Genomic DNA, 144179 nt, shown 5'->3' with positions numbered 1-144179 from the left:
TCTAGGTAAGAATATAAACACTTTTACTTTATCAAATCTTAAAAAAAAAAAAGAAGAAAATAGGTTTTCTTTCAGTAAAATACGCACAAACAGCATCACTGAACGGACTGAATAAAGGCGACATCAGGGTTATTCAATTCATTTGGAATTGGGGCCTGTTGGCGAAAATGATCCAAAATGAGGGGCCGGAAAAATCTGATTAATGGATATTTTAAAACAATGCAGTGACATAGGAGTGCATATAATGTCTTTATTTTATCAATGTAAATATTAGTCAAGGGCTCAAAGTCCAACAAGCTTGTCAAAAACAATCCTTGTTAAACGAAAGTACAAGTTTGAGGCTCTTCTCCTTTACTTGAGTATTTTATTTACATGCTACTTTATTCTTGTACTCCTCTACAAATCAGTGAAATATTCTACTTTTTACTCAACTAAATTTATCTGATTACTTCAGTTACTAGTAACTTTACCAGGCTGACGAGCACAAGTGAATCATTAGTTTATTCATCAGAAACTGGACTGACACAAACTAACGTCACATAAATGCAGAGTAGCATGATTTTTATCAACTCCTCCTCTTTACACGCAGATATGGCTGCAGAGTAAACTCAGGCTTCACAGAGACAGAAACAAAATCTTCTCTGGTGAACTGACGGTTTTCTGTGTAAACCTTTCTTTTTGCACAGTAGAAAGAGACTTTGCGGTGGTAATTTAACCACGGATTTAACCAGACGGAAACGATTGAGAACAACAACAGAGCGGGGCTTAGAGAGCTGCTGCCAAGAGGATTCGGAAACCACCGTAAAAGAGCGTAGCGGGAGCGTGCGTAGAGGCGTGGTATTTGACGTGCTGAGACGTAGCGCTGAAACGTAGCGCTGAGATAGACACGAGAAAGGACAGCGGTCTTGTAGGCTTACGTTACGTTGCACCTCATAAACCGAACGGTAAACACGTGTCCCGAACCGTGACAAGCGTACCGAACGGGACGGATTTTCTTAATAAACCATTCCACCGCTAATGTTTTTCATACTTCCCAAAGTTCCCGGGAGGTTCCTGTTTTTCATCATATTATTAATGCGTTTTTTAACATTAATTACATTTAACATTACGTTACAGCTTCTGCTCTGCTCATTAACGTACAATAAACACAGCAGTTGAACTCCCCCTCCCCAAAAATGAACTATTTACAACCTTACGTTTGTCGTGACCCATCTCTGATTTGAAATCCAACCATCCAATCACATTACAGCATTCATTGGTTGTGTATGCACGTCACCAAGGCTGCAACTGACCATTACTTTCAGGGTCAATAAATCTGTCCAGTATTTTCTCGATTAATGGATTCATGGATTCCTCAGATGTCTCCAGGATCTCCAGTTTCCTGTCAGAGGAGGAAAGACACCGGCACATGAAGAAGCTCAAATCAGAGACTTTGGACTCAAAATGACTCGATCCATTAAGAAAAACAGTTGGTGATTAATTAAATAGTTGATAAATAATCAAGCCAAGTGTGCTTTTCATCCAGCCTGTTACTTTGACGGATTCCTCGGCAGCTGAGTTTGAAGCCTCAGCTGCGCTCGCTGGTGATTAGCCAACAATCAGAGGTGCACATGTGAAGTGTAACGTCTGAGGAGAAAGGATGCAATTACCAATTACGTGGGGCGTAACCCAAAAATAATATAAAGAATACTCTGAGCAATTACGGTTGGCAGGGAGTATTAAGAAAAGTAATAATACGACTTTTGAAGAGCTACAAATAATAGTTATAGGGTTAGGGTCAGGGGGTTAGGGGTTAGGGTAAGGGGGGTTAGGGTTAGGATTAGGGGGTTAGGGTTAGGCGTTAGGGGGGTTAGGGTAAGGGGGGTTAGGGTTAGGATTAGGGGGTTAGGGTAAGGGGGGTAGGGTTAGGGTTGGGGGGTTAGGGTTAGGATTAGGGTTAGGGTTAGGGGGTTAGAGTTAGGATTAGGGGGTTAGAGTTAGGGTTAGGGGGTTAGGGTAAGGGTTAGGGGGGTTAGGGTTAGGGGGTTAAGTGTTAGGGGGTTAGGGTTAGGATTAGGGGGTAAGGGTTAGGGTTAGGGTGGTTAGGGTTACTCTAACCCCTAACCCATAGAGTAATAAATAACATTGGTGAGTAACAAGCCCAACGACTTCATGATGCACAAATAAAATATATACAATACAATATATATGAGGCTCTAACCACTGCAGCTCCCATGACAACACACAGGTCATCCACATTTATAGTACATCTGCAGTACGACTAAAAGGTCGCACACATTACCTGTTTGATTTGACTGATTCCCTGATTTTAACGTTAAAACGAGCTTGAGTCATAGAGCTTAATGTGGAAATCCCCCGGGTGCAGCTTAGCAACAGGTATCCTATCATGTACAGGTGGTAATCTCAAAAGACTCCAGCCATGTTCACTTCCCCCCAATGGCATTTTTCATACATGTGTTTATCTTTACGGTTGCAAAGGCTCCATTCAGAGCTTGTTATATACTCTTCTCAATCAATCCGTGGGAGTGTAAACCCCCCTGTCACGTAAAGAAAAGGGGTTAAGAAACAGTGTGGCACACAGGCTGTAAAATTAATGGCAAGAGAGTGACATTAGTGTTATAGGTTATTGACCGATTTCATGGGATTTATGACCCTAATCGAGAGGCAGTGTCAAAGGGAGTGGAGCAAATAAGAGTGGTGCTGACAGCAGGGCCGCACTGCGACCACTGGACACTACAATTTGAGCCTGCCCAGTAAATTGTAGCTGGGACTTTATAAGTCTCAGCGGAGGCCCCCTTTCGCTCCGGCAGCCCGGGTCCTGAGGCCATGCCCCGGGCCCTACCTCTATCCTCCAGGTCAGACACAGCCAGGCTCAGCGGATGATGAGAAACGTTACTTCATCTCACCTCATGTCAGGCTTGGCCTCCCTCGGTGTCAGCCGCGCACGCGCGTGTGTGTGTGTGTTTGTGTCTTTGTGTGTGTGTGCGTGTGTGTGTGTGTGCACGCTCCTGTCAGTGTGATTTTGAGGGTGTTTGTTGGGGGGAGAGAGAGAGCGAGACGGGGCTCTTTCTCATGTACTTTTCATGAACATTATATAACCTGCAGTGTGTTTGGAGCTGCTGGTGTCTGTTTCCATGCCCCGTGTGAACTGGTCAAAGCTCCTGTTTAAGCTTCCACTAGAAACAGAAATATTCAGAAGCCTGCGAAAGGGACAGCCCATAAAGATGACCATCTGATAAATAATTCCCACTCAAAACGCTGTATAATCCACATATATATACACTGTGTATATACTGTGTAGTTCTGAGGTTCTAATTTAACCACGTGTTTAATATTGAAGCTGTAGTTTGAAGCAGGGCTGCGCTAATAATTGTTCTCATTAATCGCTGTTGGTTCATAACGTGTGAGAAAATGGTGACAGAAGATGTTCAGTTCACCGTCAGAGAGTAGAGACACTAGAGGAGGACGTTTCATCTCAAAGCCATGAATAAATCATCAAAGGAGTTGCCGATTAATTGGTTAATTAACAAGTGATCAATTAATCGTTGTTGTCCGTGCCTTTTAGATCCGCAAGAGAGGAAGAAAATTAGAAACACCCTTCAATATAATGCACTGCAGTACAACAACACCAACCACCACGACTTACAAATGATGACCTCTCTGACTTTATCAACAAAAACGGAGAAGTTACAAGCTTCATGACACCATCACAATGGAGTTAACGGACAAGCTTCATGACAATACGAGTCAATGGCGGAGCTGTTGTATTGGATCGCATTAGATTAGATTATACATGTAAGTAATGACCGGTGTGCTTGATGTTACCCCACTTCTTACGCAGCTACTTAGTAAAGAAATCAATAGTTTGACACAAAATATTGATTTGAAAATGATTTCATTGCTGCTAGAAGCTCAGTGATACTGCTGTGGACGGGCACACCTAAACAAATCAATATCATATGTTTAAGTGTACAATATATTAAGAATATTTCCATTGCTTTACCTTACTGTCGGACAGCCCTGCTGTTCTCTTTGCTCTCGTCAAAGCCGCCAGACTCACAGAACACAGGGGTTGCAGGTCGACATCTGCCTCCATCTATTATTTTTTAATAGTTTATAGTCAGTTTTGTTGCTTCCTAATGGTTTAAAATGCCAAAATCAGACAATAACCCAAACAAAAAACTGAATCTGGTGGAGACGGCGGTAGACCAGCAGCTCCTGCGCTCTCCGAGGTAAAATAACTTTAAAAAAAATATTTTTTTTCAGTCTGGTGGATTTGAAGAGATCTAAAGGGCGAGGTTGGGCGCAGAGTCCCAGTACACGACCAAGTCAACGTTGGTATTGTAACAACCGTTAGCTCCTAAAGTGCCTTTTCACAAACCTGCTGTGATGCTGATAAACCTCCAAGCATTATAAGCCTGTGAATGTTCTCATGTGTCCAGGTCGTCGTCATCCCCAAAGCAATTTCAGTCAAAAGCAACTGGACTTGGTTATTTGTCTAGGAAGACATTTCACCTCTCATCCAAGAGGCTTCATCAGTTCATGTACGCATCTGACCAGGCTGGGACTGGTCCAACTAACTGGTGTGAGATCCAGGTATTTAACCTCTCACAAGGTGACATCACCGGGCTTGTGAGAGGTTAAATACCTGGATCTCCACACCAGTTAGTTGGACAAGTCCCAGCCTGATCCTGGGCCAGTCCCAGCCTGGTCCTGGGCCAGTCCCAGCCTGGTCCTGGTCCTGGTCCCAACCTGGTCAGATGCCTACATGAACTGATTAAGCCTCTTGGATGAGAGGTGAAACGTCTTCTGTTTTCTTCCGAGATCTTGATACGACTTTAATGCAAAGTTAAATAGTTAATCTCAAACACGCAATGAGTTTTCCTCCATCGCTCTCACAAGCTTGATGTCGCTCTCTGGTTGGCTAGGAAACGCCAACGTCACACTCAAAGCTTCTATCTCATTGGTTCATCATTGGAGGTCAAAGTTCAACTGATTTGAACTTTGAGCCAAGAGGCAAATACGAGCGATGCACGCCGCTACCTTGGGGCGCTTTCAAAATATTCTAAATATAGCGTACACTTTAACTGATATTGATTTTTTTTTTAGGTGTACTTTGGCGGCTGCCCCAGTCCACAACAGCTCCTGTGTTAGTACTCTTGTCAACTTCTCCTATATGGGGGCGTGCCGACCGCCATCTACTGTAGGTAACGCACTGATAATGGATAACAACTTCATACAACCTCACCTCAAAAAATCTGAACTATCAGTTTAACGTGTGTACGATCACTCACAGGCCAAATGTCCGCACGTCTCAACAGTCCCACTGACCCTGATGATAATATTGGACACGGCAGGTTAACACATGTAGTGACTGTGCTTTAAGGCTGTAAATAAAGTGTTAAAGTCCATCTAATCTCAATGAATCTTGATGGGAAACGGTTTTCTCTCTTCTTTGCTCCAGGTGCATAGAGATAGAGCTAAATCGAGGCATGGAATGAATATTTAAAAGAGGCTCGCTTCGCCAAAAGATGCTTTCATTCGTCTAAAAATAGAGGCAGACATTATCTTGTTGTCAACCACTTGGCCTGGACCTCCCAACAACAAGCGGGGGCTCGGTGCTGTGTGTGTACCCTGGGTCCTTCAGGCGGTGCGAGGACGGTCAGCTGTGAACGGCCGGTGCCTCGGTCCGTTCTGCCCCAGCGCTCTGGGGCTTTTGTGTGCTGGCTTTTTGTGCCTGCGCTCTAACCTGCTTTAAAATCCCTTTAGTGTGGCTCTGACATGCTGTGCTATCACATCGTGGCCTCCGCAGAACGCACAGAGCCATTCAGACACTGTGCAGAGTGAAATGAGTTTTATCCAGCGGTCGGCGATTGAATGTAATGGCGCTCTCTCCGGGGAGCAGCGTTTTCCATCCACTGATGTCGGCGCTGATACGATGCAGCGCTCGCTCTGCACCGCTGAGGAACAGCTTGGGTCTCAGCTCTTTTAAATTATGCATTTTCATGACTCGAATATGGGAAGAGAGTGTGCCACTTCTGGACGTTTACATTTAACAAAACGGATGCAATGGACTCGTGCGTTACGTAATCTGGCAGGGGCGTACGGATGCACAGGCGTCGCTTCTGTCGTCGCATCGTTTCCTGAGCGGAAATCTAAATAAAAAGGACGGAAGTTCTTTTGCTTTCGGTGAACATTAAATAGAAAGCGATGTCGCACGAGCGTAAAATAAATAATGCTGATGGTTTTAGAGCTCACGAGTGACGCGTAAAGAGAATTAATATCCATATGAACGCCATTGTTTGTGGTTCGAGAGCCTCCGTGACAGCTCGATCCCGAGATACGACGAAGACAAACGGAAAATAAATCCCTCCGCCGCGCTGATTGATGACGTGCCGACGCGCGCACAGTGATGAACACATAAACAAGGGCGACACCCTCCGCTCCTCATCACCGGTGACGCCGTGGTATTCGACACAGAGCAGCAGCGGCGTGCTTTTTAATTAAAAAAGCAAATTCAATAACCTTATCAAGACTCGCCATTTTAGTTTGAGACGTATCGATCGGCCGGTGCAGTTATGCAGATCCGTTCTGTGAGGCCTCTGGTTACTGACAAAGATCTCGTTTCAGAAAATCTATTTCATATATTATTCAGGGTTCTGTTTAGTTCCTCTTACAGTACGATATTCAAACGTGTTGTCATGTCATGTCTTCATGCGAAAGGGCGACAGATCGGAGGTTAAAACCGAGGCGGTTTGCGCGCGGAGGCTCGTTTCTGAGACGGAGTAGAAACATTTGCGGAGGTGAAGGGCTGTCACCGCGGATCCAGGACAAGACGGACAAACTCCCGCTGGTGAGAGAAGTGGAACTGTGCCACTGATGATCTGACGCAGCGGGAGGCTAATTGCCCACACACACCTCTGTGCATCTCTCTCTCTCTCCCTCTCTTTATTATTTTTTTTATTTTTTTAATTCAATATGTCTGCTAATGGAATTAAAAAACATGTTGCCATGGGGTCTTTGCAATTTAGAAAATAAGTCCATTAAGTTCATTAATTTAATAATGGGCGATATAAATGAATAAAAAGTATTGCTCAATTAGAGGGGGAGCGTACGGTTGGCTGTTTCACATTCATTCGAAATCACCTCAGTGTGCAATAGCTTAATGAGATTATAATGGAATTGATATCGCATAGGTAGTGAATTAAACCGTTACCAGAGAACCCATTAGGAGTGAAAGTCTAATCCTGAAACACTTGTCACAGCTCAAATAGGCTTCTACTTTTGTTATTAGAAGTGGGGAGGGATCCGTCTCAGCTCTGGAGGTGATGACGGCGGAGCGTCAATGAGTGAGCGATGGTCCTGGATGTGTGTTAATAGCTGTGAATGCCAGGTGCCCCCCCACCCTACTCAGTATTTGTTTGCTATTGTATCACCGCTGTATTCGGCGGCATCAGCCCCCACTGATCCTCATCGGCGGCCGCCCCTCCTCGGGTTTCATAGCCAGTGTTTCCAGACCCCGCAAAGCTGCTGAGGACTTCAGTTAAAATTACACAGACAGCACATTCATAGTAATCTAAAAAGGTCAGGATAGATTACACTGCTTATTTCAGTGAAAAAGGCAGGTAATGTGATCCGCTGTGAGTAGTTTTTCATGCCGCCCCCCCTCCCCGGTACATTCCCTCCTGCTCACGGGCGCAGGTTTGACTCTTTGACTTTTACGCGCTCGACACTCGACGTCAATTTACCGTCTCCTTCTTTTAAGACCGGGAGGGACGTGTGCGGAGAGGTGAACTTTTCCTTTTTCGTCCACATATTACAATCATTTGAAGTGTTTTATATTCATAATGGCTTCTTTTTTTATTCTATATTTTTTAACAGGAACACTTAAAATAATGTGTGCTTGGAGGATGTTGTTAAAATCAGAAATAGATTGCTTCATAATTTAGCTTTTCGCTTAATGCCGTGTGCAGTCACACACCTTGTAAATCCACATTATCAGCAGTTTGTGCAGCTCCAGCAAGGCAAGCATGTCAAAGTGTATTATTAGTGTCCGTCTTAATGTACTATACATAATGTGTAATGTGCTATATATATATATATATATATATATATATATATATATATTTAACCGCTTCAATCAAAAAAATGAGACCTCTGCTGTTTGAAGAATGTGGGAATGAATCAGCAGAGACATCATTTACAGTGCTCTTTAAAGGAGCTGGCGTGCCCTTGGCCGACAATACGAGCACTTTTTTTTTCAGTCCTTGTTTTATGTTTTACAGTAAAAACCACTCGGATTGCGACTTTCTCTCCCCAATGAAAATATTGTGTTTTCACAGGGAAAGAAAATACAAACGTTGCGGCTACACTTCTCCGCGTAACACACGTTCGTGAATTCACAATTGGCTGTAATCTGAATTTTGAACAAGTCAGGGGGAAAAACAAGCCACACAGTAAATCACACGCGGACGGGAAACACGCACAGGTGTTTTCTTCCTCTTTGAGTTCGGCTCCGCAAACCTGTGAAGTGCAGTGCTTCAGTAGAGGGAGTCATACCTCACTGTCTGAACACTCTGTTACACGTAAAAGGCCTAAAAGTGCAAAAGTTTCAACATTAAAATGAACTTTGAGTACAAAATGTAAAAGTACTCATCATGCACAAATGCCCATTTCAGCATCTTAAATAATAAGACTATAATTATTGATGTAAATGTAAATATTACTCTAAAGTTGCACCTGATAGCAGTGACTGGATCTACTTTATATTCTGCCGCGTAGCTTTATCCGTAACAATACGTGTGTTATTTAATTTGCTGATAATATTCTGATATAATTAAGTGACCTTGGGTACCATGAAAGGCAAGTTATTATTATTGTTATTATGATAATCTGAAGTAAATAAGAATAAATGCAGTGTAGTAAAAAGTGCAATATTTCCTCTGAAATGTAGCGTTGATAATGAAGCTTAATGTGGGAATAATCAAGTACCTACAAGTTGTGCTTATGTGCAGTACTTGAGTCGATGTACTTAGTTACTTAACGTCACCGGTGAAATGTGAGTGAAAGAAACAGAAGTCAAATAAGGATTTTGGGTCGAGTGAGAGGAGAGGAGCGGATAGATGACACCACTGAGCATCCTGCAAACAGAACGAACCGAATTAATCAGTAAGATATGGTTTGGTCTGTGAAAATAGGCTCGCTTGTGTATGTGTGTGTGTGTGTGTGTGTGTGTGTGTGTGTGTGTGTGTATATGTATGTGTGTGAGTGTGAGAGAGGGAAATGAAGGCCCTTCTTGTCAACACTAGACAAAGAAACGAGGAAAGTCCCGCATATCCATACTGTACTGTTAGTGCTGAGCTGCAGCGACCGCTCTATATTATACACTGTATGTGTGTGCATATGGGTGAACGTGTGTGTGTGTGTGTGTGTGTGTGTGAGTGTGAGTGTGAGAGAGGGAAATGAAGGCCCTTCTTGTCAACATTAGATAAAGAAACGAGGAAAGTACCAGATATCCATACTGTACTGTTAGTGCTGAGCTGCAGCGACCGCTCTATATTATGCACTGTATGTGTGTGCATATGGTTGAACGTGTGTGTGTGTGTGTGCGCGTCTGTGTGTGTGTGAGTGTGTGTGTGTGAGTGTGTGTGTGACAAAGAAATTAGGAAAGTCCCGCATATCCATACTGTACTGTTAGTGCTGAGCTGCAGCGACCGCTCTATATTATGCACTGTATGTGTGTGCATATGGGTGAACGTGTGTGTGTGTGTGTGCGTGTGTGCGCGTCTGTGTGTGTGTGAGTGTGTGTGTGTGAGTGTGTGTGTGACAAAGAAATTAGGAAAGTCCCGCATATCCATACTGTACTGTTAGTGCTGAGCTGCAGCGACTACTCTATATTATACACTGTTTGTGTGTGCATATGGGTGAACATGTGTGTGTGTGTGTGTGTGTGTGTGTGTGTGTGTGTGTGTGTGTGAGTGTGAGAGAGGGAAATGAAGGCCCTTCTTGTCAACACTAGACAAAGAAATGAGGAAAGTCCCGCATATCCATGCTGTACTGTTAGTGCTGAGCTGCAGCGACCGCTCTATATTACGCACTGCATGTGTGTGCATATGGGGGAACGTGTGTGTGTGCTTAATTAATATTTAAGCCACCTTCAGCATACCCTGGAAAGGAAGTAAAGGGGATTGTGTTCTCATGGATCCTTTAATCCTCTGAATTAGCAGTTTAATAACAAGAAGCCATTTGTAGATTAGTAAGATCAAGCTTCCAAGACGTGCTTGTGTACAATCTACTTAAATGCTTTGATTTTTGATGTTGGAAAATTCCCCTCACACGCCGCATATGCAGCGAGAGTGCAGCTGCGCATGTGTTCAGGCCTCTTTAAGGTAGTTTTATTGTTTGTTTGTCCGTCTGCAGAACTTCGGGAAAACCGAGCGGGCGGATTTTCCTGAACCTCGGTGGGAAGGGTGAAGAAAGCACCCATTAAATTTAGGAGGGGATCCGAAAAATGACTCTCCCCTGTCGTTAACATTGCATTTGTGCTGCATTCATGTGGTGTCAGAATAATCAGGAAAATGAGTTCCGGACCGGGGAAAATTCACACCGCATTAGCATTTTGAGATGCAGGCGTCGATTGGCGGAAGTCCGCTCCCTCTGAGCGCCCTTCTAGGTCGATCATATTTGGGATTAGAGTTGAAACGACGAAGCATCAACAGACACTGATAATTAGTCATTTAAGAAGCAAACACACCAAATATTCTCAGGTTCCAGCTTCATTAAAGTGTAATTCCATGTGGCTAACAGTGATTAGCTCGGGGCAGTACGGTGAAGGCATTCAAAGGTCTTTTTTAACCACTAATGCTGCTGAAAATAACAGCAAACCTCTGCAGCAGCATGAGAAGAGTCCCTACACACAAAACAAAGCAGCAGCAGCGTAGTTAGTGAACCCAGAGTTTATTAAAAGAGTGTTTTAAAGACTTACCTACTGGCCCCTGTACCAGCTCCTCTCATAGTAAAGTCCATTACAGTGGATTAGCAAAGTCAATCCCAAAGGAAGGAGCCCATTGGTGCTTTGTTTAATCAACAGAAACTCTGATAATTGGTCTTTTAAGAATCAAAAACACCAAATATTCTCAGGTTACAGCTTCGTTAATGTGAGGTTTTACTGATTTTCTCATTTACACTGAAAAACTTATAATAATAAATAAAACAACCAGAAAAAACAATATTCTGCTACTGTAAAAATAATTAATTAAAACAAAACTGCTTGGTTATGTTTATAAAAAGATGTTGGTTTGAGTTGAACCAGGTAAAGTGAGTTTGTTGCGTAATCTAGGTGACGCACTTAAGTCAAGTTAAGTTCATTCATTCATCTTCAGCCTCTTGTCCCTATCGGGGTCGTGGGGGGCTGGAGCCGATCCCAGCTGACATCGGGCGTGAGGCGGGGTCCACCCTGGACAGGACGCCAGTCTATCACAGGACACATAGAGACGAACAGAGACAGACAACCATTCACACCTACGGGCGATTTAGAGTCATCAATGAACCGAACACCTGCACGTCTTTGGACTGTGGGAGGAAACCGGAGAACCCGGAGAAAACCCACGCAGACACGGGGACAACATGCACACACAGAAGGGCCCCAGCCGGGATTCAAACCCTTTAGCTGTGAGGCGACAGTGCTAACCACAACACCACCAATTAATCCCCATAGTATATACTTTCTACTTGTATGGTTAATAGTTTATTTTGCTTATGTTTATGTCGAATCGAGTCAAATTCCTTGTAATGCAAATTACTTGGCAGTAAACCTGATTCTGATTCTGAACCATTTGTGATGATCGATTAATCGTTTGGGTCATTTCTTTGATTCCAGCTTCGTAAATGAAGATATTGTTTGGTTTATTTCCTCCTCCGTGAAAGTGAACTGAACATCTTTGACGTGTGGACAAAACAAGACGTCATCCCGGGCTTCGGGGAGCATCGATCGGCATTTTTCTGACATTTTATGGGCCGATCGATAACGACTTGATAATGAAAATAACCGTTTCTCGCAGCCCTAATGTTAATTGGACTTGGAAATGATTCCAGCATAACGGAGGCTCGGTGTTGTGTAGTGTCGTACAGTACACAGGGAGTACGGAGAGAGAATCATTACCCTAAAAAAAAACAACCCTCGCTTAATTGACAATCATTAGTTGCAACCTTTCTGCGATAAGAGAAGGAGTGACTTATCTTTTTAATTGGTAAGCGAGGGACTGAGGCCGTCTGCCACTTGCTGACATTTTATTGACTAAACAATTAATTGATTAATCAAAAAAACTATAGATAATATAAATAATCATTAGTTGCAGCCCTGTTTTGGATATCAAAGCGGCGTGAGTGTCCAGTGCTGCTGCGATGAAGGTGAGCCGTTAGATGTTTAGATCTTTTTGAAAGCCTTTCCTGCTGCTGAGGACACAATAATCTAAGGTTTTCGAGACTTAGTTATGGGTTTTATTTGTGTTTTTGAAGACGAGCGGTTGAAGATGAGAGGTTCTCCATCAGTTTATGCAAGCAAAAGCCTGAATAGTTTGATTGCCGCGCCGCTATCGGCTATTGATGTGTGTATGCTTATGTGTGTGTTTTTTTCCATCGACTGGTCTGGATGTTTCCATGTGTGTGGCCCTGCATCAACACAGCCCTTGTGATCCTCTAACACACACACACACACACACACACACACACACACGCATCTCTAGATCCCATCTCCTCTATCCGCGCTCGCCGTCATCATTTGCCAGCGATGACAGCCGCCCCTGTTTAACCGCCGCAGATCAGAGTGTCACAGCAGCCGCCGTGTTTCTAATCATCCCCGCGCAGAAAATCTCCGTCTTTGTTGGCGTTTCGCTGATAGCGTCTGTGTTATCCCCCGACTCTCCCACCCGGCCAATATCAGAGATTGATTGCTTTTGTCTCGTTATCGGGGTCGTTCAGGTGAGATTGACATGTGCTCGAAGGATAAGGAGGCTCTGAGGGGGTTCTCAGGGCTGTGGGGGGGTGCGGAGGGGTCCTCCTCACCGTGGTACAGTACAGTACAGTTAAAACATGCATGATGACCTGCATGAAATGTTGATGATGAATAATCATAAATAGGTCATAGCGGCTTCTCTGTGCCTCGCTCTCACATGTGAGCAAATGATCGTTTTGAAGCAAAATCTTCTCCTCCGCCTGTGAGCTCGACCTCGGTCTCTCACTCCGACAAAGTGATGGCGAAAGAGAAAGTTAAAAAACCTCAGGCGGGCGAATATCTGTTGCACGCTGAATCCTTCTCGGCCACTCAGCCTGGCGGTTGCCGGGCGGGGTGGCTTCATGCTCTGCACACTAGCCACACATCCTAAATAATTCACACTCTACTTGAGCATTCTCCAACAGACTCACTGCCGCCATTAGACAGTCTCCGGCTGCCAGTGTTTCTTTTGCTTTGCTTTTTTTTTTGTTTTGTTGGGGTGGTGGAGGGTGGGGGGGGTTGTTTTTCACATTCAGACTTCAGCGTTACACCCTCAACCGCCAAAAAATGGAGGAGAAAAAGGAGAAGACGGCAGCGAGGGGGGGGTGAAATACGAGTAATATCTCGGGTCGATGAGAGTTCACGGACAATCCGATATATAAAAGCGAGTTTACATGCATAACACTTCAACATTAGGATTTTTCACAGAGTTCAGCATATTTTCCAGAACTCTCCCTCTCTACTTGTCTCTCTTTTTTAATCTGAGAGGCCCCTTTGACAATGTCTTCCTCATGTAAAATGCATGAGCGCTTGTGGATCGATACAGGCCCTTTAATCTCTCCACATAGACAGCTCCCGCGCTCAGGCGTTGAACCCATACCCACGGCTGCCACCGCTGCAGCCCAGATCAGAGGCCACAGAGAGAGAGAGGGAGGGAGAGACGCCAACGAGAGCCACGAGAGCCAGCGACACGCCGTCCGTGGCCCCCAGGTGGGCCTGTTGACTGTGGAAAAGCTCTCCCATATCCTCTAAACAACACTTTTATGTAGAGTGTCCCTTTTTTAATGCTCCTTCCCAACATTAAAGTCCGCTTGCAAAACCAGTGCTCACCAGAGTCGAGACTTGAAGAAAACTAGAGGACAATAAAAAAAACAGGAAGTCATCTCCTGTGTGCTGGGAGGGATTGTTTCTTCTTCTCTGTTTAGCCACAGAGGCCATTATTACTTGTTCTTTCCCCACCCAATAAAAATTCCAAACATGCCGCCGTTGCTGCTTCCAGATACATAAAACACACAGTGGTGGAAGACATATTCACCTCCTTTGCTTAAAGAAAAGTAGAAACGCCACAGTGTGCAAGTAGGCTACTCCATTTTACGTTAAAGTTCTGCATTTAACAGCTGTTTTACTCACAAGCAACGATACAGAGTCAATTGGCAATGACTCCCAAAAGGACATAAGACCGTTCTGTTTGAAACGTGTAATGCAACAACTTAAAGTGAAATCCCGGCGTAAAAATCATCCCGTGGTCTTTTTCGTCAAATACACTCATCAAATAAGCCGCTAACTTTTTTGCTCACCAGCCACTCAGCATTCTCACTAGCCACAAATGTATATATATAGTATATTACCAAACAAATACCCTCTATCAAGGGCAGCTTCTCATCCATATTGAGAAAAATGGTGCAGGGATGTAGAAGATTAATTACAGAGATAACTCTACTGAAAAGATGAATACTGTCTGTTTAAATACAGCATTTATTAACAACATCATTCATCTATCTACAATGAACACTGACGTTTAATGCAATTCAAATACATACAATTCATACAATTCGTTCGAATAATGTCAAGCCCCGGTAGCAACTATTAATGGAGAAATCACAGAGAGTCGCTAACAGCCGAATGTAGCTACCACGGATTAGCTCGGGGCAGTACAGTGAAGGCATTCAAAGGTCTTTTTTAACCACTAATGCTGCTGAAAATAACAGCAAACCTCTGCAGCAGCATGAGAAGAGTCCCTACACAGAAAACAAAGCACCAACAACGTAGTTATTGAACCCAGAGTTTATTAAAAGAGTGTTTTAAAGACTTACCTACTGGCCCCTGTACCAGCTCCTCTCATAGTAAAGTCCATTACAGTGGATTACCAAAGTCAATCCCAAAGGAAGGAGCCCATTGGTGCTTTGTTTTGCGTGTAGGGACTCTTCTCATTCTGCTGCAGAGGTTTGCTGTTATTTTCAGCAGCATTAGTGGTTAAAAAAGACCTTTGAATGCCTTCACCGTACTGCCCTGAGCTAATCAGTGTTAGCCACATCCAGCTGTTAGCATCTCTCGATGATATCTCCGCCGGAATTTCACTTTAAGTTTAGGATACATAAATACTTGGGGCTAGGAAAGGATCATGCATTTGCTTATTACGAGTCATGAACGTAACAACATCGGTTTGACTTTTGGTTTCACACGATTACCGATCTCTTGGGTGTCCTGTTTTTTTCTGACTAATCCATCTACTCCAACCTCCCGCCCTGGCCCGAGTTTGGACTCTCATGCCGGATGCATTAAGAGAACTAGATACAGCGTTGGAGGCGGAGCCCAATTCATTCCTATGAAAGTTGCTCCGTGGTGCATGAAGCCTAAAGAGGTCGCTACTCACACCGAGGTGGCTATTTCCGGTTTAGCGCTCCAGTTTTAACCGTGCGGCTCTTCTAGACTTTCCAAATGTTATCGGACAGACTTTATAAAATACCAGAAGTGGAATAAGTCATTTCGCTGGGGTTGTGATGCAGATTTACAAATGTCTCTCTTTACCATGGAAGTCGGTTGTAAGTTCCCCGTTTGGCCACTATGTTAAATTGGCATCACTTCAATGGGACCTGACTTTCCCATTTGCTCTCAGGATGATTACGACGACCCCTAGAGGTCTCCGCCAATCAACCAATGTAAAGACAGTATATCATTGGTTATAAGCTGCTTGGGTGAAGACAGTGTGAGTATTCTCTAAGGCTGGTTATGTGCTATTCTATTTTTATTTTTGTCAACATATCCCATGAAATGTGCGACGAAGCCTTTAAATACATCAGTAAGATGTAGAATATTCCCCTCAGCAGTGGATTAAAAGTATAAAATAATGTCAAAAATTGTACTTCCTGTATGGAAAGCACTTGAGTACATGTAGAATATCCCACTGTATAAACACGGAGCTGAATTTAGGTTCATTGAGACTTTTTGTCAGATCCGTTAGTGATACAGATTACCGCAACGGACATTTGAGATGTCACAGCTTCTTATTGTGTGTGATGACGGAGAGCTGTCTGTGTCTCGGCGGAGAGTCTCCCGGGGAGGTGCCGGAGCTGAAACCTGGGGCTGACACAGAAAAGAAAGGCTTTTTTCTTTTTGTTGTAAATTTTGCACACAAAAGAAGATTGCTTTGGCTTCCTTTTATCAACACTTTTGTTTACTTAGGATGTGCCAAATGCAGGATTTAGTGTCACATTTGTCTGAGTGTCTGGCACTTTCACTGAGCTCATACTTCAGCGGCTCTTATTATCAGCCATTTTGAAGCTGTTACTCATTTTGCCAGTCATTTAGTTATTTTTGAGACGTACACTCTGTCTGCGTGCAGCTTTGATCATATTTTGTACAAACAGATTTAGGAAACAAAGGAGCACTGAAGGTTTCTTTAGAGTCTCGGTGTTTGTACATTTTAAATGAGGGAGGAAGCATTATTGCATTTACCGAAAAGTAGACGATGTTCTCGAAGGGAAACAAGGCCAAAGAGAAGAAAGCATCACCACCGTTTCTTTGCTTTTTGTGATGTTGCTCGTGTAAACTGTTCGCAGATTCCTTTGATTAAGTCACAGTTGATCACCCCGCTGCCTTTTAAGGGTTGTGCGCCGCAGATGGAGAGAGAAATTTGAATGGTAAAAGTTAACTAATGAACACATTTTCAAACGGAGCCTCTTGAGTCGAGACACAGCGATCGGTTAAGTGGAGTATATTTGGGCCCACCTCCTGATAATGTGTTGCGTTCAAGAAATGATCCAACATGGCTGATGCATCAGCTCTGCCTCCCCATTGTCTTGCAGGTGTTCGGTTCATTGATGACTCTAAATCACCCGTAGGTGTGAATGGTTGTCCGTCTCTGTTCGTCTCTATGTGTCCTGTGATAGACTGGCGTCCTGTCCAGGGTGGACCCCGCCTCACGCCCGATGTCAGCAGGTATCGGCTCCAGCCCCCCGCGACCCCGACAGGGACAAGAGGCTGAAGATGAATGAATGGACAATACATAGAACATTTAAATATGTTTAATTGAAAGCCTTAGCAATGACTCTATAGACAGGATATCTAAGCAGCAATCACGTAGGTGCGTCTCAAAACATTAGACATTATGACATTTTCTGTCCCCCAAATATTAGATGAGTTACTGAAACTTTGGTTCAAATTTGAGGTTTCTATTACAATCACAAACGAATCTGTGCAGTACGCCATCATATGTTAGCCACTCTCTACCTGCCTCCCACTTGTCAAGGCCAAAGAGAAGAAAGCATCACCACCGATTCTTTGCTTTTTGAGATGTTGCTCGTGTAAACTGTTCGCAGATTCTTTTAATTAAGTCACAGTTGATCACCCCGCTGCCTTTTAAGGGTTGTGCGCCGCAGATGGAGAGAGAAATTTGAATAGAAAAGTTAACTAATGAACACATTTTCAAACGGAGCCTCTTGAGTCGAGACACAGCGATCGGTTAAGTGGAGTATATTTGGGCCCACCTCCTGATAATGTGTTGCGTTCAAGAAATGATCCAACATGGCTGATGCATCAGCTCTGCCTCCCCATTGTCTTCCGACCTCCCTCCTCCTCCACCCCCCATAATGCAATGCAGCTTTTGTTCACTCATTCTTTTAACCGTTTCTTTGGCTGCGACTTGTCACGGCGGGACAAATTAAGGAAGCGGTAATAGGGTTATGTCAAGTAGACGGAGGTGCTTGCTCTGTGTGGATGCCTCCCTCCCTCTGTCTCCATGAAAGGTTACTGCACTTGCTGGGTTTTGTCTCCCCCGCTGTAATGAGAAAGGCAACAGACGAGCCTCTATCAGTCCTGCAACACCTACTGACAGATAGCATTTAGAGACTGGAGAAAAAGAAGCATTAGGGAAAGAGCGAGCGAGCATCACAGGAAGTAATACAGCAACATGAGCATGACTGATCACAACGGACACGCATGACCAGAAAAAACAATCCCTCTCGCCGAGGGTGCTGTGCTTGAACATTTACCTATGTGACACCTTCACGTGTGTATATATATATATATATATATATATATATATGTTTGTAATTTTCTTTCTCAAAGATATGCGCCTCGCAGAGTTTGACACTTTAACGTTTTCCATTGGAGCCATAGATATTATGCCCTCAACAGGGCGACATTAAAACCAGACATCTTTTAAAATATTGAGCAGGGACCGGAGCATTCGGGTTCAGTATAATATTACATTCATGACTCCCGCTCAGAGATATTACGCTCACAATTCTTCCGCTTCCTTTGGGCAGAATTCCTTAAACCCTTTTCTGTTTGAAAGAGCCGTCGTTTGGGGGCAGATGTCCGTGGAAAATGTGTATCAGTGCGAGAGTCCCTGTAGCTACATTTTGATGGCGGTGGAATGGAAAGAAGGCAGGAGGTGGTGGTGGCGGGGTTGTGCTTGTGTGCTGCTGGTGTTGTGGTCAGAGGGCAGGGTTGGATCTTAGGTAACAACAGAAGACGCTCCGGGCACTTCATGCTACACAGGGAGGTTTTATAGCCTGGCAGGTGTCTACAGAAAAAACGCATTTACAGCCAGAGACACACCAAACACATTGGGGCTAGGACAGAAGCACACACCCACACAAACTTTATATTTAGAGCCTCTATTTAAGTAGCACTTCTCAATACACAAGCGCTTACCAAACAGGCAAGGTAACAAAAAAAAAGAAGATGCTCCATAAAACACTCAGCTTTGAGGGAAAAAAGGCCTTTTGGAATAAAGTGATTCAACAGAAGTCACGCAGGACTACAAAGCCTCCAGGTCACTTTTAGTCTTCAACCTGGTCTTAAACTCAAAGGGGGGTAAAAGGTTAGAGATGCAGCTGTGGGCAAGACCTCGATGGGCACTTTAAGTATCTATAAAATATTAAAGTATGTTCTCAAACGAACTTTAACCAATGTAAGGATGTCGTGACTGTCTGAATCTGGACCATCTTTCTTAAATCCTAATCAGTATGTGTTGTATGTCCCGCTGCTCCTGTATTTCCTGATGGTTAAAGCTATACTATCTTACCATGTGAGCCTATTAGGGATGTCGGGATTAACCAATTACTGCCATAACCGCAGTTACATAACATCTGGGTTTCATAACAGTAAGAAATGTCGAAGCTACATAATCTATTGTGACCTGATTCCTGCAGTGTTGTCCTGTAAAAAAAAAAAACAATTTTGTGAGTTGCGTAACACGCGTTTGCAGGTTTGTTTTGTTTGGAGAGAGTCGTTGTGCCACTCACCTGAAGCATTGAGAAGAAGAGCTGTAAAAACTGACATTTCAGCCTTAAATCCGCCAGAAAAGCTCCTTAAATCATCAGCATGGAGCATCTCGGATATCTTCAAAATGAGCAGGGAGTTGTTGGAGAAGATGGAAATCCAGTTATCAAAGTGTGGCGTCTAAAAGCGAGTGCAAAGGGTCCAACTCTGTGAACATGTTCCAACATGTTTGAGATAATCAGCGCTTTCTGCTCAAGTCTGTGTGGAAAAAGTGAACTAGTGAATGTAATGCTACTAATCTGGACCAAACCGGTTTAAACTGGGCTGGATGACCAAACCAGTTTAAACTGGGCTGGAGGACCAAACTGATTTAAACTGGGCTGGAGGACCAAACCGGTTTAAACTGGGCTGGAGGACCAAACCGGTTTAAACTGGGCTGGAGGACCAAACCGGTTTAAACTGGGCTGGAGGACCGAACCGGTTTAAACTGGGCTGTAGGACTAAACCAGTTTAAACTGGGCTGGAGGACCAAACCAGTTTAAACTGGGCTGGAGGACCAAACCTGCTTAAACTGGGCTGGAGGACCAAACCGGTTTAAACTGGCCTGGAGGACCAAACCACTTTAAACTGGGCTGGAGGACCAAACCGGTTTAAACTGGGCTGGAGGACCAAACCGGTTTAAACTGGGCTGGAGGACCAAACCACCTTAAACTGGGCTGGAGGACCAAAGCAGTTTAAACTGGGCTGAAGGACCAAACCGGTTTAAACTGGGCTTGAGGACCAAACCGGTTTAAACTGGACTGGAGGGGTTCACAACGTCTTCCTGTTTACTGTCTACACCTACTGGGGAGATGTAGTAGTTACTGGACGTAACCCCAGTTCTGAATATTTCACATAGAAAGTCGACCGACATGTTTGAGTGTCCAATAAGAATTTCACTCATTAATAATCGTGAAACGTTGATATTTCCTCTGACAACAACCGTGATATCACATCTCATATCGTGACGCCCGTACAGCCGGTGCAGATATGCTGGAATGATTCATGAAGAGCTACTTTGAGAGTTTCTGTCTATTACAGTTGTTTGAGAGCTATAGGTAGGTTTCATCGCCAATTGATTCATTGTTTTAATCTAAATGTGATAAAGGCCAATTATTAGGTACTTTAAAATGCGTGTTTTGTCCGACAAACCCCGAAACATCCAATCCGTGACGCTGGAACCAAAGAATATTTGCTTAATCAATCACTTCCAGCGCATTTATCAATTCATCGTCAACCTCTTGTCCCTGTCGGGGTCGCTGGAGCCGATCCGAGCTGACATCAGGCGTGAGGCGGGGTCCACCCTGGACAGTACAACGGTCTATCGCAGGGCACATAGAGACGAACAACCATTCACACCTACGGAGGATTTAGAGTCATCAATGAACCGAACACCTGCACATCTTTGGACTGTGGGAGGAAACCGGAGAACCCGGAGAAAACCCACGCAGACACGGGGACAACATGCAAACTCCACACAGAAGGGCCCCAGCCGGGATGCGAAACCTTAAACCTTCTCGCTGTGAGGCGATAGTGCTATCCACTACACCACTGTGTAGCTCTCTCATCAATTCAGTCAGAGATAAAACAAATTTACCACCAAATCAGCAAACAGCAGGAAAGGCGATAAATTGTTTTATACTTCTGGGGACAAGAAGAAGTTGTGATTTATGGAAAATGTGGTCTTAAACCGGAGTACTGTGAACCCCAGCTGCATGAATTTCAGGCTACCAATCGTCCACAAAGACACCGTTCATTTATTTTTTAAGGTACGACTGTAAGTGAGAGTGTTTTGAAATCGAGCGAATGCACATTTAACATAAGTAGTCAAGGTGTTTCAGGTGCTGACACATATATTCACACATTTCCTGACACCTCGAGGGCCTGGCTGTGCTTTTCTGACGCTCCGTTCTTTTATGATATGTGAGTGCTGGAGGCCGCTGTGGCCCCGTGCGTCTGGCAGTATTGATGTACCATTTCTCACTCGCCGCTGCTAAATATGAGAACATGGTATCTGCAGTGTGAACCCCTGACCCCTCTGGGAGACACACCAGCATTCACAGTTGTCGGAAATAGGTCTCTGGTTCCCCAACTGCCTGTTCAGAGTAATGGTCAAAGGTATGCCTGCTGGAAGGGAACATTACTGGGCATGACCAATCTGCTCCCAAATGGAATACACTTTATGTCACAGCACCAATCTCTCGTAATTGACTTTGCTTTGGGCTGCAGCAGCCATTATGGTGAAGGTTGCTCTTTTACAGAACGTCAATGAAATCTGGACAGTAGATTTTCAGACTGATTGCTTTGGATGGATATGAATTGTGGGACAATTTGGCTATAAAGAACGCCTGATATGTGTAATGTGTGCTTGTCAAGCAGCACACCCTGTCAGGTATCTTTACACTCATGAGTCCAGAGCCACCGCTGCCACGTAGTTTCCGCTCTAGCTGTTGAATCAGAGACAGATTTAGGGCCGGGCACAACAGGTGAATGCAATCGACAAGGTGGCAGAAGAGAAAAGCAGCAGTCCTCTGGACCCTGACCATTGGATTTTACACGTGGCATGACTTATTGATTGGTAACTTAGCATGAGTGTGTGCGTTCTTGCACTTCTGGGTTATAAAATAAACAAAATGCTCCAGTTCTATAGGAGGATTCAGAGTTTACGAGCGTAGGTTATGGATAAGAATATGAATTAGGTTTGAATAATAAAAATGTACAGTAGCCTGTACAGACACTAGTGCAGCGCAACATGGTCAGCAGTTTGACGAAATCATCCTCTGTGGTCTATTAGAATATCTACATGAATCATGAAATATTACGTTTTCAGGACCAGTTTATAGATTAAACTAAAAGTGCACTCTTGGGAGCACAGACCTCCACCACGGCATGCCCTATCTCATGATGTTAACGTTCCCACTTCGGGGCACGCTCACATGTATTTCCCCAGTTGGGAACTAATTTTTCCAATTATTCCGACACCACACGAATGCAGCATGAATGCCCAAAATCATTTGGATCCTATCAAAAATATAATGGATTCTTCCTTGGCCCCTGCTTCATCCTTCCACAAAGTTTAATGAAAATCGGGCCAGTCGTTGTTGTTTTTTCCATCATTCTTCTGAGACAAGACGGGCAGATAAACTGAGCCAACATTACCTCCTTGGCAGAGGTAATAACCAGATAGAAATGTTTTTTTTTTGGCTAATTCAGTAAATTAAATACCAGGGATATTGACGCGAGAGCTACCTCAGGACAAACGTATGTCCCTGATCTCATGGTATACTGAATATAATTGAATTGTTTGAAACTACAATCAACACAGGACGCAGAGGATCATGTCTACGGAAAAGTTATGAGTAAATGGCGCAGCTAAAAACCCTTCAGAGTCCTTAGTTACGTACTCCTTGAGCATTTCCCATTACTTACCCTCTGGGAGGTATGAAAGATTATATCCGGCTGCATAATACACAGTAGTTCCACGTCCTATTTTGGATACCTGTATTGGTAGACCGCAAGATGTTCTACCAATGAAATGTTCTTTCTCTACCATTTTTTATTCCTGGTCAATGATTTTTGGGGGGTAACTGAGAGTTTAGGGATGGATGATGACAGATTGTAAAGCACACAGAGACAAGCTAGTGACTGTACATAGTTCCCAAGTCTACATATACAAACATAGCTCTACAAACATGCCTTTTGTCTCCCTTACATTCGTTTCCTGCCTGCCTATTAGGCTCATTCATAACCAACCACTCCAACCCTTGGAGACAAAATGGGCGACTGCAAATTTGCTGGCTGACACATTAGCCTCTCCATGTACATTCAGTAGTCACACGCTTACATGCACCACGTGACGTCGTCCCCAAGAGCGTCTTGCCGCCACTGAATTTTTCATCATTGATCTGATGTGATTTCCATGCTTGGCCGTCCCTCTGCCCTGTCAGCTCTCTCTCTATCATAGCCTCTCTCGGCCTAGAGGGCTAACGGGGCGTGAGTCATCGCCCCCGTTGGTTGTCTCCCACCCTGCCTGGACAAAACCGCTCTCTGTCCTCCACCCCACCGCCGAGGACTATCACACAGCCGCCGGCCTTGGCGCTTTGTAGCCGCGAGCAAACCAGACCTTTGGATAAGAGGGAGGTAGAACGCTCGATGTATTGACATCTTCTGTCCGCAGCCATAAAGCTCCATCACCCCCCCTTCCTCGTCAAAGCGGCAGGAGAAGCAGTGGCTCGGTGTGTGTGTGTGTGTGTGTATGTGTGTAGACGTGGAGGGTTGATGTATGGCGGTGTGGGAGGCAGAGTCAGTACCTCTCGGTTTCTGCTCTGCCTGCTCCAGTGGAAGCATTTGAAACGTCCTAATATCTGACCGCAGCTGTGTGAGCGATGGCCAGAGCCAACCTGCTGATCTTAGCACCCGGTGCATTAGTTTGCCATAAAGAAGCAGTGATTGTGAGACGCGGCAGGCGAAAACATATGAGGATGAATGACACCATATAAAAGCCAAGCTCTGTTTCAAAATCCATTACGGAAGCGACTGCCTCAGCTCCAAACGCAGCAAAACCAAGGGGCCCTCACATCCTACCCCAGCGTCCAATCGAGGCGTGGATCACAGATCGCTCTTGCAGTTCCCTCTCTTAACTGTCCGTTTAATCAAAGATTTTTAATCAATGCATTAGTGCAAGACAGCTTTGAGTGAAGAAAAGGCATACTTCACTAGGAGCCAGATATTGGCATCCAAAGATAGGTGGCAGATGAATGCAGCTCATTTGGTGCTGAGATGGAAGTGCTGTGTGTGTGTATGTGCGTGTGTGTGTTTCTTCTGTGTGTTTTTTAAGTGCAGGCATGTGTGATTGTTCTTCGTATGTATATGTGCTTCCATGAGAAACCCCAACCCCACCCCCCTGTGCCACTGCCTCCTAATTACTCAGATCTGTGCTCAAAGTGAAGAAATAATGAACAAGAGCTTTAATTATGCCTCTAGACAAAGGATCCCTGATGCCTCCACAACACCGCTGGCACGCTGAGATGGGTGAGGGCAGGTTAAACAGGAGCCCTTTCCTCTGGGTGCAGAAATCTGGTCAGCCTTGAATACAAACCAAGCCTGCAACCTGACATGATACCGCAGATATTGGCGGGGAGGAGGGGGAAGTCTGTTAAATTGACTCGGCTGGTTTAAAAAAAAAAAGAAAGAAGATGAGCTACATAGGTTTGTTATCTCTAACAGATATGACACAACCTTTAATTAGTGGGGATCCCTGAAGCTCTGGGCCTGAGATATAATCAGCGGACCTTTAGCGAGAGCACAACCCTCCCCTCTCTGAGTACCTCCGGGGCTGGCTGATCGAGGCGTCCTCGTGCCCCCTCTTCTGCAGCGGGGTTGGCTGGCACTCTGGAGATGCCAGATAATGAGGAAGCCTGTCAGAGGGGCACTTCAAAGGTGCCCCTCCAAAGGCCTCGCTGCTTCTCAACGAAAATCCACCAGCACCAACACTTTGTTTTCTTCGGAGTGCGTCTCCAGAGGTCTCGGTGGTGTGTCCAGTGGGGTTAGGGGGGTGGACTCTACAATCTCCTTTACAACTCAGTTGATCACATCAGTGGCTCAGATGGACTAATTATACTCCACACTTTGACTAATGGAGAATCTGACCATATTTACTTTCATAAAAAGTTTGGGTCTGTGCATAATATTTCATAATCCACATTCTGATGCATCTGTGTTGTTCAGGCTCTGGTGGACTTCCTGATCAGAGCTTTGATTCTCTTCTTGAACCCTATCAGGCTGTTAAGGCGTGACGTTACATCCTTTCAAGATATGATTTTTGGGTCCAAGCCGGTCTAAGCCTTGTGTCTCTAAAACGCTGCGGTACCCCGTTGTTTGAACAGATCTCAGTTTTTAAAAAAACAACGTAATTGTCATTTTACCTCTTTCTTATCAATGAAAAAGACGTCTAACCGACAAAAGAGGTTATCGCAATTGTTCACATGTTCGGCTGTTGTTGTCTGTTTTGTTTCAACGGAGCGTCTGGACCCAGAAATTGTATTCTGAAAGGGTGTTACGTCTGACTTAACAGCCAGATTGGGCCTGACCTGACCCCTAACGAATTCGGGCTGTAATTTCTAAAAACTCTCTCTGGCTTGAATCGGGTCCGGTCTGCAGAGATTTCCTGGATATCCATTAAACTTACACACAGTGGTGTAGTGGTTAGCACTGTCACCTCACAGCGAGAAGGTTCCAGGTTCACATCCCAGCTGGGGCGGGAGTTTGCATGTTTTCCCCGTGTCTGCGTGGGTTTTCTCCGGGTTCTCCGGTTTCCTCCCACAGTCCAAAGACGTGCAGGTGTTCGGTTCATTGATGACTCTAAATCACCCGTAGGTGTGAATGGTTGTCTGTCTCTGTTCGTCTCTATGTGTCCTGTGATAGACTGGCGTCCTGTCCAGGGTGGACCCCGCCTCACGCCCGATGTCAGCTGGGATCGGCTCCAGCCCCCCAGTGACACCAACAGGCACAAGCGGTTGAAGAAGAATGAATGAATGAACATGGATATATTGGATATAAAATCATAAAAATTTGGGGCTCCAGCCCAAAGCTTGGGTCAGATTTAAAAAGACATTTCAGGCTCTACTCCTGATGGAGGACCTGTGTCCATGCATGTGCACTGTGCACAGTGCACATGCATGGACACAGTGCACATTTACTACAGTATCTCCACTATCTGCTGTGTCGTACTCTTATTCCATTTCATTTCAGAAGAAAATACTGTTCTCACAGCTGTAGTTACTAATGAATTAAAACCAGGGCCGTTACTACAAGTGAGGACACCAAGGTCATGTCCTCAGGATTTTTAGGGGAATTTGGAGGGGTTCAGTGACCCAGGGGTACTTTACTTTCTGATATTCTTTAAAAACCAACTCACATTTGGGCATTTCACAGCCTGATTTCTGTCATTTGAGACTTAATTTATTTCAATTTCTACACTTTTGGGAAATAAGAAGCCTAACTTAAAAAAAGATAGTTTCCATATTTCGCCACTGTTACATGGAAAACATCCTTTGGAAGTGAAATCTGATTGAACAGTTGAGTGAAACATTTTTAATAAAGGCTGATAAACAATGACAACAGGATGACAACAAGATGACAAGTGAGGACGATAATAAAAAATTATAATACTACATTTTATTTGAGGGAGCCTTTCACGACACCTTAAGATGATGATACTTTATTGTCAGATCAAGACGGAAATTTATTTAGCATCTGTAGTTAACTGTGGATAATCATGCCATTAATTATCTTCATCTTCATTCATCTTCAACCGCTTGTCCCTGTCGGGGTCGCGGGGGGCTGAAGCCGATCCAAGCTGACATCGGGCGTGAGGCGGGGTCCACCCTGGACAGGACGCCAGTCTATCACAGGACACATAGAGACGAACAGAGACAGACAACCATTCACACCTACGGGTGATTTAGAGTCATCAATGAACCGAACACCTGCACGTCTTTGGACTGTGGGAGGAAACCGGAGAACCCGGAGAAAACCCACGCAGACACGGTGAGAACAGAACCACACAGAAGGGCCCCAGCCAGGACTCGAACCAAGAACCCTCTTGCTGTGAGGCGACAGTGCTAACCGTGTCACCCGCGATCAATTATGATTAAATATTTTGATCAATTGAAGTGAAAACTAGCTCCACCTCTTCTTTATAAAACTACTTTTGATGCTCATAACTGCATTTTGCTGATAATTACTTCACACAGAAGAAGAAGAAGAACTGTTTTCAATGCAGCACTTTGGCTTTAATAGATTACTTTACACCATGAGTGTCAAAGTCAAGGCCCGGGGGTCAGATCCGGCCCGCAAATGAATGATCTTGGCCCCCTGGATGATATTTGATTAGCATTAGAACCGGCCCGCACGCCACAGCCGCCTGCTGGTGTGTTTCACGCACCAAAACTACATTACCCACAATGCAACTGTAGCCCGCAAACTCACTGAAGCGCCGCAAGTGCCCCCCCCCCCCCCCCCCAATAATGGCTAAAGGAAGGTGGACGATGAGAACAGGGTGTTTGAAGCTCGGTGGGAGGCAGAGCACATGTTCACACAGCTGTGCGTGTTTATCTTGATATTAAGGAACATGTTTTATTTTTGAAGGACATTTTATTTTTTGCTGTTTGCCTGTTGGAAATGTTTTCCTTGAAATAACTAAAGTCATAAGAAAATCTTGCTTTATTCATTTAATGTACAGGACAAGTTTGTTTTTGTCTGTGAGCCTGTTGGAAAATCACTGACAGAGCCGTACAAACATATGTGATTATTAATTTAATCATTAAATAAAATACGGTACACTGTGTTAGGTCTTGGTTCAACAGGTTATATGCATCATTTTAATATGTTTTAATAAACATTGAACCAGTCCGGCCCTCGGCTTGTAGCAAATTTGTTTTTTTGGCCCTCTGATGTATTTGACTTTGACGTCCCTGCTCTTCACTGTGTTATTGCTCGTCTTACTTAAGGAGAGGACCTGGGTACTTCCTCCTCCACTGTCAGAGTGGGGAGAGTTAAGGGAAATAAACAGTCATCTCTTATGAAGATTAGTGCGAGTGGGCCGTATCGATCAGCGGTCATACGATAAACAGTGGAGAACAGGAATGTGCCGCCAATCGTTTGGGCCCCATTAGTCTCCGCTTGCTTCGCCTTTGATTATTGCTGACTGAGCTCCCGGTGCATGTGATGGCTTTTTACTGCAAGAACTGCTGCTTTCCACCTTTTTTGTGTTTTTTTTTTTTTCGGTAAGGAGAACATTAAAATAACACCGGCTCCAAAGACAAACCACTCCATATCTTCTGTCACGCCAAAGCTGTGTCTCATACACAAAGGCGGATGTTTTTTTTTGAGAGGAGATTAAAACCGGATTTAAAAATCTTGTAATGCTTTTGATCAGCTGAATCTCAGAGTCGGGACTCGACACAAGACGCGCAGATGCACACCTGCACAAATCCACACACACACCCACACACACATGCAGACTCTGTAAATCCTCCGGGGGGGTTAATCCTGTTCTATAACGGGCCAACAACACAGGCTGAGAAGACGTGACAGAGTTGACAGTGCCCGTGATGATGATGGTGATTGTGGTAATAATGATTATGCTGATTATTACGGGGCTGCCACAGCAATGTGGTGATTGTGCCGTGAGGAAGACAAAGAGCGACAGTGACAAAAATGAGGATGATAATGATTAAGATCACTTTTTTTTTTTTTCCTCTGCTTTTGGTGATCAACAGTGAGCCGTTCACAGCGTCTGTTGATCTTTCTTTAATTGGCAGAACAGCCGTGCGGGGAGTTAACTGAGGATATCTCTACTGCATTTGAGGGCTTTGATTTCACATGACAAAAAGAAAAGGCACCGTTGAAACATCCCAGCAACTCCCTTTGAAGGGAGTGATCTGGCAGTGCTCATTTGAATTATTAACTGAGTGAGACAGACAGACAGACAGACAGGTCTGGAGAGAAAAATGGAGAGCAAAAGAGCGAGAGACAGAAAAACACATAGAGGGGAGTCAGAGAAATGGATCCCCGTCTTCAGCAGGCGACGCCAAAGCATTGAGCGGAAACCACGTCACACATTCGACGACTGATCTTTGCATCAAACAATCAGGCCAATTATCCAGGAATGAGGCAGCATACTGAAAATAAAGATGGCTGCTAATAGAGGTGAGCGTTTTATTCAAGTTACTGATGTTTCGTTCATGAAGTACAAGTATGAATGTATAAGTACGGGTAAGCCGTCCCCCTGCTGCCTGCTTGGAATTGCTTAATCTGCAGAGGAAGCATCCCAGAGGGAGTTAATTCTCCTCTGTGGTCGTGTTGTGTCTCCCACAGCTGGAGCCTAATATTACTGTCAGCGTGGCCAAAGCACCAAACTTAGAAGGTGAGACTTCAGGTAATGTACTTGCAGAAAGTCAGGGAAATGTTTCAGTAGCCCCCAGGGCTGTGCTTGACTTCAATTTGGCTGTTCAGTACAAATATGCAACTATTTGTTTCTTATCTTTTTATATAGACTATCAAGCGATTCTCCGTTGACCTGCGAGAACGGGGTTGAGCGGGACGTTCAGGGATAATGTGGTAAACAAGCCAAGTTAACCCTTTGTGCCAATACTTGCTAACTACGCAAATGACAGATCAGAAAAGTGCAACATTTTTAGCTGACACTAGATATCAAACAAAAGACAGCAAGTCTCTCTGCAGCGAGTACAAAAGGCCTGACCGCTCGACCTAAAGATATCCTGACGACTGTTTTCCGAACAATGATTCGAATCTTTGACTTTCAGGGGGCAGCCGTAGTAATCCCTACAATCTGTCACGTCTATATCATTGCATCCTGTTCTCACTCGAGCGGTGTCACAGTTGGGGGCCGGTTGGCGTGACGGACGGGTCAAACAAACACTGGACTTTAACTCAGGAGGTTCATGTACCACTCATGTTCCCTGCATCACTGTAATTTAATTACAAATTCCTTGTTTATTTTCCCAACCCTAACAAAGTGGTTTTGGTTGCCTTAATCTAACCATGTCATTTTGTGTCGATTCACAAAATGAACCCTTGCCCTCATTTAGAAACGACTAGGATTGCCACATATTTGATGTGCAGGGCTACGCAGAGCATTGACAAGTGACACCAGAGGGTCCTGACGAAACGGCCGTATAGGATCGAGTTGGGAAGAGGTGGGGTTGGTCGTTGTCAGTGGACACAGGGGTTGTGGTCAGTGAAAGAAAATCTGGAATTATGGTTCCTGAAAGACGCGTGTAAAAGGTTTTTGCAGTGCAGGGTGTTCAACAACACAAAGGGCAAAGCGGAGTATCAAGTAAGCTGATTGGTTAACCCAAAGAATTATACAAATGCATCTTACTGGACGACTTCCATGTGTTTACATCCAGCCTGCAGAAGCACATTCAAACTCTAAGTTGATTTACAACAGCTTGTATCAACCTCATCCGTACTTATCACCTTTTTTGAGGCAATTTTCTGTTGCCATTATTCTGGCTCTGGCGCAGGAAGATAACATCCGTCCTCTTAATCCTGCCTTAAGAGCTCTGATTGTCTTTCCAAGCAGGGAAACAGCCGCTGACGAGCACAACACAAGACCCTTTTGAATCGTTTTGGGAAATAAAAAACACCCCCAAAAAAGATAGAAATCATCTTGTAAGGACCAAGTTGGATCTTTTGACTGGCACCCTCGCAATCACTCTCCATCTATGCCTTTGATTCCTCCAGGCGCTCCGTGGTGGCGTGCAATAGCATCATGCTCACAGATCTGAAGACAGCTTGTGTATTGTAGAGATGGTATAGAGATGGTTGAGCCCTTAGACTTCTGGATTTATAAATATGAATGGTCCGGACTTGCTTGTATGAAGATAAACTACAAGATCTAGAGTAATCACACCTTGTCGAACCCAGGCAATGGCCCTTGTTCCAAGACGTCAGGGTTTTAAAGCTATTGTTGTGTTGGTTAAGACAGATTTCTTGCATTTTCTACACCCCCCCCCCCCCCCATACCCAACTGGCACCTATGATGTAACAACTCCATCTTGTGCTCTTGTTCTCTTTGTCTACTTTCTCATAAAGCAGTATCAGACAGAATGACTCAAAAAGATACATTCAAAGAAACGCTCTGAGTTGTTTTGCGTGTGCTGTTGAGCGTGCTCCATGCTTGGCTGGGTGCATCTTAAAGGCTCAGTCGCACGAGCAGATGAAGAAGGATGTCACTTATGGCCCGATAACAGCCTGTTTTGTTCTAATGCCTTTTCCCCGTACTTCCCAGAAATGTCTGCTATACATGCTACAGTATGTGTCCTTGAGAGGCGGATGAGAGGAAGGTGGTGTTGGCCACCAAGGGGGTGTGCGTGTTTATATGTGTGTGTTTGCGGTGTGGGGGGGCCGCAATTAAAAGGCAGCATGCAGTGTCCCACGAGGTGCTAATGCCCAGGATCAGCTGTTCTAATGTCATTCACATCCCCTCTGTTATTCAGCCAGCCCTGTTTGATGTATGAATCCATCGGGGACTTCATCAGTAACCCCCTCCCTCAATGCTACCACCACCACCACTTTTATAACCCCACCCTAACCTACCCAACCCCCTGTCGGCTCGACAACCCCTCCTCCTCCTCGTCCTCGTCCTCCTCCTCCTCCTCCCCGGCTTGCACAGAACCTCCCCTTCTGTGTCTGAATGCTTATGTTGGCTTTTATCGCGCTCAAAGTAAACAGAGTCGCGCCAGGGATAGTGAGAGAGAGAGAGAGAGAGAGTGAGTGAGAGAGAGAGAGAGAAAGAGAGAGCAATAGTGATAAAGGTGGAACATGCACATTGTCTGCGCGCCGCTCGCCTCCCTGCAACATCTTCAATAGAGACACAAAAGCCAAGCAAAGGGGAAATTTAAAAGGCAAGAGGAGGCAGAAGAAAGGAAGTGATCCGAAGAGAGAGAGAGAGAGAGAGAGCAAGCGAGCCAGAGAGAGAGCGAGAGAGAGAGTAGAGCGAAAGGATCTCCCTGCTAAATGCGCAAAGCGTCCCGTCACCCCACGCTGAGCTCCATGGCCAACTCCGGCTGCCTGCTGCTCTCCAGCTCCGGGATGCTACCACACTCGCTCCAGTGTCCCCCTGCCTTCCTCTACCTGCCCGAGGTAAGACTGAATGAAGCTTCGCTTTTTTCGTTGCCCTCGCTCTCTCCCTCTCTCAGTCCCTCTCTCTCTCTCCCTCTCCTCTCCCTCGCTCTCCATCCTCGCCTTTCATTCCTCCGCGCGCTCCGCGGATGCACGTGATAGCATCGCTCACTCTTTGTGTTGTTACCCCCGAGTACTTTCGCCCCCCTCTAACCCTTGACCCTCACCCTGCTTTTGTGGGAGAGAAATAGGGAGGTGAAGGGGGGAGGATGGGGATCACCCCTTTAATTCTATCCTCTCAACCATCCTGTTCTTCATTTCCTTGTCTCTCCTCTCCCTCCCTCTCTCCCTCCCCCGCTCTCCGAGTGAAATAAAGCAGTGAATTAGCGGTTAGCGTGACGACGGGGGTCATGCAGTGTTTGTGTACCTTCTCGCCTCGGTGTGTGATCGGAAATGCTTCTGCTCAGTTTGTTGTGCTCTTCCGTCCCCAATCGCTTCTCTGCTGCGGCCGCATCTTTACAGTTAGAAAATTCCTCTTCTTGACTTTTTCAGCGCATGCGGATGTCAACTTTTCCTTCAGCTGTGTGTTGTAGAGTCATAGAGCCCCCCCCCTCGTGTGTGTGCGTGTGCAGTGCCTAAATTGTGAACGCTTCACCTGATCTGACCCCAACCTGCATCTGCTCGACGTGCAAAAATATTCAGCTGATTTAAAATAAAACAACAACAACACACATTTTAATTTCAACCCTTAAAATGTGGAAGTTGAGCTGCGAGGCCTCCGGTATTAATGCTATTATTAAAAACACTGCTGGCATTTGATATTAAGGAATACATTCGTCTCTAGTTTGAATGATTTTTAGTTTTAGGATGTGAAGACGAATAAAACACCGTGGGAGATTTCTTTTTCTCGGCCTCCTCATCTCTACTGTTTTTAGGCTCATCGTTGTCAGAACATCCCTTTCATTTTAAGCATATTTTAAATGGTAAACATACATTAAATCCTTTGAATTACTCAACACACACACACACACACACACACACTACTTATTCAGACTCGTGAAATTACACTAAAAACTTGTCTCAATCCATCAAAAGGCCACAGCGAGCGCTTCACTCTCCCACACCCCTTCATTTTTCTAATGGTGATCACCACCGAGTGACAACACTTTGAATAATTATATATCTCTGCAAATTGACATTGATTTTCCTTTTCTTTTCCTTTTTTTTTTGGTCCTCCTCCTTTGGAAATTGATTCTGTCACTGATCCCCTTGTTTTGTGAAACCTGAAGACTGCAATTTTCTGAAGGGAGGTGAAAAAATCAACAACAAGGTGACTCTTAAGAGCCCGTGTGCCTGTCTATCTGCTGAATTATTCACGTGTTTTAATTCAGCCAGTCGTGGGGACGGGAGTGCTGTCAGTGATGGGATGACGGGGAGGTGTCAGAGGGAGGGGGTCGAGCGTCCAATTCAGTTTTTACTACCAGCTGCATGTCTTGCCGTAAACAGTGTGTGTTACTGCAGTCGTTGAGGGGGAAATAACAGTGAGGCTGCCTCGCGATTCTCATTTTGAATCTCCCCCCCCCCCTTTTCTCCCCCACCATCATGGTAATGGTCCCTCACCCCCCTCCCACCCATCTGTCCAAAAAAAAATGAGCACACCCCGCCGGCCAGCCAGGGGATGAAGGGGGAGGCATGTGGACGACCAGGTGCCACCAAAACACACACTGAAGAGGAGCCAAGGCAACCTCCATGAACTCTGACTGTCATATAAAAAAAACAAATGCTAAAAGAATTAAAAAGCGGTGGATCGTCTGCAAATGGTAATGATTTTCAGATGAAATGAACATTTTAATAGTTTGCATTTTGATGACGACCAGAGCTGCAGCGATTAATCGAATAATTGATTAGTTGCCAACTATTTTGGCAACAAATTCTCTGCTGTCAAACAAAAAGGGTCCTGGCTCTTGTTGTCCACGTGAGGACGCGTTCATAATTAAGACGGTGTCCCAGATCAGCACTTACATGGACAATTCTCCCTCTTTTATGTTCGTTAGAGTTGATATGAATAGTTGATTAATCTATTAGATATCAACTATAACTATTTTTGATAGTTGAATATCATAAATCTCTGAGTCCAGCGTCTTAAAAGAGAATAAACTGTGATCTGTGTCTTTCCTCCTCTGTGACAGTGAACTCAATATCTTTGAGTTGTTGACATTTGAGGACATCCTCTTGAACATTTTTTACCATTTCATCACATTTCATAGACCAATAACAGTCAGTCGCAGCCCTAATGACAACTGTACATATACTTATACCTTACATGTGTATGTCACGCTGTGAAAAGCTTCCTGAGCTCCTTTGAGTTCACTGTCAGAGAGGAGGAAAGACACAGATCACAGTTTATTCTCTTTTAAGACGCTGGACTCAGAGATTTATGATATTCAACTATCAAAAATAGTTATAGTTGATATCTAATCGATTAATCAGCTATTCATATCAACTCTAACGCACATAAAAGAGGGTCGACTGTGGTTGTTTTAAACGTAAAGGAGCTTCCTGAGCTCCTTTGCACACGTACAAATGTTAGCAAACTGCGTTTAGGTGGGTTTACCTTCCACTACATCCCTGTTACATCCAAATCCTCCGTATGGCCAGTAATCCTCATGAGTGTGTGTGTTTGTGTGTGTACCTGGCCGAGTGTGTGTGTGTTTGTGTGTGTTCACGTCCACAGTAGGTTCCTCTAAAAGTCCAAGACGGAGCTGAAATGGAAACTTCCTGTGTGCTATTTTCATGAAGCATCCCCTTTTTGTTTCAAATCCCTTTAATGTATCAGCAGCTTTTGTTCTTTTCTTTTTTCCCCCCCTTTGCGGTAAATCCTCGCCCTGCAGCGCTGTGAGGGGGAACAACCCTCTGAATCGCACTGTGGCCAGCGTCTCCCCCTCACCACATCACCCACCCTCTGTAGGATGCTCCCCCCACACGCACACACAAACTACCACGGTGCTTCCTCCCCTTCGCCACAGTGCAAGGCTGCAGCATCGGCTCGTGGGAGATGACAGCCAGAGAACAGAGGGGGATAGATTGAGGTGATAGCCTCTGCCTCACAGTTTGTTTGCATTTCAAATAAGACACTGTATTAAGTTGAGCTCGGAACAGCTATGCTTATTATGTGTGAACATGGCGCTGCATGGTATCACAGGAAGACAGGAGTTTATTACATAAAAGATTAGTGAAGCATACCTTGCCTTTATTTGTGTGCAGCAGTGTTTGGGTGTGTGTTCCCAGGCAGTTTGCTTTGATGCTCTTTGTAGTCGGCTGCGGCGCATATAAATCCCCGCTAAATGTTTGTTTTCATTAACACAAGGAGAGACTCCCCGCGGTGTGGTGGGAGAACTGTGGGCTTCTGATTACCAAAAAAAAAAAAGTGGCGGTATCACACCGTCGCTGAAGGGCCGTCCCTCTCCTCGACAGGAGGAGACTTTCACCACCACATGGGGTGCCGGCTCCATCCTTCCGCAGGATGATGTCACTTTTCCTTCTACCGACAATTTGTATTGTAGGGGCTCGTTTCATGAGTTATGGCGCTGGATATTGAGGGAGTTATGAATTACGGTGTAGGGAGGCTTTTTTTTTACGGGATGCGATGCTCGCCGCTGTAGGCCCGCGTATTTAAGTATAAATATATTTATGGCACGAGCCGAAAGCTGACGGGGTAGCTCAGGTTTGCTCATGGTAGTTAGTACCTGTCTTCAGAGCCATAAAAACATGGCATCTCATGGATTTTCTATTTACCAGGCACTGGGTGGGCATATGGCAACGCTCGTAAATGTAACTCTATTATCTAAGACGGTGCTGTTGGGTGGGAAGCGGGGTGTTACTTATGTCTAAAGAGGGAAAAAAGCGGCGGTTGTTATTGTCTTCACGTCACATCTCTCTCTCCGTCTTTGCCTCGGACTTATCTCCAGATCTCCCGTTTGCTCAAATTGCCTTCCTTTTGATTTGTAATTGGATTTTCTATCATGGCATTCCACCGCGCTGATGTCTATTGTTATTGTTGCGTCTATTGATTTCCTTTTTTGTGGCTTCTCTGGTCGGTTGCTGTTTTTAATTCCCCCCTTAACTGTACACGGCTTGGGTATCGTTCTAAATGGTTAGGTCACCCAGAAGAGGCGATCCTTTTATGTAGGTGGATCCTGAAAGGAATTGCCCGGGCTCTCTGGTTTCAGTGGCCTCCTCCTCCTCCTCCTCTTCTTCCTACTCACGCTGATCTCCTTTCTACGACTGTACTGGAAGCTACTCCCTCCCTCCTCACACACACACACACTGATACATCTGGTTAAAGGCGAAGGGCTGCAGAGAGAAGAGAGGACTGGGAATACTCGTGACACACTTCCCCCTCGGTTCAGGCCTTGATCCTGCCTCCCAAAGCGCCGCTATTCACAGGGACTTTAGATATCGAAAGGATTCAGGTTGGCGGTCTCGGGGGGGGTGGACTAATGCGAGCCGCGCAGAGACGGCTCCTTCCTGGGGGATAATTATTGTAGGCCAAGCTGTACTATTGACAGCTGTAAATGGAGATGCTGTCTGTAACTGGGGAGGCCTAATAGGTTTTTGTCCCTACATGGGCTCTTGTTAGGCCCGCGTGGGTGCATGGGAGATGAGTTTGAGAAATGAGCCGCGGCCTAGTTGGGCTTCAAATTGGACTGAGGGAATCGCACCTACGCCCCACCACCACACCTCCCTCCCGACCTCACGGGAAAAGGCTTAACGCACAGTCGTTGGTTGTGTTCCTGCAGCAGGACTCTTAAGCTCCCGTTTATCTTTACAGAATAAAAACTGGTGATGTTCTGTATGTTTCTGATCGTCATCAAATCCCAAACCAGTGATTATCCACTAACAAGTAGGGTGTGTGTGTGTGTGTGTGTGTGTGTGTCACAGTCTGACACAAACACCAGATGAGTGGCTTTTACTAAGTCAAACTTTATTTGCACTGTACGTTTAAAACAACCACAGTCGACCCTCTTTTATGTGCGTTAGAGTTGATATGAATAGCTGATTAATCGATTAGATATCAACTATAACTATTTTTGATAGTTGAATATCATAAATCTCTGAGTCCAGCGTCTTAAAAGAGAATAAACTGTGATCTGTGTCTTTCCTCCTCTGTGACAGTGAACTCAATATCTTTGAGTTGTCGACATTTGAGGACATCCTCTCGAACATTTTTTACCATTTCATCACATTTCATAGACCAAACAACTATTGAATAACATAAAATAATAGTCAGTCGCAGCCCTAATGACAACTGTACATATACTTATACCTTACATGTGTATGTCAGGCTGTGAAAAGCTTCCTGAGCTCCTTTGCACACGTACAAATGTTAGCAAACTGCGTTTAGGTGGGTTTACCTTCCACTACATCCCTGTTACATCCAAATCCTCCGTATGGCCAGTAATCCTCATGAGTGTGTGTGTGTGTGTGTGTACCTGGCCGAGTGTGTGTGGCGTGTTCGTTCTTTCAAATCCCTTTAATGTATCAGCCCCCCCCCCCTTCTATCGTTGAGTTGACTTAACTTTATTTGCACTGTGCGTTAAAAACAACCAGCGTAAGAACAACAGAAAGCAATGAATACATAAATAGTGAAACAAAAGTCAAGGTCTCGAGCTCGACTCCATCGTAGCATATTTGATGAATATTTCACATCATATTCAACTGATAAACTGTTCAATTAACCCAAATAGTGAACGCAATAACTGCAGGAAGTCTGTAGAAACCAGCTTTCCTTGAACTTTGAATACAATTCTCTCTCATTTGTGGATTATTTCTTCTCCCTGGTGCTTTTTGTAACCGCGTATTTTGCTAATGTAGGATGAGGGAAGGTTATTCACTGCTCTCTGATCCGGTTTATATCTTAAAGAACAATCAAAACTTTTAAAAATTGCAATTTTCTTTTACTTTATTTGACTTTAAGAAGGCCTTGCGCTATGGCGACCCCTAGTGGGGGTGGGGCGCCAAGGTCAACACAGTTACAGTATGTTTTTATACAAATTAGCATAGTTTTGTTAATTAGTTTTTCAACTGTTACTAGAATTTACTTTAACTTTTATGTAACTATTAAAGCTGCATATTCACTACTTTGAGTTAACTTACTATTTGAACTGTACAGTCGTGATTTGTAGCTACTTTTTAAGCATTTACACATACTTTTAGACTATTATTACATCTCATTTAGCTGATTTTTTCATGCAAATCAACTTCCAAAAAGTGCATTAAATCATTTAAAAGAAATCCAATATGCCATCATCTTCTCAGCCCAGGTGCAGTGAAAAGAGAAGCGTTTAAGCCTGAAGATGTGGAGACGATAGCGGTTTTGATTTCTTCGCTCGCTTGCACCAGAGCACCGAATGTAGATTCATCCGCCGCTGAAAATAGTCCCCGACAAATGCACCGTTTACTTCTTTGGGATTAAGAGCAAATGTTTCCAGTCGTCATAAATGACCAGAGATGGCAAAAGTGGCCCAATTCTTTACTCGAGTAGAAGTAAAAAAAAAACCTGTGTAAAAAACAACTTAAGTAAAAGTGAAAGTACTGATCCAAATTGCACAAATCAATCCAAATCCTATTGCACGATTCACTGCAAACCTAATAACCACAAGATGTTTCCTAATGTACTTTACCGTGGTCGACTGTAGGCGTTTGTATCGTGCACGTCAGGTTCACAGATCACACTTTTGGACCAAGGTTGGCTTCTAAACTGTGGTGTTACAGATTATACTGGTAGGTCCAACTGTTAATCAACCGTTTGAATTGCACATCAGACAACAACACTACTACTATAAAACATACTAGACCCCCAACTTCATCTCTACACATCACCCCGTCCCTCTGTGCGAGTCTAATTTGAAGGCGGGGAAACTAATGTAACAAAATTGTTTGTTCAACTTCAACAGAAGAAGGTTTTCAAAGCTCTGGGATCATAGCTGAGCCCTCCTGGGTCTGAACATCATCAATCTGATTTACTGACGGACAGACAGCCGTGTCTCTGCCGTGCCTCTCTCAAGATGGCCGACGGGAAAAACCTGTAAACGCAGGCTACAGGCTGGCGTGCAAACATCACAGCGGCAACATAAGAAAGAAATGTTTTTGTTTGTCTTTAAGAGTAACGAGCCTTTTTGAGAAAATGTAAGGAGTAGAAAGTAACGATAATCGTGTTAAAAATTTACTGAGTAAAAGTAAAAAGTTGTCAGAAAAATAAATACGTCTAAAAGTACAAATTACCTGAAAGTTATACTTAAGTACAGTAACGAAGTATTTGTACGGAGCCTTTTTAATATGAAACTATACTTTTGTGAGTGTTATTTTAAGATGAGCTTCTGCCTCAGACAGGAAGTCCAAGTGTATTGATGAACACACTTTGTTGCTGTGTGTGTGTGTGTGTGTGTGTGTGTGTGTGTGTGTGTGTGTGTGTGTGTGTGTGTGTGTGTGTGTGTGTGTGTGTGTGTGTGTGTGTGTGTGTGTGTGTGTGTGTGTGTGTGTGTGTGTGTGTGTTTGGGGGGTAATTGTTAACAAAGATATAACTCTAGAAAAACTCCCGCCTTGTTTGCTTTAACCACTTCAAGTGAAACCCAGATCTGATGATTTAGCTGTTTGTTACATCCGCTCTCACCAGTGATCCCATTTCTCTTTGTTGTGCCATAATAGGTAAACACTGTATTTGAAATATCGCCATTATATCACAGAGCAGTGGCGGCTTTGTTGTTTTTCAGTCAATTTAGCCGAGCACAATTCACTCCGATTCAATCAGGCACGAATCAACAAAAAAACAAAACTTAAAACCCAATTTCATGGGCTCTGGAATATACCTCTCAGTGTGTGTGTGCGCGATGTTTTGGTGTGAAGTCATTCGGAGTCCTTCTCTTCAGCTGTTTTGTCCCTTAAACAGCTGATTCATAGCGGCATAACAGAGGCGGAGGGGCTGATTGAAATGTTTTCTCACTTCCCTCTGCCCCGGAGGAGAATTGTAAATCACAGCTCAGTCGTTTATTTTGAAATTTCATTCGGTGTGTGTGTGAGTGAGTGCTGCCGTGTTCTTTACAGAGGCTTCACAGTCAGGCTGACTCCTGCGTGTGTGTGTGTGTGTGTGTGTGTGTGTGTGTGTGTGTGTGTGTGAGTGTGTTTCTTAAGGCTACCCACCGTCTTACTCCACTAGACCTTGGTAAATGGAGCAAAATTAAATTTGTTCCCTGTATAGAAGAATGGCACAAACAGTGCGATGGATGTACGCACCAAGAAAGGTTTCCCACTGAGGGTCCGCCTGTATTTTTTAATGTCAGCTCACACATGTATATTTATTAGTCTGCCTGTGAGGGACTCTTGTCATCTGTAGGTGGATGCTTACAGTACTCACACATGCACACACACACACACACACACACACACACAGAGGGAGAATTGTGTTGGGTCGACTGTGGTTGTTTTAAACGTACAGTGCAAATAAAGTTTGACTTAGTAAAAGCCACTCATCTAGTGTTTGTGTCAGCAGGACGGTGATTTTAACACAGCAGAGGAGATGTCAGACTGTGACACACACACACACACACACACACACCCTACTTGTTAGTAGATAATCACTGGTTTGGGATTTGATGACGGTCAGAAACATACAGAACATCACTGGTTTTATTCTGTAAAGATAAACGGGAGCTTAAGAGTCCTGCTGCAGGAACACAATCAACGACTGTTCGTTGAGCCTTTACCCGTGAGGTCCGGAGGGAGGTGTGGTGAAGGGGCGTAGGTGCGATTCCCTCAGTCCAATACATGCTTACATATGTATATTTATTAGTCTACCTGTGAGGGATTCTTGTCATCTGTCGTGGATGCTTACAGGGCTTTGCACACACACACATGCACACACACACTCACACACACACACACACTCACACACACACACACACACACCCTACTTGTTAGTGGATAATCACTGGTTTGGGATTTGATGACGGTCAGAAACATCATCGATACATGCATACATATGTATATTTATTAGTCTACCTGTGAGGGATTCTTGTCATCTGTAGGTGGATGCTTACGGTGCTTTGCACACACACACACACACACACACACGTACACACACACGCACACAGAAACACACACACACACACACGCACACACACACGTGGTGCTGCTTTGTGCAGCGCGTCAATAAATGTGTATTTACATTTTGCCAATAATGCTAAATATCCTGCGGTCATTAATGTTGAGCGTTAGCCGGCAGTGCTCCCGTCTTTATTCTGGACCTATAGCATCGGGGAATTAGCATTCCCTGTGCCGCTGATGCTAATATACTCCACTTCTGGAACACAAAGCTGCAGTCGCACATGTCCTCACCTCACAACAATTACAGACCTGTTTTTGGTTCTGTTTTACAAAGTAGTACATTTCTAATGAGGCTTTGAATCAAACATTTCCTCCAGCTCGTCGCACAGAAAGAAGAAATCAACAGGAGATGTGTTACCTGCTCATCTGTGGGGAGGATAGATTTAACGCCTGTGCGTCACTACTCCACAAATGTCTGAAAAACTGCACAGGGGTAGAATCGAACCAGATACATTTACTCTTACAACCACTGTACTTCAGTAGGATTTGAGGTGCTTGTACTTTACTTGAGTCTTTTCTTTTCATGCCACTTTATATTCCCTCTCAACGCATTTGTCTGACAGCGTTAGCTCATTAAACATCAAATATTCCTGCACACAAACACTATTTGTGTGCATAAATAATTATAAACTATAGTAAGTTTTCATGCAAATACATCAAATATGACTGTTTGCTCCTTTCCCACTAAATATTGTTAATAATTGTAATGTATGAGTGATGATATTGATGTTTGTACCCAAACAAACACTGTGAAGGCGTCGCTTTGTGCTTGTGTGGGTTATCGTGGCGCTGTGACTCACTATTCTCACTGTTAATACAAACCAAACAATCAATAACACGATGAAGAGACATTAATCCATAAAGACAATACAGTCAAATCCTGCTTTTACATGAATGCATGACTAATAGTACTCTAATGACGTGATGTATAACATTTTACTGCACAAATATGACTTTTAATACTTAAAGTGCATTTTCCTGATCACACTTTTACTTCACGCTCCTCCTCAGTGAACTGAATGTCTTTGCGTTGTGGACAAAACGCGACATCTGGGGACGTTATCTTTTATAAACCAAACTAATCATCGGTCGATCGTGAAACTAATCGCCATACTTAAGAAACATTTTCATTGCAGGACTTTGTAGTGGAATATTTTCATGCTGCTTTAATACTAATCCTGCTGATTAAAGGTTGAATATGGAGAATGAGCAGAACAGCTCGATCTAGCGTCTCCAGATCGTCGTTGCAACAACAAAAAAGAAGTCCAGCAGTGGGGTTGCCAGGTTGGTCAGACCCGGCCCAGTAGCTCCAGGAGACCGGAGTCAGTTTGAGCCTGTTTGAACCCGTCCCCTCCAGAAAATCACAGCATCAAAACAAGGATTAGAGGAGTTTGACTGACAGTTAGCGTTAGCCGTTAGCATTAGCCGTTCCAGCTAAGTGCAGATGAAAGTGATGTTAGCATCAAGGAGCAGCGTAGCCATGTGGGCGTGCGTTTGAATGGCGTTCCTCTCCTTTCTCTCAGTCCATGGAGTGAATGCTCGGCCTATAGTGACTCTGGTTGTTGCCCGTCTCCGCTCACTCAGCTGCTGGGACAAAGAACGCCCCCTTCACTGAGGCTCCCAAGCAGCTGCAGGATTGGCTAACTCCATTTCACCCAGTGCCAGCCTACAGTAGCTGCACCCAACAACAGACAACCCTGGCAACCAGCAACGTCGGACGCTATTGGCTGCTACCATGGAAACACAACGGGACAGAAAGTCATTGTCAAACCCGTCAAAAACATTTTAAATATCAATTCAGACTAAATATATTTTGGTGTATTATTTAAAAAAACAAATATATAGCTTTTAATAAAGATGCTTCATATTCAACCTTTAAATAACAACGATTAGAAAACGGTGACACACGTTCGGTCAGTAAAGGTCTGAGGTGGGACGCTCTGTCGGGTGATGCATGACTCCACAAAGGTTCAGATGAAGGCTGCTGGTTGTAGAGCGCTGTGGACGCTCGCCGCTGTCAAATCTGCATTGCAGTGGCCTTCTTTTAATACAGCTACAGGGATGTGAGCTTGGTTCTCACATCGCTGCCACTCGCTTCACTGCTCCTGTAGGCCAAACGGAGACCGCGAGCGAGCAGGGAGGGGGGGGACAAGACGCACGACACAACACCTCCCTGTCTTTATATATATCACACACACTTATACACACGTGCATACAGTTACAGGGAGATAGAGACAGAGAAAGCTTTTTTTTTCAGCCCCTGAGAATTTAATCTGTCCTGAGGTTTTTCTATTTCTGCAAATGGCACGTTAAAATGCTTAAGCAGCCAGAGCAGCTTGAGTCCAATTATTCCTTTACTGCAGTATCTTAGCCGGCTGTGATTAGTATGTTTATAATGTAGTGTCACTCTCATACTGTCCTTCAAGCATTCTCCTCTCGGCGGGATTCTCTCAAATGAGACGTATTACCCTGTGTGCCGAGTTAACAGAGCGGACGTACAAGTGAACGCACAAAAAAAAAAAAAGAGAGGGGAGCTATCACAAGCCATTAAAAGCACTGCACCTTTTTATCACCAGCGGCTTAATGGCAGTGGTGAACAGCAAAGCACATTACCGCTTCTCCTTGTGCTCCTGTAAGCCTGCCTCCATTGCCAGGAGTCACACTGCTGCTGCTGCTGCTGACAAATAGATCTCCAGGCAAACACTGAAATTTTGTTTTTCCAAAGGTCGTTATCCGTCTTCATCGGAGCAGCGGGCGCGTTGCATGGAAACCAACTTCGAGGGAGTTCTTCTCTCTCCCCCTTCGAAGAGGCCCCTCCTCCGCGTGTTTGATCTCGTTATTTAATTTTTAAAGGATGCATCTGTACAGTGCGCTCGACTGCTAAGAAGGCACCCTGGGTCACCCGCTGAGGAAGATCGATATTTGAACTGTGCTGTCGTGGGTCAGCATGTCCGGGCGTATAAAATTAAATGGGGCTTGAAATTGATTTCAAGTTCTCCTTGATAAAAAAAAAAAAAAAGTCTACAGGTATTCGGAGATGAGACGGAGAGGAGACGTGCCGCCGCAGAGAGGGGATGACCTCCACCCAGCCGGAGTCATAATTGTTTTTGTTTCTCCAAATTAAATGAGCCTTTTTATTATTATTATTATTATTTCTAGATGGCAGAGCTGGGGGTCTGATATTGCCAGTTACGCCACGTTCCTTTTTAGAGACTAATATAAAGTAATGGCCACGATTCCCAGCACATCTCCACCGGCTCCTCCCTTTAACACTGCGAGACAAATGATTATGGGATGGACTTCAAAATAAGAAACGGGGCCTTCGTTTTTAGTTAATCTCGGCTCCGTGTTGCATGAACAGCAGGGGAGGGGAGAAAAAAGCTCCGGCTTGTTTCCTCCCGGGCGACCAAACAGGTATCCCACTGATTACTCTGCTTCTCTGGATAATCTGTAAGAAAGGAGAGAAGCTCATGTAATTTAGCCCAAATCAGCCTCCTCCTCCTCCTCCTCCTCCTCCTCCTCCCCCTCTTCCTCCTCACTTTCCCTCTCCTCTGATGGAGAGTCTAAATATCCCTGCTTTTTCTTTTTTCTCTCTCCCAGCACTTTGTTAGTGGAGCACGCCTCTGTGTTTTTCTAAAATCATCTATCAAGGTGAGATCTGTGGGAAAGAGCAGCGCCTCGGGCTTCCTCTCCGTGTGCTTATGAGGTTTTATTAGGTCCCACAGGACCACTGCTTTGGTGTGTGTTAAAAACAAATGGAACTTACAAATTACAGATTACAGCCTCCGCGGGCTCCCGCATTTGTGTGTCTGTGTGTTTGTGTGGACGGTTGGTGAAGGAACGGGTGTGTGTTACAAAAATCAATGCATAACTGAATTCACACCTCACTTACCTGCAGTGGTGTCCTGCAATCAGTGCTGTCAACTAAAACAATGAGTTGCAGCAGCAATTATGTTTTGAAATAAATGTTTTCGGAAGTTTTATCAACGTCAGGAAGAATCTGGGTGAGGGATAATTCAGTATTGTCTCAATATTATTGGATTTATTGTGTTTAGATGGAAAAATCATGTCAGCATTACAACATACACGAGTGTCGTCTTGTTCAAATGTCTGTGGAAATGTTTTTATCTGATTGTTCTGAGGGAAACGCAGTTTTGTTCAATCAGACTTTATTTACAACACAGGTCAACGGCATGAAAATCAACAGGATTACATGACCCCTGACTTCACATACGGACAGAAGAGGATAGACGAGGGGAGGGCTATTGACAAAATAACACAAAAATGTATATATAATCCTATATTGTTGCCGTCGTGATGCATAAAAGCAGCTTAACTGTGTTACAGCAATATTTCTGTTCATTTGGACGACGCTTTACCTCCTGATCCCCGACACGTTACATTTATTTATCACTAAAGTTCGTCATTAAATGATAAAATACTAATTTAATGTGTTAAATTTACACATGAGAACACACAATATGCTTTAACATGTGTTTATTTTATATGGATTTTTTATTATTTAATTTCCAGGAGAAATAAGTGAAATCTATCAATATCAAGATATAAAGTGAAATTAATCAGTATAGAAGATTTTGGACATATCGCCGCGCCCTAAAGAGGAAACATGTTCAATGCATGGATGAATTATAGAATTACAGGCCCAGGGCCCATAAACAAGATGCTTAGTGAACACAAGTATAAACAAAATGACCAAAGACATGCACAAAAAGATGCAAAATGTCTAAAAATAGATGCAAAACCACCACAAAAAGATGCAAAATGACTAAAAATAGATGCAAAACCACCACAAGAAGATGCAAAATGACTAGAAATAGATGCAAACCACCACAAAAAGATCCAAAATGACTAAAAATAGATACAAAATGATTAAAAATAGATGCAGAACCACCACAAAAAGATGCAAAATGACTAAAAATAGATGCAAAACCAGCACAAAAAGATGCAAAATGACTAAAAATAGATGCAAAACCACCACAAGAAGATGCAAAATGACTAAAAATAGATGCAAAACCACCATGAAAAGATGCAAAATTACTGAAAATAGATGCAAACCACCACAAAAAGATGCAAAATGACTAAAAATAGATACAAAATGATTAAAAATAGATGCAGAACCACCACAAAAAGATGCAAAATGACTAAAAATAGATGCAAAACCAGCACAAAAAGATGCAAAATGACTAAAAATAGATGCAAAACCACCATGAAAAGATGCAAAATTACTGAAAATAGATGCTAAACCACCACAAAAAGATGCAAAATGACTAAAAATAGATGCAAAACCACCACAAGAAGATGCAAAATGACTAGAAATAGATGCAAACCACCACAAAAAGATCCAAAATGACTAAAAATAGATACAAAATGATTAAAAATAGATGCAGAACCACCACAAAAAGATGCAAAATGACTAAAAATAGATGCAAAACCAGCACAAAAAGATGCAAAATGACTAAAAATAGATGCAAAACCACCACAAGAAGATGCAAAATGACTAAAAATAGATGCAAAACCACCATGAAAAGATGCAAAATTACTGAAAATAGATGCAAACCACCACAAAAAGATGCAAAATGACTAAAAATAGATACAAAATGATTAAAAATAGATGCAGAACCACCACAAAAAGATGCAAAATGACTAAAAATAGATGCAAAACCAGCACAAAAAGATGCAAAATGACTAAAAATAGATGCAAAACCACCATGAAAAGATGCTAAATGACTAAAAATAGATGCTAAACCACCACAAAAAGATGCAAAGTGACTAAAAATAGATGCAAAACCACCACAAAAAGATGCAAAATGACTAAAAATAGATACAAAATGATTAAAAATAGATGCCCATAAACAAGATGCTTAGTGAACACAAGTATAAACAAAATGACCAAAGACATGCACAAAAAGATGCAAAATGTCTAAAAATAGATGCAAAACCACCACAAAAAGATGCAAAATGACTAAAAATAGATGCAAAACCACCACAAGAAGATGCAAAATGACTAGAAATAGATGCAAACCACCACAAAAAGATCCAAAATGACTAAAAATAGATACAAAATGATTAAAAATAGATGCAGAACCACCACAAAAAGATGCAAAATGACTAAAAATAGATGCAAAACCAGCACAAAAAGATGCAAAATGACTAAAAATAGATGCAAAACCACCACAAGAAGATGCAAAATGACTAAAAATAGATGCAAAACCACCATGAAAAGATGCAAAATTACTGAAAATAGATGCAAACCACCACAAAAAGATGCAAAATGACTAAAAATAGATACAAAATGATTAAAAATAGATGCAGAACCACCACAAAAAGATGCAAAATGACTAAAAATAGATGCAAAACCAGCACAAAAAGATGCAAAATGACTAAAAATAGATGCAAAACCACCATGAAAAGATGCAAAATTACTGAAAATAGATGCTAAACCACCACAAAAAGATGCAAAATGACTAAAAATAGATGCAAAACCACCACAAGAAGATGCAAAATGACTAGAAATAGATGCAAACCACCACAAAAAGATCCAAAATGACTAAAAATAGATACAAAATGATTAAAAATAGATGCAGAACCACCACAAAAAGATGCAAAATGACTAAAAATAGATGCAAAACCAGCACAAAAAGATGCAAAATGACTAAAAATAGATGCAAAACCACCACAAGAAGATGCAAAATGACTAAAAATAGATGCAAAACCACCATGAAAAGATGCAAAATTACTGAAAATAGATGCAAACCACCACAAAAAGATGCAAAATGACTAAAAATAGATACAAAATGATTAAAAATAGATGCAGAACCACCACAAAAAGATGCAAAATGACTAAAAATAGATGCAAAACCAGCACAAAAAGATGCAAAATGACTAAAAATAGATGCAAAACCACCATGAAAAGATGCTAAATGACTAAAAATAGATGCTAAACCACCACAAAAAGATGCAAAGTGACTAAAAATAGATGCAAAACCACCACAAAAAGATGCAAAATGTCAAAAAAAAAGATGCAAAACCACCACAAAAAGATGCAAAATGACTAAAAATAGATGCAAAACAACTAAAACTGGATGTAAAATGAGCACAAAGAGACAGAGTGGGGGCCTCTGACCTGTCTGTGTCAAGGGGCCCCTTGGCTCAGAATATTACCATTGTTTAATGAACATATTTGCTAATTCACATGTTGTACCTGCATCTGCAGAACACATTTTAAAACGGTCCCACTCTCGGCTGCTGAAGCTCCTGCAGGATGCAAAACACCTGATGTCCAGAGTTTAAGACCGTCCACCTCAGTTACCTCGTAACAAACACCCAAAAAAAACACTGTGCAGATGAACATGAACCCATGCAGAAATGATGTTTCCCCAACGCATATTTAGCAAAACAATTCAGTCCCTCTATAAACCTACAGTACATGTTTTTATTGTTATTGTTGCGTCAGTGAAGGTGAAGAGTTCAGCCGCGGTGCCTCTTTGAGAGGAGTCGATTCCTCTTGAATACATTCAGTTTATTGTCCCCGTGAAAACTTCTGAACACACGAAACACATTGTCCCGGGAAAAAGAGGCCGCTGGGAAGTGTCGAGCACAACAACTGAAACCCCATTCATTAAAACTCGGCACGGTTCGACACTACTTCAGCTAGAACTTCATTTTGTTTCGCCTCGTTTGGGTGCAGCGACCCTTTAAACGCTCGCACACTGCGGAGGCTCGGCGGGGATGAGGATTTTCCCGTTGCCCGCTCCCCCTATTCATCCCCTTCCTTCTAATTTAATGACTCAGAATTGTAACTCCAACATTGTTATCATTCAGCAATAGGGAGTAATGAACGGCAATTAGCGCTTTCAAAGGAGGGAGCGAAGCTTGAGAGACGACGCTTTTCACCCAGAAGTGTTGCCGCGGCGCAGCAGTGGGAGATACTGTCGTGTGGAGAAAGGGCCTAATTTATCCGTCCAGCTGTTTTTGGTAAATAACTGATTTTTCCTGCTTCCTGTCACACAGACTGCTATCAGCACCGACACAAGTAATCACTCTAATATCAAACGCACAGGGGCTTCCTCAGTGAACCCTAATAAATTACACATTTTGTCTAATGATTGCTCTTTTCTGGTGCCGTGAGAGGAAGCGATAATTAACTGGATATGAATGAAATTCTAGGGGCAGCGTGGTACCAACGGCGGGGGGAGAGGGGGGGACGAATGCGATTTAGTTCTGTCGCGAGCAAGTGGAAAAATATCTGTGTAAATAGGAGGTCGTCATGGCGGCGGAGCGTCTTCCTGCGCGCTTACATTTCACGGGTGAGAATCCAATCTCACAGGGCAGCGTGTGCCGACTGCCCTCTCCGATACACTCCACCGTCCTCCACCTACTCTGTGATAGCGCTCTAAAAGCTCCAACCAGATCTCTTCACACGCACTCCACGAACACTCCCACTGACAGAGGAACCACAAACACGTATTTCAAAAGGTAAAACGCCGTCGTGGAAGCCCGAGAAGCCCAGGTACAAGTGTAAAAAAGCGGCGCACGACTGGCAATTTGGACCAGCCTCTAGTTTCGCCCCCGACGCTTAATTTCACGCGACGTAAACAGAGCACATGATAGTCACACTTGTCCTCCGCGTTACTCCGCTTTTTTGCATATTCTCTGCTGTTACCTGGCTGTAGTGGGCACTCGAGTGAGAGAAAGACCACAGCCTCCTCATCCACACTCACTTATTTCACTTACTGTCCCCTTTTTTCCCTCTTCTCGCTTTCTCATCTGCGAGCTGCAGTGGCCGGTTTTTTATCTACGGGTTTGGGCAGTTTTGGAGAGAATTACGGTGACAGAGCCATGGAAATGATGGGCCGGCAGTGAGATATCTCTGCCTCATAAATTCTACATCGCTCAGGATAATTTACGACGGAGGTTTGTGTGCGTAAGACAGACAGTGCTCCGCGGTATCCATCCACTCCACAGCCATTCACTTCAGCCCCGCGAGTGTGCTCAATTTATCGAAAACTGAATTCATTTGCACATTTGTTCCTTTCATTACCGCAGCATCACTTTGAATGATTAGGATAATTTTTTTCCCACTCTTTATTTTTTTTTTGCTCCAGAATATGCCCGGGTATTATTTGTTCTGTCAGGATTATTACGGATAAAAGAGCAAACTAATAGATCTTGCGCGGCGTGTCTACTACTTTACGACGGAGAGGCCTTCACGATGAGGTATTCTGCCGTCAGCAAAGGTCATCAGCTCCCTTGATTGTGCCGCATGAGCACGAGGCCAGGCCAAAAGGCAAGACGGATCTGACATCGGTAATCATTCTTCATGCATATTTCTGTTTGAGGGAGCACTCTGTACTGAACCAGGAAACTTTTATCAAGCCGAGAAATGAAAAAGCATCTGCGGACGAGTTGCTGACGTCAGCTCTTTCCCGTGCATTACCGCGGTGAAGTTTCACAGGCCTTGATATTGCTCCTGAGAGGAGAATTGGATTTTCCTGACTTATTTTTCTTACTTATTTCGTTTGCATCGCTCGCGTTCCCCCCTCTGTATACACACACGCTGTCTCCCTGCTTTTATTTATTTTTGTTTTCTTGACAAGGTCTGAATTAACCCTCGCTGATTCGATGAGCAGAGTACGACTGTAGCCCTCGGGCGAAAGAAGTTTACAACTCAGTTAGTACAGGCCTCCGTGTCTCTATCCTGTTAGGTTTCAGGCCTTTCTTTTGGTTGCAGCGGCGCCTCCGGTCCCTTCTCCCGGCAAGGCCTTTTTTCAATAACACCTTTCGCACTTCCACCGTGTACAGAATGGATGTCTTTGCAGGGAGAAACACCCCTTCAGGGTCCGTAGAGGGGCGTAGAGTCCGGCGGGTGCAGCGCCGTACACTTTTGTTCCCCTGAAGAATCCCTCACTTGATCTCCATGTGAGACAGTTGCTCGGGGCGGGTTGGAAGCTGCGCGTCAGCCGTGTGTTTACGTTTGAAGAATACTCTATAGGTTTACCAATCAGCGCCAGTATTCCCAACACAACTCTGATGTCAGCACACCTGCTTACTGCCGTGGCGTACCTGTGTCGTTTTAACTAGACAGGATGCACAATGGAAGCAGACAAGGCTCTTTCACAGGGGAGTTAATCTAATCTACTCCCACTCAACTTGGACATTCGCTGTCACTGACACGCCGGCGTCGTCTCCAATAAAACAGGTGAAGGCAGAGCACGTCGGCCGCGGCTCTGCAGGTAACTGGGGCTGGCACTCTGCTGGGCTTTCATGTTAACCCTCTGCGGGCTCCTTTCCCATCATTATACATGAGCGTTCATTCTCAATCTGGGCCCTTCTTCCAATCAGTTATTTTTGCTGTCTCCTCGTATCAGGGCGCCGAGCGTGACGCCACTGACAGGAGAGCTTTCCCCAAAAAAAAAAAAATTATGTATGAACCCGTTGTTGCGTCGTACTTTTGTCAGGCGCTTTGGGATTTAAAAACCCAGCACAGGGCAGATGTTAACATACCTTCTTCTTTCTTCTCTCCTCTCTCGTCGTCTCTCTGTGCGTGCGTGCGTGTGCATGTGTGTGTGCGTGTGTGTGTGTGTGTGTGTGTGCATCATTGTGCACACAGGTGACGAGTCAGTAATTCAACTGCTCAGCAGCAGGTTATTTCCTCTGAACCGGGGCCCTTGTTTAATGCTAATTGCAGCAATTAGCATGCGAATGAGGTAAGAATTGGATAATAGAACTAAGATAAATATTTATGTTAATTCACATTGGAGGTGTAGCGTGTGTGTGTGTGTGTGTGTGTGTAGGGGTGTACAAGTTCCTGTAAATTCCTCCTGAACTCCCATTTGCATGCATTAACGCAGCGGCAATTACAACCTCAAAAAACATCAACGTTAAAAACGTAAATCAATTACTGTTGGAAGGGCGACTCTGTCACATCAGGGGAAAATGGACCAGGGGCCTGTGGAGGTGTTTTCGACTTTCCTCCCCTCTGCCTTATTTACTTTGGTGTCTAAACCAGTAACCAGCTGCCGAGAAGGTTAAATGACATCCATCACCTGTCAGACGGCTGACCTGGGGATGAGGCTTTTCATTTTGACTTTGTAATAACTGCAGCTTCGCTCACAAAATGAGACGGATGACCTTGCGTGGTCCCCAAAGCTCTCTCATCGCAGGTATATAACAGGTGATGAGACTGTGTCATTTTCTCCACACAGACATGTGGTAGTTCTCTTGTTGGAGGGGTAAGAGAGGAAGGAAGACGGTGGGGGCGCGTAGAGAGCCTGTGTCTGACGACTGGTGCCTCAAAATGGAGAAGTGACCCGGGATAGCTGATGCTAGGAGGTATCTGTGGTCTTGGTGGGCTGCTTTGACTGAGCAGTTGTTGGGGTGGAAGTAAAAAACGCTCTCCCGGGAGGCGCCTGCCATCTGGACATCGGCCTTGTCTGCAAATCAGCAATCTGCAGCCGACGGGCCATCTCCTGCCCCCTCGCACATGCTCGTACGAGACATTGCAATCGTACTCAAGAATACACGCCAACATTCACATCAACCGCCGCCGTCCTCATACCCCCCCATCCCCCTCCCCCTGTCTGCTGTTTTTGAAAGAAAAATGTGAGAGAACAAAAAAAGCGAGGGAACGAGTGCAGTGCCAGGGGCGGGCGGTGGAGAAAACCTCATTTCTTCCGGCGTGCTGCAGCGAGTGGGTTATTGAGGTGGCTGTAATTTGATAAGGAGAGGAAACTCAATGGACTGTGAGCAAGTCAGCAGTTTGAGGCCAGTCACATTTCTGATGTGATGTGGAGGTGGCGGTGGTGATAGTGGAAGGATGGAGGGAGGGAGGAAGTGAGGGAGACAGGGAGGGCATGAAAAAAAGAGGAGATTGAGGAAGAGAGGAGAGCGGGGTTCTCTGACGTTCGAGGCCTTCGCTCTCCTCCATGGGAACAGAGAGGAGTGCTCATCCCACTCAGGTCCGATTGTCTCTCGGACGGAGCCAGAGGCACATTCCCAGGCAGATGGCCCATATACATCAGCCTGATCACTTCTAATCTGGAGATCTCCCCACAGAGCCCTACCAAACCCCTTCCTCCTTCTATTTCAAACGATCACGCCTTTATCCCTACCTTTCCCTCCGTGCTCTGAATTTCCACTCTCCCCGCAAAGTCACTTTTTGTTGTTGTGGCTGTTTCTTGCTTGCTAGATAAGAGACACAAGTGTGATCAGCGGAACGTTTGAAGTTCCCATAAATAATCGGGCGGCGTGGCCCACTCCGGAGCCCTCAGCTTCCAGTTCAGATCAAAGATTAGCCTCACGTCGGCCCCAGCCCTGGAATAAAGCACTTTATTGGATTCCAAAAGCTGGGCGAGCAGGCCCCTTTCTCTCTCTCACCGCGGGTCCCTCGTCAGACACGAGGCCCGAAGACTTTCACACGCAGCCTATCGAGCTGTTTGTACTCCCAGGATCCACAAGAAAGAGAAAACAAGAAAGCCTGAACAATGCTGACTTTTTAATCAACACCACGTTCAGAGGCAATCAGCAAGCAAGGCCTGATGTCTGAGAAATCTCTTTGTGGAGGGAAAAATGGGATGGGGGGGGGGGGGGGGGGTGGAGTTACTGTTAAACAGGCTGTAAAATGCTCCCTCGGACCTGCAGGGCGTTTGGATCTGGCGAGCCCATGCAGGCAGTCGGGGCTGTTCACACATGAGCGGGCTCTCTCATCTGGCTGAGGGCGAAGTCAATCTGGGGCCCGGTGTTTGAGAATGGCAGCCCACCATTCAAAAAGGTTGGCACTGGGCTCCTCTGGCTCGTGGTCACACATCTATCTGGGTATGTTGTTGGACTAACACTCCAGGTTAGAAAAACTGGCCCGAGCTGATTCTCCGGTGCCTGAGTAAAATGAACGCCGCCAGCAATTAGATGTCTGAAGAACTAAAGGGTAGGCTGCTCTGTTGTTAGCTGGTTAAAGACAGGGCTCACTGAGCCTTTTGTGAGGGATGAAAAACGATGTCCCTCTGCATGCTAGACTGCTCTGAGGAAGAAATGGCTGATGAGGGTGGAGGGGCGGAGGGGTGGTGGGGGGTTGCAGCTCTTCCAAACCCTCAGGAGAGCAGAATTATCTTCCTTTATGTACCTCCCACTCGCCACCTTTCAATGAGCCTCCTTCACCACTCAGCACCAGGAGTTACAGTCGAGACTTTACAGGTCTACAGGAGCATCAACAACACTGTGTAAAACATTAACAGGCCTGTTTAATATCCCCATCCGCCATCGCTACAGCTCTCGCCCAACATTGCACATTTTTGACAATAGGTAATACTCAAATCTCTCTTCCAGAGCCTAAATCCCCATAAAAACACATCTCACTGTGGCAGCTGTATTCTCCGGGGATTTGATGTTCATGTCATGAAAAGCCATACTGTGCAAGCACACTGAAGCGCCCACGCACAGATTAAGGGCCGGTCATACCAGCTCGCTCTCAATTTTTACATTTTTGTCTTTATTTCTTCCTTCTTTTGAATCCTACTTGGTAAACAGCTGAGGATTGTACCGAGGGGAGGGATTTTATGAGCGGGAGAAGATGTAATGATAATAATAAAAAACAAACATCATCACCGCGAGAGAGGAAAGTGTTTCAACCTGAGGACCCTTTTTTTAAAAGGTGCACAGTGTGGAAGAAGGAGGGAAGATGAAAAATAATTCTGTCAGCAGACACTTTCTCCCCACATCACCCCATTGCACTCCTAATTGATAAATGATGTCCGTTCATTTCATCAAGGTCAGCGTACAATTAAAACATTCATGATTTATCAACCAATGAACAGAAACCGAAATCAGCAGGGATCGCAGGCAACAAACCTTGATGTTTAATGTCTTAAACACACACACACACACACACAGGCACGCACACACACACACACACACACACACACACAGGCACGCACACACACACACTGTGGAGGAGTGTGACCTGAGCGGCTCATTGGGGATATCAAATAACTCTGGGTCCACAGTGACACTCTGGCTCCTGCTGCTGCCCCCGAGTGTGTGAAGAGCCCTCACACACACACACACACACACACACACACACGTCTCTGTCACATCTCTGACACTCCGCACTTCATATGCTCGTGTTTGTTTCTCACATGGGCAAAGATGACAAGAGATGTTAGGCCCTTGAAATATTGCAACTCCAAAATATGGTCGTTTGTAGTGCTGCACAATTATGGCCGTGAATTATTTTAGTAACAAAATATTTTTATTGCACTTTCACGTTAAAATTAGTTAGAGTTTCATGTCGTGCTATTGCTGCTAATATACAAAGGTTTCCTTCAACATAAGACCGGTTCTTAACTGTCCTCATTCACTGTTCGAACATATAACCAGGGGCGTAGGAATGAGTTAAACATTGGGGGGGGGGGGGGGGGCCCATATAAGAAACCTGACAGATCTGTTAATGGTGAAAAATGTCATAAATTAACTACACTGCAAAACTTCATCTGGCCTCTAATATGAAAGCAGTGAAGATGAATAAGGCATAGAAGAATACTAGCTAGTGCAATATTAAAATAATGTTTGTTATATTATTGTTTAAATTGAACCGTGTCACTTCTTATCATGTTCTATAAAGTAAATCACCTCATCCTTCATAAAGCACCTACCTGCAACTCTGCAGCGCTGGCTCTCCCTGCACCACCCTGGTAAATGGACTTCAGGGTTCAGTGTCTTGCCCAAAGACACTTCGACATGTGGACCGGGGGAGCTGGGGATCAAACTGCCAATCTCTCGAGCTGTCATCGGGCGTGAGGCGGGGTCCACCCTGGACAGGACACCAGTCTATCACAGGACACATAGAGACGAACAGAGACAGACAAGCATTCACACCTACGGGTGAATTACAGTCATCATCTTTGGACTGTGGGAGGAAACCGGAGAACCCGGAGAAAACCCACGCAGACACGGGGACAACATGCAAACTCCACACAGAAGGGCCCCAGCCGGGATGCAAACCTGGGACCCTCTCGCTGTGAGGCGACAGTTTATTTTTCTCCTCTGCGGTGTAATTTTTGGGTGGGACAAATGCGACTGTCTCCAATATTTGAGGGGACAGGTCCCCCCTGGTTCCTTACGCCCTTGCATATAACGACCTAAAGTCACTGCTGACCAACGGTAATGCATTGAAATGGGAACGTGTGCTATGTATCTTTGACTGTAGAGATCACTTCGGGGAGAAGGAAGGAAATAATGAAATCTAACATTCACCTTATGTTGTCTAAAGGTAGTAGCGCTTCGCCTTCTGCTCCAGACATTTTGGTTTGCCCGACTACTCTTCGACTTTAAACTGCAGTCGCAACGTTCAGGGATGTTTTTCACAGGCTGCAGCAACATGACAGCTCCCCTAAAGTGAAGCCAAAACTCCTGGATGGGATATGAGGGAAGCCTTTCTCAACGTTAATATTTGGGGAAGCCAAAAAACCCTGACTGCGATTGATATTTCATCATTCGTGCAGCCCTTAAATATAAATCCTTGTTCTCTTTAACTAATGCATGCCGTGTTCCTGTGTCTCCAAAATATCCCAAAAACATCTCCACTTAGCTCCATTAGCAGTGAGAAAGGAGAGGATTGTAAAATATTTCTTTAACGTAACGTTCCCATGTCGGTCACGCGTCCTCCTTTCCTTTTTTTCACACGAGCGATAACCAGCACATCATAAGCTCATAAATTAGAAGAAGCATATGTGCTCCGTGATATGAGATAAAACAGAACCATATTCATTATGACACTAAATTAAACATACAGGCAGCTGTGAAATGGAGAACCATGCCATGCCATGCCACGCCAGACCAGGCCAGTACAGTCATGCTGGAGCCTCCTGTAATTTTGCATGTGCGTTTTTGGTGGATTTCCAGCTCCTGGATCTGCATTACCTTTGCATATGAATTAAAAAGGGCATTAGAAAGTCTCCTTTTTGATGTCTGAGTGATAAATAATATATATAAGCTTTTGCAAGATATGCTCTTTCAAGTCCTATCAGCGGATCTTTTCTTAATATATGCGCTACATTACTGTGCATGCACACCCTTCGGTGCACATCCCCCCATGCATACTCTAGATGTATGTTAATGACTTTAATGGGCTGTTCTGTTTCCATTTAATCAGAATCTAAGTTCTGGGATACAGCTGTGTTCAGTGGTGTTGAGGTTTCGTGTTCAGGGCCCAGCTCAACACCGCCGCCTCCGCTCCCTGCTTCAGACCTGCGCTCCCAGCTTCCCCGAGACAGCCTAAGACGCCTGCTTGATTGCACTCTGCGAGGGCGTGCGTGGAGGAGGAGGTGTCAGGTGTAGTTTAATGTTCTTAAGAGAGAAATCTCAGTGTGAGAGAATGAAATATGAGAAGCCATTCTTGATGTGTGGTGACTGCAGTCTTTCACCTCAGATGCTTGTTTCCTCGCTGCGTCGGTGAAGACCTGATAATGGGGCTTCGCAGAGCCGTCCCTCCCTTCCAAGAATACTATGATTTTATGGGCTGAAGGAGAACAAAAGAGATAAACAGGAATGCATTTGGCTGATTTGCTTATCAACTGTAATGAGTTGCCTCACATTTCAGCGTTCACTTCTCTCTCCCTTCCCCTGCCTCCTCTCTATCCTCCCTGTGGTGTTTCTTTGGCATCCCCTCCCCACTCCAGAGGAGCCCATCTAACTGAACCTGATACTGAGATTTGTGCGGCTAATTCCCTGCACTCACACGGCTCAGTGTGGTGTCATAATTGGCGCACCATTGATTTATGTCTCCTCTTACAGCGCCCTGAATGGCTGATGAGTCAAGCTTCCTGTCATAATAGGCCTTGTCCAGGCCTCTCGCCGCTCGGCTGCTCACCACACTCCTTCCTGTCCTCCGCTGTTTGTTGTGGCTGAAACCCAGCTGAAACTATGTTAATTTCCTTTTTACATGGGGACAACATGGGACAAGTGCTCATATTTTTCCTTGCAGCTAATAACATTTGGTACATTTCGAATCATTAATGGGCTTTGAAACCGCATTGTTCAAACTCTGTCGGCCAGTAATGTGATGCAAGACTGGACTAGAGGTTAATGGCTTGAGAGTGTTGTTTGGTTCATTTGAATAATCTTTATCAGGCTGTCCCATGTAAGGGCCAGAGAGGGCTTTTGAAGTGCGCTCTTATTCTTGTATAGGCAACCAGCAGGGGACTATGGCGCATGCCGGGAGCTGGGCTGCCCCCTGGGACCGCTGTAATCTTGTTGTCTCACAGTAGGGAATGGAGAGAGGAGGTGGAGACGAGGCCTGCAGCCCTGGGGACTCCCGGGCTCCACCGAGAGCACTTGCTCCATCTTCCCACTTTACTCTGAGCTGCCAAAATGCTAAAAGTAAGCAGTAAAGATGCTCTAGTCATCACAAGCGCTCCTTTGCAAACTCTGCCCTCATTGATTTGTTTCTGGAAGCTGATGGGGGGGAGGGGGGGTGCTTGATGAAATGAAGAAGTTGTCCATGCTTTCTAGTAAAACTTTGAACAGATTTGTGACACGCTATTATGGTCTGTTTGGCATTTCCCAGCATGACCTCTTCATAGCTGACTCTGTGCACACCTGCAGTGAACAGACAAACAGGGCGCACACACATCAGGGCGATGTGAATGGACAGATTTATGAAAAATGTATCGAAAGCTGTAAGCTATGTGAATGGTAGGAATAGCACAATTGTATATTCTGCCTTGATGTCATGTTTTTTTTTTCATGCTTGCATCTCATTAAAGTTTTAGTTGGTTGGCTTTGAGAAGTGAGATGGCAAAGGCAGTAGATGCACTGAAATCAGACCGAGGAGGACAGGGCGGCGCTGGGGATGGGGCTGAGTCGGGGGTCGGCCGGGTTAGGAGTGCTGAGCTGGAGAGCGAGCAAAGCTAGATCAGCGCATGGCTTCAGCCTCGGGCACGGCCCTGCCTCTTCAAAACTCCCTGTGTTCACAGAGCTGCCGATCGGACAGGCGGGGCTCAGCCCAGATAAGCTGTCAGGCAGGAGTCAGGGCATCCATGGGAGGCTGTGTGAGAACAGCAGCACGTGGCTAGGAAGGGAAGAAAACAGCGTGGAAGGATAGGGGGAAGGAAGGAGTGGCAGGCAGAAAAACCCCAGACCTTGTGTTTCTAAAGCCCAGCTCATACATTGCTAATGCCTGGAGTAATATGGGTTCATTCATAATGGATAAACCCTTGGCCTCTGCTTGCAAAGTATATCATGCGCACTGCAAAGAGGTTAAAGATTGGGTTGTGTTTGCCAGGAATGTGGCGACCACTTTTGGCTCATGCATTAGCGTATGCTATTGTTGTGAGTGCGGGATGCAGGGAGGGGCCACTGCATTACAGGCGGGGGGGGTTGGGTAGGGGGGGGTGTCAGAGGTAACCGAGTTGATTTCTTAACTCACCCACGTTTTGAGAATTGAGTCAGTTCTTGCCTGTCAGGAGTTTTTATGTTACTTATGGCTGCCATAGCATTATTGTGAATGAGCCAGGAGGGTATAAAAAGCTGGGTAGGACTTAATTTCATAGTGCCCTGATGACACTATCCCAGGGTTTGCATTGTGTTGTGCAGCAGCAGACAGGGAGGCTATGTGGCTGTCAGCAGCACATGCCACAGATCAGTCAGCGCTGCTGGGTGGTGCTCTGCAGCCCGCCATCTGCTGCAAGCTTTTAACTTCGACTTAATCGACAGTTGAGAACAGACACAATTAAAAATACAGTGGATACAATTTAGGAAAAGTTTAACCTCAGCATCTCTGAAGCGCTCAGCGTCGAGAGCACTGAACTGTGATCAGACGCGGATAGTCGGGCCAAACACGGTGCAGTGCAGAGGAGGTGAACTGCTATTTGGAGATGGAGCATTTTTCTGTCCCTTCATTTCTCTTTTACCTCGGTGACTGTGCACATAAATCAGCACTCCAGTTTGGCCCCATTACGGAGCACTTCCTCCGCCACCATCCGGCCTCCTCCTGCTCTGCTTCGCTGCCTAAACAATGCATGAACCTCTCAAAGGGCAAAATGCTGTACCACTTAGCAAATGCATATTTTATAGTGTGTAAAACTATGTGCCTTTTGACTTGCCCCCTTTGCGCTTAACCCCCCCACCCAGCCCGCCCCCCTGCCTTGCTACCGGAGGTCAACGGATACGTTGTTGGCTCTCCTACGGGGTCACGGGTCATCTTCCGCCACATAACATCTGGCGCTTCTTTAAGTTCCAATCCATTTGCATCGTTTGATAGGGCTTTTTTTTGCGTATGTGTTGTAATTTAATTTCACATAATCACATCAAGCCCTCGATGCCCCCTAGTCAGATTACATGCAGTACAGTGGAGTCCAAACGGGGGGCGAGACTGTAAAGAGTCCAATAAAAGCTGAGAGAAGTTATGAGAATAATGTATCACAGGATTGTAGCTGTGGCTTCATTTACGCCCACGAGCCCGCTTGCTCATGTTCTGTGGTCCCATAATTCTGAAGCAATCATCCAGAAGGCTCCTTAATGCTCCGCGCCTCAGTCAGGGATCACTGAGCATTCTCCTTAGGTCAGTGGTCTTCGGGGGTAATGATCTTATTACAGCGTCGCCGCTTTTAGAGTTGGTTTGCACGGGATTGAGACGCGACATGATCCCTCGTCCTTTCATACCTCTGTTTTGTTGGTGCTCTCCTCTACAGTACCCCCCCCACACACACACACACACACACACACTTACCCCCGCCCAAGCGCCTGCCTCACAACCACTCTTTTACTCATGTCACATCGTGTGTGTGTGTGTGTGCGTGTGTGTGCGTGCGTGTGTGTGTGCATACGTGTGTGTGTGCATGCGTGTGTGTGTGTGTGTGCGCGTGTGCAGAATTCACTAAGAAACTTTCTGCCTTTCTGCAACCCACCCGTATACCTCACCTTTTTGGCCTCCATTTCCGCCTTTCCTCCCTCGCCCCATCCCATCTCTCCAGCCCACAACCCCAACCCCCACCCTCCCTTTCGATGTTTTTTTTTCTACCCATCTCTTTCTTTCAATTTCTCTCTCTCTCTCTCTCTCTCTCTCTCTCTCTCTCTCTCTCTCTCTCTCTCTCTCTCCCTCCCTCCCTCCCTCTACGCTGATCGATATTTGGGGCTGAATTGGCTGAAAGGGGAAAAGAGGCCTGTAAAATTGAGGAGACAGGCTGTTGGAGGGGAGCCAGCCTATCTCCCTGACTTGTTTATGCTTCAGGAATGATTCCCAATACCAGATAACCTGCAGAAAAGTCAGCATGTGTCTGTCTTGAGGGATGGCCATGGATCGGCCAATTTCTAATTATCGGCCAGCCGACCACTAATCTGAAGAGTATTTATTGTTATTAAAAATGTTAATTGCATTCGGACTGAGGCTGCTTTTCATGTTGGCTTTATGTAATACTAATGAGGAATGAGGTTTCACACTAAAAGTAAAGCTGGAGGAGTTAGTTCGGGTCACTTGCTGGTATGTTTTGTCTGGTCTTTGCACTCTGGCGCTCTCTCTTTCTATATATATAAATATATATATGTGTGTGTGTGGGTGTGTGCACAAAGGGCCCCTTGGGGAGTTTGTCTTTCTCTATTTGTGTTTGTCAGGGGATTTTTTTGAGGCAAACACACACTTCATCACTTTGACATTGATTAAAAATACATGGCCCTATTCTTGGGGACAGTCAGTGCACAAATCAGCAGTGTTCAGTTCAGCACTCGCCGTCCAAAGCTCTCCGGCCCCTGCTCCTCCTCCGGTCTAAGCATCCAGGCCTTTCACTCCTTTAATTGCAGTGCTGCTCTGGGCAGCGTAACGGCAGCTTATAGGGCTGTTTGCGCACATCCATCCGTCACCGGCGCTCCTGCCACGGTCCACCGCTCGTGCACACACACACACACACACACACACACTCGCTCCATGCAATCAAATTTAAGGCAATTCTTAGTGTGATCGTTGTTTTAGGAGCAATCGGAGAAACCTGACCGCGATGACCGTCCGTTCTGTCGCAGCCCGACACCGACCAAGTGTTGCAGCATTACTTTGTCGCTCTGGCTTGTCTCTCTCAGTCCCTACCTCTACTCTGTCCCCTCCTTTATCCTCATTCCTCTCTTCGTTCAGTCCCTGAGTGCCTCTCTTGTTTCCTTTGGCTCATCTGTTAAGTGGGAGATAAACCTCAGTTAGCTTGTGTGGAAGTCTCTTCAGTGGGGACAATGTTATCTGAGATGCAGCAGAACTCTGCACAGAGAAGCACAGAAAGGTATATGCTCGGGTGTGAGTGTGTGTGCAAATGTGTGTGTTCAAACGTCTGTGCATATAAGCAGGCGTACATTCTCAGGTGTGCAGTGCCCTCGCGGTTTGTTCACTGTTGTGGTTATGGGACCGCGCGTGTCCACTTCCTCCCCTCAGCTAATGCAGCCCTTCACCACTCATCCAACCGTCCTCCACTCTTGGAGCGTCTGGTGTGGTCATCCGTGCCTAATGGGCTTACGCCGGGGGCCCATTTTCAAGCTTTGCCAGCAGAATTGTTGCTCCATCAGTTTGTGCAGGGGCCATTTTGCTGTGAGAGCTGGGTGGTGGTAACCCAGACAGGGCAATTAGAGGGTATACGTAAGGGGTAACACATCCATTTCTCCCCCTGCTCCTCATCACAGCGCTGGGGTGGCACCGCTGCCGATCAATGGCTGGACCCGAAGGGGGATTGGGGCTGCTGATTAAGGAGGGATCGGTTAGAGAGCCCCAGAGAAGCCACAGCCACTTCTCCCTGTTCGTTTTCCTCTGTCGTTCTCACTTCACTATCTCCACCTCAAACGAACTTGCCCCCATTTGAAAGAAGAGCGTGTGTGTGTGTGTGTGTGTGTGTGTGTGCGTGCGTGTGCATGCGTGTGCGTGTGTGTGCGTGCGCTACCTTTACCCTGACATCAGTGTGACATGGCACTTAATGGACTCTGCCATGTGAAACAAGCACCCTCGGTTAATTACCTTGCCAAGGCCCTGGCCTTTCTGGAGCAGTTCATTCCCACTTGGGCAGGGACTGCTCCTGTGTGTGTGTGTGTGTGTGTGTGAGACGGCGTGTGTGTGAATGCACGTGTGAGTGCACGAGCTCCCTATTGTTACTCTAATCCTCTGAAGTTGAATCAGATCGGGGCTCTTCCCTCTAAAAACAAGTGTTTTGTTGTCGCTTTTGCACAAATGCAGCACGCTGAGGCTAGAGGCGAGGCGCTAACAAAGAGCCAAAGATGCAGCAAAGCTGGAGGCTATTCTGGGACTGCAGGGCTGCAGTGGTACACTTCCTGAATAAGCTCGCCTCCCTGGCTTCATTCATATGTCGATTAGCATTGAGTCGTCTCTGTAGAATCTCCCGTTTGAATGGAACTGACAAGCACTTTGTCGACAGTTGCACAAATGTCCCCTTTCCAATCTATCGGTGTATTAGAATGATTTTTTGGCAAAGAGCTCCTTGAAATGTTGAATCCTTCGTGGATGCACGTTGGTTCTAATACACTAAGTTTTTTACATGAATATTTTCTTCCCTGTCTTTAATCTATATGCATATGTTGCAGCGCTGCGGGATGGGAATTTTAGCCTATTTGTTCCTTTCTCGCTCGTGTTGTACTCCTCGGTCGGCACTGCTGACAATGCAAACAAAAGTGTGTGAGATGTTAGGCAACACTCTCAGGATGATTGCCCAATCGCTCTGCTACAAAACAGGTGGTGCGGAATAAAATATTTAATAGCATTCTCTGAATCTACTCATCTCCGGTCCATATGTTGCAGAAGTAAACAAATCCCAGTGTCACATGTAACCGTACACCTACAGCACCGCGTACACCACCTCTGCATGCAGAGGAATATGTGAATTCATGAAAACCAAGTGGCAGACTTGTTTCTTCATGTATTCAGGCAACGTGTCAACACAAACACACGAAGGCTTTGAAGGCTTACTGGCAAAGCTAGGTCGACTTCTTTTATTACTAATTATCTTTGACGTGTAAAAAGTGTAGCGTCCGCAGGTGTGTAATGAGCTTAATGTTTAAGACCACGAATGGAAACGGAATAATCTGCAGTTACAATTAACTCCTGCCTCTCCCGCGTCTCCCTCTCACTCTGCCTCAGTCCGTATTTTCTATTGTTGAAGTTGGAGTGAAAGTAGCAATGAATAGTAATGAAGACAAGGGCTGTCTCTCTCTGACACTGACACGCAGTTGTGGACTTTCTGAATTAACAATACACTAGACCTGAGCAAGGCCATACTGCAACATTGTGGTTATTACTTTTAATGCACTGGTGTTGTTAAAGGGACACCTCTAATTCATATATATGTTCTTTTACAGGAAATACAGTTACAAATACACAAATAGAAAATGATTTAAGGCGGAAAGTTTAATATTAATAATGATATTAGGGTTAAATTCTCAATACAAAGCTCCTCCACCTGCCGTGATTTCAGATCGTAAACAATACAAAGACTATTTATTCATACTGTATTTGTGCATGATCCATTTGCATGTGCACTCTGAACATTGGGGACTCGGTCAGTTAAGGTTTTCAGGCCTTGGGAATTAAAGTCATAAACCATAAAGCAGCGTCAGACCTTGAAGTCACACTTTTTTTCCGGTTGTTTCACACCAGGCCTCAGAAATGATGGTCCCCTGTCCCTGCTTTCAGATGTTTTAGTGAGGCTGCCCTGTGTTTATCTCTGAATTACAGGTTGGGCCTCTAAATATACTTTATGTGCTGTTGTTGTTGTTGTCATCCGCTCACTCGGTGATTTCTGAGAAGTGGAATTCTTTTTAGCCGAAATCAAAAAGAAGTAGTATCGATTCGCGTGGCCGGAAAGTTCAACTCCCAGAATGAAGTATGGGATGTGATTTGAAAGCTTGGAACTGAACTAAGGCACTTTGATCAGGAAATCTGAGGAGGCAACAACTGTGACATGGTTGTCTTCACTGTAGATGAAAGGAGAGGAGAGGTAGCCCCAACCCACCCCCAACCCAGCCCCCGTCTGTCTCCAGCGTGCATTTTACAGTAAACAGTCTCTGACAGAGCCTCCATCTCTATTTGAGATGCACGTTATCCAGCATTCAATCAAACTCGAATTTTGAAAAAGAAACAAGTGTCTTTTAATTAGTTCATTGTTCTCCTCTGTTCAGTGGAGATAACATTTCAAAGATGCAGACAGCAGCTTTCATGTTTGGAAGTTTCATGTGATGGCGTCTCTTTGAATTTGCCTTCTTTATTACTCATAAACTTCACAATGGAGTCCAACGTGTGCCGGCCCGGAGTGAGCAAACCTCTCTCCGTCTCCCTGGGTTGTTCTGTTCGTCATGGCTGATTATACAGCATGGACTGCCAAAGTAAGAGTGTGGCCTGGCTTCACCTCCGTCATTACCATACTATGGATATACACTACATCAGTTCTTTCACATTTTCAGGCTGGTGGCAGGCATGCGACTCTGGCCGCCTGGCACTGCTCTACAGGGCGTCGACCGCCTTCATTAATGATGCAGGAGACACTACCTCTACTCTTGCCAAGACAGACAGAGGGAGAGAAGAAGGGCCCCTGAACTGAACAGCCCCATGGGTTAGCCTCTAACAATGCCCTCCCTCCTTGTGCACACCTAACACTCCCCGCCTGCCTGCAGACTCAGTCCAACTCCCGGTCTACCTCATCCTGTCCGTGTCTGACCGCAGCCAGGTTGAAACTGAGCCGGTCCCAGAGCAGCAGCTGAGGGGGGGCAGATGAGGGGTGGGAGGAGGGAAGGAGGTAGAGTGACAGATAGCGGTTAAGGATGCTGACCGGAGCCCCAACCGCACTTTACCGACCAGAGATAAGCGACATCCTGCTGGATTGGCGCTTGTTGGGGAAGTTGGATTTTTTTTTTTTTGGCTCTTCCTTTTCTGGACCGCCATTTGCACGTTCTACTTCTACAGCATCAACTTGTGCATGTGCAGTTAGTTTCACCTAATGCAGTTGGTCCACCTGCTTCTCTCAAGGTGCATGCAAAAAATGACAAGAGCTTGATCGTGGAAACAGAAAGTTTCTTGTGTCTTGTGCCCTCTGGCCTGCTTTCTCAAAGCTGCTGAACGTACAAATGAGTTGCTCTGCCTTGATTAGATAACCACATGCTGTTATTGTGAGGATGTCATATTTTTATATCTTATGCAACCATATGTAAGGCAGTTCCCCCAACACTAAATACCTGTGAGGCTGTCTGGCTGCTAACCCTGAACTCGCAGCATTCACGTTCCTTCGAAAACACACAATGCGGAGGAAACTGATCTGCAGTCCCAACTGAACCCACCGAGTCTTTTAAATTGCTCTAATATTCTGCAATTAAATGACTGCGGTTTGTGAAAATGTAAGCAGAGACCAATTTAGAATTTCACCCCCGTGAGGCTGCTTTGTGGTGGGTGTAAGGGAAGAGGCACGGTGTATCCCACCCACATCACCGTGGTTATTCGGCTGAAAACGCACTTTAGTCGTCTTTTGTTGCACTCAGCACAAAGTCTGCAGTGGTTTCTAAGACACATACACCATGACTGAAAGGTATACTAACCATAGAAGATGGTTTCTTGCCATGCAAACTATCCTTCTCTACATCTCTAACTCCCCCCCCCCAGACACACACACACACTCCGAGCAACGTGGCATTTCCATTTTAAGATTGCCTCCGAAGCCCCTTTGTGAATAGAATCGAATTACACTGAAAAGCACCGATTGATTATTTTGGAGCACAATAGTTTTCCTCATTTAAGCCAATCCCAGCAGGTTTCCCTTCTCTTGAAGTACCTATTGAATCCGGTCCGAGAAGTCATTGTGGCCATTTCATTGTTTCAGAATGGGTGAATGGTTCTGGGGTCAAGAGACACAGCTAGGAACCGTGTCAAAAGTTGCCCCATGTGAGACGTAGATGGGGCGGAGGGGGTCAAGAGTTCAGCCGGTACACGCTCAAGGTCTAGGTTATGCATTTCAGCGCTTTAATACACCAATGGTCTTGTCACAGAGCCTCCCTAGGACCCAAGGGCCCTTTTTAATGGAGGCATTGAGAACTGGATTCCAGCTCATTATGAGTGCTAATTTGCCAGAAGGACGGTGCAGCAGAAAGCACAGGTTCAGGCTCAAAGTGAATCTGGTTGAGAGGCAGCAGAGACTTTTCTTTTTCATGCACGGCACATTTTTGATGGAGGAGAAAGAAAAAGAAGAGAGGTTACCCTGGAGGTGTTTGATAAATGAGCACCCACCATCCAGCTCTTTGCAGCCACCCACACCTAGACCACCCTATCCCCACCCACCCGAGCTCCTGATTACCCTCTGAGGGCACTGTAATGTAGCCTTCATGGTCATAATCTCGGAGCATACACAGCACAGCGAAGCGGGGCAGGAGGCACCACCGCAATCGCGATGAAAGGCAGAGCAGGTGAGGGGTTCACATCTGCACCAAGGCTTTAATCAACTTTCCTGCAGACATGCAGTAATGTAAAACAGAAGATGATAGGCCAATCCAGTTTCTGACACTATAACAACACCCCCCACCCCTCCCACTGCCTATCACCGGCTAAGTGCGGACAGGGCGTAAAATGGAGGGAACGATGGTCCTAAAGAGGGGTGAATGACATCAGCTGCCCAAGTTAACAGGAGCTGGGGGGGTCAGCAGAAAGCCTCTGGACCACACTCAGGCTTTGTCAGTCCGCGCTTTGACGTGCTACCTGTGCTGACGGACAAAGAGAACAGGGGCACTCTGGGTAGTCCACAAAGGCTTTGAGTTGGATGTGTCCGCAGGAGCTTTTGCAAGTGATGTTGAGCCAGCGACACATGGAAGAGATCCATGTGCACTGTCACACCGGCACTGGTGTTGTATATCAGTGAGACACTCCTGGAGGGATGCCAGTCCGATGAGCTGGAAGCAATGACTTTTTTTTACTTTACTTTTTTTCCCCTTCATCAGCAGTGCACGTACGGACGGAACAAAGAATCCCGCATGCTCTTTAAGGCTTCACTCGTAACCCAGATACAAGACAGGGACTGAGGAGGGACTTTTAGTTGCATTAAAATGTGTGAAATGTGGAATCATTGCGAAATGTCACTGACGGTCATGGTCACGTCCCCCGACTTGCTCATGAGCACGGACCTGAATTGTATCCCTTTTCTAAAGGCAACTTCCTCCGGCAGCAACTGAGGAAATTAGACCATTAACCATAAGGAAAAGAACTTTGTGTGTGTGTGTGTGTGTGTGTGTGTGTGCGTGTCTGTGCGTGTGTGTGTGTGTGTGTGGAGAGCTCTGTGAGCAGCTCTGGGTTGTGTGCTTATGTGGCATGTTTTATTAAAGGTGTCTGTCTATTGTGTTTTAAAATGGAGCTTGCTTGACCTCCACCGTCACGACCAGGCGCTGTTGAAATATTTACCATCCGCAAAAATTGTCACTTTGCCCGACGTCCCCCCCGATCAGTCATCTGGCCTGTGTGACCCTCGATTACTTCCACCCCCTGCCTCCCTGTCAGGCCTACATGATCAGGCCCTGGTGGCTGCTTTTGTCCTTTTTCCCCCCCGTAATGTAGTATTTCATGCTTTCTCGCCCAATCTGCTCGATCAGCAGTATTCCCTCCGTCCCTTTGCACTTCCCCCTAGTTCACCCAGTCCATTTCCTCCCTCCATTGGTTTGACATACACCTTGTGGAGCAGAGGACTTGCTTTCCAGCGAGGTGGATTCAGTGGAAGTTCGGATCATAATGCGCTTATTGACTTTCCCCCGTCTCCCGTCTTTCAAAGCTTATCTCGGAATAACGGGAAATTAGGGGGAAAGTCAGAATGACCGGAAAATGGTATTAGACTCCATCCTCCCATCTAATTAAACCCATTCCTAAAAATGATCTCGGGGCTTGTCGCGGTGAAGACGGAACTCCTTCAGTGTTGATGAATACTTAACTGTCACAAAGTAATTATAAAAAGGGTGTTATTGCTCCCGCAGTAAAAATGATGAATTAAAGTTTTTACTCAGAGTCGAGAACAGAAGTTTGGTATGTAACACGAGGTTCCTGAATGAGATCAGATATAATCCTTCTGCTCTTTCCCTCCATCGTTGGATAAACAGAGACAATCTCCGAGCTCTCTTTTATTTATATCCTTAAGACCAAACCCAAACCTTGACTGTATATTTTCCTTTTGAAGATCCCTTCCACGGATTAAGGTGCTCCTAATTGACTCAATTACCCGTCCAGTCCAAGTTTGAAAAGTAAAGTGTGGGTTGCGAGGACTTTTCTGGCATTAAGTCGTCATGGAAGGGGCATGCGGGTCCAGTGTGTTTACTGCCAGAGCCTGCGTTTATCCGACCTGATGCCTCTAATGCAGGTATTAATCTCCACAATGCGTTCTCCCTCCAATATGGGTCGTGTCATCTCTGGTTAGTGGAGTCTCCTGATGAAATTGTCCAAAACTCCACCGATCAATCAGGCTTGCCGAGGGATTGATTTTCTTTCATCTTTCCCGTCTTCTCTTTCTCTTCCTGCCCCTCTCGATGCCGAGGCCTCTGATGTTTCTCAATGTAAGACGAATGTCGCGCAGAGGGTAAAAGAATGGCTTGCTTTGACCCACACTTTAGTGTTGTTTTTTTTCTAGCTCTTTTTCTACCCCCCCACCCCCCCCTTCAAATCCTCTTTCCTCGCCGCAGACTTTTGGTAAACGAAGCGTCTCTCTCTCATGCGGACACTCTCCCACTCCATCTACATTAGCTCTCACTGCGGTCTGCAGGAAACCCGCTCCCTTCATTTATTCTCTTTCTCTGGCTCAAATGTGCATTGTTGGAATGGTAAAAAAAGGCTACCAGGCTACCAGGCAGGTCTGCCCCCGGTTTCCCTCCCTCGGCTCAGGACGGCACAGCTCCGCAGATCAAACCGACCCACCCCCCGCCGCCCACCCTTCCCTCATGCACCCCCCATTTATATGGGCCTCACGACTTTCCCCATAATGAAATATTCACAGGTCACTGGTTCCCTGAGAAATGATGGGGGTCAGTCAATTGCTTTTCAGCGAGTAATTTTCTCCCCCTTCAGACGGCCCTGCTTGTCGTGTTGACAGTCATTAGCGCAGGAGGAAGGCTGGATCGAAGCGCAAGTGTGACACTTGTCAGACAGTGGCAGTCTTTAGCTCCTCTGCCTCTCTTTTATTTCCCGCCACCCTTTTCTCCCTCTATTTTATCTCGCTGCCGCGCTCCTTTTTGTGTGTGCACCCTGCTGCTTTGCAGATGGATAAATCATGCAACTGCTCGGTTTTTTTCCACGTTATTTCCTGCCTCTGTGTTGCATCTGTCTCTTTTTTTTGGTGGGTCATCCATACAGAGAATTTCCTCAGTGTAGCTACGTTCAAAAAATTTGCCGTCCATCGTTCTTCTAAATGTCCCTTTTTTTTGGAGTGTAATGATTCACTCTGAAACAAGGCCATCAAAAGCCAATCAAAAGAGACACTTCAGATTTGGTGATTGGTGATTAGACCTCTGGAAATCCCAGGGAAAGTTTAGCCAAGGCTCTTTTTTTCTTTATGACTCGGCCTGACCTTTAAAGATATTACCATTTGACATGATGAATGGTGCACAGAGGAGACAGAGACTTTTCCTATTAAGCAGCTGCGGTGAAGTGAGATCACATCCTTTCTTTAATCCCCCCCCCTGCACAGTCGCACACACCTCCCTGTCCTTAAAGGCAGAAATAGAGAGAGAGAGAGAGAGAGAGGGAGAATCACGTCATGCTGGGACATAGTGTTAAAAATGATGTGGGGTGTGGGGGTCTCCGGCTGGTAAAGGCACCGCAGATGGCTAGCCTGACCCCGAGGAAAACTCCAATTAGCTAACAGTAATGGCTGGGCCCGTTGCCTCGTGTCTGCAGGCAGCCACAGCGCTGACCCTTAGGCCTCACGTTCCCTCTATCTGCTGCGATGTGATGGAGAGCTGCAGAGCAACAGTGGCAATCTGTTTCCATTGTGTCAACTGCCACATAGTAGCACTGTAGCCCCACACACACACACACACACACAAACACACACACATGCATGTCTGTGTACTCAGGTTGCACCCATATATGCAGCTGATTTCGCCCCTTTAAATAACCAGCGGCTGTCACCAGGCAGGCTTGTCTCACATGATGCCGGCTTGTTGCATTTGGAGCAAAACTTGTGTTCAATGAGATAAATAAGGGCCTGCATTATTAACCATGCCAGGGAGGGTTTTTTGGTCCAATTTGGTGGTTGTTCTGGTTGTTAGCCAGCGGGATAAAGTGTCCCAAAAAACAGTGAAAATTGGTATAAGTTGGGACAGTTGGGAGTTGAGCCAGAAACTTAAGTGATTAGTTTTGGATGTGGATCTGGGTTTTTTTTAAATGATCTCTTGACTTTGCAAAAGCATCGGGCATTTTCACAATTTCCTTAGGAGCTACTAAACTTATTTGGATTAAAAAGCAAACGGCAAATGTATCCTATAATTGTCTGTCACCGTGTGCATTTTGATCCCGATTGAATCTTCTCTCCCACCGGACGAACACATTTAGATGATTGTGCGGCCGGGGCGAGGGATGAATGCGTTCTTAAAAGTGCTCGTGATTGGACGGAAGCTTGTGTTTCTTATTGAATTGAATAAGTACCCTCGTCATTAATGGATACTTGACAAGAATGGCGCTTCTGTGGCTGCAGGTTGTAACTTGGAAGAGCACAAACAGCATTGCGACGTTAGTGTTTTGCTGCTTTTATTTCTCCACCTGACTGTGGAGGGATCCGCACTAAAGCCCTGTCGTTTTTATTCGTCTATTTGCTCGGGCTCCAGTTTAAGTGTTCAGTTTGGGTCTTCATAATAAATATATATATATCAATAAAACAAAGCGTTTAGATGGAGATAGTGGGATAGGTCGCTTTGTTGTGAGAAGTTTGAAGCCTTAAGACTGAGCGCTCTTAGAAAGCATTTGATCATCGTGTCAGTTACAGTCTGACACCTGCACATGAATGCAAACGCACAGACCGACTTATGCACAATCATTTCTTACACGTCCGTCATTGGGACCAATTTTTCTTAATTCAATTCAGTTTTATTTACAGTGCCAAATCATAACCAAAGTTATCTCAGGACACTACAGAGTAGGTAAAGACCACACTCTCTGACTTATTTATGATTTACAGAGACCCAACAATTCCCCCGTAGAGTACGGTGGCGTTGAAAACCTTCACTATAACAGACAGGAACGTCAGACAGACCCAGCTCTGTGGAGGACGCACATCTGTCTGCACCGGAGAGAGGAAGAGAAGGAGAGAGAGAGAGAGAAAGGACGCACAGATGGACAGAGAGAGACAAAGACAGACACAAAGACAGACACAAAGACAGGTGTACGAGCACAAGGCCTACGACGGTTCTGAGGTCATTTCATGTGCGCCTGTTGGGACATAGAAAAAAGAAGGAGGGACCATGCGCGGACATTTAAAACAATGGCGGCGAACATCAATGCGTGTGGCGTGTTACGGCGTGATGACGTATAGGCAGCAAGAAGCATTCTCCGAGGCCCAGGTAGTGTGAGTACAAACGGGCCTGGAGGGGGGGACAAGGACCCTAAAGCACGGGGCACGGGACGGAGGCACAGTGGGAGTACGCCCTTAGAGGCTCACAGAACTGAAAACATCTCGCTGTCTTCAGCTGCACATCGAGTCACTTTTCTGCGTCATCACACTGTTTATATCTTTCATGCTGCCACAGAATCCACGCTCACCCTGTGTGCGTCTCTGACAGCATCATTTCCTTTTACAACCGGCTCATTTTCTGATTTGCGGCCTTCTTTAAAGTCCAGAATCCTTCATTAGGTGTCAAGACAGCAGCCTGTTTTTCCATAATGTAAATCAACGTTTGTTATCCCTGTAGGTGTTTTGGAACAAATTCCTCGCCCTCCGTCCTCAACTGTAGTGATTTTGCTCTGAATAAAAACACAACAACTTAATTTATATATTTCTCCGGTTGCTTGTTTATTCGTTCGTTACTTTTTCCTCTTAATTCCACGAGCGTTTTGCTGAGTGTGCAACCTCTTTCTCAGGATCCACCCTGCAGAGCTCTCACACGCAGCATGTTAACTCTCAGTCTCAGGCGTTTTCTGCTGATGGCGACCAGCAGCTCAGTTAGGGGATAAGTGCGTTGCTGAAGGGCACGTGGGTTGTAGATGGTAACTTAGAGGAAAGTTAATTTACCTGCCAACACTTCATGCTCGCAGCCGGTGTGAGGAATTATACACGGCACCGAGAAAATCCAGGTTTCTGCTTCCCCTGATAAAAAACGGATCCCTCTCGGTGAATACTAGATTTTTATAAAGTTAATAAATTGTATTTTAATGAGGTGCAATGTGAAATATGTCACAACTCAAATTGTTTCCACCATAATTAGATGTTTTTACAGGTCTAATTTAAAGGTCCCATATTGTAAAAAGGTAGATTTCCACGCGCAGGTGGAGGCGCTGTAATAATACTGGGAAAGTATCAAAGCGCTCCACAGAGAAATGCGCATATTCGGAGACTTTGGTTTCGAATAAGCGAACGACAGCACTTCCTGTACTGTTGTGATGTCACAACTTTACTGTATATCGGTAGAAAGTGCTGCTACAGCGCCGTTACAGTCGTCCCCCGGCCGCAGTGACGGTGCACAGACTGCAGATGCTTAAGTGCAAATTAAAAAAGGCAAATTAAAAAGTTCTTCCAGATCATGTTAACATATAAAAACTGATAAAAATTAAATAAAATAAAGCCAAATACATCAGTACAAACCGTTTATGTTGTTAAAATGAAATGGCTGAAAAAACAAAACGATAAAAATGTAAATGACATAAATTCAGCACTTAGTTAATACGTTCAATCAGCAATTAAGAGTCACCCGTGCAACATTTTCCCATGACAGATTCCCCATTGTAATCGCTGCAGGGTTAAAAACGCTGACCAATCAGAGCATGTTTTTTTTTAGGGGCGGGTCTTAAAGAGACAGGCGCTAAAACGAGGTATTTCAGACAGACAGTGAATACAGATGTATAAGATAATGTGTTTTTTGGACATTAAAGCATGTGAACAGGTTCTAGTGAGAACCCAAAATACAAAATGAGCACGAAATAGGACCTTTAAATGAACGGGCCGGTGTTATTCTATATTCCCTTTCCCATATAAAGCATTACTTCATCTTGTACTTCATCTTGTACTTCTTTAACCCCTCTGTGACAAAGCCCTCAGATGTAAACATTTTTAAAAATGGCAGACAAATATATAGTTTAAGAGGGAGTAGTGGATTTTCTGGGGACTACTTCCAGCGGTGGCTTAATCCACATTTGGTGCTTTAGTCCCAGCCTCTACAAGGGGGGTCACCAAAGCCCCACAGGGAGTCAGAAGGCCTCTTTGACTTCACATAAAAATAAATACTATACTAAATATTATTTGTGTTATTGTGCAGTTTATCTGTTGTTCACTTCTGTTATTGTAATGAAACATGCAGGAAATAAGTCCCTCATTCAGGCGTTATGAGTTTACTCAGTGACAGAAAAGGGGGTCATACTACAAATACTTGTTAGGACGATCGATGCATCGCCGGTTTGGACTTTTCATCACATTTGCAAAGAAATACAGAGCGTCAGCATCTCCATCCATTAACAGCAGCCGTGTGATTGCAGCCTCATCGCTCCTCTCTGTTCGGTCCTGGGCGTGTTGAGTACGGAGAGGAGCTGCACTACGCCCCGCATCGAAATGTGATCCTGCGGAAGCTCCGATACTACAAACTTTTTTTTCTTTAATTAAGATAGATCTCTGCTTCCGCCCCTACTTCTCTATCCCTCCTTTTTTCCCCCTCTCCGTCGAGGGGGCAGATGTTTATAGAGACGTTGCAGCGCGGCGAAGCCAAACATACAGCCTCGATCAGAGAGCAGAGCGGTTTCAAAGATGGTTTGATCTTGTTTAGATTTTGATAAACATGACCAGAATGTGAGCAGACGTTCACATTACAGCGTGTGTGTGTGTGTGTGTGTGTGTGTGTGCTCTGATTATTTTACATGTAAACACGGGGACCTGCTGTGTATCACTATTACAGCTTATGTCAACATGTAAACATTGGACGGCATCAATCTTGCACTCAGCACAAGTGGACAGAGCTATTATGTTAAAAGCCCATTTGCCCCGACATATTCTTCCCAAAGATGGCCTCCCTCTCTCTCTCTCTCTCTCTCTCTCTCTCTCTCTCTCTCTCTCTCTCTCTCTCTCTCTCTCTCTCTCTCGCTGTGGGAGGAGTCTCATCTAGCGAGTATTGATAGGCTCATTGATTGATCGATGGTCCCCGGTGATTTATCGATTCATCTTTGTTCCAAATGAGCTACGAGTGCTCTCCTGCCCAGAGGAAAACAACAACGCTCCCTCTCCCTCCCTCTCTCTCTCTCTCTCTCTCACACACACACACACACACACACACAAGCCATGTAATGAGAATTCCCTGACTTATTTTGAGCCGCCGTACATCCCCCCCACTTCGAATCTGATCTTTTTTAGGGGGTGTGGGGGGACGGGGGCGCGAGAGATGTGCTATTTGAAATTGAAAATGAAAATTGTTGCGTGGTTGTTGTGCTGTGAGATTTAGAGAAAGATTCACTCAGGCAAAGCACTTTACCCCATCACTGTACAAAGTCAATCTCCTCCTCCCGAGGTTTTAAGAAGAGTTTCGGGGCGTCCTCAGGTAGTTAAAAGTGCATCGACTGTGGATGGGCTAGTGGGATGTGTAGATTAATGCAGTGGAAAGCCATCCCTCAAAGTGCTTAGAATAATTAGAGTCAGGCTTCCAACAGAATGGGCATGTCACTGGAGGAAATTGTATTTTTATTTACTGTGTCGGGTCTCCCTTGGCCTCCCTCTCGCTCTGTCTCTGCCTCTCTCCATTTGTGCGGCGGCGGAGCTCGGTAGTATTCAGGAGCCGGGTGTTTTCTCAAAGTGTCTTAAAGGTGCTGTCAGCGCAGCCGTGATGCATCTCTTGGATTCGTATCTCCGCGTGTTTCCACGTGTGGGCGCACACCATTTGTATTCCTGCGCGGGGGCATTTGTATTCAGCGCGTGGATGCGAGTTCTGCAGGTGTGCATAATCACCTGTGTAACTACCTATGTAAATGTGCAGCATTAGCATGTGCTGGGATTGTTAAACGTCCACCTATGCCAATGTTTTTCTTGGCTCAACTACACTTTAAGGTACTAAAGGTGCTATAGTTGTGTGTTTGCAGTGTATGCTGCTTCAGGGAATTGTAGTTTTCTTTGACTCCACTACGTTTATTTGACTACACACTTTGCAGGGACTGCTCTGCACAGCAATAATCAAAAACAAGCATTTCCAAGGATATCTGTAATTAATTTAGATCTCTCGTCACTTTGATTCAATGCTGTAAGACTTAATAACAGTCACTGTACGGTGTGACATATGATGGATACATAAACAGTCTGTTCTTAGGTAAAGTCCAACTATGAAATCACTGATAACATTTGGATCTGCACAGTTTTAGGCCGAGAAGTTTTGACGTTATGGAAGATTTGGATACAAATGACTCCATGGCAAACCAGTAAACCATCTACCATACATGTGCAAACTGTTGTTATGTTTGCACAGCAAGATAAAACTTTAAAATCATTATTTTTTTATTGTTGAAATGATATTGTAGCTGCTGCACTTTGGCTTCGTAGGGCAGTGTTTCATAAAACATTGTTGGATTCATTTGAGCATTCAAAAGGGGATGATAATGATAAAGAGACATTCAACACAACAAAATGATGAGCCCAATACAGTGTGTGTGTGTGTGTGTGTGTGTGTGTGTGTGTGTGTGTGTGTGTGTGTGTGTGTGTGTGTGTGTGTGTGTGTGTGTGTGTGGCAGCACACCAAAGTGTTGAGGCATTTCCCATCTCAGTGCGGTGGACGCTGCTGGACAGCGAGGCGGGCCATTGATAAATTGATCACAGTGAAATTGTGGAGTGGGGAGACATGCTCTAAATCCCTCCCCCAACGCTACACATCCCACGCACACACACACACACACACACACACACGCGGCTCTGGCATCAATTATTGTGGATTGCGTGGTTGACAGAGTGTAAACCAGGTGCCAGCCCTCAATCCAATTAAAGAGATTTAATTGGAGAAAATAAATGGAGTGTGTCCACAAAGTGCTGGCCTACCCACATTTCCAAGATTTGCTTTTTTTTGGTACCTTTTGGAAAAGTAAGGTTTTGTTTATGAAAGAATGATTGAATCTAATAAAGCCTCAAGGCTGTTGCTGTTTCCCAGACTGCCTTGCTCCACAGGTCAGTAATGCAAACAATCCAATTCCTCCTGTCTGAGCGCCGTGCTGGCGTGTAGAAATGGGATTATTATCTCAAATGGGCCCAGCAGGTGTTTCTGTGATACAGTGTGGTTTTCGGAGGGTGATAGTGTTCCTGGCGTGGTTCCAGACTTAAATTCCCACAGATGCTTTAAAAAAAGGGAACACCTCACAAATAAGTTTGAGAATGTGCCACTCCGGCCCCATTAGCATTATCACCGCACATAACCGGGTCGTTCTCCTGAACTCACTTCCTGCGCGTCCGCGAGTGCACCGTCCGTGGGTGACATCCGTTGCAACCTTTGAGGAGTACGTGGCGCTAAAGAGAGGCGTCTGAAGTAGTCAGATGGCGCTCACGGTGGTCCCGACTCTTCCACACCTAACTCTTTTCTATCCAAATTCGTCCCCAGGGTTGAGAGAGTGTGCCACCCCACACCCCCACCCCACCCCCTCGCAAGGGACAGACATGCATAATTCAGGGTTGTTATCCGTCTGCTGCTAACCGCCTTCTTCCCCCATACACACACACACACACACAGATCTGCAATGAAACAGTCTGACTGCACATCAATGATTCACCAGACAGCACCCCCCCCCCCCCCCCCCCACCGCCACCACCCTCCTCTCCGTTGAGGGAATCATATGGAGCCGACAGGGACTCCACAAGCATGCAACTTCCTATAATTGGAATGAAAAAAGGGGTGAAGTGGGGGGGAAATGCTGTATCAGGGATCTGGCGAAAGCAGCAGAGGTGTTCAAACAGCCATTCAGCGGTGTCAACCAGCAGATGGGCGACAGGGTGCGTGCGGTGGCCCACTCGTTAGCCACCGGCGGTGGGAGCGGGAGGCGATGCGGCGCCAAGGGTTTTAAGAGTGAGAAACACTTCTGAAGTTTGGATTCATCTCTGTGAAGAAGACAGATTTTAACCGTCTGAAACGCAGCAAAACTGGGACTGAAGGCGGTTTCCTTAGCCTCTTTTATATACGTATAAATAAAACATCCCTCCCGGCCTCCTGCTGCGAGCCTCTCTGTTTCCCCAGGTTACCCCTGCCTCTTTATCCTCTAAGTTCTCTCTCTCACCGCGCTCACCTTTTCTCTTTCTTTAAACATCACAGGAACAAATCAGACAAGCGATCGTACAAGTTTTCTCAAGCTTTCAAGAATTACCACCATTTCATCATGGATAATCACAGTTAATAACCCTTCTCATTAAGGAGACGAGAATCACGGGTCATTAATATTGTTAATATCTTCTCCCTCTCCTTCTCTTCTATCTCCCTTATCCCCCCCTCTCTGCGTGCCAGAGGGAGTGGAAACAAAAGGATGACTAAAAAAGAGCTTAGCGCGACAGTGATTAACCGATAGGGGTAGATGGACTGTGATGAATCAAAGTTATCTCTCAAATCTTAATAACTGGAATTAGCCCCTGATTAGATGAGCTTTGGCTACAGCGGGGAGTAAGTCGGCATTTTCACTTCAAAGAATCCCGCACATGTAAAACCTGTTCCTCCTTTCACAGACAAAAAAAAAGGCAAATAGGCCAGTGGAATAAATTACAAAGGGGGTCAAAAGAGAGCAGAGACGACGACGAAAGGCAGAGATAACATAAACAACAATGTTACACCTGTTCTCATCGCAGAATCCGCTCGTTGCCGTGCCGTCTTTTCCCTTTATCTGTCGTTCTCCAACACGCTCGGGGTCCAGTGGGAGGGTCATAATGAGAGTGGCACTCTCCTTCATTTGCATATGTTTGCCATTGTCACAGCGGTCAACGAATGTCATGTCGAGATTCCTGCATGCTTAAGTAATGTCATTTTGTCCCCAGGAGGACCTCTGGCCCCCGTATCATAATCCCAGCATGGGGAAAAAAGAGGAAGACTGAATTAACATGACAATCAGCTGATTCTAAAAACAAATGTTGGCATTTTTATTCCCCGCAGGATTTTCAAAAAGACTCATCCGCAGTCGAGGAGAGCGGCGCGCTGGCATGACGACGCTGTGGAATTGATTTAGGAGTTTATATATGACCAGAATGACAGAACATCCCACCGTTCACTTATCAGTTCATCCAGGTCTTCGTCTCAGTGATCAATAGCAATCTCAAAGAAGTCGTTCAGTTTGGAGGATTTTTTAATAGAATATGCGTCGATATCACTTTTGTTCACACGACTTTAGAAGAACGAACAACAACAACAGAAGAAAAAGTTTCAGGGGGGGGTTTTGACGGGGTCAAAGCAGCACGGCGTCTCTTCTCTCCTCGCTAATAAATGAGACTAAACACCAAACCGGATGCATCCCCACAAGTTAATCCAAATTTTGACACCCAGTCTGGAGTAATTAGTCCCAGATGTAAATATCTGTTATGCAACAAAAGCGGCAACAGCACTGAAACAGACAATTATCTCCTCTTATGGCGTTAGCAAGGCGCTCTGAGTCTAACCATGTGTAACTGATGGCTTTTTCACAGGGCCTCCAGCCTTATTTGGATGTGTTGCTGCTCATTTCTTTATTTATTTATGTGCATTTTTACCATGAGGAGCCTGAGCCCAGACAGGGCCTCGGCTGAGACAGACAGGTTCATTACATGTCACCGCAGTTCAAAGTGATCCTCTGTCTACTCTGTTTATTAAGTGGCGCCCGGGCGTCTCTGAGGTATAGCAACACTCGCAGTCGTGCCACTAAGAGCAGTCCCATCTCTGGGCGCGAGGCTCCGCGTGCATCGCCTCCGCCGCGATGTAATGAAGAAATCAGCAAGGGATTGAGGGAAATGAACTCTCTTTCTAATACCTCCATCCAAGGCCGCGGAGCAAATAAGTGTTCCCAATAACGAGGAAAAATCATGTTAGAGGCGATGAAACATATGTGACACGTGAAAACGATTAAGGAGCGGCTGGAAAACGCTCCAAATCTAAATGGACTCGGACGCGGGGACGAAGACGCCTGAATGTTTATTTCCATGAATTGAGTTTTGCGCAAATGAGGTGGAAAAAGTGGGAAGACGGGAGTTTGGCGAGGGAGGAAACGTGAGACAAAACAATTAACCCTCTCCCCCAGCCCATTTGAAATCATACACCTACTGTGGTGGTGAGGAAGACCAGGGTTTTGTGGAGGTGTGTGGTTGTAGTGGGGGGGTGTTGTGTTGTGAATCTGCATTAAATTGGGCTGCTCCTCCACATCTCCCGGCTCTCTCCCTCTCTCCTCCTCTCCCTGCATCCCTCTCTCGACATGCTGCTGTAATTGGTTGACGGGAGGGGGGGGGGGGGGGGGGGGTAGCCGCTGCACCAAATATGTGCCTCATCATGAGAAACTCAGCTGAAGGTGTTTTGTTGTTGTTTACCTCTTCTGAGTTTCTCTTTTTCCGGCTCACCTTGGATTGACTGTGTGGCATGTGGTTGTAATTAACACATGCTGCAGCCTCTGGTGAGTGTTAACACAGAGACTCAGAGTACGATCATGTGGCTCGCCTAATTAAAATGGACCCGACTAGACAGCCTTTATTTATGCGCCTTCAAGACAAAATGAATGCCAGTTGCCTGTGGAAATCATCTCGGGCCGTCTCTGCGCCTGGCTGCCTGACGGTTTGTGTGCGGGGCACAATTAACGGAGCATCAGCAGAGCAGAGCCGGGGACAACAAGAGGCTTTCATGCAGCTGGCTGAAAAAGCCCTCAGTGTTTCGTTTGTGTTGCATCAACTGATTGCCGCACGTTGGCCTCCGCTCAGCTGCGTTACACTCGTCGCTGTAAACTCTGCTCGGCTTGTGCTACGGCGGCCCGGCGGGATTTGTCACAAGTTTGCCACCGTCACTGTCAGGAGGTCATTAAGAGCAAATGAGCGTGGTTCTGGAGAGGGTGCGCGGTGCCGTGCGTGAGGCGTGGACTATATTGGTGCCCTGCTGCAAAGCTTAAGATTCACTTAGAAAATGTTATGTCATCCGTAATCTGACAAAGCAAGAAGCCTGTGTACACTTGCAATGCTTTATTTTAAGTCAACATTTAACTATTCATGCTGCTTGGATTATGCAAAAAGAAAAACACTGCAGAGCTCTTCATAAATCTGTTTGAATTGCTTAGTGTATAGAATCAGGGGGAGCGTTTGCTTGCTTGAGACTATTAGTGTCATACAGTAGGAACTGTGTAAAGCAGGAAGGCCCTTGGTTGAAAAATTATCCAGGCTGTGTGTGACTGAGCTGGAGCCATAAAACTGCCCACTCCATCACGGCAGAGATCGCTGAGATTGATCAGCCCGCTCCCATTTGAGTGATTTCCCTCCGGATTCAATGCAACGCAATTAGTCGCCTGCTGTATTTTGCCTTTGCGTTGCTCTTTGACCCTCTGTCGCACGTATGAGTCAGTGCAGCACTCTGCCGATATGAGTTCCCACTAACAGCTCCTGTGTTTGCACGGCCCCATCTCCTCTTGGCCTCTCAACACCGTCCCTCCCAGCGCTGCTAAAGAGGATCACGGATGGTTGGAAAGCTGCCAAGATGTACCTGCTGAGATGGAATATAGCTTTGACCATGTACTCTGGGGCTCCGGTGAGAGTCTCTGTCTCTCTCTCTCTCTCTCTCTCTCTCTCTCCCTCCCTCCCACCATACTGTATGCTGGGAGAGTCTCTCAGACTGCCAGCCTCAGCAGTGGACATCGCCTCCAGGCCTTTCCTGACCTCTTTGGCTCCTGATGCTGACTGTAAAAACAAAAACTCTGCTCCAAAAAGTGATCTCCTTAAGTAAGGGTGTCCAATCCAATTTTACACAAGGAGAGTGCTTAAGATTAGAGATAGTGTTTTTTATTGTGCTCTTCAGTAATAGGAGTAGAGAGGGTGAAAGGGAGAGATGGAGGGAAGGAGGGAAAGAGGAATGGAAAGGATGGCAGATCGATAAAAGCTGCTCTCGCCGGTTGCCTTTATTCTCGGTCATTTGTGTCCGTGGAGACGATGTTTAGGCGGCTCACGGCGGCGGGCCATGTAAGGGTGGCATTAAAGTGCCGCAAAGGGACTTGCTCTTTTCCCATAAACAGCCCTGCAGGTAGAGAAACACTCACCAGGATCCCAATATAACAACGACTCGTAGAGCTCGTTCACAGCCATAATGAACAGCAATCTCTTTCAGTGGAATGAGATGTGCTGTGTACCTGACTGGTTTGCCGTCGAGGGCTTTTCATTAGGAATTATCTTGACGACGGCGAGTCAGCCCCAGCGAAGAAAAGGGCGCGTGGTCGCACTGGGACGAGCACAACTCCCCTGATTTGCACGGCCTTTTTTTCTTCTCCCAGTTCATTTCCAGTCGAATAACTCGTTTGTCACATACATCAGAGGAAGGCGAAGATCATACGAGAGCCAGTGTTACTTTGTGTTTCGCTAATGAGGCCTGTACTCTCCGCCTCCTTGCTTTTGCCTTGCTACTTTCTGAAACAGCAACGACATGGTGCTACAACGCTTTAGTAGTTTTCTTTCTTCAATACTGAGCTCCAGGCTGTTATGCTGTTTGTGTGTCACTTGGCTCCGTCTCAGTCCTTTGCACTTGTTCAAGGCTCAACTAGCAACAGACCTGACACAGATACAGTGGCCCGTGTGCCCTGTGAGTATAACCATTCAGATTGTGACTGACCCGGGCGCAGAGGGAACACTCGGAGGCACATGATTTAACAAGTTCAGTAGTACGCGTCATGACAAATGCAGAGCTGAGGCATGAAGAAGAAACAGTGTCCAGTGCTGCCAGCGAGGAAAAGTAAAACCGAGGAACTGTCAAATAAATAGCTGAAGATCGAGCAAACAAGAAACTGAAAGCAGAAGCTCTCTTACGGCTCGCTCATCAGATATAGCAGACAGAACAAAACACCCCCAAAAAATGTGATTCTCATTTCACGACCAGGAAAGCATCCACAGAAAAGCAAGCTGAGAATATAGTCAACACCACCTGCTGACCAATGCCACAGTCCGAGTGTTCCTTGGTGTGTTTTTTACATGCACACTAGTGTCCTGAGTCTAAGTCTCACCCTGGTTTGATCATTTCTGGATATCTGTCTGCGTGGGTTTTCTCCGGGTTCTCCGGTTTCCTCCCACAGTCCAAAGACGTGCAGGTGTTCAGTTCATTGATGACTCTAAATCACCCGTAGGTGTGAATGGTTGTCTGTCTCTGTTTGTCTCTATGTGTCCTGTGATAGACTGGCGTCCTGTCCAGGGTGGACCCCGCCTCACGCCCAATGTCAGCTGGGATCGGCTCCAGCCCCCCGCGACCCCGACAGGGACAAGCGGTTGAAGATGAATGAATGAATTAATGAATGTCTGTACTGGTGCAGGTGTGTCTCTGACATCCACACGTCTGATCTCACTTACCTCAACAGTCGGCCGCAGATCTGGTCTCTGGCTACCGGGACACTGTTTTGCGTTCACCACTCTGCTTGATTTGGCTTGTCTGCATGTAGATCATCAATTTCTGGTTCAGTGATCAACTAGCAGTGTACGTAGGGCTGCAGCTATCAAATCTTGTTGTAATCAAGTATTTTATTGATTATTCCATCAATGAATTGAGTAATGGGATGAACAAATGTGTGTGTTGAAGGCAATACTCTCACAATTTACCATGAATTTTACTCAACTTACTCAAACAATTCAAAGTGGTGCATAAAATTCTATGTGGTGCACGTGTTTACTCAAACAAAGACAAATAGATTTGTTTAGAAAGTGAATAAAAGATAGAAATGAGTCGCTCTCTTCAAGTTTACCGTCACAACAAGCACGGACAAAACTCCACAGACACATTTACTCAAACAAAACTATAAAGACTGATCAGGGAGGTGACGTTAAATGATTAACATTCATGAAAAAACAAACATAGAGGCATTCACAAGGACAGCTAAGCATTCACTTCCTGTTTTTAACAAGTGCAGTCACTACGGCAACCGGACTCCTTAAACCGAAACTCAGTGAAGTGGCGTTAACAAGGGGCTGCTTTCGGCTCAGATGCTGAATCATCGATGTTGTGCTGTTGTGGTGTCACAGTTCTAGTTTGCAGTGGACACTTTTCTCTGCTTTTCCGGATGTAGTGGCGTGCATCCGCAAAAACGGTCCGTGCGGAACAATGATCCCTGGGCTGAGCAGGCCGCATAACGCGCAATATAGGAATGAAAGATTCAGAGATTTAACCTCCAGGATTTTTGTAATAGAGTAACTTGATGAATTGTTACTTGATTAATTGTTTCAGCCCTAAGTGTAGGGTGAATTGAGAACCTACCCTTGAACATGGCAGTAGCCCGATACCAGCACCAATACCATTATCCAGGAGTATGCTGACACCAATAGAGTCAGATCAAATGCGGGTATCGTCTAACTGGAGAAGTTTCAATACTCCTTTATTGATACCTCAAAGGCATTGAGTACCGATACCCTGCAAAGCAGACAATGATCGGAAACCAGTGGTAGTGGGGACATGGTTCAGGGACCAGTAAGAGGATGAAAAAGGGTCCAGGAAGTCCAATTTAGGTAAAACATCCATAAGCATGTGGGCCAAAAACCCTGCACAGCACAGGACTATGACACAGACTCTTACAACGGCAATAATTATATCCTCAGTGTCGACCATTGTGAGGTGCACATTGGAAAAGGCTGAGATCACAAGGTTATCTACCAGCAGTGTATTTGATTTGCCAAAGCAGTGCATAACTGTGCAATGCTTTGCAGCAGAAGGTGAGACAGGTTAAAGCTGCATGACCCTGCGTTGTGTTGCCCTGAGGCCTTTGCATTAAGGCCCCTTCTGTCTAACAAGGAACAAGGTGCTACAGTATCGAAGATTACATCAGAATAACCTAAACAATCAGAGCCACATAGAGGTTTATCCTGAATCCTGAAACCAGGACTTGATGTTATGTGTTGATGTTGTCTCGGTCATAACCCAGGTGTCGGCGCGAACACATCCATCAGCTCCCCAGCAAATCCCTAAAACACCAGTCAGGACCACGGGCAGTGATCTTGACAGTGACTTACTAAAAGACATAACTGAAGCTTTGATCTACTTGATGACATGAGCCCGCGTTTGATGTACAGTTGAGCGCAGCACCTCGTTGTTTCCAGCCCTGCTGAGCTCTCTGTCTCTGCTGGACTGCTGAGCACCGATGTGTTGATGCGTTTGCTCAGGCTGGGTAAAAAGAGGACATGGGGTCTTGGTAGTCCTTTTCAGCTGTCATACCGGGAGGTGCATTCTTTTTTTAGGTAACCAACCTTATTCTCCTTTTAAAATGGGCGCTTGGAAGTTGAAAATTGCCAACATCAAGAGCTTCCCTTGAATTAGGATGCCCCGCAATGCAAGTGTGTTATATAATGCCATGACTGGAGGGAGAGGAAAAGTAGAGCACAGGGGTAGAGATTAAAAAAAGTTTCTGCATAAAAAGAGAGGGGGAAGAGATGAGCATGAAAGGGAAAGAGGGGAGGAGGGATAGAGGGAGAGACAGAGGAGATGGAAATACAGTATAATGTAAAAGAGAAGGGGGATTAGGTCAGGCAGGAGCGAGGGTCCACTCCTGCAGCAGGAGCCGCCTTGAGGCCCTGCAGGCTGCCGGAAGCTGGTCAATCCCTCTCCTCTCTTAAGGCTTCTCTCTTTTTTCATTTTGATAATGGAGCATTTCCTTAATTGGCAGAGCACGGTTTAGGCCGTGGTTTGTTTGCCAACACGTCAGAGTAGAATTATTTCCACTACATTTACAGCATAGTGTTGCTCATTAAAACCACAGCCTCCTCCTGCCCGGATAGAGCTTTCTGTGGAAGTCTGCAGAAAGAGGCCAAACACCACAGCAGCAATATATATATCTATATATATATAACACATTTATATCCTATCTCACCATCCCCAGCCAGCTTGTAAAGGAAGAGACAGAAACTTCTCTATCTGTTTACTGTTATTGTTTTTCTTCAATCATAAACCCTTACTTCTGGCTGCTATTGTGCGCCTTTTCTCTCTTATCGAGAGCGTTATGCATTGAGCTAGTATGATCTGTATCTTTAAATTTGATTGAGGGTATTTGCAGGAGGTGTTATTGGATTTCAGTGTTATTGTCTCACCTTTTCCCTCTGTGTTTTTAATGTCGGGATGGATATCCGCTCCATCAGCACTGATCTCGCTGTTCTGCTCATTAGTCTGGGTTCGCAGAGAATAGTGCTTTGCAACAATAAGACATGCACTTCTGTAGTCCAGCTATTACTGAGTTTAACAATGTGCACCAGCCAGAAAAGTCCATTATTTCTGCAGCTCATCATCTCAAGCATCCACACGAGACAAAGGGTCTGTGAAAGTGCTTCACCGCAAAGGGCCATCTATCACTTAAGTCAAGAGCAGAGACTAAAAAACATATGGGGTGCAGATACCACACACTGTGTTCTGAAGCATGTGGAAGAATGAGAGTTGGAGGAATAAGACCCGGGCTTGGTTTCAAACTTTTTTAGGGTTCCAACTGAGATCAGCAATTAGCAAATGGTCACGTAGAGCTGCAGTCAAGGTCACGTCTCCAAACGCAGGAAAGACCAAGTCCAAAGGTCAGTTGAGATCAAGTCAAGGTTGAGTCCAGAGAAAATCGAGTCCTGTTCAAGACCATGAACGCAATTGTGTCTTTCCAAGGCTAATATAGTGATTAAGGAGTTAAGGTGGATCTATTAACAAGATCGATCTATCTTCTAACATTGACCTAATCAATGCATAGAATTTAGACATTGTTCTGTACAATTGATCCCGAATTAGCAGCAACGAACAACTTGACCAGTGCCAATGAGGCACAAGACAGAGACAAGTGCAAGACTTCAAGAAATTGGTCTTGAGACCAAAAAGGGACTTGAGTACAGGGGTGGCATCAAACTCTTGGTCACAGTCTTAGCATTCTTGTTTATTTCATGGGAAACTTCCTGATTTTGCTAGTTTTTTGTTTTTTTATGTAAATGTTAGGTTCTTCAAAGCTAAACCTGGGTGCATCTGAGATTTCAAGATGTATTAAAGAAAACGAAGTGTCCTCGCTTTGGTCTACGTTGTAAAAAGGTCCAAGTAATACCCTGGGAAACAAAGGCAGGGACAGTGAGCTCATAAAGTGAGACAGGTTAATGTTTAAAGCGGGAGAGTGGAGCTCGGAGAGGGAGCAGCTGCTACTTTAACAGACCTGTCATTGAAATCAAAGGCCCTAATCAAAATTTTATCAATTAATTGATCTTTCCTCTTGTGCTTTGCCACAAGTGTAATTGAGATTCCCCCTGACTCTTGCCCCTCCAACAGCGAGCCATGCTCTACAACATAAACTGTGTTCATTAGCAATGATCAAGGAATTCTCTAATCTGATCTGAGATGTGATATGATGGCTGTTTCCCCCTGACTTACTTGGTTTGCAGGACAGCTCTCCCCAGTTGCCTTCTGAACCGGGGGGAACTTGCACGTCTTTCATGCTGCTTGTACTGAAGTCAAACAATGTAACTTTCATCTTCACTCGCCAATCTAACTCTTCTTGCCCTCCTGTTGTGTGATTCTTGCAGGGTAACCAAGAGGCCACCAACCCCCCAGAAGCAATGGCCCAGCCGTACACCCCAGCGCAGTACCCACCTCCCCCACAGAATGGCATCCCCGCAGAGTTTGCGGCACCGCACCCGCTTCCAACACAGGACTACACCGGGCAGAGCCGGGTTCCTGAGCACGCCATGACGCTCTACACGCCCACACAGACACACAGCGAGCCGGCCGGCACTGACAACAGCACGCCCACCATCACCGCCACCACGACCGCACCGGTCAGTGTCCTTCATCATCTGCAAACACTGTTCTCAACACGCTGTCAGCAAGTAAAAGACATTATTATCACTATTTTACCTTTTATTTAATTATTATTTTGTTTTACAAAAGTATATTGTGTGTGAATGATTTTCAACTTTGATTTAAAATTGCCAAATTGTGATTCTTGATAGTTTCACCTGGTGGCTTCTGTCCCGCACCAGTTTGATTGAGAAGCTAAACGTTATCATGTCTTGCTACTTGTTTCTCCTCCCTGACTGTTTCACTGCAGAATGTTTAAAGGCTTTTTTTCTGTAACTCCCTCACTCTTCCCACCGCCTGCCATTGCCTAAAGCCTGAAAGCTTCAGCGCCATTTGTGCTGTAAGAAGTCAGCCCTCTTCCTGTTTTGTGCCATAAAGCAAAATATCTCTGCGTTGTACAGAAAAATGGATAATTTACAGGTTTTATGGTTTAGAACGATGTTTAAATTATGGAAAGGACCCCCCCCCCAGAGCTGCAGTGATGTGTCGTTGTTTTGTTCTGTGCTCCTCCGGAGGTCCCGGGTGGAGCTAGCTTGTGGATACCTGGCTACATAGCTAGCTTGCGAAATTTCACCATGTTTCATGCTACATTGGTTAATGAGCCGGACAAAGTTGCCGCTCATCTGACGATAGCGATGTGCTTTCCTGTGCTGTGACCAGAGTGTGTGGTTGAAGCATTAAGTTGTTAAGTTTTACTCATTTAGCAGCTTGCTAGTTAGCTCGCTAGCTCATGCCTCCACGTTGGGAAGCACCAGCGAAGCTACGTGGTTACTGACACCAACATTGTTGCCACGGTGATGTCTGGGAAGTTCGGTGAAAGTTAGGTTTGCACATTAATTGTTTATTTTCAAGAGAAAGTAAAAGTTTTTCTTCACCCCCACCATCACCATGTAATACTGAAAGACCATTGCCTTAATATTCCTGCAAAAATTAAAATGGTAATGCATAAATAATAATTACACACAGAATTATTCATGATTTTAATCAAGGTATGTCATAAGAGTATTTCAAGAGACATAATTTGTCTTAATTTGCAAATGCTCCTTCTGTATTAGTGTAATATATATTTAAATATGTAACAGTAGCTCCATTGAGTTTACACAGAATTCAGAAACTTTGCAGTTATACTGATGCTGTTGTCATGGAGTACATCTCAGCCCCTACCCCCACCCTTTTAAAGTGATTTTCAAATGTTTTATTTCAGTTGGCACTTTGAATGTTTTCTGTATTGCCAACACAAAAAACCTTCCTTTAATAAAAGTGAAGGTTGACGGTAGAAGTAAAACGAGAGTGAGCGTAACAGAACTAATCATCAGTAAGCAGCGGAAGACTTTGATGTCATGGCAAAGCTTTGTGCTCGGGCAGAGAAGGTGAAATTATGCTAATAAAATAAAAGTGCATTTCTGAAGAGCCATTTGGGGCTCCCCTAGAAAAACATGGCTCCTACACTGTTTTATTTATTTGCGTGAAGGAGGTTTGACACACTGTAGACATGAATGCTTCAGGATCTCGAAAACCAAATGAGGGCTCGGCCTTCACTCCCGATCACTTATAGGAGCAAAAGAGATGCACTTTTCTCCACCAACCAAAACAAATGACTGTGGAGTCTGCTCCTGACTTAAGTAAGGGCGCACTCACACTGTCCTTCCGCACTGGGCCAAAACCGGTTTTTCGGCTAAAGCCTAGTGCGTTTGACCAGTGTGAGTGCAACCGCTCCGCGCATTACTGCAGCCTGAGAGAGGTGGGCTTTTGTAGAGCGTGTTTGCACATGTACGAGCACGAGGACGATGCCTACGGCGGTTCTGACGTCATTTATGTGCGCCTGTTCGGACATAGTAAATAGAAGGAGGGACCATGCGCGGACATTTACAACAACAACAATGGCGGCGAAAGGTTCACGTTGGTGTGATGCGGAGGTGGAGTGTTTACTGCAGATTTGGTCGATGAAAAGATTCAAAAACAGTCGACAAGACGCACAAAAACTCCGAGGTCTACGGAAAGATTTGTAAACAAAGCCATGCATCGCCATGACGTCAATCAATGCGTGTGACGTGTTACGGCGTGATGACGTATAGACAGCAAGAAGCATTTGCGCGAGGTCCAGGTAGTGTGAGTACAAACGGGCCTGGGGCACGGGGGGAGAGGGAGGGGGGACAAGTACCCTAAAGCCCGGGGCGCGGTGCGGAAGGACAGTGTGAGTGCGCCCTAATAGTCAATTATATGTAGATGCATCCAAACGTTTGAGACATTCCTTCTCAACATAAGACAGTATCATCTGCGTAAGTGTGCCAGGACCTGATTAAAATCCTTTTTTTTCACCATAAGATTGCATGTGTTTAAAGTATTGGCACTGTTAAGGGAAAACAAACCCCTGGCAACGCCTCGTGTTGAGATACACGGCTCGAGACAGAGCTGAATTTCTAAGTCATATACTAGGCTATAGATTTAATTTCTTGTGTGCTGGTGCTCAGATATGAAATACCTTGACCTGAGATTTACCTTCACATGAGGCAGATGTAGATAAAAAGGGAGGACGACTTAGCTACAAACCTTAGAGACGTATCTAGAAAGACAGATAATGCTGGCAGAGATGAAAAAGTATATATAAGACCTTCAGACCTTCTTCTTTCCTTTAGCAGGAACACACCTGCTGGGAGAGGTCACGGCGAGGCCACAGCCCTCCTGAGAGGGATCTGGGTCAGTCATAAAGAGCATTGTTAATAACTCCCGTTTCCAGAGCCTTCACAATTACCGTACGACGAGGGACATTTGGTGGCAGAAAAACGCTTATACGGCAGAAGCAGAGCCATAGCCATAGCGTTGCACGGCGTATTATCGTCCGCCTGTAATGTAGCAATGTTTGATTTGAAGATTTGTGTGACGCTCTCCAACTGCTTCATGGTTATACGCTGCACTTACAGTAATGGCTGACACACAAGAGAGTTTAAAGTGAGGAGAGACTTGGCAGGAGGTTCAGCCTCCTCCTCCTCCTTCCTCCTCCCCCTCCGACACTGTACACCACTCCTCCACTCCCTATCTCTCACTGTCTCCTCTCTCTCTCTCTCTCTCTCTCCATTTCGCATTTGATTTCATTTCATCTGCTCACCCGCTGTGAAGAAAGCCGAGAGATGGTGGCCATGGAGAGATGAGAGCTCGCCTCACTTTTCCTCCGTGCTTTTCCCCTCTTGCATCCATGCTCTCCCCCACTTTCCACCCATCTTTTCTCAGGGAGGACAGAGGGATGAGATTAGTGGGGTGTAAACAGAGAGTCTAATCCTCAGGGGCCGCTGGTGTAGTGTCGCCCACCGCTGAGTTCCTCAGCTTTAATGACAGACCCAGCCTGTTTGCTCTGGGTGCCACAGACGGGCCCGGTGCCTTTGATTAGGGCACCCTGCAGAAACACAGATTGAGGGAGCAGATCAGCTACTCACTGCGGCTCCCCCTCCCTCCTCCCTATAGGCTCGACTCTGCTGCGCTCAGCTCCTCTTCCCCACGAAGACGCTTTACTCTGCACATCTCTTCGACTTAAAGACTTAAAAAGAGTCAAGAGAGAGTGAAAATTCAGTGAAACGTATGGATTCTGTGTGAATTCCCTGCAGAGAGCGGAGAGTGTGTATGTTTTAATGAGGCGCGGGGACTCTCTGTTTCTGTATGTGTCTACCAGTCTCTCCCGTCTATCCAGGGAAGGTGGCATTGTCCAGAGCCAGACCTCTGGGACCTTGCTCTGTGACATGTTCAAACAAGCTGACTTGAAAGCAGGCGACTTGAGGAAGAGAGGCAGCCCCCAACTTTTCTCCAAATCCTTAGAGATGAGGGGTAGCAGAGGGCTGCCAGGGAGCTCTGCTGGAGAGAAAGAGAGGAGAGAAAAAACTGAGCTCGTTATCTGGCTCAGTTCAAATAGTCTGAGGTTTGGTTGAATTTCATGAGTAATCATTCTCTTTTCAGATAACAAATTAAGGCAGTGGCGTTGGGGCAGCACTCAATTCCAAATTTTCCACAGCCAGTGTCAGCGGCGTGAAGACTTTCCAAAGGGTATTCTGGGGGACTGTGATAACACACACACACACACACACACACACACACATTAACACACAAGGGCATGTGGAAAACACGAGCGAGCACGTGCAAACATTCACACGTACACGCACGCACGCGCTCTCTCATCTCTCCTGAGCTGAGTTTAAGGGACTGACACTCCACCGGGGTGTAGCTTTCAGAGGCGGTGCTGAAGGCAGCGTGGAGGCTGCCACGAACCCACGATTTTCCAACGCTGATAATTCCTATTTTAAAAGATATTTTAGATATCCACGATGCTTCTGTTCATAAAAACTCTCCCGGATGATTTAAAGGATGAGGCTGCTGTTCTGGATTTTTATCAATTAATGCAAAAGTGATACGTTTAGTGTGTGTCTCAAATCTTTCTGCACCAAAAACATCACAAATACAGAGTTTAGTTCTCAACAAAGGCCCAGTAATTTCCTAAATCAGCTAGTGGCAGTTTCATGGTGCATGCGTTTGGGACTATTTTCAGCAGATTAATCCACCAAATTATTTGTGACAGCAGGACGGTGTGTATGTGGGATTGAGTCAAAATAAACACATACACATAATTAGTAGATTGAATTATTTGGGATCTGTTTGCATCTTCTTTTAAAGATAGTGTAGGTGAAAGGTACGTCCATCCGTTTTAATTCAAAGTACCTTTAAAGGTTGAATATGGAGAATGAGCAGAGCAGCGCCATCTGGTGTCGTGGATCGCAGTTGCAACAACAAAAAATAATCTTTGACAACAACAAAGCGATGCAGGCCTGTGTAGAGCGTCACATACACCCATCACTGCACCGAAACACAGAACACAGGTTCCTTTATATTGAAGAACCAGATATTAAGACGGTGCCTCATCTTTTGTTATAATACACACACATGCACAGACAGGACCTATATACATGCAACTAATGGAGAGATGTTAGAGCGAGGGGGCTGCCAGTGACCGGCGCCCCGAGCAGTTGGGGGTTGCCGCCCTTGTTGTGATGATTCAAGGGGTTTAGAGTTTGAGCTGCGTGATGTGGAGAAAATCAAATATCACAATATTTTTGGACCCAATACCTCGATATCAATACAAATATATATATATTTGTAGATTTCGCACGTTAATTGACAAGAGCAACAAAGTCACGCGTGTAAATGTACCAGGTTCAGCCGTGCACGCTCATTTTCATCTGCAGTCCCTGTCAGGTCGATGACGTTTAAGAAAACATTAAAAAAAAACACACAGGAAAGTGCAGCATAACAACACAGACACAAGAACACATTAAACATCACAAGTATTAGTAACCACACGACACATAGGCATTGAAGCAATTGATAAAGCAGCACACAGACGCTAAATAAGAATGTGTGACATAGAGCACGTTTAAATACATGAACGTTTAACACGGACAAAAGCACCACGCACAGACAAGGAGCAGAAGTGCACAGACAAGGAGCATAAGTGCACAGACAAGGAGCATAAGTGCGCAGACAAGGAGCATAAGTGCGCAGACTACAGGTAAAATGTACTAATCCAGAGTACGGCAGCATGTCTGGTTTTTGAAAAGCCATTGTTTTATACTACAGAAGCCTTCAGGATCACTAAGATCCTCTGACCCCAGTGGTACGCAGAGTAAACTCAAATCAAGGGAGCGCATCTTTCAGTCATTGTGCAACAAACAGCTGGAATAAACTTTCACCGTCTCTGACCACTTTTAAAACTCGACTGAACACTTTTATGTTCACCTCAGCTTTCTATTTTTATTATTGTCTATGTTTTTATACTCTTTGTCTTTCTGTAATGCATTTTAATCCATGACATGTTGTGCTGTGACGCACTTTGAGTCTGCCTTGTGTATGAAAAGTACTGTACAAATAAAGTGGCCTCTCCTATAGATTGGGAAAAGGATTTCAAGGATGTGATGTCCCTTGGTCCTGTGAGTTTTCCAAGGATGTGCTGCTCCATAAGAAAAGCGTGACCGCCCAAAACTAACAGCCCCCTCTTGCAGATGCTCTGGTAGACGCGTTTAGATTTTATATTTATATTGGGTGATGTCGCAGCGTGCAGCTTTGTGTTGCTTTAAATTCATTCCCTGCTGCAGGTCAAAACAGAGACACAGCACGATAGCAAAGGAAACAGAAAAAATGCACTTTTTGAGTAAATGATCATCAGTTACGTGGATATAATGGGTAAATGCTTTAAGGCGAATAATAGAACAGATACGTTTACATCACTTTACTATAATGTAGCCTTTAAAACACTTATGTCATAGTGCTATATCCAAAATCTAAGACCACATCCAGTCTCACAGTATCAAATATTATGTTGATATATTTCCCAGAGCTAATGTCCATCCAAGACTTATTGGTGCTGCAGCCGTGGATACCCTAAAATGGTCCACGCAGACGGTGTTACGGTTCAGTACTGTCACCTGGACGCCCAAGACTAACCTCCTCCACCTTTTGCTGTTTAACATGAATCAGGGGGGAGGAGACGGGGGCCGCTCCCCGCTCCCCGCTCCCCGCTCCCCCAGGTGATGGAGAGGACATATTTGCAGCTTCTTTAGAAAAAGAAAACAAAACAGTAGAGGACCAGGGAGAGGGGAATATTGAATTAATGCTCAGGCATTATAATTCTTGGGAGTGAAGACTCAGTATCCCCCCCCACCCCTATTTAATCGGATGTAATCTACCTGCTTGGCAGCATTCCAATCAGATAGTTTCAATTATGCTCTTGTAATGCCACTCTGTGAGGAGGGGGAAAGTGCTGAGCAGAGCACTTTGCAGGCGATTTGCAAATAACAGCAAGGGAGTCTTTTAGAGAAATGACTGAACAGGAAGCGGGAGAGCTGCTGGAGTTGACAGCTCTCTCACTCTCTGGTTTGCTGGCTTTGGCGGTGACGGCGTGTTTTGCAGCCCTTCTCCTCCTCCTCCCCGTGACAGCAGCTGTCGGGACAGTAAAGTGCCACTGAAGGTGGCCTCCTATGGTAATACGGAGGTAATTATTTTCCACTGCAAAAACCGCCATCTCACAACCAGGCAGGCAGGTTGGAGCCACGGGAGCGGTACACGGAGGAGGCAGGCATCCCGGATCTCAGTGACACTCCAAGTTATTGAGTTAGTAGGATGCAGTGCGGTGTGCTTGGGGAGTCAGCAATTCAGTATTTGTGTTCTCCGTATGTGTATTTGCCCCCGATGTCAGCGCGCCTGCCGACCTGTCTGAGCTTCCGAGTGAAAGTTAATCTGGATGTTTGCAAACACGCGATTGCGCTCGCCGTGATAAAAAGGCCAGACAGACAGAGAGCTGGAGGACAGCGGTGCTCAGTAGTCTGGCAACATACGCTAAAGGTCGATAGTGTCATGTGTGACCGATGAAACAGATTGACCCGCGGGGCTCTGGTACCTTGTCACCCTCCACGGTCCCAGCATCTGTCTGCAATGTGTCACCCCCGGGGCCCAACATGGCTACTCAGGCTATTAACCTCCAGCGTGCGAGGACACGGCAGAGTTAAGACCCCTCCGCCCCGTCTCTCTCTGTCACAAATCCACTCCTGACCAGCCCGGCCGGCCCGGGCTCGCTGCATTTTCAGGCCCCTGTGTCCTTCGCCCACTTGTTACCCTCTGGTCCGGAAGCCGTCAAGCCCAGGCGGGGACTTAGGAAGCTGCCGCCACCGTGTCCTACCTGTATGGCTGCAGGAGAAGACAAAGTGGGACCTTGAATCAAACAACTGTCACTGTTAACAATGTATGTCACCATCTCGGAATGGGCCATAAAAACCAAATAAATGACGGCCATTACAGTGGAGATTGTGATTATGATAATGAGAATAATAAAGGCGATCATCATTACGATCATGATGATAATGATAATACTGTGATGATGAATTATAATGAATAAATCCCTACCCCATTTCCTAAATGGTGGGAAATGTATCACTAAGAGTGGCCTGCAGCCGTGTGACAGCCTCCGAGCAGGGCGAGGGTTATCACCGGCGTGTGTGTGTGTGTGTGTGTCTCAGTCATTTGAACGGTTTGCACTGGCAATAACCTACTCCCTTTTCACGTCTGTATCTCAGTACAAGATTGCGTCTGTGTATGTGACTTCCCAGCCAGTGTATAGTGTGTTTGCCATGCTCAGAGAGCACTTCCCAGGAGACCTTGCAGTTTACATATCACATTCAAACAGCTTTTGTGCTCAATATCTGCCACTTCCACTCTCTCATTCCTCCTCCTCCCCTCCTCCTCCTCTCTGCGTTTCTTTATTTAGTCCCTTTCTGAGTCGCTGGCTCTAAATCAGGGTTCATTTTTGTTCATTTTAATCGTTTGCAGAATGGAGACTGCTCCCACAGAGAAGGACCGCAGCCGCATTGGCTGTTTGCTCAGAACGTGCTAAAACCAGAAGTGGTGTTTTCCTGATGAGGGACCTCTTGTGGTCGTGCGAGTAATCACTGTCCTCTCTCAGAAGCAAAGGTGGAAGTAGTGCGACGCTGTGATTTGTAATCGGGTGAATGGTTTGTGTGTGATGCACGCTGCGTTCTGTCCGGACAGCTTGAGTTTATAAATTTCTCTTCTAGAAAAAGGGACGAAGAAACTCAGCCATAAAGGGCAAATATGATCTGATGAAACTAATATTTATGGAACATTTAGATTTGTTTCCAAGTATAAAAGTGCCTGTGACCTCCTGCGTCGTTTATCCCCCCTCTGTTTCATTTAAGCTGCACTGATGAGAATTCAATTGTGTGCCGGAGATACATCAGTCTGTCGTGGTCAGCCATGTTTGTTTGGGGTCGTGCACCTTGAAGCGGGAACTTCTGACCGCTGACACTGACACCACGTCTCTGCAGCTCATTTCCTGTCTCTTTCACCTACGTTGCTATTTAACCATGCCTGCCTCTCTCTCCAAAGCTTGAATCTAACATCTTGTATCTTGTTGTCACATCTTGGTACCGGTGCTTATATTTCTTTAAAAGCCACACAATGTTCTTTTTCATCTGCACACTGCTTCTGTGCTGTGCCTGTTTTAGATTGTTTTGCCACATACGTTCAATAATTAGCCTTTAGCATGAGTCCCATGCACGACCGTACCAAACCAGGCCGCCTCGCTGTGATAACAACGCTCCAGGAATTCAGCAAAGTGTTGCTTCTACATCTGTTTGTGTACGGGGTTAAACAACAAGATGTGTGTTAATTAGTGAGTCAGGTTAGCTGCTCGCAGCCTAATTGCCTCCTGCCTCTACGACTACTTACGGCGTGTTAACTCTGAAGCTGGAAGTTGGAGCTGGGAATGACTTCAAACCCCAGTTGATCATGTTCCAGTACAACGTGTCGGAACAGCTATTTCACAGGCTTTGTTAGCGATACCATAACTCATTACAGGGTATTTAGTGCATACAAACACTGCAGTAACAGTAACACAGCAGAGGACTGTACAACTGATTTAACGAGCCACATACACATACATAAGCAGCTTTCGCATCTGTTGATGTGCGTAGCGGCCATTTTGGACTTAAGGTCTTACGGTCTCTCCGAGTTGGAGATCCGACTTCAGGCCCCGTTTGTGTGTTGTGGTGTTTTTCTGACTGGGAACTTCTGACTTCCCAGTTCAAATGGGATGCACCATTGATGTTGGGACGTTAGATTGACACCGATCACGATAAAGCAAATACTTGTACCTTGATGAAATAGTTTTAGCTGCCTAAACTTCATCAACCCTAAAGCACAGAGATGTTGTGCTAGAAAAATGTACATGCACAATTTGTATATACCATGTTCTCCGCACTATAAGTCAACCACATTATAAGGAGCATAGAACAGACGCTACAGTCGAGGCTGGGGTTATGTTCTGCATCCATTAGATGGAGCTGCGCTAAAGGGAATGTCAACAAAACAGTCAGGGGAGGTCGTCTTGTTGCTTCCTCCACTTCGGCACCATTGATTGGTTCATGTTCAACTCTCTGGCTGCTGCTCTATTCCCGTGTTCTACTGCGTGACTAATGGCCTTGAGTGTAAACTCTGCGTCGTAAGCGTGTCTCTTAACAGGAGCCATTTTGGGCTCTTTACACAAACACACACATGGAAATGAAACGGCACGCTTCGCGCAGTCGTATATCTCAACGTGCACCGCGCGTTACTTCTTCTACGGGGAAAATAGAGTCAGCGGCTGCTCACCGTAGTTGGAGACCTGTTGTGGCTCAATATTGGTCCATATATAAGGAGCACAGGGTTATAAGGCACACTGTCGGCTTTTGAGGCATTTGAAGGTTTTAAGGTGCGCCTTATAGTGCGGAAAATATGGTATTTAAAGAGATTATTTACCCATTTGAATCCATGTCTGTGTCGTGGTAATGTGGGCGCAGAATGGAGCATCGTTTTGCGTCATTTGGCGGATCACAGCGGCCACATTGCCACGACTCAGCTCTTGATTAAAACAGGTAGAGTATCTCTCAAACGCTTTTTGGAAGACGCTGACCAACGACCTATTTTGGCCGAACCTGAGGCCGATAGACTTATCCCTCATTGGTGCGTAGAAGGGATCATAGACTTTGCTGTTGACCAATGAGGTTTTGTTCACAGAAAATACATCAGAAAGAGAAACTGCCTCAAAAACAAGGTCCATCTAAACAGACAAGCTGCCAGCGCCCTCAGTGAAATCCATCACCGCTGTCACAGGCAGAAACAAGTGGAATTTGTCATTGACATCAGACACGTCATTTATATCGAAATGTCAGCATAGCATTCGCATAATGATGGAAACAACAACGCTGAGGGCTTTGGGCCTCGCACTCTGATGGCTGTGTGCAAACGTCACCAATAATGTGTCTTTAGTCTAGACGTGTCAGGGCTCTGTGGGATCTATATCCACGCCTTTTTGTCAGTGCCTTCAATCTTCCCCGTTGCTCAAGAGCTAAGTGCAAGAGATTAATAAGTGGATTTGTAATGCACAACCTCAGGTTTGACACTATAAGTCATCGGCTGTTTATCGCTTTGGCTTTCTCGCCGGATTGAAAAATGGCAGACGCTGAGTAAGTTAGTTAGCCACCCTGCACCCCCCGCCTCCCTCCTATACCCCCCCCCCCCCGTACTTCAGGACCTGGAGGTACAGTATACTGTAGCCGCTAATGAGCAGCTTGTGTCTTTTCTGTTTGTTTCCCTCTGGCAGACAGATGATGTGACGCAAACAGAGGGCTCTCAGCAGCTCCAGCTCCAGCACTCAGACTCTTCAGAGAAGCAGCAGCCCAAAAGGTTACATGTCTCCAACATTCCCTTCCGTTTCCGGGACCCCGACCTAAGGCAAATGTTTGGGGTGAGTACCTTAAAGACAATATTTCTATATCAGTCAATACAACACTTTTACTGGCTTGGTTAATTCCTGTGATCTGGGAGCACGGTAACAAGAGATGGGACAAACACCGCCCATGCTAACGTCAGAAGAGATGATTACATATTCATGCTGCAGGGAAAACCAGCAGTGGGTCTAAATCCTACAACAGAGGCCACACATTTAATGAGTGAGGCTTGATTAAACCAGCCTCTAGTACATGAAACTTTTTTCATTTTAAGGAAAAACAGCCCAAATCAGTCCCAATCAGGTGCTGACGGGCGACACTGACACAGCGCTGACTGAGATATGGAGCTCAGTACGAGGATCATTTGACCGTCCGTCTTCATCTCCTCTGCCTTCTCTGGTTGATTTAAAACCAGTTTGATCCTCGATGGGCTCCAGTCGCTCATCCTTCTCTGTCACACTTCTTTTTTTAGCAATGTCACCGTGTCCCCAGATGTCGGCAACTTTGTGAGAACAATGAAACGATGGTCCAAACTATGATTTTTCATCTATCTCGGTGACTAGCTGTACACACACATCAGTTTTGCCCAAAAGCTTCTCCTGATTACCTGTTTGGAGGTTACACGAGCTGTCAGCTGCAGACAAATGCAATACGATTACATATCAGCATACCAGAGGCCCTCATCACAAATGTTCTCTTCCTCTCTCTGTCTCTCGCCCAATTAATAAGGCAATGAATAGTTCAGCAGCTCACCCTTGTGTCTCACAAAAGCCTCAATAAGAATTGAACCATACATCCCCCAATTCAATAACCATTATGGATCTGAATGGAGACGATTGCCAAAAATGTACTTTAAATGTTATGCGCTAATTGGACCATTAGAAGCCAGAGGCGTTAATTCACGTCGTTATGAAGACAACATCCAGCTGATGATATTAATTACTCGAGAGCCCTGGCTGTGGCTTTATAAATTGCAGACAACATGGCTGCTCTCGCTCTCTCTCCCTCCCTCTCTCCCTCAGTTTGTTGGCTTTATTGTTCCCAGCTCTGGTGCAGGTCGTGTGGAATCCAAATCGCCTCAGTAATTAGCTCCGAGGCTTTGTGTGCCTGGCCGACGCATGCAGATATACGATACAAAATTGATCGCAGCCCACCCAGTCCCCCTCAATCACCCTACTCACCCACGTGTGTGTGTGTGTGTGTGTGTGTGTGTGTGTGTGTGTGTGTGTGTGTGTGTGTGTGTGTGTGTGTGTGTGTGTGTGTGTGTGTGTGTGCCCCCCCCCCCCACACACACACACACACACACACGCACACACCCTTCTTGGTGGTTGGCATTGCAGAGGATTGTGGGATTGATTATTCTGGGTAGAACTTGGCAAAGAGATAGCCGGGTCGCTCCACCCTCTGACATGGTCTCCACAATGGGCCTTTGTGTGATCAGAGTGTGCAAAGCCTCATCCCTCTAGCTCTAATGGCTTCTGGAGCGCCACCGGCTCAATACGCCATTACTGTTGCGCTTGACTGAAACTCGCAGACATGCAGGGGGGTGGAGGGGGGGGGAGGTTTGACAGCGAGTGGAGGTGCTGCATGGCCCACTAAAAAAGGCCCTTAAAGCAGAGCAAAGCTCCGCCAGCAGCTCCATCTGCTCCCAGAAAAACTCCTCCCTGGTGTTGGAGGCACCGGTGGAACTCTGTGGAGCCAACACCTTAAAACAAGAAGGCAGGGCCTGAAATGGACCCCTGCGCGCCACAGGGTTAAGAGTGCGGAGAAACCTGTGAGCCTTTAACGAGGCGCTGAATGAAGGGCTCATTAGGACGACCACAGCGGACCTTAATCAGTAATTAGAAACAGTGATCTCTGTGAGCGAGCGAGTGCGGGGGAAATGAAAACACTCCAAGCGCCAGCGAGCTCTGTGCGGCGCCCATGCTGTGCTGCCCTCGTTTGTGTGACCGGGTTCTTCAGCAGTGCTTCTCTCCGTGCATGTAAGAGCTCTCACAGCATTCCCCGGAGCAATCAAGACCTATAACCCCCCCCCCCCACACACACACACACACACACACACACACACACACATCCACCCTGCTGTCACGCTGGCTGCTGTGCCTGAGCATCGCTCCGCACTGTTTGGATACACAGAGCTGCTGTCGTAATTATGTTTCTTAAGAGCCTAAAGACGTTCAAGCAAATCAAAGGTGGAGCCGCGGTGGCCTCCATGTTATTTGAGGCTCTCAGCGTAGAGAATGCAACGTAGCGTCATTTCATTTAGGATCAAAGGGACCACACCAGCGTGTTTTAGCTCCTTCATGTCCACTTTACGGTTTTGCTGATCATTTACACATCCGTGTCTTTTTTCTCTACCATGCAACACATCCATGCGGATTCATTTCTGCCTGATTAGAGCGCTGCAGGAATGAGTCGTCAAACCCGGAAGTGAGTTAGCATTTCCACATTCGCCTTTTTTAATTCTTAATTAGACGCCTTAAATAAGGTCTTTGTTTAACACAAGCTGAAGAGATTTTAACGTTTTGATTTACAAGTTAAAATGCAACAGTAAAAAGCCCCCTTGTGAATTTTGAAGCTTGTACGTGTCTTTAAAAAGGACGTCATTTGGCGGACGCCGTTCATGTAAACACAGCGTCCACATTGCCACGACTCAGCTCTTGATTAAAAGAGGTGAAGTATCTCTTAAACGCTTTTTTGGAAGACGCTGACCAACGACCTATTTTGGCCAAACCTGCAACGTGGTCTCATGGGAGGGCGTATAAATAGCACGCCACTTTTCATGACTTGCATGACTTTTCGCGTGCATGTCTACGCATATTAAGCTTTTCGCGTGTCATTCAACGCCCGTAGTTCCCCAGGGTTAGGGTTAGGGGTTAGGGTTAGGGTTAGGGTCTGGGTTAGGGTTAGGGGTTAGGGTTAGGGGTTAGGGTTAGGGTTAGGGCATTTCACGCCCGTTATTTCAGCCATCCTTCACATAAAATATTGATTTAAAAACAACCCTCTGACAGAAAGCTCCACCACTTCGTATTTCTCACAGGCTGGAGAGATTTTAACTTTTTGTTTTACGAGATAGAATAAAACAGTAAATCCCCCCCTTTGTGAATTTCGAAGCTTGCACGTGTCTTTAAAAAGGCGTTTGCTGAAGAAGAATACAAACATCATCACGCCGTACGAGGGAAATCATGTGGAAGCTAGTGGGGGTGCAGTTTGCTTATTTACTTCTGGTGATTGCGTTTACGCTCCAAAAGATCATTAAAGTGGAGTTCATTTGGGAAGATGATCTTGCAGAACTAAACATTTAAGTAACAGACTTTTTTTTCTACAATTATCCAAAATCCAACGGGAAAATTTTTTGTCGAGGGGAAGAGCGGAGATGCTAACTTCAGGGTCGGCCTACAACAATGCATCATCCCTGCAGTGCTCTGTATCCAATATAGATCCAATGTCTATTTCCCCGTTATGTATTTGAACTGCACAGCGGAAAGAGAAATGATTGGATGCCTGACATGGTCGGGGGAAAAAAACATTAAAACGTCTTAAATGTAGCAGCATGATTTGCAAAATGCTGAGCTGTGATATAAGAACGGGATAAAACATCTGACGACCTCTCTTATGGTCCTTTAACGTGTGACTACGTCCCTCGTGTCTGCTCCCTCTTGGATATTGAATTGTCATCGGTGGATGGATCTCACTGCAGCCTCTTAGATGACGTCAGCCTCCCTTGTCCTCCCTCTGGAGACTCCTCCCATTGAAGCTTTTGTTTATTGGTGCTGCTGATGCAGCTGTTTCTGCGTGTGTGTGTGTGTGTGCGTGCGTGCGTGTGTGTGTGTGAGAGAGAGTGGGTGGGCGGAGATAGAAGTGCATGAGATCACTGGTGAGCAGCGAGCAGTCCCCAGCGCCATGTGGAAATCCACAAAGACGACTTCCTCTGAAACTAATTAATCGACGCCACAAGCCCATTACGCTCGGTTAAAACAATTAGCATCTTCACATTGCGTGGGGGAAGCATTGTCATCTCAGGCGAGAAAGGGGCATCACGCTGGGATATAAATGCCTGCGTGTGTGATTGAGCCAACGCGTCTCATTTGAATCAATGGAGCTGAGCGCCATATGAGGCAGATGTGTGGATCTATAGAAGTCCTTTACACAGCAGATGTATAGGGGAGGATACACCCTGCTGCAGCAGAGGAGCTTTAAAACAACCCAGCCTTGTTTTCCCTTTAACTCGCTGCGGTTAGGTCGCCGCATATCCCTTCAAGTGGGAGAGGACATGTGGGTTTTTTTTTTCGCTAACCCATAAACCCTCACCTCCTCGAGCCCACTCCACTCACTTCAGCCAGATAATAGCCAGCTCCTCCTAACCCCTATTAGTGGCTCAGTCAAACGATCCATCCATTCCCATTGAGCGTCGACCACATGGAAGGCCCATTTCTTCCCTGTTGTGCCGAAATGAAGGCGACGCAGACCGCTTGACAGGGTAATTACTTTTAATGAAATAATACGGCCATTGTAGACAGCAATTAAAAGTCGCTCTCACTCCACTCATTAGAGGAACTTACAGTTTACTTTCATTCCTCTGTTTTCTAATGATCCGAAGGCAGGGCCCTTTAAATCGAAAGGCTGCAGCGCGTCAACCCCTGGAGACCGGCCCTTAGGTCCTGTTGACTGTGAGAGCACACAAACAAAGAGAGGATAAAAGAAGAGACAGAGAGAGAGAGGGATACAAAAGGATAGAGAAGTACATTCACAACAAAACTCTCAGAGCTCTTGAAGAAGTTTTTATCTCGGGTGATCGTGGACTTCCTTTACTCTGATGCTCCTTGTATCAAAACAAGAAAACAAACATCAGAATTTCTGATATGTAATCAAAGATCTGGCATTTCTACAGATGCTGTGATCTCATTTTACACGGTATCCAGAGAAATACAGGGACGCATTAAAGCAGCAGCAGCAGCAGCAGCAGCAGCAGCAGCAGCAGCAGGACTTGTGTTTTTAAAGCACGCCAGCTTCGGGAAGTGTTTGCCGAGCTAACAAATGCAAATTGACCACCATTTCCTCACAAAAGCAACATTTCCATATCGCCTTAATGGTTTTTCTTTCTCCAGCCGTCCTTCTCATGAATTCACAGTCGGCGAGGCTTTTCTAACTCCTTCTCTGCCCCGCTCTCCTCTTCTTCTTCTTCTCCTCTCTTTCTTTCCTCTCTGCAGCAATTTGGAAAGATTTTAGATGTGGAGATTATCTTTAATGAGCGAGGATCCAAGGTAAGTGAACTAGAACACCAGCTGCTTCATTACCATGTACTTCTTCTGTTTCCTAATGATGGCATTAGTGTAGTGTGTACATTGGCTGAGACTAGTGGTCCCTAAGCCTGGTCCTGGAGAGCTGCATCCACCATGCCTCTCTTTCTCTTCCTCCCTCCCTCCCTCCCTCCCTATTGTTTTTGTTGTTGCAGCTCTAACCCAAGTTGTGAATCATTAGCCCTGTCAATCAATTCATTATTGAGCTGTTTCACAATTCACTTAATCCACCAGCAGGCTGCAAGTCCTGAAGCTTATGGAATTGAAACTGCTTGTTTAGGTAGCGGGTGTTTGAAGCAGCCCAGGTGTTGGTCCTACATTATTCACGTTCTCTCATTTTGTTTTATTATTATTCAGGATACGAATATGACGTTCTCTGGGGTGTTTTACAAATAAATGTAATTTAGCTCAAAGGAAATTTGAAGGCTACCCTTACTTTTACCTCCCATGTCAGGCTTCGGACCAACAGGACGTTGTGTGGAAGCTTTTTAATGGCCACGTCCGAGATTATGACGTTGTTCTTCATTAAAGGACGTGAAAAGACCAAAACCAACAATGCGTTAGTCCGTCCTAGAGCTGGGGGATACGGCCAAAACCTTCTGTCCGGCTAAAGGCCGTTTCATAACTGCATCACGATAAATATCACGATAGAGCGCGGTTTCTGCTAATTATGAAGACGACATCTATAGTGCATCATGAGGGTATTCATTCATTACACTCAGGGCGCACTCACAATGTCCTTCCACACCACGCCCCGGGCTTTAGGGTACTTGTCCCCCCTCCCTCTTCCCCCGCGCCCCAGGCCCGTTTGTACTCACACTGCCAGGGCCTCGCGCAAATGCTTCTCGCTGTCCATACGTCATCACGCCATAACATGTCACACGCATTGATGACGTCATGGCGATGCGTGGCTTTGTTTCCAGATCTTTCCGTAGACCTCAGAGTTTTTGTGCGTCTTGTCGACTGTTTTTGAATCTTTTCATCGACCAAATCTGCAGTAAACACTCCACCTCCGCATCACACCAACGTGAACCTTTCACCGCCATTGTTTGAAATGTCCGCGCATAGTCCCTCCTTCTTTTTTCTACGTCCCAACAGGCGCACAGGAAATGACCTCAGAACCGCCGTAGGCCTCGTGCTCGTACACGTGCGCACGCTCGTGCTCGTACACGGCTCACAAACGGGCCGTGGACGGCTGACCGCAGTTATGCGCGGAGAAGGGGTGCACTCAAACTGCTCAAACGCACTACGCTTTAGCAGAAAAACCTGTTTTTGCCCGGTGCGGAAGGACAGTGTGTGTGCGCCCTCATAGACACACACGGCTTTCTGATGCCCTACAGCAGGGGTCTGCAACCCGCGGCTCTTGGGCCTCATGCGGCTCTTGGGTCCCTTTTCAGTGGCTCTCTGCAGCTTTGCCAAAAGATAACATCTTTCAAAGGGAGCACCTGTTCTCTTGGAGTTCAAGGTGATTTAAAAATAATATGTGAAACTAAAATATGCGTCACATGCGCAACGGCTAACGCTCGGCGCCTTTCCCTGCTAATCTTGAGTTTCTGACTTGCGCTGTCAGGATGCTAACCGTGGATAAACCCCCCCAAAAATTTTATCAGAGGAGAATAGAGAGCTGCGAGAGGTCAATTTGCTTCACTGCCAACACTGACGGCTTACCTGTACGCTTGAGATGTGGTGATAGGTAATAATAATCATAATAGTAACAGGAATGAAATGTCAACAGTTTTCTTTATTTTTGTTTTATAATTTCATAAATGCAACAAACTGTAGTTTTTTGTATATATAACTATATATACAACTTTAATAGGTGTGAGATCAAATATGTTTTGCGGCTCAAGACAAATTTTACTTGGTGAAGAGGCGGCAAAATGGCTCTTTTGATGGTAAAGGTTGCAGACCCCTGCCCTACAGTATATCACCGTGATATCATTATAGATGTAACTTATAATATATTATAAATTCAAGTGTGTTATGGAAGCTCTTGACTAGTTGTGATGTTTACTCCTCAACAATCAGCTGTAGTAAAGGACTCATAGTGTTTAAAATAACCCATTCAGTAGCATCAGATACCGTTGTTGTGTTCAGTAAAGTGTATCTGTAAGAACGCGTGCTTTATCGTAACATTGCACTGTTGGTGGCAAAGTGTACTGAATTTTCAAGCATTTAAAAAAAACTATGCTGCAGAATAAGTGAGTCAATTGTAAGACGCCGCTAAAGCTTCATAGCACACTGAGCTCTTACTCCAGCTGACTGTGCAGGTGTGTTTAGGTCAAGGGTCTGCAACCCGCCGCATTTGCCCGCATGCCGCTCTTGGGCGCCCTTTCAGTGGCTCCCTGTAGCTTTCCCAAAAGTAAATGTCATATAAAATAGAATAAAATAGGTTTTTTTTTACAAAGGAGACGATCTTTCAAAGGGAACACCTGTTATCTTGGAGTTCCAGGTGATTTAAAAAATATATATATATCATGTGGGACTAAAATATGCGTCACATCCGTCGTCATTGTCATCCGTTCTTATTTTATTATTGTTGCAAAATGAACGGGACAGAAAGTCAAAAATAGCTCATATTCAACCTTTAACAGATGTTTTTACATTATTTGTATCGTGTCGCTCAGCTCTAGTCCGGCTGTTAGCACGTTCTGTCCTCCCCACTGTGGCTCTCCGCCCAAAGTCTGTTACTTCCTGTTTTAAATATGCAGAAAGTCTTTAATACAGTGGGTTGTTGAACTGTAGTTTGGAGTAAACGTTATTTGAACAGGACTAAATGGAGCATTTTTGGGGGGAGCTACTTACAGCGGTGGATTAATTCACATTTTGTGCTCCAGTGAGTGTTTAGGGCCATGAACCACACTATGACTCTGTGATGGCACATCCATGTGTTATTGATGTGTGAATAACACGTAACAGACTTTAACTGCACACATATACTTTTGTGTTTTTGGTCTTTTTAATGTTATTTATTAGAATATATGCAGACGACTTCATCCTCTCGGGTACAGAAAATCAGCAATATCCAATACAAATGTGATCTCTTTAAATGTCATTTCCCCAGTTTTGATCATGTATGTATGCGTTTCAAAGATAATCCCAACTCCTAAAGCAAAAATACCAACGAGCAAGCAGAAAAATGGCCGCGGCGCCGCAGCCTTACTGCGGTATCAGTCTCCTAACCACCTACCATGGACAGGTGAAGCCCGCGGTGGTGTGAACAGCCGAGTGCTACTCATCCAGCTGTTCATTTAATAGAGTGTACTAAGCTCCACAGCTTTCCATTCATAAAGGAGACAGGATCCCTGGCTGGGTGTTGAGGCATGAATACTATTGATTCCCATTCATACCTGGGAGTAGTTTGGGCTCGTATACAGGCATGCAGGGAGCCCTGCAACCAGGCGACACTGCTGCACTCAGCCCCCTCTGCCAGACAAGATTGAGCACCGGATAAACCTGCCTCCTCCGCCGTAACAAGCATTTATTGTTTGTGCCCCACAAAGCCATTACCCATGATGCTTCTCTCTCCCTCTCTCTCTCTCTCTCTCCCGCACCCTGTGTGCTATATAATGAACCTACCCGGCCATTAATAAACAATCTATTTCCTATGAAGCTTTGGCAATTTGCATTCAATATGTTTGTCTCCTTTGAAAAATGGTGGCTCCACTCTCCTCTCTTGTAAGCTAATTATTTGTGCATGATAAAAAAAAATAAAATAAAAAAAGATAGAGGGGGTAACCACAGTCGGGTGAATGTCCAAAGGATTAATTTTGCCCTCAATTCCTTTTTTGAATTTATTTCTTTATCTCTCTCTCCCCAAGGACAGGTCCCGTGTTATTTATGCTAGGAATAGCAGCCCGGAGATCCTGTGTATGAATACGAGATCACGCCGCTCGCCATCTCTCACATGTATTACATCCTCAAGCAATTATCAGGCAGCGCCGGCCATGCTCCCTCTTCCCCTGCCCATACCTCTATAAGTATATATAGAAAGCAAAGGAATGGGACTTGTTTGGCCAGCATATCTTAATGCCTCCTCGATAGAGCTCAGGTCCAGTATCCCAGTCCACATAACTCACGGATGTGACAAACCCCCCAGGGGAGCGAGGGAGTCAGAGGGGGTGGAAATGAGAGGTTGGGTATATTTTTTGGTGAGGGGTTTAAAGTCAATATCCTCGCCCTTCTTTATCACAGAGGACGCTGTTTTGCGGTGAAACCATTCACTCTTTCGTCGTAAAAACGTCCCGCTTATTCAGAGCGGTGATTAGAAACAGTCAGGTGATCGAGTTTCTCCTCGGAGGATTCACGCTCGCTCCTTCCTCCTGTTCGCCCGCCTCTTCAAAAGGAAGCCGAGGCCGTTTGAGCGGCTCGAGTTGTGTCGATAATTATGCGACTATTACGGCGGCTAACGCTGTGTTTTGCATCTGCTGCTTCCTGACATTCACCCGTGGCACCGGTGCTGTGCTGTTTAATTGGGTAAAGCAGGCAGGTTTGTTGGTGTTGTTGTGTGAGGTCATGTCACCGTTATCCTCTCCTCCTCGGATCTCTCTGTTTGCTGTTTCCTGACGCCTCACTAACTGCCTCTAATTAATCTGGCTGCTTACAACTCGACTCTGCCGCCGCCGCCGCTGCTGCTCACCTACTCCTGTCTTCTCACCTCTTTTTCCCTTCTCTCCTCCCTCCCCCTTTCTTTATTCTTCTGTGTGTGTGTGTGTGTGTGTGTGTGTGTGTGTGTGTGTGTGTCCATCCTTTCTTTCTCCTTTCTCTCTCCCGGTGGCTAACGTGGCGCTCTCAGGGCTTTGGGTTTGTAACTTTTGAAACAAGCACAGATGCCGATCGTGCACGGGAGAAACTAAACGGTACAATCGTAGAGGGACGCAAAATAGAGGTGCTTTAATATTTTCCCTTTTCCCATCATTTTCTACTTCCTGCCTGCTGCCACCTAAACTTCTGTATAAACCCATGCATTAGCATGTGGCTGCTGTGTGTGCGTGTGTGTGTGGATATCTGCATCCCTAGATGCATGCATGCATAATGGTGCGTATAACATGCTCTCAGTAGAATGTGGGATCCATACATGTCAACCTGGACACGCCAGTTGTCCATCATTACCTGACAATGCAGAATGAATGCATGCCATCATCCTCTGGGTTCCTGTCAAATCTGAGAAGACCTGCATCCCCCCCCTGTCACCATCGTTTAGTGTTGCCTGCTCTAATTCTGCTCGTGTTTACGCCGAGCACAGCCACCACTCGGTCATTCTCATCAGGTCAATAGAAGAAAATCAAAGCACTGTCTGTGTTTTTCTTTTGGAATCCATTTGTTTATCCAACCAATTACTGTATATGGAGGATGTTGTTCTTTTTATTCATACCTGTGGGTAATTGGTGCATGCCCCCCCCCCTATTTCCGAGTAATTTAATAATCTGTAAGAAAATTGGAATGATGAATAAATTCATGAATGGGTGAACCAAAGCTCAATCACACCAGAGTGCTACAAACATTTGCATAATTTATTTATTTTTCTATTATTTTATGAGCCTGTCTTTATGTGTCCTGGTTTGTTGCTTGCTCTTTGGGTATGTGGAGAGTAAACGTGACGGTCGGTGATAACGGGCTTTGTTGCTTTGAACAGGTGAACAATGCAACGGCACGAGTGATGACAAACAAAAAAGTGGCCAACCCTTACACGAACGGTAAGTGTCACACTGATAAAACCTACAAATATATATGTATACATATATATATACATTTCATTCTCATTGTTTTCTTGTTGTTCACCAGGCTGGAAGCTGAATCCAGTGGTGGGAGCTGTCTACGGTCCTGAACTGTATGCCGGTAAGAGACCTTTAGCTCCTGCAGAGTGTTTTCATCTCTACCTTCCACCGCATGCACCGCTCAGTACCCGGGGCCGCTATCAGCCGCAGCCAATCCCAATCTGACCCCTGAATTTCTACAATCGTGCTCATCCTGAACCCACTGAACATGAAATTCCCCTTGAATCAAAGTGAATCTGAGAGCGGCCCCAGATAAGCAGTGGATGATCCAAGTCCCTCTGAGTGGCTGAGGGAGCCTGAGCCATTGTTTGTGCGGTGTGCAACTGTAAAGCTGAAAAAAAATGATTTCAAGAGCAAGCGCCCCTGCAACTGTTATCAGATTGTGGAGGCTGCTGCTGTGGATGGATTTGCCAAGTGCGCCAGATTGACTTTTACAGAGCTAACCGAATAAGGGAGATTGAGTGAGCGATATTGTTGGCACCTACCCTGTCGAAGGCCTCTATTCCTTCTGGTCTCAGTAATGGAGGAATGAGATGAGCTCAGTGGGGTTTTCCCTATCTCTCTCCGCCTCGACATGCCAGCTTTATTGCTGTATGTTATATGAACCCTTTGCATTTTAATGAGGGGGAAATGGTACTATTTCATTTGGAAGAAGTGCTGAGCACATCGCGCCACTTTAACGGCTTTCCTTTCTGCTCATTAGACTAAAATCTGTTCATTCCCCGGACAGCTTTACGGCGAACCTCTAAATAACTGTCCATGACAGAAAGCAGTCATCTATCATTTTTATTTCATCCCCTCACCCTCACCCTCTCCATGCCTCCTCTCCTGCCCCCCGCCCCCCAAACACTCCCTTGGTTTCAACGTCTTCCCCTGATAATTATGCACCCGCATAAACATACACACATCCCTCCGTAGATGCATGCACACATGCTCAAACGTCGTGCAAAATGTCGTTTTAATGCCACTGTCAGGTTGAATATTCAGTAAATTGAAGTTGTGGATGTTAAGTAAGTCCTAAGTTGCATAAACAATCATGTCACTGACCTACATACACACACAACACCATCCCCTGCCCTGCTTCTTACACTCGGACCGAAGCATTCCAGCATACAGAAATAGATAACCTATGCAGAACACAGACACTAATACACGTCTCCTCTTTCATGCACACTTTCTCCATTTTACACTCACACACACTCATGCACACACACACACACTCCCCAAATCATCTCATAAATCAGAGGGAGTGTGGTCCACCACTCCAGGCACGGGAAGCAGGAGGGGTTGGGTGATTTATTGGCTGCTAATTTTTCAAGTCGTCTTGACATGGCACTGGAGTTTGCCAAGCCTAAACGACAACATATGCTTGCCAGCTGGGAAGATGGGAAACATAAATAAGAGATACATTTTTGAAACAAAACCGCCCTAATGAGCAGTAAAAGGCTGTTTTAGCCCTGACCAAAATAAACCCTTTGACCATTCCTCTGACTGCGGTGTTCCTCCCCCTCCCTTGGAATAAAAAGAAAAATCAGGTTTGCGGGATTAAGGACGTATTCCAAAATCATCATAGCCACAGTTAATACACTTTTGGTGGGAGTAAAATGGGATATAAAGGCGATTAATCACTGTTTATCAGTCCTCATTTCTGTGCGGGAGATCAGTGAAATTGGGAGCCATAAATCCTGGCTCAGTGACAGCACACTTCGTCTCCATTCGTCCTGGCGCTACAGGTTTATTGTCCTCAAAACCCATTCAGGAGAATGACGGATGAGAGCCTCATGCCGGCTCCCCGCTCTTAACCTCTTCCAGGGTAGATTGGCTCCTCCTACTGATGGAGCGGGGGTGGGGGTGGAGGTTGGTAAGGTACAGGCGGGCAGTGGAAACCCCTGAGCCCATGTCCTCTGTTGCCACCTGACAAGCAAAACCTCCCCCAGAGGCTTGCTGCAGAGAGGTGGAGGGGGTTGTGGTGGTGGTGGTGGTCCAGGATAGAGGAGCAAGGTGATTGGGTTCCCAGTCAAATGGAGGGATTGGCAATAAAACATGGCAGTGGTGCAAATCACGGTGCACGGCAGCTGGTAGGCACCCAGTATCTGTGCTCACCTTTGTCCTCTTTTACTGTGCGCTGATCTGGTTTACATGAAAACTTTTTGTAGAACAAACCCCAGATCGTGTCCTCCGCCGCCTCGTATATATAGCTCCGTCCATATATAACAACGGCCGACACACTCGTCTTGGCCTAGTTCACTTTATTTGTTTAATGTTCACGTGTCTGTTTGAACAGGTTATAATTATGTACACAGTCGGGCGTGCGGCACAAACGTGAGTGTGCACAGGAACAGTGTTTACATACATGTGTGTATTAAGTGTTACAGAAGCAGGAGGTGATGCTTATATCATAAAAAGTATAATAAAATAAGTTCAGGCAACTAAACTATGGTTCAGTGAGGGAGTTCAGAGAGTTTAGACGACGAAACGACTCGGTTCAGATCATAAAAAAGGTTTGTGGTTCGTCTTCCAGGACGTGAACATCCGTCTCCTGGGTGAAAGTTCTTCTACAGTAATAAATACGTGAACGAATGCGTCACTTTTTGTAGCTCGTGTATATGAACGAACCGTGAGTGAGGACAGTCTGGGTTCACTGCAGCAGACACTATGTAAACAACCTGTTTATACATGTGCACATACACAGACAGGGATGTGTGTGATCATTTTTGATTTGGCATTAATTCTCTTATATAATATTTACAAAGTAGTTGATATTATATAGAGAAATGGAACATTCGAGTTAAAATATATACCGTATTTTTCAGATTATAAGTCTCACTGGGCGAAAATGCAGAATAAAGAAGGAAAAAACAAATATAAGTCGCACTAGAGTTTAAGTCTAACACCAAGAAACGACATTTCATCTTGAAAGTTAATTTAAAATAAAAATAGAATAGAGAACAACAGGCTGAATAAGTGTTTACGCTATATGACGCATGAACAACGAGCTGAGAATGTGCATGGTGTGTTAACGTAACATGTTACGGTAAGAGTCATTCACAGAACTATAACATATAGAACATGCTCTACATTTACCAAACACATAAAAACAAATGAAAAACACCACAAAAATGTGACAAAATTACTAAAAACAGATGCAAAATACCACAAAAAGTGAAAAAAACAACTAAAAACAGATGAAAAAACACAAAAACGATTAAAAACAGATAAAAACACCACAAAAAAATGATAAAATGACTAAGAACTGAGGTAAAACTCTCGACCAATCAGAATTCAGTGAGCGTTCTATGCGATCCAACATGGCGGCGCTCTGAGGCAGGAGAGTTTTTCGTGTCGTCCGTCCGTTCAACATGTTCAGACTGAGTGAAAGTGAAAAAAACGATTAAAAACAAATGAAAAACACCACAAAAATGTGACAAAATTACTAAAAACAGATGCAAAATACCACAAAAAGTGAAAAAAACAACTAAAAACAGATGAAAAAACACAAAAACGATTAAAAACGGATGAAAAAACACAAAAACGATTAAAAACAGATAAAAACACCACAAAAAAAATGATAAAATGACTGTAAACTAATGAAAACTCTCGACCAATCAGAATTCAGCGAGCGCTCTATGCGATCCAACATGGCGGTGCTCTGAAGCGGGAGAGTTTTTTGTTTCGTCCGTCCATTCAACATGTTCAGACTGAGTGAAAGTGAAAAAAACGACCAAAAAACAAATGAAAATCACCACAAAAATGTGACAAAATTACTAAAGACAGATGCAAAATACCACAAAAAGTGAAAAAAAACAACTAAAAACAGATGAAAACACTACAAAAATGACTAAAAACAAATGAAAAACACCACAAAAATGTGACAAAATTACTAAAAATGGATGCAAAATACCACAAAAAGTGAAAAAAACGACTAAAAACAGATGAAAACACTACAAAAATGACTAAAAACGGATGAAAACACCACAAAAACGATTAAAAACAGATAAAAACACTGAAGCGGGAGAGTTTTTGGGGTCGTCCGTCGGTTCAACATGTTCAGACTGAGCCATAAAAAACATTTTGACAAGATAAAGTGAATATTAACCAAATGTGTGGGTAAAAAATGTCATTTTCCTGAAAACAATTAAAATGGATTTATAGCGTTTTGGAAAAGAGCTCCTCAAATATATATATATATATATATATATATATATATATATATAAGAAAAGCATTCATAGGCTGATCTGCATGCACTGTTTAGTTCATTTTATAATAACTGGCGGACTCTCGTGGGCTACTTCTCATGCGTGATGATTTCAGCACCATGGAAAGCTGCCACTTAGAAATCCCTTCATACTGCCGGTCCCCTCAGGCTAACGCAGAGACACTCTCCTCTGCAGCTAATTCCTAAGGAGACAGGAGACGAGTAGCTTTTCATTCAGCGGCTCACATTTTCGCTACTAAAGGTGCACGTTTTCTCGAGGACTGGTGAAAAAGCTACCAGCTGTATAAATGACAGAAAAGAAAGGCTAATTGCCGTCTTAATATATGTAGACGGATCCTTTCATTGTTGGAGTGTACGTTAGGGGGATAATTAAGCTCCAGACTCTTGATTAGATTAAGCTGTTTTTGGTCCCCAGTGCGTGGATTAAGTGCTCATTGCCCGATGTATTTGAGCAGGAAGTATTAGAGAGATCAACCTTGTGGAAAATCAGATCTTTCTTTATGGGAGCCGGTTATGACCCCATCATTGGCACAGAGCTGGATTACCTCGGGTCCAACTGGCTCTGCAGGTATTGAGCTTCTCTCAAGTTGACACATATGACATATGAGGTGCAGCGTGACCCCGACGCCCTCCAGCGCATAACTCATATTTTCTCCAGCCCCCCTCCCGGAAAAGGTGTTTGACTTTGGGGGCTAGACCAGGATTGTGCTCTCATACACCGTGGCTGTTGTTGCCTCTCTTTTTTTCCACGGGCTTACCAAGGTGTGACAGTGCCTTTGATTTATGGGTTATTATTGAAGCAGTGTAGCCTATCGCCAACTCATTATAAGTTTACATTCGCATACATCACCGCATGCATATTGCATACAAATTTCCCAAAAAAGGAAAGAAAGAGGCAGAATTTGAGTTTCCAGGGCCCAGAGAGAGCAGTGATTTGTTAAGAAGAGGGGGAAAAACACACCTTGGGAACTATCAAAGAGGATTGTTTTTGCCCTTTAGGAACTGCACTCAGATGTCCACCGCTCCCAAAAAAAGAGACTAATTTAAATGTCAAGGTCAGCATTATAAATCACCTGGGGGGGGGAAAGGGGGCACCCTGCGAGTCCAGGCAGTGTATTGGTACGTTGGCAGCAAACAAAGTGCCATGCACCTTAGTGGGTGTGTGCAGGGGGACTATGTGGGCATTACCTGGCCAAATGAGATGCGGAGTTTGAATATGTGTGCGGACCCACTAATGGAGCGTGATGTTAATGGCAGAAGACATTAAACCTGGCTCTCTGTGTTTTTAAAAGCACCACTAATCCGTCTCCCTGTCAGCTTTATTGAGGCAGCGGGGCTAGGGTGTGCATCGTTCATTAGGGTGTTCACTGGCCCCGTCCACCTGCAGGGTTAACGCTGCACGCGGCATGGCAACGTCGACCGTCACGACCCCCAGGCAAAAACCTATACCCCACCGATTATATACGAGCTACCGTGGATCTTCACTGCAGTCGGGTTTATCTGCCGTTGCCAGGGACCGCCTGCTGTCTCCTCGGTGGCACTGGGTTTATCTAAAACACATTGGATACATGTTATTAACCGCAACCCCACCCCCACCAACAGGAACAGACAGGAGCTCCGCATCTCAGAGTGGTCTGTGATTGGAGGGAACCAAAGTGGTCTGTGATGAATTCACCCAAAACATGTATGGAAATGAATAAAGAATAATAAGGTGAGGGGAGGGTGATGAGGGGGCGTTGCTGGGGATGAAGAATAATGGGGATGACTGGTTTGATGGACTAGGCATGGAGGGGGAGGAACTGAGGGGAGAGGGACGTGAGGGAATTTCGATTGCTGTAAGAGAGGAGGCCAGCTTAATCATGTCTTGAGATCGGTGTGTGTGTGTATGCACCTCCGCAGCTTCTAATCAGAGAGCCACTGGACTGATTGAAGGTTAAGTCGTGAGCTGAGGATCACATCGCCCGTCCTCTAATCTGTGACTTAGCACCGACCCTTGTACCCATCCTGAAGCTTTGACCACGACCCTCCCTCTCTCGCTCAGTCGTAGCCTTGAGCAGAGGACACATGTAGCTGTGTGATTGGCTAAAGATGGTCCCAGATGGGTTTGGAGATGGGGGTCATGCTGAGGTTCGGGCCTTGGCTGTCCAGCCCATCTGCTCCATATCCCCTCGGGAAAAGTTCTGAACATCTAGTCGGGCTGTTTTAACAACGTTCACCTCCCGTCTGACTGAAGCCAACACCTAGAAACGCCCTCTACCTCTCCCCCATCCAACCCCCCCCCCCCCTACTGTTCTTCTCGCTGCTAGCCCATTGTGTCTAAACTATGCAAAAGCCGTGGTGCGAAACTAGTGGTATTGCATCCATTACCTGCCTATGCTTCAAGGCTGCCCCTCGCCAGGCATCGGGAAAGGATGCGTACAGCAAATGTGGATCCTTGCTGAGTACGGCACAAAGCAGCGAGCTGGGAAAGGGGAGAGTGCTCGATGAGGCGCACCTAGAAAAGATTAAATCTATTGTTTCCTTGTCTTCCCCATAATGCATTCTGTCATAGGGAAAGCAGTGCCACACGTCTCTCTCTAATGTATTCTGTCATAAGGTAAGCAATGCCAAGTCGAGGATGTTCTCTGAAAGTCATTTTCTCTCCTCTTGTGTTTCCTTCCACAGTAACAGGGTTTCCCTACCCTGCCACAGGAGCTACGGTGGCCTATAGGGGTGCCCACTTGCGAGGTCGGGGGCGGGCTGTGTACAACACGTTCCGCACGGCTCCACCACCACCACCAATCCCAGCTTACGGAGCGTGAGTACTGAGACTGTAACCTGAATCTAGAAAACAACAATGAGCGCTTGAGACAGCGCCTGACTTTTAGTTGTTGTTACGAGTGTGTGGGACTGTATGCAACACTTTCATGCTCCAATTACTTGTTTGTTTACACATGCAGGAGTTACACATGCAGGGACTGTACGTACTGTAACTCTCTACATTTAGGAGTGAATGATATCATTTCAAAGAGGAGACATTTGTGTGATTATGTCTGAAGAACATGTCATTTAAGCTCAAAAGCAGCGGAGCAGGGTGATACCTACCAAAATGATTTTCAATATCGATTTTAGAGGAAAGATTCACTGATTACTTATGAAAATATACCTTTTTTATGTGGATTTTGCACAGATATGACTCTGCAAAAGGTACTTTATCAAAATAATATTTAACATTTTTATACATTATATATCCTTGCTGTCAGAAACCTGGTATTTTTGTTCATAAATCATTTCTATTTGTCCGTCTTTACGTCCGTGTGTGTGTTTTATAAAGTTTAACCAATGGAAAGTATTAAAAGGAACGTGTGACTAAATGGTTTAACTCCATTAGATCCTGTCAGCAAAACCTCACATTCACTAAAAAATAAAAAATGACTGTTTTGGACATAAAAGGATTCTGCAGGACAACTATCAGCAGTGTGTTACACTGTCAGCCAGGTCTAATGAACACTGTGGAAAATAAAGAATACATAAAAATTGAAAGTACTTAGTATCAGCTAATTGTCACATTTAAATAACCATCTGTATTTCTGTAATACACCATTTAAAACGACCCGAGCGCGTCGTTTTCTACAATATACGTTTTGTCAAAAAGCTGTTTTCAGATCAGCCCACATCGGACGACGTATGTGTCGATCCTGATTAGATACAGATGTGTCTGTGACGGGCCTGTATCTGCAGATATCAGCTGACCCGTACATTGGTCTGGCTCTGGAGATAAGTGTCAAAATATATTGTTTTGTCCTAGTTTCATGTAAGATTAGACGACGCGTAGTCAGTTTAATTTCAAACCTGTTAACTGCAGTTTGTTAAAATAATGCAGGCCATCAGGTGTTGCTCTCCGTTCACTCTGTTATTCCTTCCTCCTGGGGAGTGAAATCACTGTTTGTATCTCGGTATGCACATGCCCTAACTCGGCCTGTCTTTATATTTGCACGGTGTCTATTGACTAAAGGAGAAAGAAACAAAGCCACAGGGAGAGCTGCAAAGAGCCGCAGAGAGCTGCAGAGAGCTGCAGAGAGCTGAGATAGCGTATTACCGGGCAGATCTCACTGGACTGTGACCAGGGTCTATGCTGATCTCCTGGCTTTGTGCAGCCCTGCCTCACACTCGTCTCTTATCAGCAGTGGTCTGTGTGGCCGTGGGAGAGGTCTGACGGAGGCAGGCCGAGAGCCCGGTATAGCCGTCTATCTGTGATTAGATCAGGATCCGTCTTACTGCAGAGAGACTCGCTGCTCAAGCCGGGACTGGAAATCCCACGTCCCCTTTCCCCTCCCTCCCACTCCGGGGCCCTTTGCTACCGATGGCAGCTGGTTGATTTATATAACGGAGTCATGTGATGGAGCTCCTTTGCTGCCTTCTTTTGTCCTCCCCTTCTCTCCCCACCACCACCACCAGCCCTCCTGACAACACTGCAGCAACTGGAAAGACAAACAATTTTACCAGAGCAGAAAATTGGACGGGGATGTGAAGTGGTTGCACTTTTCGCTTTAATGTGTCATTCATTATTTGTGGTACGGTACACAAAAGCTGCTGAGAGCTGACCCCGCGGACCCTCAAATGGTGGGAAAGTAGGAAGAACATCGAGTTTACGGAATCAACCAACGCTCCTTTTCCTGTTCTCTCCTTTCACAGGGTGGTGTACCAAGATGGCTTCTACGGTGCAGAGATCTATGTAAGTACAGTTGGCTTTTCTTTGTGCCTGCTTAGATGAAACAGAAGTAAAGCAGACAAAAAGCCCAGCCCTGGAGACAAAAACGTGATCTCCTCAGCCCCCAGCGTTCTCCCAGCCTCGCTGCCAAGCCGGCGTCGATTAGGCCTCTGTCTGCTGTGCCAAGAAACCCAACAACAAAATTTAAAACCCCCTCAGCTCCTCCCTCCTCTCTCTCCTCTCTCTTCCTATGATCTCAGACTTTGGCAAAGAGGCAGACCCCGGCTCAGTGTCCCGTGTCAAGTTAGGTCACTTCTTACTTTAGATTTGTCTGGGTTTTTTCAGGTGGTTTCGTCTTCTGCAGCCCTCCTCTCTCTTACTCACTACCTCCTTGCTCCTCTCTCCTGTTTTGTGCTTGTGTACACTCAGAGGGTTTGGCGGGGATATCCCTGCCTGCCCCGAGGGGCCTGTGCAGGCCTGACTGGAGCCGGTTCCTCCCAGCCATCACCATGTGGGAGATAAGAGGAGCAGCAGCAGATAAAGGGATTAGCCGTCCCTCTGGAGCTGTCCGTGCAGGCAGGGTCATATCAGGGGTTGGCCCTGCTGCACGTCGCCCTTGACAGAGAAAAGCATGGGCACTGTGGAGATAATGCTGATATTACTACGCTGCCCCACTTTGACATTAGTCCAAACGTTTGCGGGGGGGATGTAATTTGTCCCTTTGATTCTGCTGCTTTTCTCCCCACTCTGCTGCCGTCTGCTGAGATAGCAAGATGACAGTAGGCGCAGCGACAATGACAGTTGCCTCTCACTTTCGCCCTGGCGACCAGTGTCTGGGAGCGAGATGCTAAACACCGGTGATGTATGACTTTACACACCAGCCCACATGATAGGACTGTATTTCACTGTTTTTTTTTTTATTGTAGCGACATCCACCGCCACAGATGAGAGCTGGGCTGTGCTCTGAGTGATATTGTTTGTCTCTCACACTCGTTCAGCCACCTCCAGCTAAGTCCTGCGCCCCCCTGTCCCTTGACCGAGGCCTGGCCAGGTTGCTCCATCACTCAACCCGTCACGCCAGCCCCTGGTGCTTTACTGCCATTAGTTTTGGCACTGGCCACTGCACTGCTTCAGACTGGCTGAGTGCGCGTGAAGGACTCGAGTGACCAAGAGGAAGCCGTCCCTCAGCCCTGAGTGTCCTCCACGATCATTCAGTGGACACCGGCTGGCTGTCAAAAGCAAGTGTTGTAGCTCCCTTTTGGAAACAGATGACCTGCTGATACATTACACACACACACACACACACACACACACACACATATAAATATACTCTACGTACATTGCACATGCTAATACATATGCATGCATGCACCTTCGTGTAGAAGCACACATGAGCGCACACGTACATGAATGCACAGACGCACTATCCACACGACAACATAACAAATGTGCTGCACTGTTGTGTGCAGGATTTGACAATGTGGGAGAGTGATTTATTGGTGCGTGTTTGTTCAGGCTGTTGCAGTAATCAGCACAGTCCCAAGGCATGGCTGTCCCACAGGAAGTCATCTGCCTCAAGTGCTCTGACTTCCTGCCTCCGTGGAGAAACCTTGAGGGGAATGGCGGGGGTGGGGAGGGGGGCGCCATTCAATAGTTGCGGCCCCTGACCTGATTTCATGTGCAGCCGCAGTCGCAAACCATCCCACCGTCGCTTCCCTCCACCCACTCTCCATCGGACGTCTTCCCCCTTGAGTTTAAAAATGAATGAAAACATGCATTATTAAAAGCCACCTATCCGCGGTATGGCCGCAGATGGGCACACACTCCACTGGCACTAATAGAAAAACAGTGGGAGAACAGCTTCATTTTTCAAAGAGAGTAATAGCAGCACTCCACAATGAGGTCTTTAATTCCTTCCCCACTCTGGCAAATGAATACAGCAGTCCTGACTCCCCAACGGTCCCACCGTCTTCTGCCTTCTTACTTCATTTGTGAGCCCGGGGGGTGGGGGCGGGGGTGTCGTGTGAAGGAAAAAAGGGTCTCTTCAATAATGTAGCAGCAGAGCCTCCCTCAATCTAAAAATGGGCTGAATTTGGGGAGTTGGCTCACGTGGCTTCTGTTGCCGCTACTCGGATGAGCCTCGAGTGTGACAATGAATCCCCCCCCCCACCCCCTTCACCCCCCCAGCCCTGAATCCGCTGCTTCTCGGAGCATCATTCATCCCCCTGTTGACTTGCCTCATGCACCATATATCAAACAGCACCCTCTGGTGTCTGAAGGGGCCCCTGCAGTCGGGGGGATGAGGGCAGATGATCACAATACTGTGCAGTGACATTTAACTATTAAGGCAATTTAAAGCTCTGTGTCTGTATTGTTGTTTCTGCGCGTCTCTGGATCTAACCTTTCTCCGTGCAGGTTGAGCTTAATCATTGATTAACACTCTGGTATTTTTACAGGGTGGCTATGCAGCATACAGATTTGCCCAGCCCACCACCACCGCTGCTTACAGTGACAGGTGAGACTCCCTCTCATCCACTTCCTTAATGCTCCAGTATGTTGCACAAAGACCACTGAATGAATAAAGTGCATGCTTCAACTCTCCCAGATGTGATTCTTTATATTGTATCAGAAATCAACAGTGGTGGAAGATCCTTGACTGCAGGAAAAGTACTAATACACACTGAAAATACGTCCCTCATATTAAAGTCCTGCAGTAAAAACCTACTTGAATAAAAGTGTGTATGATGCAGTAAAACTGTTTCTATCTGATGTGTCTGGATGAAGCTTCCTGCTGCATTCATGTGTTTTTCCTGCTGTAGATTTTTACGGTTGAGCTCATTTTAATGCCTTTGACTCTCGTTGGGAAGTTTAATCTGCATCGATGCTTCATATTCTTAAAGATCATCATCTGTGAAACATGAGAAGGTTCATGTTTTCAGCTTTGAGACGATGCAGGTTCCAGCATCCAGCATCCAGCATCCGGCTGATCCGAGAGGCTTTTTAAACACTTTACTTATCTTTAGGAGGAGAATTTTATCAGCACATGAAGGAAACATTCAACACCAACAGAGTCTGAAAATACTACGACTTTAGTCTAAAAATACTACGACTTTAGTCTGAAAATACTACGACTTTAGTCTGAAAATGCCACGACTTTAGTCTGAAAATACTACGATTTTAGTCTGAAATACTACGACTTTTAGTCTGAAAATACTACGACTTTAGTCTCAAAATACTACGACTTTTAGTCTGAAAATACTACGACTTTTAGTCTGAAAATACTACGACTTAGGTCTCAAAATACTACGACTTTTAGTCTGAAAATACTACGACTTTAGTCTCAAAATACTACGACTTTTAGTCTGAAAATACTACGACTTTAGTCTCAAAATACTACGACTTTTAGTCTGAAAATACTACGACTTAGGTCTCAAAATACTACGACTTTTAGTCTGAAAATACTACAACTTTAGTCTGAAAATACTACAACTTTAGTCTGAAATACTACGACTTTTAGTCTGAAATACTACGACTTTAGTCTGAAATACTACGACTTTAAGTCTGAAAATACTACGACTTAGGTCTGAATACTACGACTTTAGTCTCAAAATACTACGACTTTAGTCTCAAAATACTACGACTTTTAGTCTGAAAATACTACGACTTAGGTCTCAAAATACTACGACTTTTAGTCTGAAAATACTACGACTTAGGTCTCAAAATACTACGACTTTTAGTCTGAAAATACTACGACTTAGGTCTCAAAATACTACGACTTTAGTCTGACAATACTACAACTTTAGTCTGAAAATACTACTACTTTAGTCTGAAAATACTACAACTTTAGTCTGAAAATACTACGACTTTTAGTCTGAAAATACTACAACTTTAGTCTGAAAATACTACGACTTTAGTATCAAAATACTACGACTTTAGTCTGAATACTACGACTTTAGTCTCAAAATACTACGACTTTTAGTCTCAAAATACTACGACTTTTAGCCTCAAAATACTACGACTTTTAGTCTGAAAATACTACGACTTTTAGTCTGAAATACTACGACTTTTAGTCTGAAAATACTACGACTTTTAGTCCCAAAATACTATGACTTTTAGTCTGAAAATACTACGACTTTAGTCTGAAAATACTACAACTTAAGTCTGAAAATACTACGACTTTTAGTCTGAAATACTACGACTTTAGTCTCATAATACTACGACTTTTAGTCTGAAAATACTACGACTTTAGTCTGAAAATACTTCAACTTTAGTCTGAAATACTACGACTTTTAGTCTGAAATACTACGACTTTTAGTCCCAAAATACTACGACTTTTGGTCTGAAATACTACGACTTTTAGTCCCAAATTACTACGACTTTAGTCTGAAAATACTACAACTTTTAATCTGAAAATACTACGAATTTTAGTCTTAAAATACTACAACTTTTAATCTGAAAATACTACGACTTTAGTCTGAAAATACTACGACTTTTAGTCTCAAAATGCTACGACTTTTAGTCTCAAAATACTACGACTTTTATTCTGAAAATACTACGACTTTAAGTCTCAAAATACTACGACTTTAGTCTCAAAATACTACGACTTTAGTCTGAAATACTACGACTTTTAGTCTAAAAACACTACAACTTTTAGTCTCAAAATACTACGACTTTAGTGTGAAAATACTACGACTTTTACTCTGAAATACTACGACTTTTAGTCTAAAAATACTACGACTTTAGTCTGAAATACCACGACTTTAAGTCTGAAAATACTACGACTTAGGTCTGAATACTACGACTTTAGTCTCAAAATACTACGACTTTAGTCTCAAAATACTACGACTTTTAGTCTGAAAATACTACGACTTAGGTCTCAAAATACTACGACTTTTAGTCTGAAAATACTACGACTTAGGTCTCAAAATACTACGACTTTTAGTCTGAAAATACTACGACTTAGGTCTCAAAATACTACGACTTTAGTCTGACAATACTACAACTTTAGTCTGAAAATACTACGACTTTAGTCTGAAAATACTACAACTTTAGTCTGAAAATACTACGACTTTTAGTCTGAAAATACTACAACTTTAGTCTGAAAATACTACGACTTTAGTATCAAAATACTACGACTTTAGTCTGAATACTACGACTTTAGTCTCAAAATACTACGACTTTAGTCTCAAAATACTACGACTTTTAGCCTCAAAATACTACGACTTTTAGTCTGAAAATACTACGACTTTTAGTCTGAAATACTACGACTTTTAGTCTGAAAATACTACGACTTTTAGTCCCAAAATACTATGACTTTTAGTCTGAAAATACTACGACTTTAGTCTGAAAATACTACAACTTAAGTCTGAAAATACTACGACTTTTAGTCTGAAATACTACGACTTTAGTCTCATAATACTACGACTTTTAGTCTGAAAATACTACGACTTTAGTCTGAAAATACTTCAACTTTAGTCTGAAATACTACGACTTTTAGTCCCAAAATACTACGACTTTTGGTCTGAAATACTACGACTTTTAGTCCCAAATTACTACGACTTTAGTCTGAAAATACTACAACTTTTAATCTGAAAATACTACGAATTTTAGTCTTAAAATACTACAACTTTTAATCTGAAAATACTACGACTTTAGTCTGAAAATACTACGACTTTTAGTCTCAAAATGCTACGACTTTTAGTCTCAAAATACTACGACTTTTATTCTGAAAATACTACGACTTTAAGTCTCAAAATACTACGACTTTAGTCTCAAAATACTACGACTTTAGTCTGAAATACTACGACTTTTAGTCTAAAAACACTACAACTTTTAGTCTCAAAATACTACGACTTTAGTGTGAAAATACTACGACTTTTACTCTGAAATACTATGACTTTGTCTAAAATACTACGACTTTAGTCTCAAATTACTACGACTTTTAATCCCTGAATACTACGACTTTTAGTCTTGAAATACTACGACTTTTAGCCCCAAAATACTACGACTTTTAGTCCCAAAATACTACGACTTTTAGTCTCAAAATACTACGACTTTTAGCCCCAAAATACTACGACTTTTAGCCCCAAAATACTACGACTGTCAGTCTCAAAATACTACGACTTTTAGTCCCAAAATACTACGACTTTAGTCTCAAAATACTACGACTTTTAGTCTCAAAATACTACGACTTTAGTCTCAAAATACTACGACTTTTAGTCTCAAAATACTATGACTTTAGTCTCAAAATACTACGACTTTTAGTCTGAAATACTACGACTTAAGTCTCAAAATACTACGACTTTAGTGTGAAAATACTACGACTTTAGTCTCAAAATACTACGACTTTTAGTCTAAAATTCTACAACTTTAGTGTGAAAATACTACGACTTAAGTCTGAATACTACGACTTTTAGTCTAAAATTCTACGACTTTAGTGTGAAAATACTACGACTTTTAGTCTGGAAATACTACGACTTTTAGTCTTGAAATACTACGACATTTAGTCTCAAAATACTACGACTTTTAGTCTCAAATTACTACGACTTTTAGCCCCAAAATACTACGACTTTTAGTCTGAAAATACTACGACTTTTAGCCCCAAAATACTACGACTGTCAGTCTCAAAATACTACGACTTTTAGTCTTGAAATACTACGACTTTTAGTCTGAAAATACCATGACTTTTAGTCCCAAAATACTACGACTTTAGTCTCAAAATACTACGACTTTTAGTCCCAAAATACTACGACTTTAGTCTCAAAATACTACGACTTTTAGTCTCAAAATACTACGACTTTAGTCTCAAAATACTACGACTTTTAGTCTCAAAATACTATGACTATAGTCTCAAAATACTACGACTTTTAGTCTGAAAATACTACGACTTTAGTCTCAAAATACTACGACTTTTAGTCTCAAAATACTACGACTTTAGTGTGAAAATACTACGACTTTAGTCTCAAAATACTACGACTTTTAGTCTAAAATTCTACAACTTTAGTGTGAAAATACTACGACTTAAGTCTGAATACTACGACTTTTAGTCTCAAAATACTACGACTTTAGTCTCAAAATACTACGACTTTTAGTCCCAAAATACTACGACTTTTAGTCCCAAAATGCTACGATTTTAGTCTCAAAAAACTACGATTTTAGTCTCAAAAAACTACGATTTTAGTCTCAAATTACTACGATTTTAGTCTCAAAAAACTACGATTTTAGTCTAAAAAAACTACGATTTTAGTTTTAAAAAACTACGATTTTAGTCTCTAAATACTACGACTTTAGTCTCAAAATACTGCGATTTTAGTCTCAAAAAACTACGATTTTAGTCTAAAAAAACTACGATTTTAGTCTCAAAAAACTACGATTTTAGTCTCAAAATACTACGACTTTTATCCTCAAAATGCTAAGATTTTAGTCTCAAAATACTACGACTTTAGTATGAAAATACTACGACTTTTAGTCTTAAAATACTACGACTTTAGTCTCAAAATACTACGACTTTTAGTCTGAAAATACTACGACTTTTATCCTCAAAGTGCTACGATTTTAGTCTCAAAATACTACGACTTTTATTCTCTGAATACTCAGCTTTTAGTCTGAAAATACTACGACTTTTAGTCTGAAAATACTACGACTTTTATCCTCCGAATACTACGACTTTTACTCTCAAAATACTACGACTTTTAGTCTCAAAATACTACGACTTTTACTCTCAAAATACTACGACTTTTAGTCTCAAAATACTACGACTTTTAGTCTCAAAATACTACGACTTTTAGTCTCAAAATACTACGACTTTTATTCTCTGAATACTACGATTTTAGTCTCAAAATACAACGATTTTAGTCTTAAAATACTACGACTTTTAGTTTCAAAATACTACGATTTTAGTCTCAAAATACTACGATTTTAGTCTCAAAATACTACGATTTTAGTCTCAAAATACTACGACTTTAGTCTCAAAATACTACGATTTTAGTTAAAAAAACTACGATTTTAGTCTCAAAATACTACGATTTTAGTCTCAAAATACTACGATTTTAATCTCAAAATACTACGACTTTAGTCTCAAAATACTACGACTTTAGTCTCAAAATACTACGATTTTAGTTAAAAAAACTACGATTTTAGTCTCAAAATACTACGACTTTAGTCTCAAAATACTACGATTTTAATCTCAAAATACTACGACTTTAGTCTCAAAATACTACGACTTTAGTCTCAAAATACTACAACTTTTAGTCTCAAAAAACTAGGATTTTAGTCTCAAAAAACTACGATTTTAGTCTCAAAATACTACGACTTTAGTCTCAAAATACTACAACTTTGGTCTCAAAAAACTACGATTTTAGTCTCAAAATTCTACGACTTTGGTCTCAAAAAACTACGATTTTAGTCTCAAAATACTACGATTTTAGTCTCAAAAAACTACGATTTTAGTCTCAAAAAACTACGATTTTAGTCTCAAAATACTACGACTTTAGTCTCAAAATACTACAACTTTTAGTCTCAAAAAACTACGATTTTAGTCTAAAAAAACTACGATTTTAGTCTCAAAATACTACGACTTTGGTCTCAAAAAACTACGACTTTAGTCTCAAAATACTACGATTTTAGTCTCAAAAAACTACGATTTTAGTCTCAAAAAACTACGATTTTAGTCTCAAAATACCACGACTTTTAGTCTGAAAATACTACGACTGTCAGTGTCAAAATACTACGACTTTTAGTCTCAAAATACTAGGACTTTTAGTCCCGAAATACTACGACTTTTATCCTCAAAATGCTACGATTTTTATCCTCAATATGCTAAGTTTTTAGTCTCAAAATACTACGATTTTAGTCTCAAAATACTACGACTTTGGTCTCAAAAAACTACGATTTTAGTCTCAAAATACTACGATTTTAGTCTCAAAATACTACGACTTTGGTCTCAAAAAACTACGATTTTAGTCTCAAAATACTACGACTTTAGTCTCAAAATACTACGATTTTAGTCTCAAAAAACTACAATTTTAGTCTCAAAATACTACGACTTAAGTCTCAAAATACCACGACTTTTAGTCTGAAAATACTACGACTGTCAGTGTCAAAATACTACGACTTTAATCTCAAAATACTACGACTGTCAGTGTCAAAATACTACGACTTTTATCCTCAAAATGCTACGATTTTTATCCTCAAAATGCTAAGTTTTTAGTCTCAAAATACTACGATTTTAGTCTCAAAATACTACGACTTTGGTCTCAAAAAACTACGATTTTAGTCTCAAAAAACTACGATTTTAGTCTCAAAATACTACGTCTTTTAGTCTCAAAATACTACGACTTTAGTCTGAAAATACTACGATTTTAGTCTCAAAATACTACGACTTTTAGTCTCAAAATACTACGACTGTCAGTGTCAAAATACTACGACTTTTATCCTCAAAATGCTACGATTTTTATCCTCAAAATGCTAAGTTTTTAGTCTCAAAATACTACGATTTTAGTCTCAAAATACTACGACTTTGGTCTCAAAAAACTACGATTTTAGTCTCAAAAAACTACGATTTTAGTCTCAAAATACTACGACTTTAGTCTCAAAATACTACAACTTTTAGTCTCAAAAAACTAGGATTTTAGTCTCAAAAAACTACGATTTTAGTCTCAAAATACTACGACTTTAGTCTCAAAATACTACAACTTTTAGTCTCAAAAAACTACGATTTTAGTCTCAAAAAACTACGATTTTAGTCTCAAAATTCTACGACTTTGGTCTCAAAAAACTACGATTTTAGTCTCAAAATACTACGATTTTAGTCTCAAAAAACTACGATTTTAGTCTCAAAAAACTACGATTTTAGTCTCAAAATACTACGACTTTAGTCTCAAAATACTACAACTTTTAGTCTCAAAAAACTACGATTTTAGTCTAAAAAAACTACGATTTTAGTCTCAAAATACTACGACTTTGGTCTCAAAAAACTACGACTTTAGTCTCAAAATACTACGATTTTAGTCTCAAAAAACTACGATTTTAGTCTCAAAAAACTACGATTTTAGTCTCAAAATACCACGACTTTTAGTCTGAAAATACTACGACTGTCAGTGTCAAAATACTACGACTTTTAGTCTCAAAATACTAGGACTTTTAGTCCCGAAATACTACGACTTTTATCCTCAAAATGCTACGATTTTTATCCTCAATATGCTAAGTTTTTAGTCTCAAAATACTACGATTTTAGTCTCAAAATACTACGACTTTGGTCTCAAAAAACTACGATTTTAGTCTCAAAATACTACGATTTTAGTCTCAAAATACTACGACTTTGGTCTCAAAAAACTACGATTTTAGTCTCAAAATACTACGACTTTAGTCTCAAAATACTACGATTTTAGTCTCAAAAAACTACAATTTTAGTCTCAAAATACTACGACTTAAGTCTCAAAATACCACGACTTTTAGTCTGAAAATACTACGACTGTCAGTGTCAAAATACTACGACTTTAATCTCAAAATACTACGACTGTCAGTGTCAAAATACTACGACTTTTATCCTCAAAATGCTACGATTTTTATCCTCAAAATGCTAAGTTTTTAGTCTCAAAATACTACGATTTTAGTCTCAAAATACTACGACTTTGGTCTCAAAAAACTACGATTTTAGTCTCAAAAAACTACGATTTTAGTCTCAAAATACTACGACTTTAGTCTCAAAATACTACGATTTTAGTCTCAAAAAACTACGATTTTAGTCTCAAAATACTACGACTTTAGTCTCAAAATACTACGTCTTTTAGTCTCAAAATACTACGACTTTTAGTCCCAAAATACTACGACTTTTATCCTCAAAATGCTACGATTTTTATTCTCAAAATGCTAAGTTTTTAGTCTCAAAATACTACGATTTTAGTCTCGAAATGCTACGATTTTAGTCTCGAAATACTACGATTTTTAGTCTCGAAATACTACGACTTTAGTCTCAAAAAACTACGATTTTAGTCTCAAAATACTACGACTTTAGTCTCAAAATACTACGATTTTAGTCTCAAAAAACTACGATTTTAGTCTCAAAATACTACGACTTTAGTCTCAAAATACTACGTCTTTTAGTCTCAAAATACTACGACTTTTAGTCCCAAAATACTACGACTTTTATCCTCAAAATGCTACGATTTTTATTTTCAAAATGCTAAGTTTTTAGTCTCAAAATACTACGATTTTAGTCTCGAAATGCTACGATTTTAGTCTCGAAATACTACGATTTTTAGTCTCGAAATACTACGACTTTTAGCCTCAGAATCCGACGAATTTTGTTCTAGAGATCCTACGACTTGATGCGATATACTACGAGATCTTTCCTCAAATGTGTCAGAAAAATAGCTGTTCTCTGTTTTGCGGTGACTCCAGCTGATCCAAGAGACTTTTTCAAGACTTATTAATTAAATGAAACACTTCTTAAAGGGACATTCAAGGTATTTTGAAGTGGGGCTGTATGAGGTACTTCTGCTGAGGTGTGCGACACTGTTGTGTAGGAATACGGAAGTTATATGGTCGAGAAAATATAGTCCCAGAGGAAATGGCTGTCCGACAGCGAGGTTAAGCATCGACATGTTCTAAATATAGCGCACACTTAAACAGATATTGATTTTTTTAGGTGCCTTAAATCTGCTCAGCTGCTGCCGCCCCGTCCACAGCACTTCATCTCTTAGCTTCGGTGTCAAATTTGTCTTCAAAGTATCTGAAATATCCCTTTGAGCTCTTTTTTTTTGCTTGTGTTCAAGACAACAGAGCATCTTAGGGCAGGGAGAGAGTAACTTCCTCCTCCATCAGCAGCAGCAGCAGCAGCAGCAGCAGCAGCAGCAGCAGCAGCAGCAGCAGCAGCAGCAGCAACAGCAGCTGTAATGTAACGCTAAAATGACTAAAACGCAGCCGAGAGTAAAATGATAGACATGTCTGCGCCGCGTTCCAAGATCTATCTTTGTTGACTTCGATTGAAAGCAACAAGTTGATCCTGCGGGCCGTCGAATGGAGCAAATTAGTGAGTGAAGTAGAAACAGATGAGGAGGACTGAAGGAAAGAGAGTCCGCTGCAACAGCAACACTTCATCACAGAATAAGTGCTGGGATGCAGGAAACATCACACGGTGATATCGAACAACGTAGACGCGGCAGCGGGCGGATTATTGTTTTAAGCAATTACGACTTTTCCTTCACAATAAGCAGCAGCACGTCTGCGGGCCAATCAGAGAGGTGGGGGACGTCTGAGGGATGAGGGAGCTGCTTCCCCGGCCTTTTTACAATATTCTGAGTTTAGCTTCTTCTCCCTTTCCCTCCGCAGTTATCTTATCTATTAGGCAAAGCGTCGTCTCCCTTCTTAGCTCGGAGCTAAAGAACACACGGCAAAGACTAACCTTGTTGGACTGGATGAGAAAAGCAGTGATATATGTCGTGACTCTCTGCTCGTGATGGGAGAGTGGGTATATCACTGCGGTATTTATGAATGGCCTCAGGTCTGCGGAGGGGGAGGCGTGGAGAGAGACGGAGAGAGGGAGAGATGGACCGGCGGGAGCTCTATCACTTCTGAGCGATGTCACTCCGGTTCAGGTGCGCTCCGTTTGAGGAGGCGTCGCTGATTCATTTCGGCCCCTGAAAGCCGTTGTCAGCCGGGGATGTGGGCTGGTTTGGGAATCTAATCTGGGAAGGATTGAGCGTGTCACTTGTGATAACGTACACCCTGCCTGAGAGCCTGAAGATCATATCGATAATGTAAGATTTATCAGGCCTCGCCGCGGCTCGAATTATGAGCAGCCGTGCTCGGCAAGAGCAGAAATTGGACAGAGGATTTTTTTTTCTTTCTCTCCCTCGGAGTGATTTAATTCCCGTTCCTCTTGCTCGTACTTTAATGTAATTCGCCCCCAAGTTGTTTGTTTTGCTTTGTCTGTTTGTTTCCTTTTGAATAAGCGGTCATGCCCACTGGATCAATAGAGGCTCGTTGGTATTGTTTCAGCAATACCTTATCAGAATTAAGCGCCGCGCAGTCGGCCAATCATGAAAAGAGGTCACTGGGATTGTGGAAGGCGTGCGAAACCCTGCAAAATATCAAACATGTATTATCTGCAAAGCCGACAGTGCTCACAGGCTGCGTTACCAAAGAGCTTTAAGTAACCAAACAGAGTTCATACCCGTGAGGCTGATGCGTCCGAGAGGCCTTGTGAGGAGCCAGTCACATTGAAGAGACGCTGCCGGCGTCCAATCAGCTCTGTTGAGGCTGTGTGACATTGCGCAAGGTGGTTTGACCTGCCGGTCGTCAGCGGCGCCACTCTGGTGAGAGTCATTTGGTAGATATATTAGCCTTAGAGGGCCTGTGGGGTTCGGTGCTCGCTAAAGATAAGAGGACCACGGAGACTTCCCATGACCATCTCACGGCGCCGGCCTCCTCCCCAAGGAGCCGAGGCAGCCTTTCTGATTTCACGCCCCCCCCTGCTCGCTGACCTTGGGTGCTGCCGGACTTAAACGGACCGAGCCACATTTAGATCTTATATAACTCAGCGTAGCTCATACGAAAGGCGTGAACGCCGTATGTATTGTTGTCTCCTTCAGGAGAATCTCTTGCTCTTGCTCTCTCTCCCTCTCTCTCTCTCTCCCCTCTCTCTCTCTCTCTCTCTCTCTCCACTTTTTTTTTTAAATTTTATTCCTGGTTGATTTGGTGCCCTCAGTCCTTGGCTGGGTGTGCCTTATCTGCTCCGTGCAGACCCTCATTTGCAAGCGAGCATTGAAGAAGAAGAAGAAGAAGAAGAAGAAGAAGAAAAAAAAAAGCAAAAGTAAATAGAGGAATATGTGAAGTCGAATAAATAAATAAATGAGGCAGACACATCTTGTCCTGTCTCAGAAGGAAATTGGAAGGATTAGTTCCAAACCAGCAACAATGAAAAGACAGGGGCGTGAGCCCAGTGTGCAGCCTGGGTAAACAAGAACAGGGTGAGAGGACCAAGCCCTCCAGCCCCAACTGTGTCTCCTTCTCTGCACCGCTCCCTCCCTCTCCCTCCCTCTCTCTCTCCCTCTCTGCTCATTACCTATTCCCTCCACCTAATCAAGATGACAATGAAAAGACGAGTATAATTCACCAACCTTTGAACCCCCCTTTTTGAACCACCTTGTATAATGCAGGAAGCCCAGGAGGCCGGGGAGGGAAATAATTGATTGTGTTAGAGACTTGAAAGAGTTGACTTGAGGGGTTGAGCATTAAACAAGCATGCATAAATGTTCTGCTCGCCTCGTCAATGATAGATCAATGACCGCGTTCTCTGTGCCTCCTGTTGTGCAGCTATGGCAGAGTCTATGCAACAGCAGACCCCTACCACCACACGATTGGCCCTGCCGCCACATACAGTGTGGGGACTATGGTAAGTCTTTGAGCACCGCCGTCTGTTACTGTGTGCACCCCGTCTGACACGAGCACACACACACACACACACACACACACACGACTCACGCTCCAAAATAAAGACCAGAGACCGCAGCGGCCTCTGGTCTTTATTTCTGTTTTTATTCATCATTGGATTTGTTGTTTTGTTTTTTTGTGTCATGCTCTCCGGCACCCCCTAGTGGAGCTGAGCAGAAGTGTTAAACTCCGGCATGTTGAAAATTGGCTCAGACGTTTAGTGCAACAAACCTCTGTTCTGCCACCTCGTGCCGTATTAATGCGACACGAGTTCCTCCTGAAAGGGGAATGAGTGATTACCGTGGTGTGTTGTCCTCGACGCAAACTCTGCATCGTAACGTGACGACTACATTCCCAAAGCTTTTCTGTTCATTCCACATCACTCAGCTCACCCCGGAGCTGAATCACCTTTGATTTCCATCCATCCAGCCGAACCGAAACTTTGAAGGGATGACGTTGAATTGTTAATGTCTGTTTTTAGCTAGCTTTTGCAGCTACTGTAACATCAAAGATGAAAAGTGATGATAAATAAAAGAGCCTCTTTTTTTTATGGAAACACAGAGAGAGACTTTCTCTTTGGTTTTGTTTTATGATGATGAGGGGACGGGACGGGGCTCGCACGGATTAAGGACCATCAAACGCATGCAGCAGTGTGCCGTGGGACACAAAAGAGAGAGCGAGACGGAGGGAGGGAGTTGTCTCGCCCTCCTCCTCCTGCCCACAAGCTTGATCCGAGGCGTGCTCTCAGCTGAGAAATGACTCAAATTTAGCATTTCGGCATGCATGCGATTTTTCAACGACGTGGAAAAAGAAGCAGAATACAGTTCCCCGGTGCAGCTGCTAGCTAAAAGCTTTCATTAATTAAGACATTTCTTTTTTTCTCTTCATTTACTTAATTAAAAAATGTGCTTGAATGTTTTTTATTCTTTCTTCTTTTTCCTCCAAATTTCCTTCCACTTCTCTGACACTTTGATCCAAAGTCAAAGACCCGATCTGGCCCCTAAAAATACCAGGGCTTACGTTGTGTGTGTCGGGAGCTCAGGGAGCTAACACAGACTCCAGAGGGTGCGTGTGTGTGTGTGTGTGTGTGTGTGGGGGGGGGGGGGGGGGGTATTGAACAAACGTCAGCGTCGAATAAACGCATGAGCTAAAGAGAAAACACCAGTTTGCTCCTTAATTCTTTTAATCATATCTGATTAACGCTTCTCCAGTAGAGAGGAGCCATTTTTTTTGTGCATTTTAAAGCTTTACAATAATTAGTTCCTCTGAGGTTGAGGTTGGAGATTCTCCTCGCTGGTTTCGCAGCGTACAGACGCGTCTCGCACGGATGAAAGTTTCATACGAGCGAGAGGGCTCCCCAAAATTAGGCAAAATTAGCCTTTGAAGACATTCACTCGCCTTTGGAGTTTGTCTGAATTCTTAATTGCAGTGGAGCCACTGGAAGATGAGAGGAGGGAGTGTGTGTGTGTGTGTGTGCAGGTGTGCATGCTTAGGCCCCCTTGTATGCTTTATGTGTGTGTCTGCCCTAGATATCCGGAGCATGGCGCTAAGTCTAAGGGCTAATATCCTGTGATGGTTGGCCCCCTCGGAGAGGTGCGGACACCTCTGCGAGACTTGAAAAGGAGCTGTGATTAAACCTCCGTGAACTCATTCTGCTCTGGTTGGATCTCTCGTATTGTCGAGGCCTGAAAAGGAACAGAAAAAACTCATATTATTTTATTTTAAACGTATTGAAATGAAAATACATAAGCCCTTTTTTTCTGCTAACACCCCCCCCCCCCCCCCCCCCCCCTGATCAATCTTATCTCCCGGTGACCCTGCTCCTGACACACACACCGATTATTGGCTCAAGTATATGAAACTATCACCCCGCCCTCCGCGATCGTGGCTCCCGTACGGAAAGAATTAACTCGATGTGAAAACCTTTATAAAGAACTTGCATGGGAAATGGAAGGACATTTGTGGAGAAGGAGAAACGGACTAAAGCTGTCACCTGAATACTGATTGGTACCTTTTCATCTTTGATGTTGCAGGCTAGCCTTTACAGAGGAGGGTACAGTCGCTTCACTCCCTACTAAAAGAAAGAGAAAAAGCGACAAAAGACAGAGACATTACCCCGACAAACAAACAAAAAACCTATCTTTAACAAAAAAAAAACACGCAAGCGCCCGACCGGGTGGAGAGCTAAATCAAACTAAACGCTTCCTGGTCCCCACGCTGAGCCCCTCCCCCCCCCCCGACACCCTCTCAAGCCGATAACTCTACAACAACCTATTTGATGTCATCATCGGTCTGCTCTTGTTTTGTATTCATTTTGTGCTTTTGGTTTTCTTTTGGAAAGTTTTTTATGCACATGTGCATTATCCTGACTGCTGTATATGGGTGCTGTGTCACCATAACCAATGTGAGCCTACTGCAGCACGCATGATGCATGCTCAGAGGTGTGTGTACGCAGCCGCCGTCTTCTGACTAAGAATGTACCGGGGCATTTTGATGATAGACACGACAAAACAGGAAACACAAGCGGGTCTGATCGGGTCCTCATCGATCCGTTCCAATTAGCTCTCTAACCTTCTGTTAACTCGCAGAAGCGGAGGCGCTCAGTCCTCGCGCTGACCAACATGCCTTGGTAATTCTTAGGTCACAGACGGCTCTGCTCTGATTGCTTTTGTTTTCCTTTGACGTTGGAGTGTCCTACTGTTGTGCACTTGCAGTGGAGCCTTACGAGCTGTACTATGTGGTATGACAGCATGCAGAGTTAAGGGTCACGAAGGTCAGATTTCTGTCTTGGACTCACAATTCTCACACTCCAGGTCTTCTGAACATTACTGTTTATATGCAACTATTCTGCAGCTGCAGTTATGTTTTATGGGGAGATGTGACGCTGGCTGGGTCACTTTTAGGGACAAAGTCTCACGGCGTTTTAAAGAAGTACAACTCAAGGTATATAAAGGGGGGCGGGCGTTTGTCTTTCCCACCAGCAGCCGGGATTTACGTCACTTCTTCTCCCGACCATCTGCAAGTGAACACAGACCAAATGAACCACATGCTCCTAGCTGCCTGCAATGACTTTACATACACACGGGGAGCGGACACGCGGTGTGCGTAGGCGAGGTAAAGAAGGGTTTTTACGGACTGTGCTGTGCTCCGTTGAGTTTTAGTGCAGTTGGTTCTGCAGGTTCAGGAGCTGTTCTGCGTCACATCATCCTCTGGTACGATGACGTGTTGATCTTGATCATTTTTAAACAGATTTCACTCGTTTCTTACACAGTTTCGTGTCGTTTTACCTTTTGGAAGGCTGCATCGCTGTGCGTAGAGGGAGACAAATATACAGACTGGTTAAACAGAGAGTTGCACTTCAGTTGGATGTAAAGGAATAAAAAAATAACATAAAAATATAAAGGGCGTCCCCTGACAGATGTTTTTGGGCCGTGAGGGTTCTGCAAAAAGACCCTGGGATGAGTTTCACTTCAAATATGATTCATTACAGGACTGAACCAGATTCATGCAATCAATCAGTTAACTAACGAGTCGATTGTCAGAAAGTTGACAGTTTTGATAATCGGCTAATCACTGAAGTTCCAGCTTTTCTCCTTTTGATGTTTTTCATTAAACGTCTTTGGTTTTGGATTGTTGGTCGAACCAGACGAGCGTTTTTAAAGACGTCACCTCCTGATGCGTCTGCACTGGTTGTTTCCCCAAAACTGTAACGCAGAAGGTAAATAGTTGCATATGAACTTAATTTGCAGAAGACACGGCTGCCTATCCTCACACACACACACACACACACACACACACACAAACACACACACACCATACACACACACACACGCACACAGTCATGACACAGCACCAAGGTGGGTTGAACCTCACAGAGGGACTGTTCTGCTACGAGTCACCGGTCTCTTTTTCACACATTGCACAAAATGTTTAACCTCAGGATACGCAAACGGAAACTCACACACTAGGAAACAGCGCTGTTCACTTCTCAGCACGCAGGATCGTTCATTTCTAACACAACCAGCAGCTTCTTCCTCTTTGCAACACGGCTTTGTACAGGACACGTTCAAGCAGAGACCCCGAGAGAGGATTATAACACAAAACTGTACTGTTCTGTATTAAAGCTACTGTATTATATATATGTAGACATATACTGTATAAGTCATTTACACTGCATACACACGTACAGTCAGCACCCAGGAGTTACAGTAGGAGACGTAACGTAGACGCGTAGAGTCCAGCAGCGGTTGCATTGGCCTCGATTACAACGTTGTGCTACGTGAGGTGCAAAGAAAATCTCCGCGTAGCCGTTAGCGGTCCAAGTTTCAGTGCAGCTATGGAAACACAGAGATGTTAGCGATAGCATCTCATTTATCTGTGCTCACAAAAGTGTTTGTGCGCTCAGAAGAGAATAAAAACAGTTGGTTGCACTTTATTTGTTTTCTCAAAACTTTACGAGATGTAACGTATTTATACGCATCACACACAGCTAGTTATGTTTAGTCCAGATGTTAAGATGATATAAAGTTATGTGTATATATATTAAAAAATAATATTAACCCATAATCTCACGAGTCAAAATAAACCTTTATGTGGTTAAACAAACGTTCTTCCTTTTCTATGCTGGTACGTCCGCACCATACGGAGTTTTTATACGAGTGGAAAGGAACTTTGGATGTTATTATTATTATTAGTTATTATCATTTTCAAACAGCAGGCGTGTTTCGTGCGTTTGTGGGAGTTTCTCGTGTGAACTCTGCAGCGGAGGACACGTGTGGGAGTGCAGTTAGTGACCACGGTTAGAAAACGGCGAGACTAGAATGAAAGGTTTTTATTTTCTGATGTGAACGTGTGAGTTTCATTTATATATATAAACATATATATTATGTATATCAATAAGTATAAGTGTGTGTGTGTGTGGGTGCGTGTGTGTGCGCGTGTGTGCGTACCTGTGTTTGTGGGTGTGTGTGTGTGTGCATACGTTTGTTTGTGGGTGTGTGTGTGCGTGCGCGCGCATGGGTGTGTGTGCGTGTGTATTTGTGCATGCATGTGCGTGCGTGTGTTGGGTAAAATAGAGAGAAAGAGGAAGTGAATGCAGTATATATATATATAAACATATATATGTATATCTATATAAAAATAAGTATAAGAATGTGTGTGCGTGTGTGTGTGCTTTCAGTGTGTTTGCGTGTGTGTACGTGCATGTATGTGTGTGCATGCGTGCGTGTTTGTGTGCGTTCGGTGTGTTTGCGTGTGTGTGCGTGCGTGTGTGTGCGTGCGTGCATGTGTGTGTCTGTGTGTGTGTGTTTGTGTTTGCGTGCGTGCGTCTGTGTGTGTTTGCGTGCGTGCGTGTGTGTGTGTGCATGCCTGCGTGCGTCTGTGTGTGTTTGCGTGCGAGTGTGTGCATGCGTGTGTGTGTGTGCGTGCGCTGTGTGTGTGTATGCGTGCGTGCGTGCGTGCGTGCGTGCATGTGTGTGAGTGCGCGTGCGTGTGTGTGAGTGCGCGTGCGTGTGGGGTAAAATAGAGAGAAAGAGGAGGTAAACGCAGTTGCAGACATGCTGTACGCACGATAAGTCCAGTTTGACATGACTCCACTCTCGGTCCCTGTAACAACATCACAGTAACTCTAACCTCAATTATTCCAGTGGCACGGTTATTCACTTTAAATGAACCCAGGTTGTCACGGAGACGTAAAAGACGGCCATGTGAACGGTGTGAGGAGGAGAACAACACCTATAGCAGCTGTAATCTCAGCCGCGGTGGGAGAACGTGAAGCACAGTGTTAATTAAGTCACGCACACTTCACTTTACCAAAACCCTAAAAACTAATGGATTCACATTGTGCTGCTCGATTATGGCTTAATTTATTTTAATTGTGATTATTTTGGTCAATATTAACATCACAGCACTCAAATACTTGTGCTATTGACTGAGATTATTATATAATAGATATGAATATATGCATTTAAATCAATAATAATAAACGTAGTTAAATCAGATCAAGATAAATAAGATCAATTTTCAGTAAATTAATCAATTTAATTTTATTTATAGTGTCAAATCATAACAAAAGTGATGTCAGGACACTTTACAGAGTAGGTAAAGACCACACTCTGTGACTTATTTATGATTTAAATGACATATTTAATGATTAATATGACTTATTTACACAGACTCAATCATGTTGTTACGGAAACGCACTTCCACCAGGTGCATTCAATTCAGTTTTGACTGAGATTATTATATAGTATATATAAATATATGCATATAAATCCATAATAAACGTAGTTAAATCAGATCAAAATACATAATGTTGTTACGTAAATGAACTTCCACAACCTGCTGTAAACTGTATCCACTGTAATATTACAGTCAGGTGTGTTCAATTCAGTTTTGACTAAGATTATTATAAAGTATATATAAATATATGCATTTAAATCCATAACAAACGTAGTTAAATCAGATCAGAGCACTTCCGCAACCTGCTGAAAACTGTATCCACCATATTACAGGTGTAATACAGGTGTGTCAGGTGTGTTCAGTTCAGTTTAGTTAACAGTGTCAGATCATATCTTAAGTTATCTCAGGACACTTAATATTCATATCACGAGACAAACGAGAGCTTTATTGTCTATATTATCTTGATTATCTTCTTTTCATTGGGAGACAAAACTGAAATTTAAAGTAAAAAGCATCAAAATAGTTTGTTTTTAAATCAGAAATCATCTCCAAGTGACCTGGAAATGCCCCTGCGTACAAAAATACTCTTTATCTATCATTTATATTATTATTATATTATATTAGTTTTATTCTGCTTCCTCACGCCGACGTAAACGGAGACGTTAACAGAAGATAAACAGCTCTGAGCAAAAGTTTGGATGCACCTTCTCAGTCAAAGAGTTTCCTTTCTTTTCATGACTGTTGACGTTCACGTAGCCCTGGTGATGTCTGGCCATGAAGACGCTTAAATAAGTACTGTTGCTATGGCAACCGAGAGCTCAACGCAATGAGAATTAAGAAAAAATCCTTTTAACTTTGATAACTCACGCTTGACGTTAAAAAAGAAGCACTTTAAATTGAGCAATATGATAACGCGTGCGCAAAATAACAACCAGGCTGGGACTGGCCCAGGACCAGGACCAGGCCCAGGACCAGGACCAGGCTGGGACTGGTCCAACTAACTGGTGTGGAGATCCAGGTATTTAACCTCTCACAAGGCCGATGATGTCACTGGAACCCTTTGTGCTCCAAGTGCCAACAACTGTCGTTAGAGTGACAGTCGTTGGTGGAAGTAGGTCTGGACTACGTTCGTGCTGGTCCAGTCCTAGCCTGGTCCTGGTCCTGGTCCCGGTCCAGTCGTTAGTGGAAGTAGGTTTCGACTTCGTTAGTGCTCTATTGAGTCTTAATGACCGTCGTTGGGGCACAAAGGGTCCCAGTGACATCATCGGCCTTGTGAGAGGTGAAATACCTGGATCTTCACATCAGTTAGTTCAGTCCTTCGCACACACTCTGCGTTCTCTCGATGAGCTTCAGGAGGTGGTCACCTGAAATGGTTTCCCCTTCACACGTGTGCCCCGTCAGGTTCAATAAGTGGGATTTCCTGCCTTGTAAATGGGGTTGGGACCATCAGAAGTCAGGTGGACACACAGCTGATGGTCCCACTGAACAGACTGTTAGAATTCGTGTTATGGCAGAAAAAAAGCAGCTAAGTAAAGAAAAACGAGCGGCCGTCATTAGTTCATCTCATCTCATCTTCAGCCTCTTATCCGGGGTCGGGTCGCAGTGGCATCAGCTTTAGCAGGGGACCCCAAACTTCCCTTTCCCGGGCCACATTAACCAGCTCTAACTGGGGGATCCTGAGGCGTTCCCAGGCCAGTGTGGAGATCTAATCTCTCCACCTGGTCCTGGGTCTTCCCCGAGGCCTCCTCCCAGCTGGACGTGCCTGGAACACCTCCCTAGGGAGGCGCCCAGGGTTCATCCTTACCAGATGATCCTGAACCACCTCAACTGGCTCCTTTCAACGCAAAGGAGCAGCGGCTCTACTCCGAGTTCCTCCGAAATATTGGGAAATTTTCATAGTCGTGACAATAAAGGAAACTCTTTGACTGAGAGGGTGCGTCCAAACTTTTGCTCTGTACGTTCTCAACGACTCTCAGCGCGAGGGTCTGTTACACACTATCACACCACCGCCATGTTGTTATTTAAAGGACTGGTTTGAGTGTTGTCATCTGGAACTTACACGCGTTTGTCTACAGTTTACAGAAAAAACTCAACTTAGTGTCGTCTAACTGTTCCAGTGTCAGCTTATCAACGCTTTAACGTTAAAGACGAAACATGTAAATAACCCCGATAGTCGATATTGTCGATATTGTCGAGGTCTGAGCCGTTCAGTTCTGCTTCCAGTGACTCAAAAGTAATTTAAACGTGACTTTATAACACAAACACTTTGATATCTTTGGGTTGAGTTTGCTTCCGTTGTATTCCATAACCAGCTTAATATGCAACAAAACCTCTATTTGATCCGGTCATGTGTTCGTTCTTATATAAGTAGTGTTCAGAGACGTTTACATATCAGCAGAAAAATACTCTTTATCCATCATTTATATTTAATACGTGTATCATGAGCCCTGATAAGCTGGCAGGTGCATTTATTATCGTCCACATAAAATATTTGTACAAAAGAGAACCAAGCAAAAAAGTTACAGTACTTGTAAATACATTTAAATCTATATATACACACACACACACACACACACACACACACATACACACACATACACACACACACACACACACACACACACACACACATACACGCACACGATATATCGCAATTCTCTCTGAGTAACTGTTTTATATGTATTCCTATATGAAGTGGGGTTATCTGTGTATTTTCAACTTGAACTGTGTGTCATTTCTATAACGAGAATATATTGTCTGAAAGGTGTAAAGTACATTTTCTTCTTTTGGATTCATTTCATAGGTAAAAGTATATTATTATGATCTTTCTTTCTCCACCCATGACTTCTTTCTGTTGTCGATATGTGACATATAAGTAATCTCTGATTGTTTTGAGTGTCAGAATAAAGCAGTTATAAGAACATTATGTCTGCCTTCACACATGGATGTCCTCGTTGATGCTGTTGTTTTTTTGTATTGTTTGTGTGCATCTTATATCTGAAAAGCATTGACTCGCGTAGCCCCGGTGATGTCTGGACACGTAGACGCTTAAATAAGTACTGTTGCTATGGCGACCGAGAGAGCTCAACGCAATGAGAATTAAGAAAATATCTTTTTAACTTTGACGAAAAGAAGCACTTTAAATTGACCAATTTGATAACAAATCAACATGTTTCTATGAAATCCTCAAAGCGATTTCAGTCAAAAGCAACTGGATCAGGCTTGGACTGGACCTGGACCTGGACCAGGACCAGGACCAGACTGGGACTGGTCCAGGACCAGGACCAGGACCAGGCTGGGACTGGTCCAACTAACTGGTGTGGAGATCCAGGTATTTAACCTCTCACAAGGCCGATGATGTCACTGGAACCCTTTGTGCTCCAAGTGCCAACGACCGTCGTTAGAGTGGCAGTCGTTGGTGGGAAGTTGGTTTGGACTACGTTAGTGCTGGTCCAGTCCTGGTCCTGGTCCTGGTCCAGTGGTTGGTGGAAGTAGGTCTGGACTACGTTAGTGCTCTATTGAGTCTTAAGGACCGTCGTTGGAGCACAAAGGGTTCCAGTGACATCATCTGCCTTGTGAGAGGTTAAATACTTGGATCTCCACACCAGTGAGTTCAGTCCCAGCCTGGTCCTTGTCCTGGTCCAGTGCCAGCCTGGTCCTGGTCCTGGTCCTGGTCCTGTCCCAGCCTGGTCCTGGTCCTGGTCCTGGTCCAGTCCCAGCCTGGTCAGATGCGTACATGAACTGATGAAGCCTCTTGGATGAGAGGTGAAACGTCTTCCTAGACAAACAACCAAGT

General features: G+C 44.6%; 1 protein-coding gene across 2 annotated transcripts; it reads left to right on the top strand.

Annotated features, from left to right (window-relative positions):
• Positions 1-32083: 32083 nt before the first annotated feature.
• On the top strand, positions 32084-136281 carry LOC310959448 (RNA binding protein fox-1 homolog 3-like; the record flags this gene model as incomplete). 2 transcript variants are annotated; one of them, XM_083930796.1, is made up of 12 exons in its annotated part: positions 32084-32209; positions 88198-88449; positions 99660-99803; positions 104997-105050; positions 109882-109974; positions 110722-110782; positions 110871-110924; positions 117745-117877; positions 119755-119794; positions 122227-122285; positions 134087-134165; positions 136237-136281. In XM_083930796.1, the coding sequence occupies 12 exons, from the start codon at positions 32084-32086 to the stop codon at positions 136279-136281; spliced, it is 1140 nt and encodes a 379-aa protein (XP_083786922.1). The 2 variants fall into 2 exon arrangements, with proteins under 2 accessions (XP_083786922.1, XP_083786923.1); XM_083930797.1 differs by having other exon boundaries at positions 88198-88453; positions 99664-99803.
• Positions 136282-144179: the final 7898 nt, after the last annotated feature.

This window comes from Echiichthys vipera (assembly GCF_963691815.1).
Source record: "Echiichthys vipera genome assembly, chromosome: 17".
Taxonomy (NCBI): Eukaryota; Metazoa; Chordata; class Actinopteri; order Perciformes; family Trachinidae; genus Echiichthys; species Echiichthys vipera.
This window is presented reverse-complemented; position numbering and strand designations above follow the sequence as displayed.